The sequence below is a fragment of the Pelodiscus sinensis genome, chromosome 3, assembly GCF_052426305.1.
Source record: "Pelodiscus sinensis isolate ZL-2025 chromosome 3, ASM5242630v1, whole genome shotgun sequence".
Lineage (NCBI taxonomy): Eukaryota > Metazoa > Chordata > Testudines > Trionychidae > Pelodiscus > Pelodiscus sinensis.
In genome coordinates, this window is record NC_143054.1 from 186,523,139 (window position 1) to 186,667,317 (window position 144,179).

Sequence of the window (144,179 nt, forward strand, 5' to 3'; positions counted from 1 at the left end):
ACCGCGGTGAAATCACTGTGTCGCTCTGGTATGGATGATGGTGAGACTCTTCCTCATCCAAACAGTTGAGGATTTAAACAGTGTGTTAAATTGCCACTTGGCGCATCCAGACAGGCAAGCTGTATCATCTCTCTCCAGAGACAGGACTGTCATGACTTGCGTGTCTAGGTGAACAAGCCCTTTGTGAGCTCTGAGAAGAGGTGAGATGTTTTGACTTCCAGTTTCAAGGGATTTGTTCTTCTGTCTTTGGGCTGCATGTTGTTTAGACGTCAATGGAGTTAGCGGTGACAATGCATTTCTGAGTTACTGACACACATGGCTAGTGTTGTCAGGGTGCGTGGCTAATGTGTCCCTGATTCTGGTTCCAAAAATATGGTCACATACATTCTACTGGATTATGTTGCAACATCCACACTGCTATTTTTAGCATTATAGCTCAAGCAGTGCTAACACACATCTGTCTACATAGGCTGGAGAAAGTGTCTAGCTTTCATGTCTGAACTGCGTGTAACTAATGCAGTATTGTTTTCCTGGGTCTGCAGATAAATGTGACCACCTTTGTTACATTTAATCTCATTGCACTGCCACAATGTAAAGTGAATAACACATTTATGTCAGCATCACTATTGTATTGCTAATCGTTTCAGATCATAGTACGTGGAAATGGAAGCTCAGAGTTTGGTGGAAACTGGGACTTGTTACAAGGCAAGAAATGCAGAGGGAGGAAACGAGACACACACAGTTATACCTGGCTCTTTATCCCCTTCTAGTTGCTAGCCCATATACAGAAGTTTGAGTCTGCTGCTGCCTTTGAGTTACACTGTATCCCTTAAAAACAACAAGCAGTCTGTTGCACCTTAGACTAACACATTTATTAAATCATGAACTTTCCTAGGTAAAACCCACTTCATCAGATGAGTTGGAGCGGAAATTACAGAATCATATGAAGAAGTGGGTTTTACCCACTAAAGCTCATGACCTAATAAACATGTTAATCTCCAAGATGCCACAGGACTGCTCATTGTTTTTAAAGTTACAGGAAAACATGGCCGTCCCGCTAAGACTTTTTACATTATCCTTTAGATAAGCAGTAGAAGCAGGTGGGATTTTTTGATCCTGAAGTCCCAGGTACAACCCTGACAAGATATAGCATTACAAGTGAGTGTGACAATCAGGTACAGTACTGGCCAAATATTAAATGGTAATATTCAAAGCTGTTATATATTCTACCACTGATGTTTGGACAAACTGTACACCAAGATCTAGTTACCAAAATTTGCCTGTTAAAGTGAGGATTGCTCCAACTTGCCAGAGCCCTTCAATGAAAGGCATACTTTCTGCAAAGATTTTTTTTTAAAAGAATGCTTATGATGGCTTTATTCTGCTTACTCTTTCATACTTGAGCTTGCCTTTGCCTAACCTGTATTTCCCGGAAGACGCAATCCAGGACTAGAGAAGTAGTAAAATGACAACATCACAAACACCAAGAAAGATGTAATCTCACTCAGGAGTGATTCAACATTCCTACCCTCCATTGAAAGAGACATGAAAGGTCCCACTGTAGTTCACTGGTGCAGAGCAAAACCAAACAAACTTTTGGTGGTAATTATTTTGAGGGTTAAAAACAAGTAGAATAAATAAAGTTTTCAAGCCTTTCATCATCAGGCAAAAAGGGAATGATGCAATTCTCTCTCTCTCTGATTATCTTTAGAACAGGTATGTTTTTTGCAGAAGATGACCAGAAGCCTTCATCTTTGGGGTGTGTATTAGTTAATTGTTATCCATAGGTATAACTTTATCTTATGCTCTTGCTTTAAAAATTGCCTCTTAAAATATTGCAGAATTTTAAGATTACTGTATGTGTGTATGAATACTCAGCCTGAATATCTAGTTCTGTTGTTTGTAATAAGGCTTTCCTAGCAGAATCAGAAGTCATTGGAAAATAGTAGTGAAGTGTCAATTTCTTACTTATCTAAACACCAAAACAAAAAATGTCCATTATTAATCATGGAACTTTAGTCTGCTACACTTACGCACCTCTAATGTTATCTTTAGCTGACAGTTTTGTCTGGCAATCCACAAGAGACTAACTCTTGCACTGCAATGATTTTACCACTGTATCTGTTTTGTATCTTCACACATCTGGTCATTTTTTTTTTCAGTAAATAATTAAATTGAGTATTTATAAACATACTTCTAGTTTGTTTAAAAAAAAAGTTTAAAAAGTCAGAAAAGATGCTCGGCACTCCCTGAGACGTGACACCTAGAAAATCCTACCGAACAAACTTCACTCCTGCGGCAGGGCCTGCTGGCCAAGGGAACCTGACTCCCAGCGAGCTGAGACGGTAGCCAAGCCGGCCCCACCCTCCGCTTAGAAATCGCGCAGCGGACCCAACACAGGCTGCTTGCAGCGCATCCAACGGGAGCGAGCGAACCCGGACTCCACCCCTATAACACAGGGTCCCGCCCCGGGCCTGCGTGCGGCAGCAGGGAGCCGTGCCCAGGGCTGAGTCTGCTCTCCTCCCCCTTTAAAGCAGCACCGCCCTTTTGGGCTCTAGCCGCGCCACGCCCCAGGCAGGCAGCTCTCTCCAGCTTGGCGCTGGCAACCCCGGCTCCTCCCACGGTGCGGGCTGGCTGTCAGAGGCAGCCCCAGTCCCCCTCCCGCCGTGCTGCCTCCTCCATGCCCAGGGCTCAAGCAGGTTTTTACATTCACAACTGACCCAGCAAACCTAGGGGAGCCAGGGCTCAGCATGGGCACAAATTAAGCCCGGCACCGCTCGTGCCCCCACGGCCCGGTCTCCCCCTGCACCAAGGAGTAGCACCCCCCCCCTTAGTGTTAAGCCTGCTGAATCCAGCCCTGCCCTCAGGGACAGCTCTCTCCCCAGGGCTGGGCTCCCCTCTCCCTTGCTACAGGCTCCCCTGGGCTGCGCTCCCCTTCTCCCCGGCTGCAGGCTGCGCTGCGCTCCTCCTCTCCCTTGCTGCAGGCTCCCCAGGGCTGGGCTCCCCCTCTCCCTTGCTGCAGGCTCCCCTGGGCTGGGCTCCCCTTCTCCCCGGCTGCAGGCTCCCCTGGGCTGGGCTCCCCTGATCCCTGGCTGCAGGCTCCCCTGGGCTGGGCTCCCCTGATCCCTGGCTGCAGGCTCCCCTGGGCTGGGCTCCCCTGATCCCTGGCTGCAGGCTCCCCTGGGCTGGGCTCCCCTGATCCCTGGCTGCAGGCTCCCCTGGGCTGGGCTCCCCTCTCCCTGGCTACAGGCTGCGCTGGGCTCCCCCTCTCCCTGGCTGCAGGCTCCCCAGGGCTGGGCTCCCCTCTCCCTGGCTACAGGCTGCGCTGGGCTGGGCTCCCCTCTCCCTGGCTGCAGGCTCCCCAGGGCTGGGCTCCCCTCTCCCTGGCTACAGGCTGCGCTGGGCTCCCCCTCTCCCTGGCTGCAGGCTCCCCAGGGCTGGGCTCCCCTCTCCCTGGTTACAGGCTGGGCTGGGCTCCCCCTCTCCCTGGCTACAGGCTGCACTGGGCTCCCCCTCTCCCTGGCTGCAGGCTCCCCTGCGCTGGGCTCCCCTCTCGCTTGCTGCAGGCGCCCAGCCAGCCCTACACAATCTGCCAAGCTCCCACCACCCTTGGCCTGTCCAATTTAGAGGGAGGGAGAGGAGTGCCGCCTCCCCCTTACCTCTGATTGGCCGGCTGGGTCATGCCCATCAAGCTGAGGCCCGCAGCGGATTGGCCAGGCGGCCAGACCAGGAGAGGCTCGCTGCCTTCCTCCCCCTTTCCCTTCACAGCAGCGTCCTCAAAAGACTCATTGGGCGAAGGGCCCCCCCCCGCCTTAGTCGAGCGCTGGCCGGGCACTGGCTGGCAGCCCTGCCACTCAGCCTGGCTGGCTCGGCCATAGGCTGCCGGGAGCAGAGTGGGCGGGGCTCCTTCCCCCTCCTGTGACTAACTAAAGTCTGTGAGTCACTGCACAACCCATCAATCCCATTAAATGCCGTGTGCGGGCAGGCGGCGCTGCCTGGGCTGCTCCCTGCGCTGCCCTAGCCCCCGTGCATGGGCTGCCGCCGCTTCCCCCCTCTGATACATGGCTGGCTGGCTGGACTTGTTACAGTGTCACCTCCTGCCCGCCAGCTGCAGCACCAACTTCCCCCCCAGCTAGTCTCCTCCTGCCCGGGGCTGTTGCAAAGTGATGGGATAGAGAGAAGCCGCTCCAAGCACCTGGGCTCCTATTTATTAGTCTGTCTCCCTGTCCTATTCCTGGGTGGTTCTTCTTCCTCTCTTCCCTTTCCCCTTCTTTATTTTATTCCTCCTCCCTCCCTCTCCCCTTGCCTTGGAGCCTGGATCTCTTGAGTTCTTCTGGAAAGGGTGAGTACAAGGCATGGCCTTTCTGACTTAACATTTTTGAGTGGCACCCTCTTTTTTTTGGGGGGGGGGGAGTATTTTCTGGAGCCTGGGCTGTGCTGGTTGCTTATTCAGTAAATATCTAGAAATAAAATGGGGGTGGAGAGAAGGGTATGTGATCAATATATTTAATACTGCTACTTACTATTTATCTGTTGCAAACTATTTAAAAGTTGAATTGATGTCTTTGAAGCTAACTCTGATATGTCTCAACGGTGATACTTTTTATTCCTCCTTATCTTATTTTACTCCCACTCCCTTACTCCCATCTTGTCTGTCCAGATCAAGATTTTATTAAAAAATACTTCATAAAGTATCTGCAACCCTTAAATGTCTATAGATATATTCACTGTTGTGAAATAAAAATATTTCTTATTGAGACTGGGGAAAAAATGATGTAATAGATATTAACTTTTGAAAGTAATTCATATTGCAGTGTATTTTGATGGAGCACTAGACAACTCACTGTCCAAATCATACTGCAGCTCAAATATTGTGCTGTGTGTACATTTATTAAAATGAAACCATGAAGTAGTTGTCAAGCATTTGAACCCATAACAAACAAGGAAATTAATTTGTTCTACCACTGTATCTTCAGCAAACTCTGATCTGTTTACGTATTTCAACACACATGGAATGTACAAGCCTTATTTCTGAATCACAGGGAAATGAGTGTATCCAACTGGAGTGTTAGCCTTCAACTTCAATTTGAATGTCCTTTTGGTAGATTAAACTCAAATTCAAAATATTAGTGTAAAATAATTGGACTTGGAGTTTTTGTATTGAGTGTTGAATATCTAATTAAAAATGACACTGGAGCATGCATTTGTGCTTTGTGTAATCATAATATCCAAAGTTGCTAAAATAAAAAAATCTTACATCGCACCCCCAACAAGTAGTTACAGTGCATCTTCAGAAGATACTTTCCAAGCCTCACAACTTTGCCCATCTATATATAACATTATTTTAAATAGACTAGTAACTCACAGCAGTCAAACCGGATGAATGAAGCAGTTTTGAATTGTTGTGTTTACTTTCTTTCAACACCTTAACATTGTCTCTGTCTCAAGTCTAAAAACAGTCAGTAGGAATTTTCACTAAACTTTGTGAAAATACATGATTGGTGCTAGACTAAGATCTGGTATACCAAGTTTCAACAGTTTATTTTAACATAAAAGAGATGAAATCAAGATCATTTACCAAGTGAGGCTTACTGGTTACGGTTAACAGGTGAGGGCTGGAGCAACCCCTTGTTCCCTGTGGGGAGAGACTTCTCCAGCCAGTGCGGGTCCACAGCCATGGGTGCTCCAGCCTGGCTGGAGTAGCCCCTACCTGCCCCCATTTAAACAGTTAACTGGTTAGCCATAACATTTAACAGATTAAACAGGGTTTTACATCCCTAGTGACACTGGGTTTCATTTCAATAGATTGCAGCTGTTGTCCAGAGACTCTAAAATTGAGCATGTGAGGAAAAACATCAATTGTCATCCATGATATTGTAAAAAGAAAGAAGAAACTTAGATTGCTGAGATACTAAATTCAGAATGGGAACACTATTTGCTTTTTTCCTTAATTTTTGTGTGTGACAGTTATGAGATACAAATCATTGCTTACTTAACACGGTCCTAGTCTGTGTACTTACAGCAAATGTGAATTTGTCCAATATGCTTAAAGCTTTTTAAAATACCTGTGTTGCTCTCATGGGGGCCCTTTTATATATGGCCATTTTGAGTTAATATTTTGTAGGCCTGTTTCTCCTTTCTTAGTGGTTATCATTCCCATCTAGATGGGAAGTTTAGAATCCAATGTTGTGGTGTTGTTTTTTAAGCCTACAAATACCTACTTACATGACAAACTGTGATTCCAGCTCTTCTCAAAAGTAGTTCTGCTACTCTTACTCACGTGTAATATTTTACTACATGAGTAGTCCCTTTGATTGCTGTGTGACTACTTGCATACTAAAGTACCAAACATTGAGAATAAGGGTAACAGAATCAGGTTCTAAATACTTAACTTTTTCCTTGAAATAAGAATATACTAGATTAGTGATATTTCTTGAGGTCATGGTGAGATCTTCGGATAACTAAGCATGAGGTTATTCTAATAAATGATCACACCAGAAATAACTGGTTGAGATGATGCCTATACCATAAATGAAATAAGCAAGTACGTTTCAGGGTGTTTTGATGCGGTGGACGGTAGAAAAATATTGTGACTTCTGGTATGTTGTAATGAAATTCTGTGCTGGAGGGAAGTTTAAATACTGAAGGTCTTGCAGGAGGAAAGTTGGTAATGCTACCGAAATACAATTAGAGGTATTTTTCACATGACATGAAGAATTTTATTGTTTTCAACGAGAGTAGAAGCAGTTTAAGAGTAGTTGATATTGTAGGGAGTGTTCACAACTCTTACTTCTCTGACTTGCCTCTCTCTTAGCAAAAAGACCTGTGGCAAACAAGCTATTAAGATTTAAAAAAACTTGTCTAGTGAAGTGGTGGTGTATCTTGCCATGATGGATTACATGTACTTTTTATAAATCTCCTGAAACTCGTGTTGGGCACTCTTCAGAATGAAAGACAATTATTTCATGTTTGTTTCATGTTTTCACTTCCTTTTATGACTGTCTTCATGGTTACGTGTTTGTGTCACTGATTGCAATGTCACTGTAATTAACATTAATTATGCAAACTAGATTGCGTTTAGAGGCACTCCAACTCTGTATTGATACTATCATCTCTTTTGTTGGTTAAACAAGAATGCAGATATTTCAGGATGCTGGAAGAACTATAGCTATTATAAAATAGTGTCTGCACAGAAAACAAAAGCAAATACAACTTTTAGGTCAAATATTGTATCAAGTTTTTATTTGGCAGCACTGGTTAATCACACAGTTTGATTTGAAACCCTGAGACATAGTAAACAAGGATACAAAATGGAAGTAAATGTAATGATTCTATGTAGACTTAAGAGTTTCACTATATTCTTTGTAGAATCGTGCCCAATAATATCTGTAGTCCTTATTTGAATAAACTTTCCATTTAAGTATGTGAAAATTTTGCCTGCTTAAGGAAAACAGAATTTGGCAGGTAATGAAGTGCTAGCTTTGACGAAACAAACTGATAGAACAGGCAACTTTTTGCTTAATTCTTTTTTCTTTTTCTTTTCTTTTTTTTTTTTACAAAATTTTTTTTGCTTTGTTGTCTCTAAAAAACCTCCACTCAGCGTAAAGAGTGATATTAGTTTTGCACACTAATTTTTCTAATTAGAAGTGCTCCTAGAAAAATGATAGTCTAATCATGTTTTATACAGAGAAAGTATAGTAATGTTATCAGAATTAATTCAGATTAGCTACAGTGAAATTAATAGAAATTTTTAAATCTGACTTTGAAATGCCTCAATGAAATACATGAGAATTGAGTGATTCATGTTAGATTTTAAATAGACATCATAATTGCAGGGATAATTGTGGTTTTATATTCATAATATACTTACAGAAGAAATACCATGGCAGAGGAAGAATTTAAATTGGAATTCTTACACTGTAAAAATTCTAAGGTGTTGGTGTGCAAGTATACTATAAGATACTGGAAAACTATTTAGTTTTCCGCTGACTTTCCACACCAAGTAATCAAGAATTTGTTTGCAGTTTATATTAGGCATTTGTCTTCTGTGCAAGACTATCAGTGTAGTAGTCTTCTGGAAAGTTAAAAACAGGATTCTGGGCTCTGAGATGTGGAGCTTATATAGTTAAATTGGAAGATTCCACCGTATTCAAAAATTACCATTTAGCATTCTAGTGAGTCTGTTAAGTCATGGAGATGATTTTATGAAAATCAATAAAATGCTTCCCCCCCTCCTTATTGTAGAAGCATCTTCAAAGTAAAAGATGTTATTTCTTGGTAGCATTTCATATTGGCTTGATAAATTCTTAATTTAGAAAGACATTCTCTTCAGTTTAGACAATACATGTAAAGATAAATATTTTTTGCTTTTGGCCTTTTTTTAAGTGTCTTTATTAGCTTGCCTCACAGAAATCACATTCACCTCCAGACCTGTAAGTGATTTCAGTGTGTCTGTCAGCAGACTCAAGAATGAAGGTCACTTATTTTTCAGATGACCTCCTGGCCTGACATTGGTTCCTGTTGCCCAAATGCTGTATATTTCTTAACTCCCGGCTTTTGGTTCCATGCGCATGCTCTTAAGTAACACAGATGTGTGGAAGATCCCAAAATACCAGGATGTGATGTACCCAAAGTAAATTTGAAAGAGAAATTGTGACCTTATCTACTTTAGGGGGTGAGGTGGAAAGAGTTGGTATTGACCTCTGCAGAACCTGTAGTATGTGTTATAGCCTTTTCTTGCCTCAAAGGTCCATCTGTTCTGCTATTAGCAGAACAAGTAACAAGGTAGTTTATCACATTAAGTACTTGTGGAGAAAGAAGTGACAAATTGACAGTGTCACTCTGTAGCATGTATGAAACATTAAGTATTGGTGATTTGATGATCTATTTCAGGTCAGGTCTACACTGGCAGAGAAAATAGATGTAAGATACACAATTCAGCTATGCAACAGTCACAGCTAGAAGTAGACACACCCTAATTTTTTTTTTCTGGGGCAGCCCCCTCATGGGAGGTTGATGAGAGAAACTCTCCCATCGACTTCCCTTATGACTGCGAGGAGTGCTGCAATTGATGGGGGCATCCTCAGTGTTCAGTTTAGTGGGTCTTGTCTAGACCCCCTAAATTGAACCCCGGAATATCAATCGCCAGAGCTTCAATCCTTTGGTAAGTATAGACAAGCCCTTAAAAGGGACATTAAATGGGAGCTATTCACCCTTAATGTTGGGACTCAGTTTTGCAACTGAAATCAAAATTACTATATTAAAACAGGAGAACTTATTTAAAATCTCCTGAGTGTTATGACCCCAGATACTCCAAAGGGTTATTCAAGCAAGATAAGGTACTCTAAATCTTGTGAGGGAACTTACATGCCTTAGTGATCTATACTGTAATTCTTAACGCCTCTAGAATCCACGTGTAGCAAACTCCAAGTCAGCAGCTTTATGAAGAACCTACTTCATGACACGTGAGGAGAGCAACTATTGAATTTTGGTACGTTGGGAGCTTACAAAGCTTGTTCTTATATGAACAGAAACTGTTCAAAATGCCAGATTAATGATGCATGCAACAGTAAAGGTCACCAACTTGGAAAATTAATAATATGGTTCATGTTGACATTTCAGAGGGAATGCAGATTGGAGTGAGCCACACCCCAGTCTGTTCTTGTGGTTTCAATGGACTTGTATTTTTCACTGCATTGAAACACAGAAAATAAGCAGTCTTCCTCTCTTCTCCACCCCAGCCAAACTCCTTTCTGTAGTGAAAATATTTGTGATGTTCAGCATTTGTTTGTTGTATGTATTATTACATAGGATCAGAGTGGGGCTTTTCCTGTTCATCTGCATTTTAGAAGCTGTATTTTTGTCTTCTAGTCAGGTTGTGTTCCCGAAAGACCATGGGAGTCAAAGTTAGCAAATAGGTTCCAGATTCTCCAAAATACTGCCTGTAGTTAAGGAAACTTATTAATGACCCTGTGGCCTTCACAACTTCTCTTTGGCACTGCTGTGGGAGTCAGTTCAAAGATAGTTGTACACAGAAGCAAAAAAAAAAAAAAAAAAAAAAAAAAGAAAAAGAGGAGGATAGATAAAGAAATCCTAACTGAGACAATCTCAAGCAATAACAAAGATGTTACTTTTCATAACTGAATAATTATAGTAGTCACATGACAATGTGAAGCTTCTAAGTGGAGAAGAAATTGTAATTACACCACTGTTCCTGTCTTGTAAACCATTCAGCCATTAATAGTGGCGTTAAAGGCCATTAATTCAGTCATCAAATTTCTTGTGAAATTGGAATTTTCCTTGTAAAAATTAAAATTTGAATTTATTGTGTTTTTGGATGGCTAAACGTTGGGGAGAAATAAAGTAGTAACACCGTGGTAAGGCATATCCATTGTATTTTTGTTGAAATAAAATAAAGATATGCATATTTTCCTGTGCTTACTCCTCCTCCTCCTCCTCCTACTTCTCTTCTTCTGTTAGATCTCTGCCATTTCCTGTTCTCTCTCTCTAGTGTTATCTTTTTCTCACTCTTCTTGATCTCTCATTTCTTTCCATCCTCCTTTTACCTCTTAGTGCCATTATCAGTATGATCAATTATTGGGTTGCATTAGCATTCAGGTGCCCAAGTCAGGATTAGGGTCACATGTTGCTAGGCACTGTATAAAAACATAGTACAGGTTGTACCTCTCTACTCCGGCATCCTTAGGACCTGACTGATGCCGAACCAGAGAATTTGCCGTATCATGGGAGGTCAATGTTGTCTAGCAGCTTTACCAACACTTCCATTGCTTACGGGGCTCTTAGAAAACATTTAGCTCCAATTCACCCCTAAATAACAGCACAGAACCCTAAAAACCAGGACTGGTGTCTTTAAGCAAACTTTATGGGACCACAGGAAACTTGGCCACGCCTGTAATAAGTGGATATCCAGCTAACTAAAATCATGGTGGACCAGAGAGTGCTGGACTAGAGAGGTTCAACAATCCCTGCTCCAAAACATCTATAATTTGAACAGACAAGGTATTCAAAGGGCGAGAGGGGAAACAGAAGCACAGTGACATGCTTTGTGTCACCTTGGGCAAGGCATTCCAAGTCAGGAGCGGAGCCAGGAATAGAAGATGGGTTCAGAACCCTACTCTAATACCCTGTTCAATAAACCTCCCACCTCACCTCTTTTCACCTCTTTATGCTATCAGGTTTTGTGTCTTATCCATTCCCCTTTCCCATCATAAATAAACTCTACTTATGAGTGACTTTTCAGAATTCATTTTGAGACTGTTCGATGGCCATAAGCACTTCTTCTGGTGCAGCATCGCTGATTTCATGGAATGTCTCCTGACTTAGACAAGGAGAATGAGAAATGGCATTTAGGCCCACTAGTTTCACATACCAGAAGAATACAAGTATGTTCAGGTCAGGTGCCAAAATGTATTTGTAGAAGTGAATGTAGACAGAGAAAAGGAAATATTTAGTACCTATGTGTCCTGATCTATATGCTGCACAAATCCAACTAAGGCATACTATAGAGCTCAAAGGTATGTCTTCGTTAATGCTTAAAAGACTACATCAGCTATTCTGCTAAGACCAGTAGCCTGAAAATGTGAAGGTAAGCATGATGAGTAACTTCTTTGAAAATATAGCTTCTAAATAGACTTGACATGTCTAAACCTACTGCTTACAAGTGTCCTCTTGCTCTGATGACTCTGGCATGGTAAAATGGGAAAGGTGATATAGAGAGATCCATGTTGGAAACTGGCTTGCAATGGCAGAAAAAAACAAAGTAGCAGTAGTCCCCTTTTCTTTTTCCCAAGCAAACTTTTAACTTTGAAACAAATAGAATTATGTTTTCTTAAGCTCTTTTTCTGGGAACAAAACAAAGTATGGAAAATTTTAAATGTAAAAAGCTTATCTCAAATTTTAGGTGGAAAGCCTTGACATAATGGCACATGTGCAATCCCTAACTTAGAAAATCTTCTCCTCTAAATCACAGGCTTTTAAAATTTTTCTCTCTAGTGGTTAATTAAAAATTAGATGAACTGCCCTCTTGCTCAGGGCAGATATTGAATTTCTTGGACTGTAACATAATGGATTAAACTTCATGTTACTTCATACATTTTATTAGTCTGTATTGGCAGCATCATAGTTGTCCAGGCATAAGTGGTTATCCACCTAAAATTGCCCTGCTAGGGATTTAAGTACATAGTGCAGAAAATTCAGAAGTTTCAGTTTCCAGAGCATTTGTGGACTTGTCCTTTTCTGTGTACATACTCCTTACTATTCTGTGTGCATTGATGATCAATGTCCGTTGTTGTCAACAGTCCCCTTGTCCAGGGTATGCACGCGTGTTTGGTGATTCTCCTGCAGGCCCATGCATTCCCTCATTCAATTGCAATTCAAGCTCAGCCAGCCATTCTTTGGGAAATGCTTGCTGATTTCTCCTTCCCTCTCTTTTTCTGAGTTTAGGACTGTCTCTGTGGCTTTCCCTGAGAGGCCAGGCCCCAAAATCCCGATGCCTTTGCCCGAGAGCAAGAGCAGGAAGCAAGCGCTATCTGCCACAGCTATGAATCTGCCAGAGACCTGTATACTACATTCATTACTGGGGCAGATATTGCCCGGTTTTACTCAGACAGACTGGTCCCTTCCAATACTGCGACGGGGTGTCTGTAGTAAGCACTGAGTTCAGATGGCATGGAAAATAAGAACTCTGACCAGTAGCTCTGAGGCTTTTCTCTTCTGGCAGTCTCTCCCCTTTCCCCTGCCCCCTTTGCTGGACACCAATTGGATTTGTATCCCTAGGAAGAGCTGGGAAGCTTACCTAGCCCACTTCTCCTACTGGTTTCCTAGACTCATGAGCAGAGCAGGGATGGGACAGCGAAAAATTGCAAGGGATTGGGCAGTGTATGTTCTCTGACCCTGCAATGACATCCCCCCCTCTGCCTTCAAAGGAGAGAAATGAAGGTTTTGCCACTTTTCTCCTTTTCTGGACTTCTGTGAGAAGACAGTGAAATGTCCTCTTTCCAGAGAAAAAGGGGAGTAAGATAATAGCACCACTTATGAAAGATCTGCATCAGGAAAGGGCTAGAAAGCTAAGGGGCTATTCATCTGGCCCAGACCCCCCCCCATATTGTGTATCTGAATTACATACACGAGTTACACCAATCTAGCCTCTTACTTTAAAATAAGTGTGTGTGGTTTCCATGTGTCTTTTTTAATGGTTATGCTGGATTTTTGCCATGCCACAAAACTGATTAGAAATTATAATAATAAAAAGGGGGGTTATGGATCATTTCAGAGATGAGTAACATATCTGAGGGAGGGCAAACTGGAATGCTTTCCCAGCTCTTGTATGAGCAAAGGGTGCAGATTCCCCTCTAGGAGCTACTACTACTGTACTCTTTTCTCTCTTTTTTTTGGTCAAAGATGCAATCTGTATTTAGTGATTTTACTATATATACACTTGTGTGCTGCTTCTATGATTTATTTGCAGTAGCACCCACTATGTGCCAGGTGGTGGGTGACAGTCCCTGCTCTTAGGAGGCTCACGATGTAAAGGCATAGGCGGGGGAGGAGGATAATAATAGACAACTTTAAGTACAAAACTACAAGGTTTACTATAGGCAGCATGTCAGAGCTAGGGCTTTGGTGGGAAGTAAATGTGTGCAGGATTAGGTGCCTTTTAGGCAACCTCAGGTGAAAGGTCAACCCATGCGCAGGGGCTGCATGAAAGGAAATCATGGCACATGATTTTGTGAAAAGCTGACGAAGTGGGAGATTGAGGGAGCTGTGTGGGGAGGCCAGGGAATGTTTGACAGGACGGATAAAAAGGGAGGGACAGAGCTTTGAGTGTGGTGTCCAGAAGCTGAAATTTGAGTTTGATACAACTGGGTGGGAAGCCAATGGAAGGATTCAAAAGGGGGAATTGAGTTACAATGTACATACAAGCTGCAGTGTGGTTGGATTTATGAGGTTAGCAGCTATTGTCCGCTTTAATTTTCTGGCTCCTTTTCATTTAAACTCTCAACTATAAATGTTGAGTTTGTGTAGGGATTTTTTGGTAATTTCTTTTGCATCTAATTTCCTAAGCTTCCTAACAAGAGTAAAATCCATGAAGTGAGTGCATTCCATATTGAGTTTCTATTACCTCTGGGTTGAGAGAGCCATGAGAAACCTCTGTGCAAATAGTACCTTCTCTGAAAATTGTACGTACATGAAACCAGGGTCTTGGACTAAGCACACTGGAGCTGGGAGCTGCTCTTTGAGTTTCAAGTGGTGCTCAGAGGCCTCTGACTTCTAGGGTAAAAGAAATAATAATAATTTAGAATAAAAACTATAATTCTGGCATTATTATTCTGTGAGAGAGATTCTTTCTCTCTTATCCTTCCTCTGTCTGGAAGGATGAGATGCAGAGCTGTTTCTAAGACAGTATCTAACATATATCCTCAAATTAGCCAGGAAGTAGCATTACAAAAAGGTTACAGCAAATGGCTGGCAATTTTCCAATCCGTCTTGCCACTGGAAACATATAATGCTTGTGCAATATGCTCATTTATGAGACATCTGAATGTGGAGCCAGTCTTGGGGCGCACAAACAATGTGGTTGTGCATGGCACACTTTGATCTGTGGTGCCTCATTGATGGCCAAAAATCAGGTCCTCAAAGCAGTGGTACTAAATAGTCTTTCTTTGACAGGGTGATGGAAGGGTGGGAGCCATGGGAGCTGAATTTGCAGAGGAGTGTTGAGAACATCCTGGGATAGGTGAGGAAATGAGAAGTAGGACAGGTAACGGGCAGTGCTAGTGTTTGGTGGACTTCAGATTGTTAAAGTCTCAAGTAGCCCTGTTAGCCTGTAACTTTAAAACCCATGGCTGTGTCTAGACTGGCCAGTTTTTCGGAAAATCAGCCACTTTTCCAGAAAAACTTGCCAGCTGTCTACACTAGCCACTTGAATTTCCGCAAAAGCACTGACGATCTCATGTAAGATTGTCAGTGTTCTTGCGGAAATACTATGCTGCTCCCATTTGGGCAAAAGACCTTTTGTGCAAAACTTTTGCGCAAATGGGCCAGTGTACACAGCTCAGATTTGTTTTCCGTGAAAATGGCGATCGGGGCTTTTTTGCGGAAAAGCGCGTCTAGACTGGCATGGACGCTTTTCCACAAAAAGTGCTTTTGTGGAAAAGCATCCGTGCCAATCTAGACGCTCTGTTCCGAAAATGCTTTTAACGGAAAACTTTTCCGTTAAAAGCATTTCCAGAAAATCATGCCAGTCTAGACGTAGCCCATGAGTATTCCTGTGACACCTCTGAAACTCACAAGTATACAGGACCATGAGCTTTCATGGGTAAAGCTCGCTTCATCAGACAAGTTGGAGTGGAAATAAGGGTATGTCTACACTACCCCGCTAGTTCGAACTAGGAGGGTAATGTAGGCATACCGCACTTGCAAATGAAGCCCGGGATTTGAATTTCCCGGGCTTCATTTGCATGAAGCCGGCCGGCGCCATTTTTAAATGCCGGCAGTTCGAACACCGTACTGCGCGGCTACACGCGGCACGGAGTAGCTAGTTCGGATTAGGCTTCCTAATCCGAACTAGCTAGTCTGTGCCGCGTGTAGCCGCGCGGCACGGGGTCCAAACTAGCCGGCATTTAAAAATGGCACCGGCCGGCTTCATGCAAATGAAGCCCGGGAAATTCAAATCCCGGGCTTCATTTGCAACTCCGTATGACTACATTACCCCCCCCCCCCCCCAGTTAGAACTAGGGAGGTAGTGTAGACATACCCTAATAGAGTCCAACTCATCTGATGAAGTGGATTTTACCCCCAAAAGCTCATGATGCTATATATTTTTGTTAGTCTCTACGGTGCCATGTTACTTGTTGTTTTCAGATAGTTATTAACCCTCAGCGTTCTGTGCATAATGTGCTAATACCATAGTAGGACTGAATGTACTGAGCACACCAAGGAGTGATTAATTAATCACCATTTTTTTTTTTTTAAATAATGGTTGAGGCTTCATGAAACTAATTGCAGCATTTATGCTATTACAAGGTTGGATTATAATTGTAAATGTTAAGTGCCACTTTCATTGGATGTCTTATTTGAATTTGGCAAAATCGCTGTAGGCAAAATTCAAAATGTTGAAAATTAAGGCATTCTCCTGTGAACAAATAAGCAAGTACATAGCTTCACACACTTGAATGCACCTATTGATATCAGTGTTTTTAGTTAAGTAAACTTCTCCTAGTGGCATAAATCTGTCACTTCAAAAACTGCTTCAGTGTAAACCGTGAAAAGTTGTTTAGATTAACGTATTGACAAAGTTGTGCAACATATTTATGCACACGGATCAATATGTTCACAGACAACCTAGAATTAGGCTTCTTCGGCCAGTCTTAGGCAATGAAGTGACTCAGGACCACAAGATACATGTGTGATGGGTTGAGATCACAGAAGTCCCCTTGGGTTGTGCCTTTGGTGTGCTGATCATGCTGCTGACACCTGCCTTCCTGCTCTCTGGGTCTCTCCCCCAACCCTTTTCAACTGGGCCTTCTGCTCTCCCCCAATCTAGGCACAGAATTGGGCTTACTGCCCCTTACTAGAGCAACACAGACACTGAACCAGTTCAGCTCCAAGAGTAAGGGTTCAGCACCCAGGAAACCAACCCCCAAATGGGACCGAAACTGAAAACGAATTCAAGTGACCTCATGTAAAAGTTTTACACAGAGAAAGCTCATAACTCCGCCCCCTTTATCAGTGAAAGAGAGAGATGCACAGTAGTTGCTTCCCCCAGGTAATAGTTATTTACAATGGGCCTGATTATAAATAGAAGTGTTTTTATTAAGTATAAGGAATAGGATTTAAGTGGTTGCAAATAGTCAGATTAAAGTAAGTTACTAAATTAAATGAATAAAAATGCATAGTTCTGATTAAGAAATTTGTTACATGCAAATTCTTACCCTAAAGTTCCTAAACAGTTGTTCTAAACATCTCTTTCACAAGCTAAGCAATCTCTGATCCTTCCCCCTGTTCAGTCTTCCAGTAGGCATCTTAAGTGGTAAGAGGAGGCTCTCCTGGCATCTGGCAACTTCTCCTATTCTTTATCACCCCCTCCTCTATCCCTTTTGCCCAAGGCAGGGATTCTTTGTGTTTAGTTCAAACTTTGCTCACCGTGAGTGGAAAATTGCTAGATCCCAAATGGGTTTCAGCTAGGGATATGAACTGGTAACTGGTTCACCTTTACCAGGTGATGCTTACCAGCCAATGGTTAACCAGTAACCAGAAGCAGCCTCGCACAGAGCCAGCAGAGCCGCCTACCCTGTCTGGCCACAGCAGGCCAGGGGCTCCACTCCAGCCCAACTGGACTGAAGGAGCCCCTCTGCCCACCCCGTTTAATCGGTTAACCGGTTAAACACTACATTTAATTGGTTAAATGGGATTTTACATCCCTAGTTTCTGTATTCAGTGACCTGGCCAGACATCTTCCTAGGGCCATCCACCATTGGGGATTACAGGACACACAAGGCTATGATTGAGTTGATCACCGAGCCATTAGGTTTCTGTGGCATCAGGGATGGCCCTCATTAGCACACTTAGAATTCGAAGCAGATCCAAACTTCATATTTCTAACTTCACGCACAAGAATGATAGATGCACAAAAATAGGATATAAACATTCAGCAGATTGTAACATTAACACTGATAGATTACATGAGGTATTTTGACTAAACCATCTTGGAGTTATGCATATTCATAATCACAAGCCAGTTCTCAGAAGGCACGGGGGGGGGGGGGGGCGTCACAACATTGATGTTGGATTGTAGGCTCTGCTGGATGAATACAGTCTGGTTGAAACATTTCAGCTTGTTTAACCTATGGAAATAAGGGGGTGTTGGTTAGGGATGTTTGTTATCGGTTATTTTAGTAATTGTGTTGCTGCAACAATTTTTAGCAGTTACACGGTTGCTAAAATGCTCCCTAGGGGAGCAGGGCTGGCAGCCAGTGTGCTCCCGGCCCCACTTCCAGGGAGCCCCCTGACATCCCATGCTGCTGCCTCTGCCCAAGATGGCTCTGGCAGTGTTCTTGGCTCATCGGTGTTGGAAGGAACACTATCAAATGTGGCGGGATTTCCTATCTTAAACAGGAGGTGCAAAGTATATTTCCTCTGTAGCATTCCTACTCTTGGAAGAAGGGACAGTAACATTACAGGCAGTCCCCGACTTACGTCGGATCCGCACTAACGAACGGGGCTTTCTCGCCCCGGAGCTCGCAGGCAGCGGTCAGCCACCTCGACCTCCGGGGCGAGAAAAGCTGCTCCCGGTGCCCGTGGTCTGCTGGGGACCGTCTCCAGCAGACCAGGGGCACCGGGAGCAAAGACGCAGCGGCGGCGGGTCCCGCGCCAGAGCAAAGCCTCAGAGGCAAGGCACCCCGCTGCTGTGGCTTTGCTCCCTGTGTCCCTGGTCTGCTGGGGGGGGGGGCGCAGTTAATGTGCCCCCCCCCCCAGCAGATCAGGCTTTTGTTATGGACCCTGGGGCAGAGCAGCTGGGGCGCTGCCGGTTGGTCCCACAGCACCGCTCTGGGCACTACTGGACCAACCCGGCAGCACCCCAGCTGCTCTGCCCCAGGCGTCCTGATTCAGCCGCTGCTGGTCAGTTTCTGCAGCGGCTGAATCAGGACGCCTGGGGCAGAGCAGCTGGGGTGCTGCTTGGTTGGTCCAGTAGCGCCGAGGAGCAGCGCTACTGGAGCAACCCAGCAGCACCCCAGCTGCTCTGCCCCAGGCGTCCCCAAGTCAGCCGTTGCTGAAACTGACCAGCGCTGACTACAGGAAGCCCGAGGCAGAGTTTCTCTGTCCTGGGCTTCCTGGAATCAGCGGCTGATCAGTTTCAGCAGCAGCTGACTTGGGGTTCTTAAGTTGAATCTGTATGTAAGTCAGAACTGGCGGTCAGTTTCAGCAGCGGCTGAATCTGGACACCAGTTCCAACTTACATACAGATTCAACTTAAGAACAAACCTACAGTCCCTATCTTGTACGTAACCCGGGGACTGCCTGTATCTGCTTTCACTGATGGCTCTAAGGACTCTAATCTCTGAGGGCTTCTCTACACTTACGGGAAATTAATGAGGTGGAGAGCAATCTCCCAGAGTTTGGTTTTAGTGGGTCTAGTAAGGACCTGCTAAATCAACTGCTGACAGTACCCCTGTTGACTCCAGTACTCCACCGGGTGGAGAGGAGTAATGGAAGTTGCTGGGAGTTTCTCCCATCAACCTCCCACTGTGGGGATGCAGCAGAAACTCAACCTAAGATATGTCAACTCCAGTTACACTGTTCGTGTTGCTGGAGTTGCATATCTTCGGTCGACTTTCTTCCTCAGTGTAGATGAGGCATGTGAATGACTAGTCGACTATCCAATAAGCATAGTCGACACACTAGTTGACTAGTCACTTCCCCTCCCCTTGCTGCCTCTATAACTTATAACATAGAGGCAGCAAGGTGGAGAGAAGAGGGGGCACTTGAAAGCAGCAGTGCTGCATGGAGCGTGGGACCAGACGCTGGGCTCCACGTGGTTCTGCTGCTTTGAAACGCCGTGTGGAGTCTAGAGCCAGCTGCATATGGCATTTCAAAGCAGCAGCACTGTGTGGAGATCGGGTTCTGCCACTTTGAAATGCCATGTGCAACCTGGGGCCAGCTGGGGAGTCCCCATCTGCCCTGGGCTCCATGCGGTGCTGCTGCTTTGAAATGCCACGAGGAGCATAAGGTCAGTGGGGGGACTTCTTGCTACACTTCAAGGAGGAGGTGCCCTTATCGACTATTTGATTAACCAATTAATCTAAATTTAACATCCCTCGTGTAGATCTGGCCTCAGTATTCTGGTCTGAGCAGTCTTCTTCCTAAATTTTTCTCCTTTTGGAGGAACTTGGACTCCACAGTAATGAGATACATTGGCTTGAGCAATTTCTGTTTGAAGATCTTAAGGTCTGTGAATACAGAAGCATATTATTTTTTTGGATTTTGGTGGGTTCTCGCCATAATTCAATACTGCTGTTGGAATGGTTGTTTTAACTGCAGGACCTAGTTTAACTAGAACTGAGCATGCATTGCTGCTTCTCCTATATCATGAAGTTCAGTGAGTGATGAGTTGTCACGGGATACCATAATAAAATAAGTGCTCATTGTAGCTTTGAAATAAAAAGTAATTCCATTAAAAGGGAGAAAAGGACATTTTGTCCATAAGCCTAATTGTAAGAGTCAGAATTCCTAAGCAGAGATTTTTCACGTGCAGTTAGGTTGCTTGCAGTGAGAAATTAATTCAGTGTGGGAAGGGATGCTGAGACTCCCATCCGTGTCACAGCCACATGTCTGCAGTACATTCTCTTCCTCCTCTTGGTATGTGGCTTATGCACTGGTTTTGTACCTAAGATGCATGGCTGCCTGACACCGGTCCTTGAGGAAAAAGTCAGCAAGGTACTTAATGCGATACCTTTATTGAACAACTGACAAAGTTGCAGGAGTTGCTGTTGGTTTTCAACACTTGATAAGAGTGATATCCGCTAGCAATTTTTTGTTAAGTCAGTATTTGCTATATACTGCTTTTTTGGTAGATGCTTGATAAGGACTGCACTACAGTCGAGTTCAAACCATAGTCTCACAGAGCAGAAGTTTAGTATCTCCCCTTCAGTTCAGTTCATTTGCTTTCTCTAGTCACTTGTTTAACACAAAGCACAGCTACTGCAGGGCTTAGGGCTGGAAATAATACTTTATAGGAACAGTGAAAAAAGAGGTGGTGGGAAGACAGATTGGGGATGAGGAACCAGGATCTCTGAGGTTCAAGTGTTTGTTCTCCAATGCTGATTTCTACTACTGTAACCAAATCATTTATCTCTTTCCCTGAGTTTTCCTATTTGTAGAACGTGAGGAATACTTGCTCCCTTCAGAGTTGTTGAGAAGGCTGATTTTGTTGATGTCCGTCAAACACTTTGAAGCTGAGAAGTGGGATAGATGGGCCAAGTATTTAGTTTTGGAATTCACTGTGATGCTAAAAATAGTAAATTCAAGGAAGCAACTACAGTCATAGTACCATGGTGATCCTGGCGCTCAGAGCTAGGTTCTACTTGCAGCCTCTATCTGCCCGTCTGTAATAGCTCTGCTGGAAAGTCTCTGTTTGCCGTGCCACTCGTGGTCCTGGGGGCAGCGTGCATTTGAGCATGTGGGAAGTGCTCCACTGTGGCAAAAATTCATCATAAAAACAAAGTTAGGGCTTCTAAAATATTAAATTTTGATTTTTAACATGAGCTGTGTGGTGCTCCCCATAACCTGCTTCTTTTCTCTGCCCAAGAACGATGCCAGATAAGAAGCAGAGCGAGCAGTATAGCGTGATGGGGAGAATGGTATTTGGAACTGGAGAGTAGGGACTTCTCACGCACTGGTTTCCCAGGTGCTCAAAAGATGGGGAGTGATAGCTGGAATGCCTATTCTTGTGGAGTCATGGAAGCTAGTTCCAGTTTAGGCGAGGGGGAGATTGTCTTTTCGGCATGGATCTGTATGAGGTGGAGGAATGAACTGGTTTCTGGAGGGCTGCGGGCAGGGGTGGGAAGTATGTAGGGTTGCCAACTTTCTACTCACACACAACTGAACGCCCTGCCCTGTCCCTTCTCTGATGCCCCCCCACTACATTCCCTGTCCCTCAGTGGCTCGCTCTTCACTAATCTCACTCATTTTTATTGGGCTGAGGCAGAGGGTTGGAGCACAGGAGGGGGTAAGGGCTCAGGTGTGGCTGGGGATGAGCAGTTCAGAGTGTGGGATGGGGCTCTGGGTTGGGCAGGGGGTAGAAAGGCAGGGGATGAAGGCTCTAGGGTGGGGTGAGGTTGGGGATGAGGAGTTTGAGGTGCAGGGGGAGGCTCAGACCTGGGACGGGGGCTAGGGCTCGGGCTTATCTCCGGTGTCTCCTAATCAGCGGCATCGGATGGCAATTGAAGCTCCCTGCCAGTCCCAGCTCTGCGCTGTGCCCTGGAAGCAGCCAGAAGGTCTGGTTCTTGGAAGGGGGTAGTAGTTTTGCACACTGCTCTCACCTGCAGGCATTGTCCCTGCAGTTTCCCTTGGTTGCAGTTCCCAGCCAATAGGAATGCAGAGTCTGCCTGAGGGGGGGCAGTATATAGAGTCTCTGGTTTCTCCCAGCATGGAGCTGCATCTGCTGACTGCTTCTGGAGCACAGTGCAGAGCCAGTACAAGTAGGGAATAGTCTGCCCTAGTACCGCCAACAGGACTTTTTTAATGGCTTGGTAGGCAGTGCCGACTGGAGCTCCTAGGTTCCCTTTTCCCTGGTCCCCACGTGTTCCAGTTGAAAAACAGATGCTTGGCAACCCTAGGGGCATGGTCTTTGCCCCACCTCACAATGGCTAGGCTGTGGTAATGGGACCCCAGCATTCACTTCCCTGCAGGTTCATGGTATCTGGTTTAGGTAGGAGGGTAGTTCACCCCATGCGCAACTGCCAGAGGTCAGACAAGGCGAGGAAAGAACTGTCCTCCTCGCATGGAGGGCTATGGTTGCAGTTTTAGATGCAGCCTAAATACAAACCTGGTCCGTATCTTTGGAATATCTGGTTCGCTCAACATGCCTCTTAATTTAGACTAATTTAATTTCCAGTCTCTCTAGCTTGTCACTCAGGCACAGTGAACCGGGAGGAATGACGATATTCTGGGACCGGCCTGACTTGTTTCTCTCTCCTGAGAGCCAGTTTCTAGTCTGCCACCAAATAGCAAAGTGGCAGCTAGCCCCACTACTATTGTTCAGTCCACCAGAGACTCTTCAACAAAAGCTTCTGTGATAGCTTGGGAAAAAAAAGACTGCGAAGGAGCATTACAGCCCTTTGCCAGCTCCTTCTGGGCCTCTTATTGCTGAAGCAACTGGAGCTTTGCTGTCCCTCGACCCCAGAGAGTTAAACAGCCACCAGTCCTGGGTAAGTGCTAAGCATGCAACCTCGTACAGTCCCTCACTTGGGTAGTGGGGGGTCCCTGTTCTGTCAGCAGCCCCCGCCTAGTATCCCATTTGCCTTCAGCCCATTCACTTCACAGCAGGGTGAGCTGGAGGACCCAACCTTCCATCGCCAAGCACCCCGATATCATGAATGTATCCATGACTGGGTATTGATTGACTTTGTGAGGTCCAGGATGACTTGGGGCCCTATAGTCTGAAAAGATCAGAAAGAATCTAGAAGAGATCCCTTTCCTCATTCACCTGGCAGCTTTGGCCCAGTGGCTCTGTTTGCCAAGAGGGATAGTGGGGGACAGACTAAGGGGGAATTTGCATCCAAGTACTGAGGCACTAACAAAGAGCCAGGCATAGTCCAGCTTTCTCAAAGGTCTTTGGAGATCAAGGACTGGACCCTCTCAGTACTTCCTGAGTGATTGGAGGCCTGAAGGCTGCTCCAATCCTGAACAGCAAATATAAGGAATGGACCTAGCAGGCAGGAAAACAGGAGAGTCTACCTGAACTAGCCTGAAAGCTGGAGGAGAGATCTGTGGAACTTATATATACGTATATATAAAATATTTTTCAGTCTCTTACTTGCACTCCTTTATGGTCAGACATGGATTAAATCGTGGTGGAAGTAACCAGATACTGGACAAAAGTTGAGCAAATAAAACCTCCTGCATCCCTTGGCTTGGAAGGAAGCCTGGCAGACGACTGGAGGAAGTGGTTTCAGTCAGGGTTCCCTCTAAGTTACATGGCTGCACAGCGGCCTAATGATCCCTGCTCAGCGGCTCAAGGCTGCCGCACATGGAGTTGCCACTAGGATTACCCTACTTGAACCTTCAAAAAGGAGGACACTCCTCCGAGGGAGTGTCTCTGTAACGTGTTATTCATTAATACAATGTGAGTTAGTAGACGTGTCCTCTGGCTCCAGGAGCAGGGCTGGATTAAGAAAGGCGCTTAAGAGGCTACGGGCCAGGGCCCCTAATACCTATGTGTTGTGGGCCAGACCTTCCTGGTTGGGAGGAGAGGTGTCTCTGTGTGCTGCCATTCCTCCTCGTAACCCCCTCCCCTCCGGGCTGAAGCCACATTGTTGTGAGCACTGCGAAGCTCTGTCCCGGCCCTGCACTGACCTGGAGGCACTGCACCCCACAGCTCCCATTGGCTGGAAATTGTGGCCAATGGGAGCTACAGGGAGCAGTGCCTGCTGGTAAACCACCTGTCCCCACTCCTTAAGCTAAGGGTACGTCTAGACTACCGCGTTTTGTCGACGGAAGTTTTGTCGACAGATACTGTCGACAAAACTTCCGTCGACAATTTGCGTCCAGACACATGGAGTTCTGTCGACAAAGCAAGCCGCTTTGTCGACAGAACTCCGTAGTCTGGACGCAACGTTACAGGCAATAACACCTTCTGTCGACAGAACTCTGTCGACAGAAGGTGTTTTGCCTCGTAAAATGAGGTATACCAGCGTCGACAAAACCGCGGAGTTCTGTCGACGTTATGTCGACAGAACTCCGCGGTAGTGTAGACGCTGGTATTGTTTTGTCGACAAAAGTCCACTTTTGTCGACAAAACTAGGTAGTCTAGACACACCCTAAATCAAGTGAGCGCCTGAGCCTTCACCACACCCTAACTCCTTCTCAGACTTCATACCCCAACCCAAAGTCCCAGCTTCCCACTCCACTACTCTAGTTCCCTCTTAAACTCTGAACCCAGAGCCCCCTTCTGCTCCCTAACTTCTTCCCAGGCCTCACAACCCTACATTCACCTTCTGCCCTGAGCCCACTCCTGCATAGGCTTGCCAGGTGTCCAGTTTTTGCCTGGACAGTTTGGTATTTTGGCCTTCCGTCCGGTTAAAAAAAACCTAGAGAATAAAATGTCCGGTATTTTCTGTTTTCCCTGGACAGGTGGCTAGCAGCATCTGCGAGGGTGGGAGGAGCGAGGAGCATGGTAATTTAAAGGCGCAGCGATTTTTTTTTTTTCCAACCAATTTTTCCCTGCCTGTTCGGGATTTTTTGTGAAAGTATCTGGCAACCCTACTCCTGAACGACAAACCCCTTGGGCCCAGCCTGAAGCCCCTTCTTGAACATCAAATCCCTGCTCTCAAGCCCCGCCTTTGAGCCTCCTCCCACATTCTGAACCCCTCGGCCGGCCCCACACCTGCCACAGATCATCCTTGTGCAGAACGAATTTTGTAATAGAACTAATATGGAGGTGATGTTTTGCACATCATCTGCACATTGGTGCACATGACAAAATTCATTTCGCACATATACATGAAAAATTAGAGTTCAGTACTTCTGAATCTTTCTTAAAAGACGTGACGTTGCAGGAACTGTGGAGGGCATTTTGGTTCTGACTGACATGTAGCAATTGAGATTTGTAGCTGATTCCAATGAAAGCATGGGGGGAATTACAAACTGCAAAAGTTATTAAAATACATGTAATTCTTTGATCAGTGCAGCAATATCACTTTGGACAGGTATACTTTCTTTATGCTAGCTCCCATTTACCACAGTATCCCATACTTCCATAAAACTAAGCCACATGATTTTTTTGAACTGTTAGCAGATGGACTAATTGGAAATCAAATCATTTGTGGTATAACTGATAAGATGAAGACGGTATTGTGAACAACAGCCTTGACTTTGCAAAGAGCAGTGAGTATTTGCAGGGCTGATGAAAACTGTGCTTTCCCCTCAATGAAAACGTTAATAAGCAATGGAAGAACTGAAGTGTAGCTAACTAAAAAACATACAGCGCTATAAAAACAGAATATATTCATAAACAGAAATGGCAGACCCACATTTGTTTGTAACACATGCAAAGACAATTGCAATATAAAGCCAAGGGGTCCAGCACAATACACACATAAATATGCTGCCATTTTTGCAAAAGCATGTCACATAAGCACAAATTGCAAAGTACAAAAGCAAATGATCTTCATGAACATGCCTCTGAAGGACAAAATCAAATAATGATGCAGAAACAGTGTTCTTTGTTGGGTCATTTAATTAAAATTACCAAGGAAGGTTCTACAGCAGAGTGGTGTGTGACACTGGAAATAAATGAACAAAAAATGAATTTCAGAAGAGATACAGGAGCTGAGTGCAAAGAAATCACAGCAAATGCATACAGAAAGATTCGTGACTGCCTAATGTTAAAATAAACTGTGCTAGTTTCATATAACTGGCACAAAATGAGCATATGTGGCAAAGCCACGCTGGCATGCTTGAATAAGGGCAGATATCACTCAGTAAAGCGTAAGAGTGGAACAGACAAGTTGAAGAACAGTCTACAAATATGGATGCTCAAATGGGTGTACAGAGTGGGGCTCTTACATAATATGATTAGGTGTTGGACAGAGAGAAATTAAGGATCTAATACAGCATATTAGAGCAATGTCAGTATATCACCAAGATACGTGCACCATGTAAACATGTAAGACACAGGTGGGGAACCTCAGGCCCTGTCCCTGAGGCACAGGGCCCTCCTGCACTGGGGAGCCTGTGCTGGTGCTCCAGCCCCTTGCTGCCCCACCATGGGGCTGGGAGTACACAAAATCTACTAGGCTGGGCCCCTCTAGGCTCTGGTGTGCGAGGGGAATGCAGGGTGTGTCTCCTTCTCAGTCAGGTGCCATATCAGTGAGGGGTTTTTGTGTGTGGCCCTTTACTGATTTTTTTTTTTTCCTGTGGGTAAGTGTCCCAAAAAAGGTTCCCTGCTCCTGATGAAAGAGATTAAACAAAAGATGAAAATGACCAAATGTCGGTTAAATATTATTGCTTGACTCTAGATATCCGATGAATTAACAGTGTGGTCTTCGAGGGGGGAAAGGAGCGGGAGGGGGAGGAGTTTAAATATAAGTATATCTGTCAAAAAAAATCTAAATAAGGTCATCAAACACTAGAGTGCTATCCCATGAAAGCAGATGAGGAAACCACGTCTAGACTTTTAAAAAGCCAAAACGTATTCAGTTCTGGGTGAAAACCTCATGTCTCACATCTTCCAAATTGGATAGAGGGAAGGTAATTGTTGATGGTCTCTTGATTTGGGGAGACCACACACCATTGACAAAGGAGTTTTGACCAGACGTAAGGTGGCTAAAAGCAGTGGTAGTTGTGGAAAGACCACAAAACAAGGAGGCCTAACAGAGAGATTCATGGGCATGTTATCATGAAGTCAATCGATTACTAATTTGTCACAATTAAGGGTGACCACTTCTTGAGGACATTATACAATGGCAATAGTATGAATGGAAGAAGGAAAAACTTCACTGTATTAAAAAAATGGTTACTGAAGCATCTTTACTGAAATATTTTGAGGTGAATCAGAAGCTAAGATCAGAGTACATGTAAGTTTCTGATTGGGTGCCTAGAAATAGGGAAAGCAAAGAACTTCAGAAAGAGGAATTTGAATTAAATGCCACTCAAGAACTGTCCGATTCTGTAAAAAAATTCAATAGGCTCACGTAAGAAACAAAAAGTGAGCCAACCTTGTGAGTTGAGTGAATGTTTCTACATGGATGTTCTGTGGGAAAAGCCCAGGTATTTTCCAGCATAAAAACTTCCAGGGGTGTGAAATTGTAAAACATGATGGATTTTTGTGTGTTTAAAAAAAAAAAATGTTGTGTCAATACCAGAAGAGGTCATAAATGCAAATCACAATTTGTGCACAGAAAAATGTAAAAACAGACGCTGTCCTGTCAAGTTGTGGCCAGGCACCTATGCTGTTCTTGAAGATAAGATTTTTGAAATCTTGAAATAAATTCAGGAAGCAGAATGCCTAAGTACCGCGTGAAATTTCCACTCAGATTGGCACAGACTACACACATCAAGTGTGTGGTATCTGTTCACTATGGGATTCCAGATGAGCTGCTAATGGATTATGGTGCACAATTCACGACTGACTCATTTCATTGGTCCTCTGTATTTAAAAAAAAATCATTCAGGTATACTACAGTATGTCAAACCCTCAGTATGTATTATCAGCACTATTCCCTCTAATCTTTTACATCCATGTGCAGAATAATTTTTCCGTGCTCTGAGGCATGTGGAAATGTGCACCACCAGTAGAAACAAAACCTACCTGTGGGTGCTCTGCTAATCAGCTAGGCATCATTTGAATCTCTCCTGAGCGCCGCACAAGTGCAAAGCTTACAGGGAACACTGCTTATCAGTGGGTTCAGGCTCTTAACAGCACAGTCCTTTTTGTGTTACATGCATATTACACAGCTTCTTTTACTGACAAGCAAGATCTTTGTCTTTGGTTGTACACAACTACCATTATCCTTAGGAATCAGAAACCAAAGGCAGAGGCACCTGTCGCGCACAAAGAGGCACAAGACTCAGAAATAACAATCCTGTCCAAGTGGCATCCTTGGAGAGGTAGCTTTTGTGTTGGTGAAATGCTCTTTTTGCCTGCTTATAAAGGGAAGTGTGTCTCTTACTCCTAATATGTATTGAGGTGCAGCAGAATCCCAAACAGATAGCACAAGTGCTATCCTGTCCAGTTTGTCCTGAAGTATTTGAAAAAGACGGTTGTTGACTTTTGGATTGTGAGGAAGTAAATGGCTGTAAAGGAAGTGTGCAATGCATTTCTGCCTCTGGGAAGTCTGTCAACATGCTTTCTCCCAACTCTGTGCTGAAGATTAGATATTTTAGCTGCTTGCACTGTAGTTGTGACACTGTATTTCCCATACTCTTAATAGAAATATTGTACCGGTATGCTTACTGGTTAACCAGTTAACATCCCTAATTTTATGCAAGACGGGTCAGGTGAGAGAGATCATTGGAAATCATTCCTGATTTACTAAATATGATTATCCTATTTGTATGCATGTATCACTTTTTTGAATCTGCAGTTGGAAATAGTGTGAATCTGTACTATGGGCTAGAATGCAACCAGACCTGACTGGTCGCTGTGAGAGAGAGCCATTTGAGCGAAGAGTAGATCCCAGAGGAAGTTTATCACCTGCAAAGAAGTCATCTTGAGAATATTACAACTAGCCTTTGAGTTACAGCTGCAGGGTCATGTGAACAAGTCACCTGCTACTGGAATCCATTTTGGAATACCAGTGTTTTTTACACTAACTAGTGTGGGGACTAAGTTTGGAAACTGAGTTCCTCCCATATACAAAAACTATTTATGGCAGCTGAGTGAACTCAATGTTGGTTGTTCTTCACTGAATCCTCTCTCGGGTGACTGATGCGAACATCCAAGAAACAAAGGGAGGTGGGAGAGAGAGACTGAGCCTGGGCTGGAAAAAGTGTCTGGCCCGTGAAAGATAGATCTGGAGTTGTAATCTGCAAGCAAGAGCAGCTTGCCTTCAAGAAACTCTGCAATTTGCCTAAAACAACATTTAGGGTGAGAAATGACAACTTGTAGCCATTTTCTTGAGTATCTAAGCTTAATTTGTGTGTTTATTCTATTTGATGTCTAACCTGCTTTGATCCATTTGCTTAAGTGATTCTTTTTTTTTTTTTGTAGTTAATAAAATTGGTTTTGTTTTCTCTAAAACCAGTTTGTGGAATTCATAACTGGAGGGGTGTGTGTATGTGAGGGGGGAGGGGGAAACGGGGCAAAAAGCTGTGCATATCCTTTGCTCCCTCCCTCAGTGTGGCAGATTTCATGAGCTTACGCCGTTCCGAGCTCTGTGCAGTGCAAGACAGTACAATTTTGGGTTTACATTCCAGAGGGGGTGAGTGCTGGGCAGTTTCTTAGCTCAGGATTTCCCATGCAGTTCTGACTTCATTGCCTGTGTCTTTCTGCTGCTAGGTGTGTGCTGGAGAAGGCTTGAGAGGGCCTTTCTCAGCAGGCCACTGCTTGCTGTGCACACTGTTCAGAGTGTCTAGTTGCTGAGGCCATGTGTTTTGGGGGCCCCTCCACATACCGCCAACACCACAAGATTGGCCCAGGCAGCTCCCATTGGCTGGTTTCTGGCCTATGGCAGCTGCGGGATTATGCTGGGGTTGGAGGTAACATGGAGAGACCTCCTCGGGAATGTGCGACACAGCAGCACACATGGCCCCAGCAGCTGGCTGTTTCGAGCGGCATGCAGGTGCAGCTGGAGGGTCGCCCTGAGCTATGGCCCGTTGACAGCCCAAAGGGTCCTGGAAGGGGGCTAGATTCACCCTGTGAGATGTATTTTTCCTGCCTTTGCTCTAGCCACAGGGGCTGAGAAGTGAAATGCAAGTTTTTAGGTTTAAAAAAAAAATGGTTACAGAAGCATCTGTACTGGAAATATTTTGAGATTAATCAGAAGCTAAGATCAGAGTAAATATAAGTTCATGTGGTTGGGTGCCAAGTTTCCTTCTAGTTTCCATCCTAGAAGTTTGACTTTAGGTCCAAATAAATGTCCTTTGTTTTTCCATGATTCAAACTTAACTGAAACTTTTCTCTAGGAAGAAGCTATGGTGTGGCACTTGAAAACCTAATATGGATCCTTCTGATTTTTTAATCCTGCTTTAAAAAAAAAAAGTAAAAGTTATCTGAAGAAAAACTGGACCTGATACTGTCCCTATTCCATTGCTCCAGCCCCTGCTGCTTTCATCCTCGCTCCCAAGAAAACACCACCCACATTTCAGTTTTCTGTGTTCCATGAATTGGGGGGGGGGGGAAGAGGGGAGAGTTAAATCAGTTGCTATTCTTTTGTTCTTTACTGGCAATGAATTTGACAAAATATCTTCCTATGTTGGGTTCTGTTCATGTATACTGGCACTGAGAAGGGGATTTCCTGGTCTTAGAAGAGGAAGGAAGTGTAGCTACTCTGAAATTTTAAGTGGTTCCTGTAAAGCTTGGTCACGCCGTGCAAAGTTCTGACATTCTGTATATTCAGATTTTCATCCTAATCCCTCTATTGGTAGGCAAACATTTTAGACTCTTTACAGGGGCAATAGGGAGAAGTCCAAACTTCCCTGCTGTGTTTGCAACTATGGTTTTCATGCACAGTATGATAGCTAATATCCTTTGATAAAAACCCAATCATATTTTTATTTGCAGTCTGACAGTGAGGTTTTGCTGTTCCAGACAAGGTTTTGTTTTTGTTTTGGGGGGGGATTTGGTGTCATAGTGGAGAAGTACCCTTTTGCTTGCATTCACTCAAATTCACGGGTGCTCTCTCATTCTTTCTCTCCCACATGCAGCAACACACAAAAGGAGTTTGTTCTTACTTGTGCATAGCCAAAAGAGGCCGGGCACTGCTGTCTTCAGCTCAGTGGAAATTGGCAGTATCCCATCTCCTGTAAACAACAGTCTGACGTCAGCTCGTGCAGTGGTGATAGCAGTACAACTTGAGAGATTTTCAACTGGCCAAGCTGTTGAAAGCCTATCGTTAGCTTTGATAATCTCTGGCTGGACTTTAGAGGGTTCAGTGAAAAAAAAAAATTGGTTAATGACAGAAATAATAGAACAATCCCTGATAACATTGCATGGAGCGGCGAAGTGATTTTTACACACTGTATGAAAGAGTATTTTGTTTCTGATCTCATTGCGTGTAGTAGTCCTTTCTGTCAATTCAGTGCTCTAAAATATTTACTGCTTTGTGGAAACGACATGATTGAACAATTAAAGTACCGTACAAGAGGCAATCAAGCAGATGATGAAATTTGACTTTCCCGTTGTGTTTAATTCAACACTTTTTTTTTCCCATTAGGGTTTAATTCTTAGTGGTTTAAAAAAAATTAATCTAGATATAGTTCAAGGAACTGAATCCAACATATTAAGCTTCTAACTAGGTTATATATATTTTATTACTTCATATTACCAATATAAAGAATATTTTTCCATGTGCATACACTACTTATTTGTTCATGCCCAAAACTTAGACACCAGTACTGTAACAAGACATACAGTGAATGGCTAAATAAATAATGGATAGATTCATTAGGCTGTAGTGAAGTGTTTCAGGGAATCTCCAGCAGCACTCAGAGGACAGAAACACATAGATTACCTGCCTTTACACAGGGCCTCCTTTTGGGGGTGGGCGGAGACAACTGAGTAGTTACTCTATAATGCTACAAATATTTTGATCTTACAGTTAGCAAACCCCTCCCTTGTACTTCTGAAATAGAGCCATTGTGACTTAAACTTATTAACAGCTGGTTTTCCTCATATCCAGACAGTTAAAGAGACTTTTCTATTGTTCAGTTTTACCACTGAAAGCTCTTTTGCGTTATGAACACACGCTATCCCTGTGCCAAAATCAACAGCTAAAAATGAATGGTTTGTAAAACTGTTGGGCTGCTAACTGTGAGAGGGTCAAAACAAGCATGAAAATCACTGTGCTGTTTGACAGAAAATCAGAACGTTTTAGCAAAAAGTTGACCAACTTCTGAAACCAACTTTTTCATTATTAAAATATGGGCCAGCAAAAGGTACTCAGTAGTATGTTAAAATAATTGTCTTGTGTAAAAGAGCTGCATGTCCGTGTTACTCTTTGTGCTGGAATGGAGACAGCTAAAAAAGCATGTATTCCTTATCTGTTCTGTAGTAAGGATTTGCAGATTTTGCAAAGTTCCAGAAGGGGATGAGAGCAGCAGTCAACTGTTCAGTTTTTTGAATTTAAAAAAAATGTTCAAATCTCTTTCAGGGTATACGTGAACTGGATTAGTAATGCAATCTGGATTATTTGGGAGGCAAGAGAAAAGAGGGCCTTTTTTGTTAGGTGTGTTCACAACCATCAGCTCATAGAGTCCTATATCAGTATTTCTCAACTTTGTTTAAAAAAAAAAAAAAGTACCCCTCTTAAAAATAAATAAATAAATAAAAAAGGTTGTAAGTATTCCTAGTACCTACCGTTTTCAGACGCACACAAATTTTTTCTACCATTGCAACACGTTTGCTTAAACAACTTAATCATAGCTGGGCAGGTGATGAAAATTTTGGGTGTTAAAAATACAATAATAAAACGCTGTAAAACTTAAATTTAGTTTTCTCCAAATTTCAGTTGTTGATGTACCCTTCCCCCAGACTTCTCTCAAGTACCACTAAGAGTACTCGTACCACTGGTTGAGAAACACTGTTGTAGATCACCTTGTAAAGAAACTAATTGGTAGAGGATGAAAACAACCTGAGGGTATTTCCCACATGTTTTAGAGAGACAATGTGAAACAAGGATTATTTAGGTGTCAGGAGGCAGAAGAGTGTCTCTCTTAAACCTAGTGATAGAAATGTAGCCATGTTAGTCTGGTGTAGCTGAAACAAAACCAGGACTATGTAGCACTTTAAAAACTAACAAGATGGTTTATTAGGTGATGAGCTTTCGTGGGCCAGACCCACTTCCTCAGATCAAATAGTGGAAGAAAATTGGCACAACCATATATACCAAAGGATACAATTAAAAAAAATGAACAGATATGAAAAGGACAAATCAAATTTCAGAACAGAAGGGGGCTGAGGGGCGGGGGGGGGGGGTAATTGTCTGTGAGTTAATGATATTAGAGGTGATAATTGGGGAAGCTATCTTTGTAATGGGCAAGATAATTAATGTCTTTGTTTAGACCGAGGCGTAAAGTGTCGAATTTAAGCATGAATGACAGTTCAGAGGATTCTTTCAAGTCTGGTGTGAAAAGGTCTTTGAAGCAGGATGAAGGTAATCAAGTTGTTGAGACAATGCCCTAGCTTACTATTAGCCAGGCCATTCCTCGAAATCAACATGAGTAGAAGCACTCGTTGCGGATGCAAGGTTTTTGGAATTTGGCATGATCTGGCCCTTCTTGACTCATGTGTAAACCTCAGATCATTTAGATAGGGTTTTCTGCAGGCTTCAATTGATTTGTCTTATGTTGTAGCAGACTTGTATGAGAGAGATAATCTAGTTAAGCTAAGAATGTTCACAGGTAATTCACTTAGATAAAATTCATCCACTCAACTGAAACCTAAATATTTGGGCTCTGCAGGTGGAGTGTGGAAGGGCCAAGGAGTAAAATTCTTTCCTCCCAAGCAAGAGCAAATGTACTGATTTACTACACAGCTCCTCTGCACGCGCTGGGAGCCACTGGATCCACATAACCGCAGATCCAGAGGCCACTACCCTAGAGCAGTTTCAGGGATGGTACATAGCTACTTTCTGCTCATGTAAAGGATGTGCAGACAATCTCAGCGTGAGAGGGTCAAACGTAGCACAGTTCAATGAGCCTTTATGGGCATGAGACATTATGGGTGTGTCTAGACTACAGGATTTTTTTCGAAAAAACTTCCCCTACGTCTAGACTGCTGCTGCATTCTTTCGAAAGTAAATCGTAAGAACACGGCAGTTTTTTCAACCGCAGAACACGTCGTTTTACGAGGAATAATGCCTTTTTTCAAAAGTGCTCTTTCAAAAAAAGGCGCTATGTAATGCAAACTCTGCTTTTTCGAAAGAGAGCATCCAGACTGCCTGGGTGTGCTCTTTCGAAAAAGCGGCTTGCTTTTTCGAAAGTACTGGTTGTAGTCGAGACGCTCTTTTTCGAAAGAGGCTTTTTTGAAAGTAGCTTTCGAAAGAGGCATGCAGTCTAGACGTAGCCTATAGAAATGGTGCTAGAGTGTAAGGAAAAAAGCTAACTTCTTAGGTCTCTGTCCATCCTGGGCAGTTACACAAAGTGCTTTGTGTTCAGTGTCCTGCATCCACTGTCATTTCTCTTTCTTCCTGATTAGGGAAGTCAGTGGTTAGCAGCCCATGGGTGGCTGGCCTGGCCTGGCTGGAGCAGCCTCCCACCTGCCCCAGTGTCAGTGATTAACCAGTTAACTGATTAAATGGGATATTACATTCCTATTCCTAATCTGGTGGCATGTTGGTATATTGTATAATCCCACTTCTGCTTTGTGTCTTTAGTCTCCCAAGGCCCAGCATGGTTTTTGTACCTACGCCCACAGAGGATGAAATCCTGACTCCATTGAAATTGATGGGGGCTCTTGCAGCTGGCTTCTTTTGGACCAGAATTTCCCCCGGAGTTTCCATGGGAGGTGTAGATTCCATAGTGGGCCTTGTGCTGGTAAATTTCACTTCTAGAAACCAGTGTTGGCTAATGACAAACGTGTTTCAGTCCTCAGTGCAACTGCCCTGAAGACTAGATCCTGCCTGCTGTTCTGCAAAGGGTGGAAGAACAAACGAATAGGACAGATCTCCTCCTCGCCCTACTCCCATGTGCCAGAGCCAGGATGCTATCCTGCCGCATCTTCTTGCCCACCTAACATGCGTGTAGCACCATGCAGTCTAACAGGGCTAGGAGATGTGGATAATGCACACGCTATCAGCGGGAAACCCTTGCCAGACACATACCAACCCGTCTGCTTCCAAGGAACAGCAAGCCCTGCGGGGCAGCCTGTTCGTCCAAGATTTTCTGCTCTGCATCTGCAAGATGGCTGTTGAGACGGCTGCACCGCTGACCCCACTCTTCTCTCACCCCAAGCATGGAGGGCAATTTGCCATCTTTTTGTGTCCATCCCTCAGAGGCACCTTGTGCGGCCTGTCGAAGCGAAAGGGCAGGGGGAAGCCTAGATGTAGGGTTGCCAGGTATCCAGTATTCGGTTGGAATGTCCAGTCCAAAATAGGGATGTTAGCACGTAGGAAGCATAAGCTTATCGGGTAGTCGACTGGAGTATCTCAACTGACCTCCCCCCTCTCCTCTTGCTGCCGCTGTGAGAGGTGCCGGTTCCTGGCCGGTGGGAGTGGTGCTCATGGGCGGAGGCAGCATGCAGAACCACTTGATCCTGCCTCCTAGGAGCCAAGGGCCCTGCTGCTGCTGCTGCTGCTGCTGCTGCTGCTGCTGCTGCTGCTGCTTGTAGGGAGCTGCCCGAGGGGAGTGCCACCCAGAGCCCCCTTCCACACTCTCTGAACCCCTCACTTCTGATCACAGCCTGCACCCTCAGCCCAGAGCCTGTCCCCTCCCCCCACATCCCAGCCCTCTGCCTTAGCCCAGAGCGCCCCCTCACTCCCAATTCTTCAGCCCCAGTCCAAAGCCCGCTCTTGTACCTCAAGGCCTTATCCCCAGCCCTGCCTCAGAGCCTGCCCTGCCAGCTGGTGCTCTTACCCTCCCGCCCCCTCACACCCTGACCCCCCAGCCCAGTATAATTAGAAAGCTGGCTACCCTAGAGGTAAAGAGAGAAGAAGAACAGGAGTTCAGCATCATGGCCATAATGGACAGTGGGAGTGGGACTCTTCTTATAAGCACTTGCACTGCAAGTCAGGGGCATTCAAGGTGCTGTTCTGAGGGTTATCGTGGTTCCAAGCACTGGCTCCATTGGTTGCCCTGCAGTGAAGGATAGGTAATTCACAGTAGCTTGGCGGGGGAGAAGGGCTGGGAGGAAGGCTGGGCAGCTGAAGTGGGCTTTAGGAAATCTGCGTGGGAGACACCTGCTCTTGTAAGCAATCCCCTAACCCCAGAAGGGCTACAAACTTTTCTGCTGCCGTAGCCCTGTCTCCGACCACACAGCATCTCCCCTCTGGTACTGGCCTCCACTGAGGAGCACCCGACCCCTGTGCAGCGGAGAGCTACAGAACTAAGGAAGGCAGCTGCTGTGTAGAGCAACTAAGCCCTCCTGCAAAGTTCCCACTGTCCCTATAAATATCATGGCCTGCTACCCTCCCCCACTCCATTTTTCCAGTGGGTCACAGTCTCCCCTACTGCAGAGTGCGAAGTAAATGGGCCTTTTCTTCATGTTGTTGCCCCGCCTTCCACCTTAGCCCTGACAGTTTGGCTGTGAAGTCCCTTATCCCAGCTCCAAGAGAAGGTCTGGGCAGCCAGGCAATCGTTCTTGACCTTGATGCTGTCCTTTTATCTTGAAAGGATCTCCCTCTCCCTCGCCTCCAGATCTGCCCTTTTAAGGGCAGTGGCAGGCACAGGAAATATACTGATCTCCTCTGGCAGGGAAACCACAGAAGTCAGGCCGGGAGGAAGAAGTCAGGAAGGCAAACCAGAGGGTGGGGAAACTGGAGAGCAGAAGGAAACAGTGTTTTATGGACCTGTGCAGCACAAATAGGAATTTGAATCATTTGACAGCTAGGTAGATTGTGTGGGCTGGGCACTTAGCTGCATAACTACTGTGCGAATGAAGAAATGGGGGCTGATTTTATGAATAGCGTTAACATTAATGTTAATCTCACAAATGCTCGGTTGAAACTCTTGTTTCCGCCACTGAAAATTCACTTGTTTCCGTTGTTCCAATGATCTCTTTGATTTAAAACGGGCACTTTTTTTAAAGAAATATTTTCAAGTAAAGGCAGGACTTTGAACCAGTGTCTTAAAAGTGGGAATGCATGACAACAAAGGCAATTTGAATGATTAATAGATCGGGGGTGGGGGAAACCACTCCACAAAGAAAACAAGTTGCTGCCTCTTCAACATTTTTTTCTCTCCCTTTCTGTGAGTGACAGAGAGTAAGCGGCAGTAACAGCTGCCGGCCAAAGCTTTTTACTTCCTTTCTGCTGTACTTGTCTGAAACACAGGGCCCTGCTGAGGGAGCGAGGAACAGCGTGTGTAGTGCGCCAAACAGAGGGTGTGGCTTCACAACCAAAGACTTCAGCAGAAAGCAACAGAACTGCTTCTATGATAACAGCACAAGCTTCCAGAGTGGTGGGCCCTTTATTTCGTTGTCTTAGGCGGAAGGTGGGTTCTTTAGCCCGCCCCCTCTCCTGCATGTTTTTTTTTTTAACTTGAAATAATTCAAGTTCCTTTTTAAAAAACACACATTTGCCCCAAAGTATTTTATCTACTTTCAACACAAGTAATCTCCAAAATGTCTATAACCAAAAGAGATCAGAGGGGAAAAAGCTTTCTCCCCACCCCCTGTCTTGTTTACTTTTGTGAATTTTGATAGTACTTTGTATCTCGTTTGTGTGTGTGTGTGTGTGTGTGTGTGTGTGTGTGTGTGTGTGTGTGTGTGTGTTTTTGTTTCAAAGGGCAATTGGTAGAGATTTTTTTTAACTAGAAATACTGTAATTGGAAAAATCACAAAATTTGATGGGGGGACAGCAAGTATAGTTCTGAAAGTATCCAACTGTTCCTCTCCTCCCCCCACTTGGCTAGATTTCAAGTGAACTGTATCCTTTCCAGTCAAGTTAAAAAGTGCCTATCTCAACTATGGTTTTGGCACAAAGTTGCAGCTTTTTGGTTGCACCCAGAGATATTTGTATTTTAATTTAATTTATTCTTGTTTCTTTTAAAAAAAGATTTAAAAAAAGTTTTTAAGTAGAATGTGGGGTAAGGTCACTTCCCAGTTGTACAACTGTAGTCCTGTCTTGTGTAGCTAGGAGGGCAGAGTTTAGCCCATGTTTTTTAGTTTAATTCCAATATAAGCAGTGATCAGAGCTTCCTAGACAATTACCATGCAGTACGTCTGGTACACCAGGGAAAAAATAGCCATGGAGCATTGTGGTTCAGATCTGTAGCTTTCTCAGTCTGAAGTGTTGATGTGCATTTTTTCCTGATAGGAAGTTCCTAGAAATGTAGGGTTTTTTGGAAAAAATGTTTACATCTGAAAAAGAAGAGGCATCTTTTACTTAAATTTTCCCTCTCCATATTTCTCCAAAATTACCCTCCACAGTAACCCTGTTGTATCTTTCTTCTAAATATATGCAGTGTACGTGACACAATGATCGAGGATGGCTGTAGTAGGAAAGAACTATTCTGGATTTGATCCCCCCCACACACATATGTTTATATGTAAGTTTTAGGAGGATACCTTTTCTTATGGAGGGTTTACTTTTCCACTGATCATATAGTAACTGCAAAGTTTCTTACATCAATGGTTCCTAACCTTTTGTAATACTGCAAACCGGCAAACCCATTCACAAACTTTTGGTATACGGGTAACATTTTATTTGCATATTCATTATGCAAATAACAAATATGCAAATAAAATGTTCCTTGTCCGCCTAGCCCAACCCAGCCCCTTGCTCCCCAGTGCCTAACACCCTTTGACCAGGATTCTCTCTAAGTTGTGCACTTGTGCACAGAAAAAACGTCCACCTTGCCCACCTCCTATGCAGAGCTGTGTAGTGGGTGGCAGGAGACTGCTGTGGTGGCCAAGCCTGGAGGAGGCGCGAGCTGCATGGGAGCCTGGGTGGGAGAGCGGCGAAGCAGGTACCGGGGTTGTATCAGTGGAGGAGGAAGAGGGGCCAAGGACAGCGGGGACCCGGCACGGATGCTGGCTGGGTGGGGGGCAAAGACACCATCCATGTGAGGTGGTGGTAGGGCACCAGGCATAGATAAATTCTGGGGGAGGGGAAGAAGGGTGAGGTGCTGAGTTGGACACCAGTCTCAAGGTACTGGGAGAAGAGGGGGAGGGCAAGATGTGGGGCTGGGCACAGGTCTCTGGGCAGTTGTGAGCCCTAGGCCCAGGTACTGGCTGTTTGTGTATGGGGGGTGGATAGCATGGCCCTGGCATGTATACTGATGGCATATGGGTGGGGGGCAGATTGCAAGGCTGGACACAACTACAGGGGGTGTGTGGGGAGGGAAAGCAGTTAGCCAGGCCTGTATAGGCATCAGCTGGCTGTGTGTTTTCCTGATGGGAGCCCAGGCAGTGGGAATGCACAGTATGTGGTGAGGGCAGGGGCCAGGAAGCTGGGTGGCTCTCAGGGTGGGTGGGTGCAGGTACATGCACCTTGTTCATTATCCGTTGTGTTAATACTTTTTCTTACATAACAATTTTATATATATAGCATGTGTGCGCGTGTGTAATTTTGTTAGTAACTGGTGGGTGCCACAGTGGCACGCATAAAAACAAGCGCATGTGACCTCAATATTGGTACACAAGACAAAATTCACTCCGCTCATGGATGAAAAATCTTAGCGAGAACGCTGCCTTTGACCCCCACTCCTATTCCCCATGTCCTTTGACTCTTCAACCTCTGACCCCTACCACGCCCTCACCCCACACCCCATTGCCCCCACCTCACCCCTGCGCTCCCCAGCGTGAGACCGCCTCCCTAGGGAGCGTGGCCTTTAGTGCCGTGCAGGCAGGAGGAGCGGCCGTTGGCGGCATGTGTGCTTTTTCCTCCTTCATGCCCCCGGTCTCCCTAAGCAGGTCATGCACCCTCATTAATGAAGGGGAGTGCAGAGCCTCAGCTAGGCTGCCGCTACCAAGGAGGGGGAGACTCTTGTCTCCTGCCGCCGCCGCCTCAGTCCCAGGCCGCTGCTGGCAAAATCGGCAGTGCAGGTCGCAGGGGGCATGGAGCCTTCACTGGGCTGCCATCTTATGTGGGAGGAGAGAGTTCTGCTGTCTGCTGCCGCCGCGTCAGACCCAGCTCAAAACTCTGCCACCACGGCGGCCGGAGCTGAGCAGCCACAAACAGCTGGCTTGACTTCCGGCCTGTGCCGCGGCCCGGCAGCCAGCGGTTCACAGTTTGGTGCTGAGCCGCGGACTGGCGGTTGGGAACTGCTGTCTTACGCTGCATTCTGACACAGGCACTAGGTCTAATTAAAAGAAACCCAATGGACTGAGGAATTGGAAACTTAATTGATAAGTTCATGGATAACAAAAATCTCAACTTTTATCTGCAGGAAATATTAATGAAGGAGAAGCGGAGTCTTTATGTGGGACTCAGTGCCAAACATTGTCAATTTGAAGTCGTTTTGGAGTAAATCTGAGCACCGTTAAGTAGCTGAAAGTACATAGATTAGAACCCAAGTTGCTATTCTTGCAGTTCTAAGTTTCTCTTTAGGGCTACGTCTACACTGGCCCCTTTTTCGAAAGGGGCATGCTAATTTTAAACTTCGGAATACAGAAATCCGCGGGGGATTTAAATATCCCCCGTGGGATTTAAATAAAGATGTCTGCCGCTTTTTTCCGGCTTGGGGAAAGGCTGGAAAAAAGTGTCTAGACTGGCCCAATCCTCCGGAATAAAGCCCTATTCCGGAGGATCTCTTATTCCTAAGTCTAGACACTTTTTTCTGGCTTTTCCCCAAGCCGGAAAAAAGCGGCGGCCATGTTTATTTAAATTCCCCGCGGATTTCCCTATTCCGAAGTTTAAAATTAGCATGCCCCTTTCAAAAAAGGGGCCAGTGTAGACATAGCCATGATGTTTTCAATAACTGTTTAAAGCTGTCTCCATGAAGAAGTCCCATTATTAAAGCTCTGTGATAATGCCTTTAAAGTAAGGATGTTAAGGACTAGTCAACTATTTGATTTCCTCCCCTCCCCTCTTGCTGCCTCTATCAGATAAAGCAGTGGTCTCCAACCTTTTTACACCCAAGATCCTACTTTGAAGTAGGAATAAGAGATCCTCTGGAAAAGAGCTTTTTTCCGGAGGATCGGGGCCAGTGTAGACGCTCTTTTCCGGCTTTTCTAAAAGCCGGAAAAAAGCGGCAGACATTTTTATTTTAATGCCGCGGGGGATATTTAAATCCCCCGCGGATTTCCCTATTACGACCTGTGAAATTAGCATGCCCCTTTCGGAAAAGGGGCCAATGTAGACGTAGCCATAGAGAAATCACTTCACTTGCTAATGAAATGTAGCCACATATAGGGTGGAATACAGCAGCTATTTAACAGTACAGCAACATGCAAGGCTTTAGGACAGGAAGTGGAGAAGACTTCTGTAGCCATTTGAAAGTACAGGGAGAAACTTCAGAAACAGGTTACCTGAACTGAGAGTGGGTCAGGACCCATGAGCTTTTTCTTACAAAAAGTACTGCTGGTCAGGACATGACTTTGAATATCTCACGTTAAAAATACTTGGTCGTTGGCTCAACAGTGCTGAGACAGAGGGAAGAAGAGTGCGATTTCTGAATCCCTCTCAGCTTTATTTCATGCAAGATTTGGATTTTTCTCTGAAGGTCTCTCTGTTTCATGTCTTGATCCAACCTGATCCTGCTCAGTTTGCAAGAACTAAGGAGATCACAGCCCAAGATATGGCTTTAGGCCATACAAATATAAGGACTGAGGACTGGTGTTGATTATAGGGATGTAAAAATGTGTAACAGTTGAAATTTTCAGTGGTTACATGTTTACACATGGGAGAGGATACAGCGCCACAAGAGCCGGTGCTCGCAAGCACTGGCTCCCACCCACCCCAGTAGCGATGGGTAGGGGGGAGAGACTGCATTTAACTGGCTGCTGCCTCCCATCCACCCACCATGCTGCTACCTCTGATACAGAGGCAGCAGTGTGTGTTGGGCGGCTGGGGGGGCCTTCATGTAACCATGAAGGTTAACCAACGAACTCAGGCTCATCGGTTAACCAGTTATACTATTTCTTCTCTAGATGATTATATCAATGAGTGAGAGAAGTTATTATACAGGGATGCCCTCTTAATAAAGGCTACAACCAAAACTATTGCCTTTCTGTCCTTCCTTTTCCCTCTATTATCAATAAAACATGTTTCTTTTGATAGTGGCTGGTTATGAGTGACTGAAAGGCCTATTTGAAATCATGGGATGGTGGGCGGGCGAAGCCCGCCCATCTTCTAAAAGCCCCTCCCCATGAGTGACTGAAAGGAGCCAGATTAACCAAAGGCTCTGGAGTCTGAAGTCTTTTGCTTACCCCCAGAACAGGTGTTGTGGCTGTCTCCAGGTGCGCTGCCACCAAACCTCAGCTTTGAGCTGATGGGCCAGTCTCGCAGATGAGGGTTGCTTAGTCTCCAAATCTGTTTATACCTCGGTTGTTCTGATTGCATGCTGCCAGGTTGTCAGTGCCAGCTGTAGAGGTGAGTTCTGGGAAAATCGCTTGGGCACAAATTGACAAGTTCCCCCTAGGGAAAGCCAGCAGCTGGGATTTGGTTTCAGCCTGGGTTGGATTCAAACAGGCAGCCTGCTGCTCTGCCTTGCATTTTGGTCCCTTGAGCCATCCAATCCCTGAGAGTTCATTCACTTTCCAGTTTTTTTAGTTGGCTTAACTTTGCATGGAGGATCAAATTCTGTCCTTAGTTATAACCTGGCAATGCCCTCGATCTGGAGATAAATGGGGATGCAATTTGGTTCTTTTTGTTTATTTAGAAATTGTGTGGGTGCATTGGAATATTGGTAATGATATGAACTAGCGATATATGTTCCCACTTGAACTACACACTCTACCAAAAAAAATATTTTTTTATATATAATTTTTTTTGTAACATAAAATGTAAACAAGCAATGACTAATGCAGAGGGAACCTTCTGTTACTAAACCTGAAAGTGGACAAAACGTGCTGCGCTTTGGCTTTCATTTCAAACCTGCCCCTCGTCTCATGTTCACTGAACGGCCTGATGATTTTTGGCAGTAATTAGAGTGAACTTGGGACTTGTTAAATACAGGGTCTGTTTCTAGTTTCAAACCAAAACTAGGCAAAATTCAGAAGCTTCATGTTCAGCTTTGGGTTCATTGAAACTTGCAAATTAAAGTAAAGCTCAGGTGGCCTGAAGCTGCTGAGTTTAGTGCTGCTCTTGTGACCACCAGGCTTTGAAATAGGAGCTTTACCTTAATCAGATGATCTTTACAATCTCTTTAAAGTAAAGATTGTAACATAAAGGGGGTGGAGATGAGGGGTGGGTTGAAGGGGCAGGGATGGTTGATACCCTGGCTCCACTGAATTGACTTCAGTGCAGGCAGGATTTCATCCAAGAACTTTCTCCAGGTCTGGAAAGGTGTTTAGAAGAGTGTGTGTGGGAGTGGGTGATGTCCAATTCTCCTTCATCTAATAGGTGTGTGACTGTAATTGCTGCCACCACCCAATGGATTTACTCAGGATAATTAGTTGGACGTGCAAAGACCCAGAGAAAGATAATTATGTCCCTATAAAAATAACTTGCAAGCAACATTAAAACCAGTGACTCCTGTTGCAGAGAACTATGTTTGTTTGGTTTCAGATGACAGAAACTGAGAACATTAAGGTGTGTTAACCTACAACAGTAATCGTAATGTTCTGTGCACCGGCCAGGAAGGCGGAATTCATTACCTCTCTGCTTAACAACTAGTTGAAGTGTGTGTATGGGGGGGGGGGGGGAGATATGGGATTCCTGTAAGCCTGGAGAGCAAACACATCCTCCCTAGTGCTCTTAAACCGCAGCTCTCCAAACTGCATTGTAAAGGGCTCTTCGACTGTGTCGCGGGAGCCAATTTAAACAAACTTTTACAAAAATGTAATCACAAACTATTTGCGTACTGCTAATCCTTGTCACGGTATTTTCTTTCTCTTATTAGTTGGAAAGTCAGATAAGCACGTTAAATCAGACGCATGTTGAATTGTCAAGCTACAATAAGTTTTAAAAAAAAATGTTTATTATCCATGTGTTATAAACCTCTTCTTGTGTCTGTGTGTTGCACACAGCTAGGTCAATAGTTACATTCCAAAAAGCTGGCTATGCCAAAACAGTTCTCATAGGTGTTTGTATTTCATATGCACAACACTTTGTATGTTGTGATGACATTTCATTTATGGGATGCTCGAATATGTGTGCAAAAGTGGTTGTTTGTAGTTTTAAATGCTTAGTGATTAATTTACACTGGGGCAAAAAGGTCCCTCTATGAACAACTACACTGGTTTATAGAGTTCTAGTCTTATTGTTACTTCTAGGCTTACTTGTCTATGAGTTAGCTTCTGACCTGGTTGGCCCACTAATAACCAGATCTGTGGCTCTTTTTTTAATGTATTTTGCAGAACCCTCTGTTCCTAAATGCCCAGCAAGAAGTGCTGCATGTCACTGCAAACATCCCTTCAGATTAAGACATTTTTAGGATTGCCTTAAACGGAGTGCCTAATATTTAATGCTTATTTGTTACACATTTACAAAATACTGGGCACACACCACTAATTTGAAATGACTCCAGGAGCTTTCAATTCGACTCCATGAGGCTGTACTTTCTCTTACTCTATTCCTCACTATGTGTGCCCAGATGTTCTTTCTGTGGCCCAAAATACAGATAGCTATTGCTAAACAACATGACAGCATGTTTTCTTACCTTCTAAGTAAGGTTATTTTTTAAAGGGGGAAATGGATAATTTTTATAGAACCCAGTAATGTTAGGCACCCTCACAGAGTAAATAAAATGATTGATCCTGGCTCTGAAAAAACTGCAGTCTGATTGTGATTGTAAGGAGAGAGAGAATGATCTTGTGCTAAAGGCACTACTAGACTGGGTCTCTGAAAATTAGGGATGTAACCAGTTAACTGGTAATCATCACCCTTACTGTGTGATGATTACTGGTAACCAGTTAACCAGCAGCCTGGCTGGGCTGGAGTGACCCCCCCCCCCCCACACACACACACACATCACTCCCCCACATGATCCTGGTTAAGCAGTTAAACATAATGTTTAACCGGTTAACTGGGATTTTACATCCCTACTGGAAACCCTGAGTTCAGTTCCCAAATGTCACATACTTGCTGTATGACCTTGAGCAAATTAATTTTTCAGCCTCGATTCCTCATTAATAAGTCCCTTTTGTTATTAGTTTAAACTGATCGTTACCCAAAAAAGCCCAGATTTTACAACAAGTATTTAGTTTTTTTCTGATTTTCACCCTAATTTTAATGTTGATAAATGCAAAGTAATGCATATTGGAAAACATAATCTCAGCTATACATACAAAATGATGGGGACTAAAATATCTGTTACCACTTAAGAAAGAGATCTTGGAGTTACTGTGGATAGTTTTCTGAAAACATCTACTCAATGTGCAGCAGCAGTCAAAAAAGCAAACAATGTTAGGAATCATTAAGAAAGATATTGAGAATAAGACCGAGACTATCTTATTGCCTCTATATAAATCCATGGTATGCCCATGTGCTGAATACTGCATGCGGATGTGGCAGCCTCATCTCAAAAAAGGTTTCTTGGCATTGGAAAAAGTTCAAAAAAGGGAAACAAAAATCATTAGGGGTTTGGAACACGTCCCATATGAGGAGAGATTAATAAAACTGGGACTTTTCATCTTAGAAAAGAGGAAACTAAGGGGGGATATGATAAATGTCTGTAAAATCATGACCAGTGTGGAGAAAGTAAATAAGGAAAAGTTATATATTTGCTCCCATAACACAAGAACTAGGGGTCCCCACATAAAATTGATATATAGCAGGTTTTAAATAAAAGGAAGTACTTCTTCACACAATGCACAGTCAACCTGTGGAACTCCTTGCCAAAGGACATTAAGATCAGGACTTTAACAGGGTTCAAAAAAGAACTAGATAAGTCCATCAGTGGCTATTAACGAGGATGGTTAGGAACCATGTTCCTAGCTTCTGTCTGTCAGAACCCATGAATGGGTGACAGGAGGAATCACGTGATGATTACCTGTTCTGTTCATTTTTCTCTCTGGGGCACCTGATATTGGCCACTGTTGGAAGACAGATACTGGGCTAGATGGCTGTTTGGTCTGACTCATTATGACTGAGTTTAGTTTTACTTTTGTATCATTCAAATATATTAAAATTAACTTGTTTTATAAGGAAAATATACTAAATTTGTGTGAGATGTATGCATTATGATATTAGTCTGTGTGTATATGCAAAGCTGCCTGTTGAAGTTAGCCTGTGTGTTAATCTAGACGATACAATACACAAACAGGCGTGAACACAAGCTCTAAAATGCCTGTGCATTTGAGCATACTCATGAACCTCACAGCCACTATGTACCCATTTCAAGCTTTTAGTAAACAACTGTTTAAAGATTTGACACATTTAAATGGGAAAAAATGAAAATTTGTATCAGAATGCATTTCAGAACACAAGGAAGTATTTGAAATTAAAAAAACACCACCACCAAGAACAGAAGAAATGGATGAAGTTGTGTGTGTGTGTGTGTGTGTGTGTGTGTGTGTGTGCGCGCGCGCTACAAACGGTGTGGCTCAGTTATGAAATGTAAATATTTATATGGTAGTAGTTCCAAGTCTATAAGAATAAACTGCTTTATTCAAATAAAAGTTTTATTTTGGCTTTCAAGACCTATTGGCTTTCAAGACCTATTGTTTCCTTAAATTCAGAAGTAGCATTGTGTTTTGAGTTCTGTTCCTCAGAAAAACACACTGATGAATGGAATTCAAAGCATTAATCTACCAAATATTTTCCCTTCTCTCTTTCCATCCACCAAAATAAAATTCAGTATTTACCCAGAAAAATTAAGTGTGTGTTGCACTGATTTTTTTCACCTGTTGTTGTTGTTGTTCTGGTAATACAAGCTGATAAATTTTTGAGGAAAAATTAAACTGAAAACGAAAGGACCTACCCATGTAACCATTCTCCAGCCCCTTGTCTCTTTGGTTCAGATTGTATGTTTGCAGGCAGAGAGAGTCTCTCCTCGTGTATTTGTGAAGAACCTTGTCCTATAAGAAGACATAATGATTGTCACACTCCATCCTAAGGAGAACAAGGGTCCTACAGTTACTTAGATTATGTTCACATCTTGAAGATCCCACTGGATTTTTAAATCCTGATTATCTTTAGATAACTTCTCATCCTGGGAACTAGAAAAAGACACCCTTCAGGTGACTCTTAATGTTATTGTACTCTGCTGTTGCTCCTATTTTGACCTATATCACATACACTCTCTTAAATGAGAGTGCAGAACTCCTCTACAAGCTGTATACTTGCTATGGCTGGGCCTGGCATCCAGACGTGGAAGATAAAGGTATCTTTTAATCTTCATTTTCCTTTATTCCCTTGTATCTAAGCACAGATCACATGATGCCAAGCTTAACCAGCACCAAGCAGCTGCTGGTTATACCCTGCTGTCAGATGGCACCGTTCCCAATTCTCTATAACTGGCAATTCTTCTCCTGTTTTGTGGTGGTTTGTGTTACTCTTCTGTAGCTCTGTTTTCCACACCCCTGGCTTAGTGCATTTCCTGACCATGGCCATGTCATTCACCCCCTCCCCACCCATTTCCTGACCTCCCTTTTCTTTTATATCCCTCAGTAGGAATATAATAGTATAGTCGATTAACTGATAAGCAAAAGCTTATAGGTTAATTCTGTAGACTACTCGCATTCCCCACTCCTCTTGCCAGTAAATATTTTAGCAGGCTGGCCAGCAGCCCAGCTCAGTCCTGGCTTGCGTTCGGTCCAGGACCTACCCCCGCTGTGGCTCTGCATTTAAAGTGTATTAGGAGCCAGGTAGGCAGGCAATCTGGCTCAGTCCTGGCTCGCACTAGGTCAGGGAGCTCAGCCCCCTGCCACCCGGACATGGCTGCTGCCACCCTGTGCGGCTGCCTCTGTATCTGAGGCAGCAGCACAGGGTGACAGGCAGTTGGTCCACAACGGAAGCTGGTTTTTAAACTGGCTCCCCTCACAGACCAGCTCTTGCCTGGCACCCTGCGCTGCTGCCTTTGATACAGACGCAGCAGCGTGGAGTGGCAGGCGGGCCCCTTAGGAGTGGGGCTGGAAGGGGCAGGGACTCAGTTGGAAGGAGGCGGGGCCAGAATACTTCCATGTTTCCCTGTCCACAGATCCTGATTTGGTCTGTGGGTGGGGGAGCATGTGAAGTCTTTGTGCTTCTCTTCCCCCCCCTCCCACCCCCCCCCCCCCAAGAACTCCCGCGCTCCTGGCAGTGGGAGGAGACTTTGCATGTTGCCCCCAGGCCAATCAAGGCGTGAGGACGAGGGGAGCGCATGAAGTTTCCTCCCACCCTGCGCCCGTCCTGCCAGGAGCGTGCGGTGCTTCTAAGCACCGTGCATTCCTCGCATAGCAGGGTGGGAGGAGATTTTGTGTGCTTCCTTTCCGCCCCCCCTCCACCCCACTCTGCCCTCAGACACTGATTGGCCTCGGGGTGGGGGAGTGGCAGGACTTCCATAGGCCAGATCAACCCACTTGGAGGGCTGGATCCAGCCCGCAGAGGCCCTTTTGCTCACCCCTGGTCTAAAATCTGGCTGTCTCAAAGATGGCTTCTCCTTTTCTGCTCCCGCTATGGCACCCATGCTCAGCCAGGATACATCTGCTGTGTTTGTCCTAGTAGGAGAGCTCTTGGAAGCTGGGGTGCAGCATGTTCTCAGCAGACGGCATTCACCAGATCCCCACCTGAGCCTTGTGCTGGTTACACTTGTACAGGCCTGTAAAGAAATGTCCATGATTAGCTGTCTGGCTGTTCCCCTGCTTCATGGAGGTTAGCCTGGTAAATACAGAGGGAAAGGGAGTACGTGTTCCCTCTTATGTCTCTTCATTTTAATCCTGTAAAAATGGGTCCAGGCCAGTGTTGCCTGTAAGCTGTGCACTTGTGGGGCCACTCCGGAGAGACTTCCCCCTCCTTCCCCCCAAGCTGAGTAGCAGAGCACCTACAGCTGTGTTTTGTGTTTCTACTGGTGGTGCACATTCACACATGCCTTGGTGCAGTGCACATAAAGTTTATTCTGCATGTGGATGGAAAAAATTAGAGGGAACAGTGGTCTGGACAGGCCTGGGGAAAGGCTGGAACTGGTCCCGGGAACAGCCCCCGTGGCCACATGGCCCCCGGCTGCTGGACCAGCTCCAGCCCACTGCCAGAGCAGGCCAACACAGTGGCATCACAGTGGAGATTCTGGCTACTGACGTGGGTAAAATGCCAGGATATGGGTTTCAGGGCAGGGCGTGAAAGTACTCGGGAGACCTTGCTGGAAGCAGTAGCGCTGCTCTTCTGCTACACACAGGTGCTCCCATGCCACGCCAGTGCAGACAGACCACAGCGCCGTTAGCACCAGGAGACGGGGAGGAGGCATCCAAAGGCTTTTTATGGCGGGGGGGAGGGGGGAAGACTTGTCTTGTGGACCATCTCCCTTCCCTTTCATAATGTCTGAGACATCCCCAGAGCAGCCACAACTGTGCTCTCCAGAGCAAACTAATGGTAGGAAAGCAGGTCTCCATTTGAGCTGTATCATGGTCAGTCCCATCTGGGCCAAAAAAAGCAGCTTACGCTAGGCTGAGTCCTCTCTCCCTCTCCCCTGTTCTGACCTTCCCTTCTTTTGGGCCACGCGTCTCTGTGGCTCGAGGTACAAAAGTGTGAAATAGTTCAGTGGGTAAACTACTAAAATTTTAATGTTTAACTGGTTAAACCACTGGCCCAGCCTGGACCTTTCTGACACACCTGGAGCGGGGGAGGGGAATCCTGCCAGCCTTCCCAAGCCAAATCCACAGTGGATGGAGCCGAAGTCCCGCTGGCTGACACCGCCCCCATGCAGGCAGGGTCCCTCTGGCCAATACAAGCGTTCTCTGCCTGCTGCCCCCTTATGGCAGGCTGGACTCCGCCAGGGCTGCTCCAGCCTGCCACGGTTGGCCGTCAAACCAGTTACCTAGTAAGCATTCCAGGAAGCCTAATTCTTACTGGGTAACTAGTTAACCTTTTACATCCCTAGTTCTCTTCGGCTCCGTTCTTCTTCATCTCTCAAGATGCTACCCAGCAAGCTGGCCCTCTTCTACTCCTCCCCTCCTCCCCAGACATAATATCCTGCTGCCTCATTCCCTTCTTCCTGGTTGTTACTCCTTTATGTAGCTCCTGTCATACTAGTGGTGTGTAAAGGCAGTACAGTTTTGCCCCTGATGCTCTTCTTGGAGACAGCTAGTCTGCTTCCTCATGCTGCTTTTCCAATCTGCCAGCTCTCCTTTGCAATGAAGAGCCTTGGCATCTGTAGAAGCAGCTGGAAATTAGACAGAAAGCCAACAGCATGTGACCAGCCAGCTCTCCACAAACTGCAGTTTAGGAACCAACAGTCTGGGATACCCTGGCCTAATAGTTAGTTCAGAGGGCAGGCGCTTATTTTTCATGATTAGTTTGCATCATGAACTCCTATTTCCCACCATACTGACAAATGTAAACATTTAGGATGATCCATGATGGTCTCACTAGAGTAAATTCCATATGCATAACAGCTGCAGTTTTAGAAGCCTCTCAGCTGTTCAGAAAAGTGAAGAGATCTGCCAGACCCGAAGAAGAGCTCCGAGTAGCTCAAAAGCTTGTCTCTCCAATGAATAGAAGTTGGTCTAATAAAATGTATGACCTCATCTACCTTCTCTCTAATGTCCTGGGACCAACTGGGCTATGACAACACTGCAGCTGAAGAAAGTGAGCCGTCTTAAACTTTTGTGGAAGAAGGTGAAGTTACATCATCTTTATCTTCCTTTGAATTTGGCCCTGCTTCTGTAATTTAATCTGCCTGCATCTTTCGATGGTTTAAGATAAGTCTTGATGCGGTATTAACTAACAGTGGGTTTTTACTAAATTATCATTGGCTGGTGATGCACTAATTTACTTTCCTTTACTGTGGACCATGGAGAAATTTTCCTTTTCTCTTTTGCTTGTCATCTGAGCTACACATAAACCTCTGTCTCTAGGAGGAAGTGATCAGTATGCTAATTTCAAGAGCTACCAACTTCTTTTGATCCATATTGAATCATTTTTCTGGTCTCCTATGGGCTTTTAGTCCAGGGGTGGGAGGAGGCCCTAATTAGAACAGAAAGGGGAAAAAAAGATACGTTTGCTTCTGTTCCTGTAGAAAAGGGTAATCTGACATCAGGAATTCTTCTGGATTTAGCAATATTGTGGGGCTGCCCTCTCCCCAACTCTATTCAATCATGTTGCCATCAAAAGCCTTTGCAGCATGTTACAATGATGTTTGGCATCTTGTATAATTGTTTAATTGAAATCACTTAGACACAACACTCAGCAAGAAACTTTCTCCTTGCAAGTGTATGAATACACTGTCCCCTTCACCAATGCATAACTGCAGGAGCCAAGCATTTAGATTTATATTGCAAAGTACAGTGACTGTTTTGTTTTCTAGGGGGTTACATATACTTTATTAGGGAATGTTGCTATTTGTAGGAGAGGGTACATAAAGAAGCAAAGGTACATGAAGATGCCTTGATTCATTTGCGAGCCTATACTGAAGGGATTATTTTTTTTAAGCTAAGGCACTGTTTTTGTAGGGATCTCAACTCAGCCTCTCGTTTTACTCCTGAACTCAACTGCAGGAACGGTTTTGCAGAAGCAGCCATTGGCAGTTAGGTATCTAACTCTCTGATGTGCAACAGTAAGTGAGGGGTAGCTATTTGTGTAAATGCTCTTTTTGCATCCACAAAATTGCGACTTGCAACAGCAAAGCCAGGGAGGCTGCTTTAAAAATCTGGCACTTGAAATAAATTCAGGGAACGTGGTTGGCCACCTGTGCTCTGTGTGTGCGTGCGCACCTTTGCTGTGTGTGTGACGTGTGTTAAAGTCCATTGCAAAACAAATATCACAAAGTAGCCGGGAGATTTTTGTCCCTAAACATTTACTGCGAAAGAGCTTTCACATGTGCCATTCCCAATTCAAGAGCTGGAACGATCACGAAAGCCAAGTATCATATTACAGCCGAAAGAGCGAAGACGCTTGCAGCTTTATCTGACCACAATACATCCACTAGGGAAGTAAAATCCCGGTTAAACATTAACTAACGTTTAACTAATTTAAGCAGGAACTGGGTGGGAGACTGCTCCAGCTTGGCTGGAGCAGCTCTTAGCCCACAAGTTTCCTGTTCCTGGCCTTGTGCTAGGGCTGATTCCCAGCTCTTAGCCCCCATGTTTGGGTTGGGCGTGGGGCTGGTGCTGCTGCTGGCTCCTGGCCTCTGCCGGAGCATCCCCTCTCTATGGTGGGCTGGGATCTCCCAGCCAGAAGCTGCTCTGGACAAGAGCAGCCGCTGCGCCAGCAGGCTCCCTGCAGTGCTGCTGCTCCAGTCCCTACCAGTTAACCTTTCACATCCCTAACATCCACACAGCCATTTTTATCTGCCCCAGGTCCGTGCACATGTGATGTGAGGGAAATAGTGCATTGTTTCGGTAAGTCTGTCCTTGGGAAATATGATGTCTGAAAGGGAAGCTCATGGAAGACTTCCATGGCGTTTGGAAGCAAAGTGCAATACTGGTACCTTATTTTTGCTTTATAAGGGAGAGTGAGTGCTTTTTAGACATTTTGATTCTACAATATTTAACCTACAAGTAAAAATGTATTCGCAAAATACAGATTTTCGGCTGAAATAATTTGAGCTGACGTGTGAAAATTTGGGTTCACTCCCAAAAGCTTATGCCCTAATAAATCTGTTAGGCTGTAAGGTGCCATAGGACTCCTCGTTGGTTTTGCAGATAGATTAACATAGCTGCCCTTCTGAGACTTTTCAGTCTGATCATCTGATTTTAAAATCAGTGAACACAGTCCAGATACTGCTTGTCCTTGCTTGTGATGGGTTAGTGACACCCCCTCCGCCCCTACTCCCAAAAAGGATAGTCTAAGAATGCCTCTGACAAACTCCTCAAGTCTGCAGATTATCTGCTGGGACTGTCAAATAGGAGGTCCCAATCTTGTCTCAATTTAAACATGAACGCTAATGAGAATTGCACCTATGCGAGAAGGCAAAAATAACGAACTGTGATTTCTATGTTTGTCTCCTCCTTATTTCCTTTCCTCTTCTTATCCTTCACTTGTTTTCTCTGTTGGAATATCTTTCTTGATCTATATTTTTGAGATAAGTGTTTTCCCCCCCCCCCCCCAGGCTAACCTCATCCTCTTTAAATATTTGATGGTTTTTCCTGCCTATAAAATAGCCTTTTTTCCTTTTATTTTCTGAATTGGCCATAGCCTCCATTTAATTCTTAATTTCAGTGTTATTTTTTTCTCTTTCATTCCACCCACCAGTCTTCTCCCCTCAAACACCTCACCTGCTGGTCTTACTGCACCATCGTCTCTCCATTTGTGCCTTCTCTTGCTCTGTCCTCCTCCCGTGGTTGTCTTCCCCATCCCGCCTGTCCCCTGCATTATTCCTTCTCCTCTTCTGTATGTCGGTGGCTGCATGGAAAGAGAAGGGAGCAGAGCCTTTCTGGAGGATGGTTCCTGTGGTGCAGACCAGGGGTGAATTGTTCTTCTATACCTTTTGATGGAGGTGATTGGAGAAATCCTTGGTGTGGCTAGGCAACAGAAGAAAATGTGTGGTGCAAGCATACTGGCAAGGCCGTGAGGAGAGCAGAGTTGGGTAGAAAGTTATCTGCCTACATGTATTTTGCATAGCATAAGTATTCTTGCAAGCAGGCGTTTTCTGCACAGCTGGGGCCAGTCCTAGCTATTTTGGTAAACCAGTGAGATGGCTTTTTTGAGGAGGGATGGTGAGACCCAAGGTTAACTAACTGATTTGAAATGGACCATTATCCATGTGGTTGGGACTATGAATGACTGGAGAGGGAGTTGTGGTGTTGTACTTTCGGCCCTGGCCTTCCGTTCACTTTTTGAAGGTTCTTTTCCCAGTGAAAAGTGATAGAAACGTTTTTCTCTTACACTGAATGCTCAGATAAATGTTGGAGGGACCTGGAAAATCCTGAGACTTGTTACCAGGGGCCACAAAGATTGACTCCAGGCACAGCCAGGGAATTTTCAAAGAGTTGAAGTGGGGTGTTTTTAATGGTATATTTCCAGGCACTTAGTTGACAGTCCCTAAGCTATAGTCATTCACATTGCCAGAATGGTGTATTAAGATACTTTGTGAACCACATGAACCCCAAATATGAAACAATATGAAATGTGTATATGAAAATTGCAATCTAGATGATTTGGACAGTTTTATACACTGTCACCTCATTTGCTGTCACTTCTTTCCTATGCAATAGGTATGCTGTCTGTGTGCACTCTGTACGTGTGATATATAATATGCACAGACTACATTTATACCATATTAGCTTACAAATTAAATGCAACTTGTACAGTTTCTCCACCCCATGAGGCTGACATTCCTCTGAAGGGCCCCTGTGCTGGCAGCGTGTTCCAGAGCTAAACGAAGCCCAAGGCATTTCTGTAGGAAAGACAAAACGTAAGAGATGGGGTTTGGTCCTTTCCAGTGTTCCCAAGACAGCGGTGGTTGGACAGAGTTATTTGAATTTAAAACAAAAATGCTGTTGAGCTTTCCCCTGCAAAGCTTCAGCTAAACAAACAGAAGTTTGGTTTTACTTGTTTAAAATGACCATTGCAGCGATGCATAGGAGTCACTCCGGTTCCTGGTGGAAGCAGTAGTGATGAAATACCAACCAGACAGGCTCTTCTTGGGGTATTTCATTCTGAGCACAGCAGAAGCAAGAAATACCAGCAACTTTTGCGATTTGACCAGGTGATTTCCACTCCAGTTCTGCAGTCATAAAGCTCTCAGGGAAATAGTAAGAAATCCACATCTCCACCCAACAGATAGACCAAACTGCAAACAAGTTTAGGGGCTTGATGTACAAACAGGCGGATGAGGTTCTGTGGCTGTGTCATGCAGGAGGTCAGCACCAAAGATCATCATGGACCCCTCTGACCTTAATCTCTGAATATAGGTCGGCCGGACTGATGGGGCCTTTATTCAAGGGCCTCTGAGTGTGCATCCAGTGAAGGGAAGCACAAGCAACCTGCCCTTCCTCCCCTTGTATGGATGATGCAAATGCCTCTCACAATTGCAGGCCCTGCTTTCTGTACAGCACAAGAACTCCCTATCCTCATGGGAACCGAGAGAAGGTGGGGCTGCTTTCCTGTGCTGGCTCTAAGAGCATGGAGGATACTCCGGAGCTGGGGCAGTGGTGGAAGGCTAAGCAGGCTAGCATGTGCTGGGATGCTCATGGGAGGATTGTGGCTGAGACGCATCCATCTTTGAGCACCCCTTGAGATGGTGGATTGTGCATGTGACAGGCTGGTGGGCTAAATGTTACAGTGTGACCCTGTATATATCAGCACTAAGCCTAGTGTGGTTCCAAACTGCAAGGTAGAAATATGATGGTGGGCTCCTTGCTCCTCAGTGACTTACAGACCGCAGGCGCTCGTTTCATGAATGGCTCTTGACGTCAGCAAGAAGATTCTGCAGCAGCGTACCCTCTAATTTTTCCCGCCCGTGTGTGGAATGAATTTTGCTATATGCACCAATACAGAGGCGATGTGTGACACGTCACAAAATTCATGTAGAGAGCTGGGGCCGAGGGGTTTAGGAGTGGGGGAGGGAGGGGCTGAGGGCTGGAGCAGAGGGTTGTGGTGTGGGCTCTGGGGTGGAGTTGGGAATGAGGGGTTGGGGTGGAGGAGGGCGCTTCAGGGCTACAGTAGGGAGAGAGGACTCCCCCCAGGTCTTTCACAGCAGCAGCACAGAAAGGTGATTTCTCCTGGCTGGGGCTGGCGTTGCAGGATAAGCTTCTCTTCCCCAACTCTGTCCCTTTCCACTCCAACTCATCTGAGGAAGTGGGTTTTGCCCACGGGAGCTCACAATTCTATATATTTTGATTAGTCTCTAAGGTGCCACAGGACTACTCATTGTTTTGAAAGTTACGGACTAACACGGCTACTCCCCTTCTGAGACCCTGGACAATAGTTTACACTGTTGAAGGGAACAAAACCCTGCCCCCTCCCCACAATGAAGACTCCGTTGTTCAGACCCATTTGGTTTAGTGTTTCTTAGCTGAATTAATGCCATGGAAAGGGACTCGTGTTGTTTTTTGACTCCTTCCCGCCCATTGGTGCTGTCGCTAAATCCCGCTGTATTTTCTCCAGACCATTTTCAAACTCTCTTCGTTCCTCTCTCTTCCCTCTGCTAACACAGGCATCCAAGCCTGATCATCGCTTGCTTGCACGACTGCAGCCTCCCCCGTCCCTGGCCTCCCAGGCTCTCACCTCGGCCCCCTCTAATCCACCCAAAGGGCTGCTGCACAAATCACATCTGCTTCCCGCAGCTCTTGTCAGGTCCAGCCACTCTTCAGATCTTTTTACTGGCTTGGCCTCTTTCTCCACCAGATTTAAGCAGCATGTTCTTACCTTCAGGCTGCACAGCCTAGTCCCTGCCTGCCTCTGTGCCCTTGTATTGCTTGCTGGGATCCCGCTGCACAAGTAGATGACTTACTGTGTTCTCTCATCTTTCCACCATCCACCCTGTGAACAGACCCTCCCACCCAAAGGGGCCTCCACCTTTCAGACAGAACAGTTCCTCTGTGAAATAGGAAACCTGCAAATCCTCGTCCACTCCACAGAGAAGTGTTAACCGAAGAGATTGCTGTCTCCCAAAACGTCAGAATAACCTCCTGACTCAGTCGCCTGCTGCGGTTTGCATCGCTCCCCTCTCTTTACATACTCTTTCGGTTGTAAGCTCTTTCACCTCACTGTGGCACCGTGTTTCCCTATGCTGGATACAGGACCCCAGTAAAGTTACTCGTATCCAAGGGGAAAATATTAAAAAACAACAAATGGTCCTGCGACACCTTGGAGACTAACAAAACCTGTAGATAGTATTCAAGGGAGTTCAAGAACAACTCACCAGAACGGTTCAAATTAGCATCAAGGAGACTGAGCCCCCAGTAAAAAGCAATACTGTGTATTTGGAGTCTTGGATTTATCTTTAGGGCTTTAAGGTTCGCACAGAGGCTTTAGGGTTCCTACACCCACTTCCCTTCCCCCCCACACACACTGGGAGAGATGACGAAGGCCCTCCCCTGCACTTCTCGACTATCAAAAAGAGGAAGTAAGGGGCAGGGGGAAGAGGAAAGGGTGCTTCAAAGTGGCCAGACCCCGGGCTCCACTTGGCACTGCCGCTTTGAAATGCTGCGCGCAGCCTGGGGCCAGTTGGTAGTAGAACATGGTGTTTCAAAGCAGCAGCACCACATGGAGCCTGCGGTCAGCTGGGGACTCCCCTGATGACCCTGGGCTCCATGCGGTGATGCCACTTTGAAACACCACGGGGAGCACGGGGCCAGCGGGGTACTGCTTGAAACCCCACTGGTCCGATGCTTCCTGCAGTGCTTTCATTTTTGAAGTGTAGCAATAACCCTGTTGCTACACTTCGAAGGCGGAAGCGCCCTTTTATCAACTAATCGAATAATCGATGCAAATTGCATTGACTATTCATTTAGCCAAATAATCAAAATTTTACATCCCTATGCAGTTTAGCTTCTGACACGGTCTTCTCTCTCACGTCTTTATGCTCGATCCAAGCTGTAGAATTCCTTCATTTCCTTCACTTGCATCACTGTGTCTTGTTCCCCTCGGGTCCTTGTGTATAGTACAGGTTGAACCTCTCTAGTCCAGCACCCTCAGGGCCAGTGGTGGGGGAGGCTCAGGGATCCAGGCTTTGAGTGGCACTTATCTCAAACAGTTCCCAGAAGCAGCGGCATATCCTGCTGTGGCTCCTACATGAAGGCATGGGCAGGTTGCCACCCTGTCTGCAAGCACCACCCCTGCAGCTCCCGTTGGACGTGGTCTCCAGCCAATTGGAGCTGCAGAGCTGACAATTGGTGCAGGGGCAGCATGCAGAGCTCCGTGGCTGCTGCTATGTATAGGAGCCAAAGGAGGGGCGTGCCACTGCTTTCGGGCACCACGGCAGGCAGGGAATCTGACAGGACTTTTAACAGCCCAGTTGGCCGTGTTGTTGAAAAATCCTAAGGGAGACTGGGAGCGGAAGTGCCAGATTTTCAAACTTGGCTGCTTAATCTGGGATACAAGCAAGAAAAGGGGCATGAATAAATTTTCCCCCCCCCCCCAAGGGGGTTACTGAGAACATGCAGCGTGTGGACCTGCCAAAGTAGCTCAGGCACAAGTGATGATGGTCACAACATATAAAAAATATGCCTGGGCAGATAGACTCCATATGCAGAGAGCACTCCTCTTAGATTGTCCTAGGATCCTTCTCCCCCCAGCCTTCCGGATGGCTTGCAAATTATAGTAAAACGATTGAAAATATACTTGAGCAGCTCTGTGCTAGCTCTTGGGCCCAGCCAAGGGCGGAGGGTCTTTTCCTTGGGAAAAGGAGTCTGAGAAAGATGTGTTTTTTTTTTTTAAGGAGACAGGCCCATTCAGCTCCTCATTCCATAGCGTGTAACATTCAGCTCGCATCTGGTCAGCACAGCCTGGTGTGCCATCCCCTGGCGGTCCTGTGGCTCAGTGACAATTCTGAGCTGCTCGTGCCCCCAGGGAGAAGAAGGAGCAGGCCTGTGAGCTTTATGACGCACACAAGCCCCTTTTTCAAGATCCCACTGCTGTGCATGCAGCTGCAATGTCTGCCTACCCAGGGGTGAGCTGCACACAATGGCAGTCCAGTTTTTCAGTCTGTCTAGATGCCCACATAAATCTTTGAAAACTGATGCCCCCAATGTGTGCAGAGGAGCATGTGCCTACAGGCCCCGCTGCATATACATGCAGGCTGCTTTGAAAATGTGTTCCTAAGGGACCATGTTCAGCATGAAGGACTGAGCCGGGGTTAGACCTTGTGGAGTGCCGGGCTCCAGCCCAGACTCTGTGTGCAGAAACGAGGGTCGTGCCTTCTCCTTCTGGAGTTGAACCTGCCTGCTAATGGGCTCTGACCCAGGCAGTGTAGCGACACTTGTCTTGCTGTGCTTCTCACGCTGTACCTGGCGTGTCTATGGAGCAGCTTTTGCAAGCCTTCAGCTTTATTGTGCTAGTGCTGCAAGTGGAAAAAACACACCCTATTCTTGGGAGAAAACGAGAAGTTTCATTTTCACTCACTTGTTTTTCATTCGCCTGTTTTAGTCAGCAACTTGTGGCTTGTCTGTGTCAGTGCTGCAGACATCTTGACCCGAGTGTGGCAAGCCGGAAGACGCGCAGCTCTGTGCGCGTGTGTATGAGTGTGTGCTCTTGGGGGGCAGAAAGTAGTTCCCCAAATTCTCAGGGCAAGTCAGTCAATTGAACACACAAGAGAAATGATTTTTAACTTACAAGATATTTAAGTCAAAAAATTGGCAGCGGGGGGGGGGGATTTAATAACTCTTTTACAACATGAACTTAATCCTCTGTTCAGAGTTTGTAACTGTAAATTATCTGCTAGTTAATACCAGCATTTTTGATGCCTCTCCAGAGCCAATTCAGTGAAAACCTTCAGCCCTGGTGGGTATTTGTACTACGGCATATTTAATAGCCGTGACAACAATTCAAGAATTGTATAGCAGTCTCCCCTCCCTGTCTGGGTGTTTGCAGGCACCAGAGTGTCTCCATTGGAAAACCCCTAAACATACAATTTCAGCCAAAACTGGTTTAATGATAGTCAGAGCTTGACAGCACTTTTTTCCCAAGGCTTTATTTCCTACACACACACTTTTTTTTTCTTAAATTTTGCCCTTCCTTTGAAAAGCTGCCGCTATAAAATACAAAGCAAATTAAAAAAAAATAAATTGCTTAACAGGCTTGATGAGACAAAGACTGGTGTGTTGGAGTGGCTGCAGGGAGCTCCGCGGCTGCTTTTGTATGATTTCAGAGGTGAATTTAGATGGCTGGAAGATAGATGGGTGCCAGATGCAGTTTGACATAGATTCAGGCAGCTGTCCCTGTGCTAGGTTTCATTAGCTTGTAAACTAGCCAGCAGAAGAACTCCAGTGAGGCCCCTGAATGCTGAAATGACAGCAAGGATGGTAAAACAATACAATATTCGCTAAGTGATTTTAATCTAGGAGATTAAGTGACACCCAGTCTTTTTCCAGGCTATAAAACCAACATGGTCTAAAGCTGTTAATGGGGCTTGATTTAGCCAAGTCCTTATCATATATATTTTTAAAATTGTAAATATTTTTTTCTGTCAGCAGGAGTTCTGGGGGGAGGGAAGGAAATTCTGTATCAATCAAACCTTATGTTAGCTTTGTGTTTTTTCCATCCTAACTCTACAATATATTCTTCAATGCAACAGGGAAGTATACGCTTCAGTCCTGCCAACTCGTGACTTCAGTTGAACAACTTACACAATCCTGTTAAGCACATGCCTATGTGTTTGCAGAATCAGGGCCATAGTCTATAAATCAAATCTTATTTTAAAGATATGAAATAAACTTCTTGTTGTTTTTGAAATAAAGAGGGTATTTTCTGACCTTCGGTTACCATGAGTGGTTATGCATGTGTTTGGGATTTTGTGTTTTAACAAGCAAATAACTTGTACTATGGATGCAGCATTAGAAATTCTAGTAGAATGCAAGCCAGCAGTAGGGATGTTAGCATGTAGTCTTTTACACAATTTACCAATAAACCTGGGCTCATCGGTTAATCCGAATGACTGCATGTGCACTTCCTTCCCTTGCTGCCTCTGAAACAGAGGCAGCAAGGCGGGGAGGAGAGGCAGAAGCTGATGCCCATGGAGAATTGGCTTTTAAGTAAATACAAAGCAAATTAAAAAAAAATTGCTTAACAGGCAATTGCTTAATTTAAGCCAGTTCCCTACAAGCACCAGCTCCTACAGAGCTACCTGCCCCTCCCCTTGCTGCTGCCTATGATAACAGAGGAAGCAACGCGAGAGGTGAGGGGGCAGGCGGGAGCAGGCACATATGGGAAACTGGCTTTCAAGCTGGCTCCCTCCCTGCGCCTACCGGCTCCTGTGGAGCTGCTTCCTCCTCCCTGCCTTCCCGCTGCCTATAGGTCAGAGGCAGCAGGCGGGAGCAGTGCTTGCAAGGAGCCGGCTTATAAGCCAGCTTCCCACGAGCACCAGCTCCCACCTGCTCCTCTGCATGTCAATGTGTAACCGCTCAGCAGTGATACGTTTACAAAACCCTACGTTTGCTGCCATCCCACGCCAGCAGTAGATGACACTACCCCTGTGTTCAGAAACTGGTGGAGCCATGAGCACCAAATCAACCTTCTATGCCGCAATGCTTAGCCATGTGTGTAAAAATAATGTTTGTACATTTCTAATGACTGAAGCAAATAGGTCTGACTTGGATGGACAGAGGCTCTATTTTCTTTTATGTGGGGGGAGAAGTTACATTTTCAGTTCCTTCCTGACCCCTCTGAGCAGTCAGTTTATACCATTGTTATATAACTATTTTAATCTGCACCGCTAGCAAACCAAATTAACCAAAAGTATATTACAGTGAAGTATTTTTGAATTAACATACAGATGGCTGTGCATAGTTTCTCTCTCAAAGATCTAACGCTATTTAGCTGTGGAGGGTACACTTTTGTGTCTAGATTGCTTCAGTACAGTAAGTAACCCTTAGTCTCCATGCACGATTCCAGTTAAGTTGCTTTCTATATTGAGAAAGTATGCCTTTAGTTAGCTGGTTAAAGATATTTCTGTTACATGAGGTTTGTACACATGTGTGATGTGATCTAATCAACTAGGGATGTAAATCACTGGATGGAGAATTACCCCCCAAATCTTTCAGAATAGCCAAGAGTGAGTTGGCTAATTAGAATCCATTCTGAAAGTAGCAGGCCAGCACTCTGGGAATGGGGCTTTCCTTGGTAGATTCTGGGAGGGGAAAGAAGCGTGCACAGCTTAGAACTATAAAACACTAGGCTACAACGTTCTCTCTGCAGGTTCAACTCTGGCTCATGTTATGCGTGTCCATGGGGATAAAAGAATGGCCTCCATTGTGGTGCAATGTTTGGAGCATTTGCTTCGCAATAGAGCTTTGGTGTTACTTGTTTAACTTGTTGCTGAAAGTTAGTGTGGCACCAGTTTTTATGAATGGGTTTGAAATTGCCCACGTACTCCATCACACAAATGATTGAGCTGATTTGGAGGGAGCGGGGCGTTGTCATGCCAAAAGTCTCTTGTGGCTTGCTTAGACCATGGTCAAGATACAGTGCAAAGTTTGGGGATGAGGTTGTTTGATCTCAATTGGGAAGAAACGATGATAGTGACAGAAATATTCTTTCTCTGCTTGGGCACTTCTTGTGATCCTTCCATCTTTACCTAAGCACTGAGGCATCTTTATTATTTTCAGAGAAGCTGAGAACTGTAAACCTCATTATCAGGGAAGCAGTGGGCCAACCAACACTGACCCATTTTGTTCGTGTCACCAGGAGGCATTTAACAGTGGCTCATTCTGAATGTCTTGGCTCTAATGCTTGTTGGAGAAGAGTAGGGAAAATCCCCATGAATTAACATGATTTCCCTGGTGGATTTTTCTGCCATTGTGTCTAATTAAAATGGCTGTTTCTCACATCACATTGTAAACCTTTGCACAAGGAGGTCTGCCGCTTACCTTCTTGAGTAAATTACATAAAGTAGGCTGGGCTGACAACATAATGCGTTACCACATGGGAGTCCAACAGTTTTCATACATTGGGAGAGGAAGAGCTGAAATACTGAGGGAACGGAGTTCTCTGAGGTTGGGGGCAGAAGGCCCAATCTGAGCTGCTTTGAGGGTGCCTCCTACTCCATCTAGACAGATGTACCAGATGCACACAACGAGGAACTTATGTGGTGCTCACTCCTGAAAGAGAAAAGCAAGATAGAAGGTCTCTGCCCTGAAGACTTTACAATCTGGTTTATAGACTAGACGTTTAGAGGGAAGACCAACTTGTGGTTAACGCAGTAGGATACAGTTGGAGTTCACAGTCCTGTGTCTGCCACAGGCTTCCTGTGTGGACTTGGGCAAGTCACTTAATTCCGCTGTGCTTCGTTTCCCCATCAATACAGTGGGGTTAATCCTTCCTTTCTCTTAGCCTTTTTCTTGTCTGTTCAGTTTGTAAACTCTTTGGGACAGAGACTGTCTCTTAGAGTAGGGCTATACTGCAACCAGAGGTGTGATTGCAGAGACAGGTAGACATTGAGTCTTAAAATAGCGTTGTGTAGCAGTGATAAGATGGACTGTGGCACTGATTTGCAACAGGATCTTCAGCTTGCTTGTACAGCTTGTGCCACTGCTTCTAGGGTGCTATCTGTTGCCATGTTAATGTGGATTTACCTCCCATACTGTGTTTACACCTTGGAATTACAGGGGTGGGGAACCTTTTTTGGGTCAGGGGCCACTGACCCACAGAAAAATACATTGGGGGCCAAACACAAGTGACAAGCAAAAACAAAAAAACCTCAATGACATGAGCCCCGACTGAGAAGGAGAGAGAGAGACTCCACATTCCCCTTGCACACCAGCCTAGTAGATTTTTGTATCCCCTTGCACACCAGCCCCATGGCGCGGGAGGGGGGTTGGAGCATTAGAGTGGGCTGCCCAGTATTCAGGAGGGGGCCCCGAACCTTAGGGGCCAGATCCAGGCAAGCTGGGGGAGCATCTGACCCCCGTGCCTGAGGTTCCCCTCCCCTGGATTACAACATAAATTATCCCCTCACTGTCTGTTCTGTGCCTTAGCACACGTCCCAAGGAGCCTTTAAATGTTACTCCTCCAATACAGGTTGGACCTCCCAAAGCCAGGACTCCCTCATCCAGCAACACCTGTGATCCAGGAGGACCACAGGTGTTCCTGAACCAGGGAGCCCAGTAAATAGAGGGCCGGTGGCTCGGAGCCTGGTGGGGCTGGAGCTGGACCCCGGTAGCACAGCAGGGGCAGTGGCAGCCCCAGGAATGGGGCCAGGGATGTGGCAGTCACGATAGATGCGGTAGTGAGGTCAGGGCGGGAGACGCAGCAGGTGTGCCATCCCTAGTAGCAGAGCCAGGGCAGCCTGGCAGCGGGGACAGCTGGGGCCGGCAGTGGGGAGGGAAGGTGGTCTGGGGTAGGGATGTTAAGTTTAATCAGCTAATAGACTGGTCGATGGATTTTTCCATCAACTAGCCAATTAGTCGATAAGTGGGAGAGCTGCAGCGGGGTTAGCTCCCACCTCGGGAGCTATCCCCGCTGCAGGTTCTGCTTTTTAAATGTATTAAGAGCCTCTCCGCTCTTAATGCATTTAAAAGGCTAAAGTGCAGCAGTGGGACCCAGCACACCAGCTTTTTAAATGTATTAAGAGCGGACAGGGGCAGCAAGGGTGGGGGAAGTGACTAGTTGAGGGACTAGTCGAGTATCCAATAAGCTTCTGCTTACCAGATAGTCAACTAGTTGCTCACATCACTAGCCTAGGGAGCCAGTAGCAGGGACCTCCTGGTTTGGCAAATTCCCTCAGTGCCGAGGGTGCTGGACCAGAGAGGTCCAACCTGAACTATTAAAATCCCCTCAAGCCTTCAGGGCCTAACACAGCATGTGCAGAGTCCTATATCATGTCAGCCAGTCCCGCTCAGCAGGCTCCCCAGTTATGACTAGATTTTTCCTCCAGCCCTCAGGCACAGTAGAACCTCAGAGTTACAAACCCCGTGGGACTGGAGATGGTTCGTAACTCTGAAACGTTCATAGCTCTGAACAAAACATTGTTTGGTCTTTCAAAGTTTACAACTGAACATTGACTTAATACAGCTTTGAAACTTTACCAATGTAAAAGGAAAATGCTGCTTTCCCTAAGGTTTGTTTTAAGTAGTTTATGGTTAATACAGTACTGTACTATAGCTGCGTGTTTGTTTTCTATTTTTCTCATTTTTGGGTCGTCTCAGCTGCTGCCCGACTGTACTTCTGGTTCCAAATGAAGTATGTGGTTGACTGGTCAGTTCGCAGCTCTGGCGTTCATAACTCTGAGGTTCTACTTTCAGCTGATACTCACCCTCGGAGCTTCCTGCCAGTGACCGCTCACCCCGCAAGTTGTGGTAACTCATTCACTGGTTTGTGAGGACATGTGAGCACTAGGAAAGGAGGGGCGGAACAAACGAACACAAGAAAATGCAGTGTGATGTTCAGTCAGGCTGCCTAAAAGCTAAAACTGTGAGAGCCCTGCAGGAAGCAGGTTCTTCAGTGGAACGAGATCGTTAAAGGCAATTATTTGGCATTTGGACCAATGGAGTGTAACAAAATGCACCTTTTAAGAAAATAAGATCCAGAGTAGTTCTCACCACTTCAGGGCTTTGGCAAAAGAAGTTCTGGGGGAAGGGTGGAGGCAGGCAGCCGGATTGCTATCATCCCTCTGACCGATTTGCGGTTTGATTTGAACTGAATTTGCTTGATGAGACAATGCCAAATTCTGGGCCCGTCACACCACTAGGATGCAACTGTGCAGGCTGTGGGTAACTCAGTTTGCCTTGTGAGTTCCATCCACGGGGTCTTGACGTGCCAGCCAGCTCGTACACCCCAGCAGGCGTTGCACTCTTACCTGTCTATCACATGGGCCCAGCAATAGCTCGGGGTGTAGCAGAAAGCAGGCGCTGGCAAGCCAGGTCTAGGCAGAGCTGAATGATAGTTCAGTGAACAAGGGAGGGCCCATGGGCAGGTAGGGAAACTTAATCTCTGCTCTGGCCTGCTGGTGTTGAGCCTGCTAGGATCATGAATGGGGAATGTGACACTGCCTAGCTGGCAGGTTTTGTGGGTGGTGGTGACAGATGGGCACACGCGGTGACCCTGTAAACGGAGGAACTTATCCATTCTCTTAATTTGCTGTTCGTCTTTTCTATTCTAGATTTACCTAGGTACTTCTACGGCCCCTAACACTATAGCATTTCAGCACCTTCTCTCCCCTCCTGGCTGATGCTAATTGCCCTTTTTCCCAGTTTCATAACACCTGGGGGCGGGAGGGAAGTCATGCAGCTCCTCTAAAGAAAAGTTAAAGAAGGGGAGGGTGACTCAGTCTGGGGTCTCCTCCTGCTGCTGCAAGAAACACGACTAAGCTTTTATTTTTCTTGCTTCCCCCCCCCCCCACCACTTGCAAACAAACAAATACAAACAAGCATTTATGTCCTCCATCTAGCTACAAGAAAAAAAGTTGGGAGTGTTAGCGAAGAGGTGTAAACGTTTTCTAAATCACACACCATTTATATGTGGAAGCAATGCATCGCTTCTCTTTTAAGTAATTGTAGAATGACATTGTAAAATGTATTTCTGTGATGGGGGTGTATTTTGAATGTCAATGAGAGAACGCGACTTGTCAAATAGAGAGTTTGTCTTTTTTTCATTTCTGCTCAAGCTGGGCCTGATATCTTCAATGAGTGGAGTTTAGCAGGATCACAAAACCAACCCATCTATCCATGCATCCAATGGCTGCCAAATATTATGAATTACAAGAGATCTACAATGGGACTGGTATGAAGGTTGCACTTCTTTTGTGCCTAATCAGAGTAGGAAAGATAGTGGTCTCTACAAGGTTATTGTGGGAAGCAGCTGGCATTGTAGCTGCCTTTTATGAAACCTGGATTGTGACTTTACATATAGAAAGAGAAATTGTATTAAATAAGAACAGTCACTTAACAGCAAGGTCACAAAAATATGAAATGTGTAATAATTAAGATAAGTGCAACTGCTACAACAATACTACATTGTAAAGTGACTATTTCCATTATTATCCTTTTTATTTTCGACTCCCGGAAGAGGTTAGAAAGCTTTCTAACAAATCACTGTACCTTTGTCATCCTTTTTTTTTCTATTCATCATTCTCCTGCTCTGTGCATCCTCCAGGCAGGTAGGAGGATGAGTTGGAGGTGGATGACTGTGTTTTGTTGGAGCTTCACTTAATGCAGGGTGGGGGCTGAGGAAAACGAAGCTAAATTACGCAAATACTGGAGGCACGTATAGCATGCCACATCACTTGTGAGCATGACTAGAACTGAAGATGAATCACAGCAGTTTTAGGCATTGTGTGTGTCAGTGTGTGTGGGCTGAAATATCACTGGAATACAGAACTTGTTCAAAAGTCAGAAAATCCACTGAAGTAGTAGTTCAGCCAACAGCTGAGATCTTGTAAGCTTTGTGCATTTGCTGCTTGTTTGTTGTCTGTTTTGTATTTCTTCCTTTTGAAAGTGCTAACGTCGGGTCCGATCACGGCTTCTCTACAGTAGCAAAGACCATGATATCAACACTCTGTACACCTACATTTTTCAGGGGTTCATAACGCAGCCACAAACTTTCATCCCAGGCGAAAACTCTCCATATAGGATTTTCATATTAAGAGTCAGTTTTTGTTTATAAAACAAATTTGGTTTGACCTTTTCTGTAATTTTTAAGAATGAGAGGGTGGGGAAAAAATAAAAAAGCAAGCTTACCAATTCAAACTGAGTTCTTGTAATGGTCCGAGTCAAACCAGGATCAATTCATAAAGTGATTTCTAAGTATGTACAGTATTTACAAATTGTAACAATATCCTAAAGATACCTAACCACACAGTAACTAGCAAATAATGTGCATTTTAAAACTATCTATGTATGCATAATTGATCTGTGGCAGACTGCTGGGTCAATCATCCATATACTTGTATGTTTCATAGCATGCATGGTTATACATGGGGACTAATGCTGCAACCTTCACTCACCGAAGCAATTCTTATTCCCACAAGTTGTCCTAGTGAAGTAAAATGGTACCATTTGATGTGCGAGGATTACATAACAGGATCAGTCCCTTAATCTTTTGACCTGATTCTGCCATGCAGTAAGAAATCAAATATGTTTTTTTAATGGAGTAAAATACTATTGCACTTCAGTTGGTAGGTTCGCGTCCTAAATCCATAACAAATGCACACAGTTTGAAGTGCCTCTTGAGCACCCCCCCCCTTCTGGTCAGATGTCGGTGGGCAGTTCCCTGCTTGTGTTTCACCCCTCTTTTGGCCCCTGAAGCACTCTGGTAAAAGCCAACCTCCTGGCCAGTAGACCCCTCTTTTGGGTCTGGATTTATTAACATAAAACCATTCCAAGTGTTCTCAGAGTTCCAAAATACAGCCCCTCAATGGAGCACTTACTCAGCTCTGCCAGTCCTGGGGCTCTTCTTCAGTCCCACCCTGCTTTTTTTTATAAAGGACTTCTAGCTGGCGTCCTTTCCTCCTCTTCCCATAAAGAACTCCCCAGTAGTCTTACCTGGAATCAGTTCTTCTGGAACCTGCTGGTGCTCGTTGCTCTCCGGTTTTGAGAGGTGAGCAGTCAAAACTTTCTCCTGTTCTGGCCCTCTGCCTTCTTCAGCTGTCTGGCTCTAGTTTCCAGACCCAGAACTTCTCCCAGTCAGTCTCCTGCTCTCTGCCTTAACTTCCTCTCCCTCTCACAATAGCTTCCTGATGCTCTTTTAGGACCCCTTGTCCTGCGTCAGGCCACATCCAGGCTGTTAATGTGACACAGGCAGGAACAGTTCCTTCTTAAAGGGCCCAGTTCATCTTGTGACTGCATGATACTCCACCCTTGGGGGCAAGAGCCTTATTTTTCTGAGAGGAAATTTTTCTTTAAAAGTCTCCTCCTAACAGAACAGATTTGTACCTCTTTTATTTGAGACTAGGAACAGAAAACTTCCACTAAGAGCACTGGGGATGACTCAGACCTCACTGCCCCAAGTCCTAGTAAGTTTTGGAGCCAGGTTGTTGACTGTACCAGAGTAAGTACATGAAACTTGAAGGACTTTAAAAAAAAAAAAAACCTGTTATTGACCCAAGTTTCCTTAATGGTTCTGACGTGAATATGGAGGTAGATATTTCTGAATGCATATTATTGTATTCATTTTCTAGATATCATTGACTAGAGTCGGTACTTCTGCTAGTGCTGCGTTTTTGGCTGTAGAGTTTTCATTGCACTCATTAAACCTAGGCCAGAGGAGAGAGCAAGCCGGTATGGTGTACTGGCAAGCAGCAGCTGCCAGTACTGCGTTGGCTAGCAAGGCCACTGATGTGGGGGGAGAGGCAAATGGGGCAGCTGCTCTGGGGCCTATGGCTCCCAGCCGCTGCTACCACAGAAGAGTTCTGACAGAAGCCCCCCGGGGCTCTTCAAATTGCCAGTGGAGTTTTGGGGCTCCCAGTTGCTGTGGCAACAGTGGCCATGAAGGGTTGGCTGGGGGAGTCTGGTCCTCAGCCTCACCCCTTCCACCTGAGACTCCGTTTCTTCTGGGGGCCCAGAGCCACTGTCCCTTCCCTACACATGTTGCCCAGGAACTCAGCTGTGCCAGACTTCTCACTGCATACAGGTAAGTTCCAGTATTTACTTTTACCCCAGGTTAGGGCTAACTTTTGCGGTGTATATTTATCTTAGTTTTCCTACCTTGTTAACTACTAGCAGGGTGAGGTTCTGCATAGTTTTCTATCCGTGTGCACAGGAAAGAAAATTGCCTACTTGTAAATTGGATTTTCTTATTTCATTATATTGAAGTCCAGTGTTCCCTGTAAGTTGTGTGCTTGTGTGGCCACTCAAGAGAGATTCCAGTGCCACCCAGCTGATTTAGCAGAGCGCCCATAGCTAGGTTTTGTTTCTCCTGGTGGTGCACGTTGACACATGCCTCAATGCATAGAACAAAATTATTCCACACATGGATAGAAAAAATCTGCACAGGGATGAAAGAGATTAGAGGAAACATTGTTGGGAGTCCTGACTGTCCTTCCTTATTTGCTTCTAGTCTGTACCCCCATGGTATTTTTAGGTTTGCATCTTGGTTATCCTCCTTGCTGAAGACTTCTGCAAGACTGGATTTCTTCCAGAGCCCGTTGATGCTGCTTGTAACCATGAGACAACACAAAGGATTTCTTCCTAAGGAGACTGAGCATTGGGTCTACCCCAAATCCAGCCCCAACCAGCTTTGAAAACAACAAAGGCAGGTTTTCCACAGAGTAATATAGAGAACTTCTGTTTCACAACTGGGCCAAGTTGAGTTGGACTTCTATGAGTTAGGGCTTGTGTATATGAACATTTAGTTTGTGACAAGCTGTAGTGTGACTCTAATCTGCACTAGTGGTCGGAGTGGACCCTGCTGATGCGACTTAATGACTGCTTAATGAGTTTTGAGTTAGTCCCATTTCACAGTGGGACTAAATCAAAGTGCACAAAGGAGTTGTGTCCGCAGGGTCCATGCAGAAAAGCAGTGGGCTAGTGTGGAGTAGATTTAGACCCCAGCTTGCCGTGAATTAAATGTTCATGTAGAGAAGCCCTCAGAAACCCTTCCAGAATTCTTCCATTTCAGCTGACTCATGAAGATGGGATAGCTTTTCTTTGCATTTTTCTACAGAAACATTGAACTTGGAGGCTAGACTGATCTTCCTCTCCAGTAAATCTGTCTAATTTGTTGAATGAAGGCCAGAGCAGCCCATCAATCTGGAGTAGTTAATCTGAATGACAGAAATTTGGTGTAAAAAGGAACAATATAAATGTATCCTTTTCCCACCAGAGTATGTAGACTAAGACTTGTATTGTTGCTTGTGTTACTTGTAAGGCTAGATCCTGGTAATGTGTTGTCTCATTGAAGTTAATAAAATTTCCTGGTTACACACAGGGCGGCAGCTGGCTTCCTGGCAACCGGTGCACATGGGAGCCGGCTTTTAAGCTGGCTCCCCACAACTCTCGCCTGCTCTCCCACGCTGCTCCCTCTGATACAGAAGGGAGCATGCGTACCGGGAGCCTGCGTGTAGCTATGAAGGTTAACCAATGAGTCCAGGGTCATTGGTTAACCATGTACACAGTGACACTTATAAGCTATGTTATTGTCTAGGGATAAGTACATTGTTCTAGATCTAGATAAAGGTCTGAACTGTTAAAAATGGCTTGTGACTTGTGGTGTTCCCAACTTGAGACGTTTAAATGGATCTGATTTTCAGACAGCAGGTGCCCCGCACTTTCTGAAAATCGGCCACTTGTAAAATGTGTCTGAGAAAAAGACCATTTTGAAAGTTGAGAGAATTTTTAGTAAGAACATATTCGAAAAGTAAAGATTTTAGACATACTGTGCGTGAAACAAAAGGCCGTTGTGAGCTGTGTAAAAGAGTTGGTGAGAGTTTGTGTTCTGCCCTTTTTTCTGTGGGAGTTATTTCCTGTTGTTGACTAGAATTCTTTATTTAGAACCACCTAGCTACTGAATGACTGCAAGCTAGCAAAAACTGTGCCTAAAACTTTTTAAGGCTTATTTCAAAAAGATCTCTTTCAATTTACTTAAGGTAAAGATTCACCCAGTAAAGTGGGAGACAGCTCACATTCCCAAAGTTCCAGACAGCAAATGCATTTTCTTCCATTATTCCAACCCCGACAAAAGAGAGTTGATAAACGCAACCAAAATGTGTTGGAGTTTGAGGGTATTCAGTTGAACATCATGTGGGGACAATATTATTTAAAAGCAAATGTGTTTTTAAAAGAAAACAACCTTGGATTTCCTTTTAAACTGTCTGGAATGCTAAGGGGTCAGCAATTAGTGCCTGCCATTTTTAGGAGACAGCTTTTTCAGTTGACACTGTAACTACATACCCTAGGAATAAAGCACTTACACTTTTTTTTGAATCTCAGCATACCAGGTGAGAGTGTCCTTCTGGGGGAGCTACCAGCATGAGAGAGGTTTCTGGTCACTGACTGGGGCTAGGAGAGGAAGGAGGTACTTGAAGATGTGTCTGGTTTCTACTGTTCTCATTGTGACCTTGGCTGAATGTTAGAGTAAAGAGAGTTCACAGAAGAGAACATCAACAAATATTTAAACCGAAAGCCAACACAAACCCTTTAAAACTCCAGAGCTAGGTGGGGAAATTGCATATGGAACTCATTGCCACAATTTTTAGTAGCACTAATAAGAAATGATTAGATACTTCCCTGAATGATTTAGAACATCCATTGTTACATTTGATAGGATAACAAAAAATATAGACAGTCGTGTGTCCGTGCATGAACCAGCCATGAACTGACAGGGTGTTAGGAAAGAAATTTCCCTTGCAGGCATATCATTGTATAATTGTTCATTAGAGGGATTCTAGCACTTTACAGAGGCGCATCTGGCACTAGCCACTGTCAAGGACTGGCTGTTGGACTAGATGGACCACAGATCTTCTGGCAGTTTCTGTATTTGCATTAAGAAATGTGCTTAGCTAGAAATTGGTTTATAAAATTATTCCTCCAAATACAATTCATGTGTTTATGAATGAGATGAGATCTGGAGGGTGGGGGTGGGGGTCTGGCCTTCTCTTTATGCTGAAATAGCCACAGTAGGAGGAAAAGTTGGGTGGAGGGGGGAACTCCCTGGTTTGCCTCATGGAATTTCCTTCCCATTCTCCTTTCCCAAGCATGCAGCTGGGAAGCCCCACCAAGCCTAGCCAGGCTGCAGGTCAGGTACCAGGGTTGTAACTCAACCCCTCCTTTGTGTTTCCTGGGCTGACTCTTTTCATCCAGCATAAGGGCTCTTGTCTCTGCCTTGTGGTGGGCTCTCCCTCATCTCCTGCAGCAGTGTCCTGGATTGGCTCTCCTGCCCCCGTTCCCATGGGGGTAGAAAGTGCAGAATTAATGCTACTTGGAAGCTTTGCAGCTTTCAGCTCCCAGAACTGCTACCAGGCCCAGGGAGGAGCATGCTGCTACAGCAGCTGTTTCCCCAGCTCCATGCCATCCTGCCTCAGTAATATCCCCTTTCCTTCCTCTCAATCCCTAATGGGCTATGACAGCAGAGGGGTGGGGCGGACGAGCCGAGCTGCCTTGCCCCACTTCCACGCCCCCTGCCAGATTCTGGTGGCTTTAGCTTCCCTCTGCTAGCTCCGGGGGGAAGGAGTGGGTCTTGGTATTAAGTTTCGGCGTCGCTGCTGCTTTTTCTCCTTTGCCATGGACACTGGTTCTTGAGTCTGTCTGCGAGACTCTTTTACCTTTAATTCAGAAACAGAGATTTGTACAGCCTCCAATCCTGCATCCTCTGGGCGTTGTCGCTATAGAGCAGGGGAGGGAAACATAAGGCCCGGGGGCAGGATGTGGCCCCCAGTTTGCCTGGAACTGGCCCCTGAAGCTCAGGGCTCCCGCCTCCCAGCATTGGGGAGCCCACACTGATGCTCCAAAATCTATTAGCCTGGGCCCCCCTATGCTCTGGTGGGCCAGGGAAGTGTGGGGAGTGTCTTTCTCCTCAATTGGGGGCTACGTCAGTGAGGGTTTTGTTGGTTTGGTTCTCACTTGTGTGTGGCGTGCCCCCCCCCCCCACTGATTTTTATTTTATTTTTTCTGTCGCTCAGAGGCCCCCTACCCAGAAAAGGTCTCAACCCCTTCTATAGAGGGAGAGGCGCTCTCTTGCCCCTGCTGTACTTGAAGCAGGAAAGAATTGGAAACTATTAAAAGGGGAATATATGAATTTGAGTATCTCTATATAGGGTGACCATATTTCCCTATGTCCAATACGGGACACCAAGGGGGGAGGGGCTGCTGGCTTTCAGGGCTTCAGCCCAAAAACGGGGGAGTTGTTGGCATTCGGGGTTCAGCCCCTCTGTGTGTGTGTTGGGGGGGAGCTGCTGGTGCTCGGGGCTTCAGAGGTTGAAGCTCTGAGTGCCAGCAGCTCCCTGCTCATGCTGCCCCGCTGCAGAGATGAAGTCCAGTCCTGCAGCATGCAGGGTGGGGAGGGGAGCTGCCAATTACAAATGGGTTCTGAGCCCAAAATGGTGGGGAACCTCTGGTGTAGGTCATACGCTGTTTGAGCAGACCCCCAGATAACTGCAGGTTTGCATGAGAGCGTTTTTCTCTTTTTGTACATTTTAGTGCCAGTTGAGAGGGAGGGGTTACATCAGTAGGCATTTTATTAATAACCAAAATGTAAGTGTATCAATCAGTTGACACCGCATGGATCTGCGTTCCCTGCGATGTTCCCTAAAGTTTTTAATGGAGTGTCAAACCTCAGAAACGCTATGAAAGCTTAGCTTTGATGTACAGGCAGTCCCCGGGTTACGTACAAGATAGGGACTGTAGGTTTGTTCTTAAGTTGAATCTGTATGTAAGTCGGAACTGGCGTCCAGATTCAGCCGCTGCTGAAACTGATCAGTTTCAACAGTGGCTGAATCTGGACGCCAGTTCTGACTTACATACAGATTCAACTTAAGAACCCCAGGCATCCCCAAGTCAGCTGCTGCTGAAACTGATCAGCGGCTGATTCCAGGAAGCCCGGGGCAGGGGCTTCCTGTAGTCAGCCACTGGTCATTTTCAGCAGCTGCTGACTAGGGGACACATGGGGCAGAGCAGCTGGGGTGCTGCTGGGTTGGTCCAGTGGCACCCAGAGCGGCGCTACGGGACCAACCGGCAGCGCCCCAGCTGCTGTACCACAGGCGTCCGGAGCAAAGTCGCGGAGCACGGGGGCAGCGGGACAGCCCAGACGCGCCGTGGCTATCCTGCTGCCCTCGGGCTCCGTGGCTTTGCTCTGCTTTGCTCCCCGTCCCCCTGGTCTGCTGACCAGGGGGACGGGGAGCAAAGCCGCGGAGCACGGGGGCAGCGGGACAGCCCAGACGCGCCGTGGCTATCCTGCTGCCCTCGGGCTCCGCGGCTTTGCTCTGCTCTGCTCCCCGTCCCCCAGGTCTGCAGACCAGGGGGAGGGGGAGCAGAGTAGAGCAGAGCGGCGGAACGCGCGGCCAGCTGACAGCCCAGACGCATCTGGGCTGTCAGCTGGCCGCGTGCTCCGCTCTGCTCCCCCCCCCCCTGCAGATCAGGGGGAGGGGGAGCAGAGCGGAGCACAGCAGAGCGGCGGAACGCGCGGCCAGCTGACAGCCCAGACGCGTCTGGGCTGTCAGCTGGCCGCGTGCTCCGCTCTGCTCCCCCTCCCCCTGGTCTGCAGACCAGGGGGAGCGGGAGCAGAGCGGAGCAGAGCGGAGCGGAGCAGAGCAGAGCGGCAGAACGCGCGGCCAGCTGACAGCCCAGAAGCGTCTGGGCTGTCAGCTGGCTGCGCGTTCCGCCGCTCTGCTCTGCTCCGCTCTGCTCCCCCTCCCCCTGGTCTGCAGAGGGGGGGGGGGAGCAGAGCGGAGCGCGCGGCCAGCTGACAGCCCAGACGCGTCTGGGCTGTCAGCTGGCGGCGCGTTCCGCAGCCGCTTTGCTTCCTCTCCCTGGTCTGCTCGAGACCAGGGAGAGGAAGTGCCCCGTTCGTAACTGCGGATCCGACATAAGTCGGATCCGCGTAACTCGGGGACTGCCTGTACCATTGGTGGTGTGATAAGCAAAAGTAGGTAGAAATAAGCTCATCCATTTTGATGTGTACATATATGTCTCTCCAGGTAAACTATTCTTTACTCTTTATTCTTTGGCACAAACACATTTGTAGCAAATATAAACAAGAGCATATGAGTTTCACACCAACATCTAGGCTTTATCCTTACTATGACTGAAATTTCAACAAGCAACAATCACTGCTGTCAATAAATGTGAGTCGGAGCACTTCCCTCTGTAAACGTGCTAGCCCAATCCTGTTGTGATGACCCATCTGGTCCTATCCATACTAAAAACATTATGGTATTCAGGCCCTGTTTCATGATCATAACCCGAATATGTTATAATATGTTTGGTCTTGCCTGTGTAGAAAGAACCAAACTGTGTTTGTAATATGTTAAAGATTTGTGTTGGGTGCACCTACACTAGTAAGTGTGTCTTTATAGTCCTGTGATACTGACTTCACTGCAAGCATTCTCGCAAGAGATGTAGTATCTACAGAGCTTTCTGTACAGAACATTACTGAAGTTTAGTCTAATTTTGATGATGAACCAGAAGTGTCATGCATCAGCAAAACTGACCTTTTTGCTTAGTGTGTGTTGGACCAATGGTGTGTGATCAGCAGATCTGCTCGTGCATTGGGGCATTCGTCGAACTAGAATTAGTTGCCCACACTGCTGGCTTCTATGGAGTTACACCAGTTTGTGCCAAAGGTTAATTTTTTTTACCAGTCAAAGCAATAAAATGAGGCTATTCTTGGACCCAATTGTCACAAACACAAAGTGGACTGTCCTTATTTGTGGCATTCGTGTTCATATTTTAGACTTTGTGATGCCCTGCATCCAGACTAGTTCTGCATTGTCAGGTTAGCAGCAGTGCCTTTTGGGAAAACATTGCTCACGCCCTTCCGAACTGCAGTTCATTGTGGGTGGTTGCTCAGATCTCCGAGAGGACTTGTGCATGTCCAGGGGTTTATGGCCAATCTTCCAGAATTCCTTCATGTCTTGGAAGCCTCCATCAACTCATTCTGGCTCTGACCCTCGTCGTTTCTGTGTTGACCAACATGATCTGGGAGAAGTGGCTCCTGAACTTGTAAGCGTTGTGGAGAATGAGTTCTGTGTAGCATTTGTCACAAATACTATATGCTCCTTGCATTATCTATTAGATATTATCCTGCTTGAATGGCAGGAGTTAAAGGAGGCTGTAAAGGGGGAGTCCAATCCACAGGAAATGAAACAGTGACAAAGATAATGCTCCTTCCCACCATTGTTTCTTGAGCTATTGATTGAGGAACACCCCATGCCGGCTCCATGCAGGCTGGCTCTTTCCAAGGTTGAACCTAAGACCAAATGGGATCCTCAACCTCAAAGATGCTAGAAAGGGGTTGAGTGGCCACCCAGGGAATGTCATTGGAAGCTGATGGGTGTGACAATAGGCTATGTCTCCTTTCTAGGAACAGAATTAGCTGGCATGGAAAGTTTAGGGTGTCACTAAGAGCCATGTGTGGGCCTCTTAGGTTATGTCTACATTACCAGGATATTTAAAAATAACTCCCCAAAAAGCTACTTTGAAATTAACTTAACTCCTGCCTGTGAAGAGGAATATTTCAAAATAACAGGCTTGGTAGTGTGGATGCTCACCTTGTTATTTCAAAATAACGTGCCCTTAGTGTTTTTCCCCCTTTGCTCTCTATGTTTTGGGGAATAAAGAAGGCTTTGTTCTGAAGACATCGTGTCTGTGTCACTGCAAACTTAGACTGTCTCAGACTCCTGAAAGGAAAGAATTCCAGATGCCAAAACCAAGTTGAGCCTGTTTTGCTGGCAAGGTTCAGAACCCTGTGGCTGAGATCCACCCTGGTTAGACTGCCTGGCTCCACTCAGTGAGGTGTAGGAAGCTAGTGCACCTCCCCTCCCTGCCCCCAGGCAGCAGTTGGGGGTACACAGAGGTCTTAAAGCTGCTACATCAGCTCATCTTGAGATTTGCCTTTCCTACAGGATACTTACAAAGCACAAGCTCAGAGTCAGCACAAACTAAAATTTAATGTGGACTAGGACTTGTTTTTACACTGCTTTGTTTACTGTACACGGAAATGTAAGTACAACATATTAAAATGGATGGATAATTATATGCTAACAAAGAGATGGCAAACAGTCTTTCAGTAATGGGGTGCTGTGATGCTTCTGTATTTTTATCTGGTTTTGGAGGCAAGTCATTTTTAAGTGAGGTGAAACTTAGGGGCATGCAAGATGGATCAGATTCCTGAAAGAAGTAATCTGGAAAAGTTGAGAACCACTGTTTTAAGGGCAGTACTTCAGATGGACTGAAAAGGGGTCTAAAGTGCAGTTCATCCTAGAGCCAGGATCTGGAGTTTGTGCTTGTGCTTTTCTGTAACAAAACTCCACTGCACCCAGACCATCAGAGTGGGACAGCCAATGGTAGGCACATCTGATATATGTAGTGTGACCTTTTGTGAATACTGACAGTGACATACTGACCTGTCATAGCGGAGCCCCAGTTGTGTTGAAGCTACTCGACTTCATAGCCTGTGTGACTACACCCAAGTGAGGGATTTTGGTGCACAGGCACATGGCTTACTGAAGTCCCACTAGAGGGAACAGCTGTGTTACTACATGACCAAAAACCCTTCATCAAGGAAAATCTGGTGGGGTCACTCATCATCATATAAGCAAAGGAGGTCTGATTTTTCCTCTCAGACTGGGGTAAATTGGGAACAACTCCATTGATTTTTGGGAGCATTAGACCAGTTTAAAATGGATATGAAACAGGATCAGGCCCTATGCCGTGCAACATATAACTGCAAGATTGGACACAGGGCCATTCCTAGCTGTTCTGGTGCCCTACACAGCACCCCGCAGGAAAAGAGGGGTGCTGGCCCCTTTGCAGGTGGGGAGGGATGCCCTCAAGGAGTGCAGGAGCTGTAGGGGAGCAGGCCCAGGACTAGAGGGGTAAGAGGAATAGAAGCAGGGTAGAGAGGCAGCTTTCCCCCCCTCTCCCCCCCGTGACCGTAGGAAGTGGAGTAACCTGGCCTCAGCCGTCTCTGCTCCTCTGGCTCCCAGCCATGTGGCTTGGGGGAAGGGATGGAGTTGCCCCCTCCCCACCTGCACTTTCTGGCCAGCGGGAAGTGGAGCATCATGTCTGGGAGCTGGTGGAGCAGGCTGGGACTAGGTTGCTTTGCTTCCCACCATGCCTGGTGTGGCACCAGCCCCCCTGCTAATTCCCCCAGTGGTCGCTCAGGGAAGGGAGCTGGCAGGAAGAGTGGAAGGGGGACAGAGGCAAGGGGTGGAGTGTGGTTGGGGTAGGGATAGAGTGAGGGGTTGTCCTGGGCCCTGCTTGGCACAGCTAAGGGGGGGAATTGGTGCTGGCCGCTGGAGCCCACAATGCTACATATGCAGCACACAGCTGCTGAGGACATTACAAAATGTGGGGCAAAATGCCTCAAATTTCATAGTACCTTATGCAGCTGCATTTTTTGCATATTGGTAGGGACAGCCCTGACTGGATCTTTTGACATCAGACCCAAAACCCAGCTGCTGCTGCTTTAGCAAACACTGGTTGTCATGCCTGCGGTAATGTTGGTAGCAAGCTCACTGGCATGCAGATGCTGTAAGTTAACTGTAAACTTTGCATTCCAAGATGCAGGCCTCTACGGTCTGAGTGGTAATGCCGTGCTGAAGCCCAGGATCTCTCCCAACTGATCCTGGGTTCCACCTGCAGCAGCACCACACAGCTGATCCCTGACTCAGCTGTGGGGCGCTGCTGCTTTGAAGTACTCCCAATTCTGCCCCCCCCCCTTTGCTGCCTCTATTTGATAGAGGCAGCAAGGGGGGGGGGGGAATCGACTAGTCCTTAACAGGTGTAACTAAGTTCTTCACAGGTGTAACTAAGACAAGAATGAGGCCCAGTGGAATTACTCCAAAATTACACTAGCCTAACTCCTATCAGAACCTGGCCTCCTCACTGATAGAAGAACTAATCACCTCTAGCACAGGAGTGATATTAGTTGCTGTATGCGTTGGCAGCCTTTTATGAAAGATATTGGAAAAAATCTATTCATAATAACTATCTGAAATGTTAGATTTAATAATTATGTGTAGGCGAAATCTGCTCACAGTTTCTCTGGTGTAAATCCACTGAAATCAAAGGGGCTACACAGGATGTCCACTGATGCAACTGAGAGGAAAATCTGGCCTCAAAAATTGTAAAAGTATATAAAGATCTTTAATGGCTTATAGGAAGGCTGAAACCTACCTAAGTCTTTGCTATCTTTTAGTTCAGTTCAGCAATAAAATGAAAGGGATTTTTTTTTCTTTCAAGAAAAGATTTGCTTCCTTCAAGCAGACAGAAGGTAACCTTATTTGCTGGATAGTGTCCAGTCATCAGAAAGACTACTATTAATTTTTGCCTGCTTCCGATCAATTTAGGAGCCACTTATCAAAATTCAATAAATGGTTCGTGCTTTGCTTTGCTCATCTTGTTCAATGCTACCTTTGCATCACAACAGATTACAGGTATTGTTTCATTTGGATTTCCTCAAAATGAGTAGCTGTGATAGTGAAGGCGGAAAAGGAAAAAACACTTAAGATATCAAAGGCCTCCACAATATGCAGCTCTGATAGAAATGGAGAAATGCCAATGCTTGAGGTCCAATGTTTTTTAATAGTGTACGTATAGCATAACCATGTGGAGTACCATCTTAAAAACTACCCTAAGGTACTTGAAATTTTAAAATTATAAAATACTTTTAAACTTATAATTTTGAAATTAATGAAATAATCAGTGGTTTCTTAGTTAGTTTTAATTTGTAAATGTTTTGACTGTGGATTTTATATGCATGCAGCTTCCAGTTGAATTTAACTTTTTTCAAAAGTATATTTTTTCAGTGCTCTGGTTGAAAATTGCAACAAGACCATCAGTTGGATTGATTATAAATCATTACAGAACATTTTGAACACAGTACCTAAACTTGCCTTAATATTAATGACTAATAATCTCCTTTATGTTAGGTCTTTAAGCTTCATTGTCCCAAAGTACTGGTTTAGTGGATCAAAATTACCTGATATGCTTTGGGGATTGTTCCCAAAACATTAAGATATTTGGATTGCTTTTTATAATACTGTCTAGATAAATGATTATGGTTTAAAAATGTAACTTATAGCAACTTATAGTTCTTCTTTGTGGATGGTTCAAAATGGTTCAAAGCTTTTTTTTCCCCCGCTCAAGTCTTACACATTTGAACACACCCATTTGGCCTAGGATGCCAAATTTAGAATCTAGGATTCTATGGGGGAATGGGGGGGAACCACTATGAAAATTAAATTCCCAGGCAAAAATAGATTTCCAAGAGGAGAGAAAAACAAGTGTGCACTGTTTTCTCTGCTGATTTAATTATCTAGGTGGGACACTTTTTTGTTGTTACCATTTAACATTTTTTTTTAAGTGAAGGGTTGGGGGACAGGCACTGTGTGACCCAGAGCAAGTCTGAACTAAGAATTTACTTGTAATCCAAACACTGCCATTCACTTTCTGTGTTGCCTTGTTCATTTGACTTAATTTCTCCAGATCTGTTTCCCCTTCTGTAAAATGGGTGTAATACATAATTAACTGCACAGGACTCTATTGTTCAATGTTTGGATAGTACACTGATCAAGATAGTAAAAGTTAATATCACTATTTTTCTATTCATGGGGGGGGGCATGAGTGCACCTTGTTTTTGTATAGTTCTAGAAGCTGCAATACAAAACTTTGAAAACACAAAAATGCATTCTTAACTCTGATGTAGGCCTGTGGTTCTCAACCAAAGATACGCATACCCTGTAGGTACATAGAAGTCTTCTGGGGGTACACTATCTCCATCAGATATTTGCCTAGTTTCACAAGAGGGTACATAAAAAGCATTAACAAAGTCAATACAAATTAAAATTTCATATAATCACTTGCTTATATAGCTCTCTCTATGCTATACACTGAAATGTAAGTACAGTATGTGTGTCAATTCGTAATTGTATAGTAAAAAATGAGTAAGCAATTTTTCAGTGCCCACTACTGTTTGTCCCCAAATAAATCTGTTAGTCTTTAAGGTGCCTCAGGACTCCTTGTCCTTTTTCCAGATACAGACTAACCCGGCTACCCCTGTGACCGTTTTTTCAGTAGTATTTTTAATGTGAGATGCTGTAAGCAATTCGTTTTTAAGTGGGGTGAAACCTAGCGTGTGTGAGACCAATCAGACTCCTGAAAAGAATGTAGTAGGCTGGAAAGGTTAAGAACCCACCGGTCTGGGCCAGTTCTTCCTTTTGCAGCCCACAGATCAGAGGCGGGATGAAGGCGGTGGGGGGGAGGGAGGGAGATGATCAGGACACTAGTGACAAGTTTCTGGAGAGCTGGGAGGTTGCAAAGCACATGCCCCCAAGCAGAACCTGGGCTTTCTCCTCCTCCAGCCAAAAGTAGGAGCTGATGCCTAGCAGGCCGGGGAGGGGGACAGGGAAGCGGGCTGCGCTGCAGGGCGCTTGGGGAGCCCAGAGAAAGCCCCGCACCACTCCGGTGACCCAACGGCCCTTCCTCTTTCTGCACATGCCACTGCCGGAGGCCCACCCCCGCGGGCCGCGCTCCCCGCCTGACTTGTTGACCAGTCCCAAGTTGGCGGATGGCTCGGATGCTTGTCATAGTTGTGGTTGCGCTGCGCTCCGCAGGCCGGCTGCATTGTGCGCGCCAGCCCCCTGCCTTTTGTCCCCGCCTGCGCCCGGGAGGGGGGGGGGGCTGCCGGGGGACGCTGCCCGTCCCCTCTGCCGGCAGGTGCCCCCCGCGGGCTCGGGCAGGGGCGGGCTCCCGGGACACAGGCACGTGCAAGTTGGCTGGGCCGGCCGCGCCGCTGCCTCGCAGCCCGGCTGCGGGAGGAGGAGGAGGGGGGGGGACTAGCCCAGGGGCGGAGCTGCGACGTGAGCCAGAGGGCAAGGAGCTCGCCAGAGCCTCTCCTGGCGTCACTCTCTGTGCATGGCAAGTGCTGGGAGCACGGGCCGCTCTCCCAGCGCCTCCCCCTCCCTCCTCCTCCTCCATTGTATAATGCTTCGTGATCGCGGCAGCAGCAGGGAGAGAGCCGCGGCTTAAAGCCTTCAAGCCGCCTCCCCCTCCACCTCCATCCCACCCGCCCCCGGTCCCCGCCGGCGAGCGAGCGAGCGACATATGGAGCGGGCGTAGGGCAGGAGCGTGCCGACCCCGATGCGCTAGTTCTCAGGTGGCTGTGCCTGGGGTAAGTTCAGCTCCTTGCGGGGAGGGGGCTGGGGGGCGGCTGGGACTGCAGGTGCTGGGGGAGGGGGCGACACTGAAGAACACAATGACACCGGTGCTGGGGCTACCCACCATCCACTTGCTTGGCTTCCAGACAAAAACTCTTGCAAGGGGGGGGGGGCACGGATCTGGGGCTCTGTCGTGATTTGCGACCCTGGTGGGTCTGCCCTCCCCCAGAGGCAGCTGGGCAGGGAGCGGGTGAGCTCCTGTTAAAAGCGGGGAGAGCTCCGGGACTCGGTGTGCGAGGGGTTTAAATGTGGCCGGACTTTCTCCAGGGGGGTTGTTGGGCAGCGCTGTGCTAGCGCGTTAGTGTTCTCAGAGCCATGTTTACCTCTAACTTGCAGAAACAGTCTGTGCTGTAATAACTTTCCGCATGGGCTGGAGGGAGAGCTCTGTAAACCGGCAGGAGACGAGGTACAAATAAGCTGCGCCTTGCAATCGGCCCCTACCTTTCCTTCCCCCTCGCATTGCCTTCAGATCCTGGAAAACCGGGTTTGGGAGCCCCCCCTGAAAGTGTCTTTCTCAGTGCCGGGCAAACTAAAGAGTTGGGGGAAGACTTACGATACGTTGGAGCTGACAGGACTTGTCCTGGTGGAGGCTCTCTCCAGAAGAGCTGGATTGCTCCATGTTTGGTGTCTGTGGCATCCGGGCAGGGGGTTATTGTGTCTTTTCATCGCGTAGCAGTGTGTATTTACATTTCTCTTTGATACAAGCAATGCAAGCAAAGGGAAAACCTGTCTGGATGGAGGCAAGGGGTTAGAGAACAGGATTTGGTTACCCTTTTAGAGGGAATATCAGTACATCAGGGAATATGCAGATTTAGAGAATGTGTAAAACATGTTATTGAAAACATAAGAATTATTTTATGTTGCAGTGCCTGTTGGCTTCAAAGTGACTTCTGAGTTGTTGTGTTGTTTTTTTCATTAGTGTTTTGGGATTTGTAAAAGTAGATACCTGACAGCTGGAGTCTCCTGAGGTTTTAGCACCTCTTGTGTGTCACTCAGTTGTCCTTCGGGGGAGGGGAATGGCATTAATTTGCAGTGCATATGACATGCTATAGTTCTTGTCTTTTGTGATTGTATTCTGAAATGCCAGGTGATTTTTCATGGGAAGCACCAAATTGCTTGTATCCAGGTGCAGAGGAGCCAGGAGTAGTTGATTACTGTTTGGATTCCAGTTCTGATCAGCTGATGGTGCAAAATGAAATTGCCAGTTTCAGTTTTGTCCAAGGTGGAGATTGGTGCCTTTACAAAGTTGTGACACAGAAAGTGATGAGAGTTTCTAGCACCTGGCAGTTTGTATTCAGAGGAGTCCAAAGCAAGAGTCAGGTACCCCTCACCAAGGGCCTATCCACTGTGTATTGAAATCCGTGGACAGACTCTCATTGACTTTCAGGGGATACTGTATTCTGCCTGGGGAGAGTTCCTGTAATGCTCACCTTTACAGAGGGGAGATGAAAGGCCTTAGTCTCCCCTCACACCAATCTTACACTAGTGTAACTCCAGTTAAGTAAATGGAACCACTTCTGATTTTACATGGGTTAAAGTGATAGAAGAATCAGGTTCATAGTTCTTTTCAGTATGCAGAGATTTACCTGGATAAAACTCCCTACATCCAGAGGAAGTGTTATTGACCCCTCTGAAGGTATACAAGTTGTACACAAGGATTGTGTGAACCCTAACTAGTTTTCAGTGCCGTAAGGATTTTCACATGGTAAAGTACTTGCATAACTGATTAAGTTTTCTTATAACTTACTGCTTAAAATACATACATTGTTTTATAAAGTAAGCAGTTGATTAGGTAGGCTAATTAAAAGTAACTGCTCACAGTAAAACTAACACTTTTTTGTGCATAATAAAACAAGCTTGCTAGTATTAATATCATCACTCCTTTTATTAGAGGTAGAATAAGAATTAGCAGCTTGTGGTGTCAGACAGGTACATTAGAGCATGTATCCTAGGGAACACTTCCATTGTCCACATAAGTATTGTAGCATCTAACATAACAGCTGCAGTTTCCTCCTTTAGAGTCTGATTCTGCTTCCATGTAAGTCAATAGCAAAACCTCCAATTGTCTTCAGTAGAAACAGAAATATACTCTTTAGTAAATGAAGCTACACCCTATGCTTATTAAAGTATTCCTTTTGATTTTCATCTCAAGTTGATCTTTATTCTCTCTGAAGTTGTTAAAAACAAATGTAACTTCTTAACCTAAACATATGTAGATTTGTCTCTATTTAAAACAGAATTAAATAGGTGTATGTGCTGATTTATTGTACAGTGCAGCTGTGTTCCTTACACACCTGCTATTCTTAGGCTGAGATGAGTTTTTCACAATGCTTTTGGTGGAAGTAATAATACAAATAATACAGAAGATCCAAGATCTGAAAATAACTGCTTGAAAGACCTCAATCAACTGGGAACAATGTACTAAAAGCAGTCAGCATGAAAATTCAAACTTTTTAATATAGATTGACATTTTCTTTAAGTGGAGTTTCACCTCCGTCAAATGCAGCAGATCTTAAAAGTATTTAAGTTGAACTATTTTGCCAACAATTGGGCCTCTCTTTTTCTGTGAAACATTTATCTGAAAAATAATTTAGACAAAGTTGTTTTCTTTCACATTAGTGTTTAATGCTTTAGCAATTTGTGATTAGGAGTCCTGAATCAAGGCAGGTGATCCATAGCTGTGATGACCATTTTTGCATTTAGATAACATGTATTACAGTACAGTTTTTCATAAATGAGAATGTGTCCCTTCAAAAGTATAGGCAATATTCTGATGCCCTACTTAGCATACCTGCATTAAACAGGATTTATAAAACTTTCTTATGAATTATTTCATTTTTGTAAACCTGGCACAAAAGGAGACCGCCTCAGTGGCAACAGTTTCTTGGGCGGGGGGGGGGGGGGGGAATCTGTGCCAGAAACAGCAGACTCTGATGGCTGAGTCCAAAGATCATGAATGCACTAAAGAAAAGAGAGCAAGGTCCAGTTTAAATGGAAGCCAGCTGGTAATAGGTGCAAATACTTAGTGTAGCTGATCCTCCCACTAATCATTAGTTTATAAAAAGTGGAATCTGCAAATCTGAGAGGTAGATGTGTGGGTGTTTTTTTTAATAGATGCAATTGCCACATTTTCTGTCTATAGTTATTTTACAAATACATTGATCAGGAGAAAGTATGGCTGCTTCTGAACAGAAGAGCTTGATTCTCCTAAATAGAGAGAGACACCTTTAATGTGTATACATTTTTACATGTTATAAATGAAGTGAACTTGAATGTTTGCCACAAAGTCTTCATTGGGAGGAGGAGTGGCTTCAGCATTACCAGTGCAGTCAAGAAAAGATAATATGTAATGTAAATAGAAAACAAACTGATACTGAGACCTAAGAGTGCAGCTAGTCAGTGAAAAGTCCAGAAAAGCCAAAATCAGAGTGACTGAAGTAGAGCTGTTAGATTGCAAGCATTTTGTGGTTCAGCTTTCATTTTGTTCTGTATTTGTATCTGTGGTCCTGAGCTGTGACGGGGGTTCCTGGGTACAATAAAAATATAAATAACATGCGACTGTGTGGTAAGTAAATCACATGACTAGATGTTGCTCTCCCTTATACTGGTTGTACATCTGGAGTAGCTCCATTGAAGTCAGAACCTCAGTCCCATTACAGCCCCTTTGTGCCTTTGGAAAAGTTGGACTGGCCCCTAGTATGGGGCTATGGAGTTGAGATTTTACAAGGTTTTAAGTGTCATTCTGTATAAACCTTGGGTGCCAGATCCTACTTGTCTTACTTAGGCATCAGTGAATCAGCCAGATTTGGTCCTGTTTCCTGTTAAGAAAACAGCATAAGAAAACTGTAACTATATAAAAATTATCTGAATCAGATTAAAATGTATGACAAGAATCTTTAGAAACTGTTTTTTTAAAACTGTATGGCATAAAATTGTACTCATTTGATAAAGGAATTTTGAATTGGGTAGGGTTAGACCTTTCCTTCTACTTGATGCGTGTTCAGTCACTATAGTATTTAAAAGCGACAAGGAGTCCTGTGGCACCTTATAGACTAACTGAAGTGTAGGAGCATAAGCTTTCGTGGGCAAAGAGATGCATGTCTTGGGTCTTTGCCCACGAAAGCTTATGCTCCTATACTTCAGTTAGTCTATAAGGTGCCACAGGACTCCTCGTCGCTTTTGCAGATTCAGACTAACACGGCTATCCCTCTGATACTATAGTATTTAAGTAAAAGATTTCATTTTCTCAGATTTAATACCTGACAGGATTATCTGTAACAAACAAAACATTTTTCTTTGAGCCATGATTTTCCATTTATGGCAAAACAATTGTGTTGTAGGATCCAAACAGGTTTTTAACTGAAATGTGATTCGTATCTATGATTTGGATATCCAACTTTTTCTTGGTAGCTTTTCATACTGGTCTTTTTAGAAACTGTCTTTCCCTTGTAGAGGAGGCAGTAAGATTATTGAGTGTACTGCACTGTAGAAAGAAACGCCCATGATTGGAGGTAAACTATGCGGATATGTAGGGGTGGGGGTTGGAAGGAGCGTGGAGGGCATATTCCAAGCAGACTGTGCAGCTGCTGCAGCAGGTCTGACTAGTTTTAAAAGCCTAAAGGCAACTTTGTCTCTTAACTGTAGGTAGCTGCAAAAATACGTTCTGAAATCTAATTCATAAGTATGTCAACATCTTCCGGTGTTCTCATGTACTCTGTGTTTTTTCACATACGTTAAGGGAAGTCCCTCCTCCTGGAAAAAAATATTTGTTTAAAATATGTAATATTTCTATGTTTTAAAACAGTTTCTTAACCTTTTTTAAATAAAGTACCCCCTTTTTAAAAAAAAAGTACCCTCAGTACCTACAGTTTTCAGACACACACAATTTTTTTCTACAATTGCAACACATTTGTTTAAATAACTTCATCATAGCTGGACAGGCGATGAAATTTTTGGGTGTAAAAAGTACAAAAATAATAAAGTGCTGTAAAACTTAAAACAAAAATTCAGTTTTCTCCATTTTCAATTGTGTTGACGTACCCCCCTCAGCTTTCTCTTGAGTACCCCAAGGGTACTCGTACCACTGGTAGAGAAATACTGTTTTAAAATACACATTTTGCTTTGGTTAGAGTAAGTTCTCTTAATTCATCATAAAAAGGGGACGCTAGCATGCATGAAATCCAATTGCATGTTTTCAGCGGTAGTAAAATGTTTCCTTATTGCACTGAGTGGGGAGGGTGTGTGTGTGTGTGTGTGTGTGTGTGTGTGTGTGTGTGTGTGTGTGTGTGTGTAACCATCTGAAATATTTAAGTATTCATTATAGTGTGATTTGCTGCAAATCAGCCCTTATCCCCTTGCTTTTCCTCTTGCCAAGAGCAGTAACGTGTATCACTCAGTCAGAAAGACTTTGACAGGTCTACTTTAGTACCATTGGGGGAACAGTAATTTTGCTTCTCTTACCCTCCTGTGATCAGACACTTAGCCTCTGTTACACTCCATCCCCACATAGTTGGAGAATTGGTGCTTCTAAGATCTCTTACTCTCTCTCTCTCTCTCTCTCTCTCTCTCATATTGCACAAAATATTGCAAATGTACAGAAGGGAGGATATTATAGCTTTTAGCAGTTTTAAACATAAGCCTTGGTTGTCTGGGGTGTTGCCCTAACTGTAAGCGCAAAAATACGTGCATAATACACAGTTGCTGTGTTGAGTTACATTTTTTCCTACTCCCTGTAACACTGAAAGAAAACTAATGTAATGTAGAACTTGGCTATGGTGTATGACTTGTGTCTGGCTTAAAGGAGAAGTGCAACCCAGAACACTTTCTCTTTTCTTTTTATTATATTCTCCTAACCTATTACTTTTATGTGAAACGTGGGGCAGCTTCCCATCCCCCAAATGCACACACTGTATCAGTGTTTAAATTACAGTATGCCAGGCTAACTAGCCTGTATTAGCCAGGCTTTTAATTGTGGAATTGATACTGAAGTGTGCCATAAAAAATAAGAGTTCCAAAATAGGATAATTGGATAAAACCATGTAGGCCTAGCATGACAGATATTTTTGAGGATATTAGCACTTCAATTACTGGACATTATACAGCTCAAGTGGTTTAATATTCATAATTATACTGTTTTGTGCATCTGTTTAGTTATTCCGACTGTGCAATCAGACAGATACCCTGAAAATTAAATCTCTCTGCCTCTTGCCATTGTCATGGGTTCATTATAGTTCAGCATTAGCCAAAGTTCCTTTTATCAGCTTTCAGAATTCTACTTCAGGAAATGTGAAAACACAGTGTTTCAAGAAATGCAAGAGCGTTAGTGCACTAAGTTGAAAGGCCACCACATGTCCACTTGTCTAACCTTATTTAATGCTGTTTTGGCAAACTTTCACATCAGATCTTTGGTATCCTTTTTTTCTGCATGTGTTCACACATCTGGTAGTGACAGGAGTCCAGTGGCATCTTAGGGCATGTCTACACTAGGAAATGATTTGGAAATAACTCCCAAAATAACTACAAGCAGTCCCCGGGTTACGTACAAGATGGGGACTGTAGATTTGTTCTTAAGTTGAATTTGTATGTAAGTTGGAACTGGTACATATTGTAGGGGAAACTCTGGCCAAACATTTCTCCAGAGCTCAGTTTTATTCTCCCACACCTCACTTCCCTCAGTCCTTTATTCTCAAGCTGAGGTGTCTGCTGAGAAAAGCCGCTCCGCGTCTCCCTGGTCTGCTGGGGGGAAGCAGCTAGTGCGGGGTTGCCTCACCCTGTTTGTAAGTAGGGATCCGATGTAAGTCGGATCCATGTAACCCAGGGACAGCCTGTACTTCGAAATAATGTGTCCACACTACAGGGAAGCCTTGAAATTGGTCCGAGGCAGGCTTCCTTAATGTGGATGTGCTACCTCGACTTAGAGCCCCAGGAAGCACTGGGGAGTAATTACTTTGAATGACTATAGGGAGTAGTTATTTCAAAATAGTAGCAGTGGAGCGTCCACACTACTGCTATTTCGAAATAAACATTATTCCTTGTGGAAAGCAGGAGTTATTTCAAAATAACCAGCTCCTTATTTCGAAATAGCAGGCTTGATAGTGTGGATGCTCCACTTGTTGTTTTGAGTGTAGACCAGGGTTAAAGACTAATACTTTTATTATGGCATAAGCTTTCGTGAGTTGCAACTCACTTCATCATATACATGAAGTCATGGGTCTGATGAAGTGAGTTACAACTCACAAAAGCTTATGCCATTATAAGTTTCAGAGGGGTAGACGAGTTAGTTTGTAACTGGAAAAACTTTAAACAAACAACAAAAAATCTAGTAACATCTTGAAGACTAGCAAAATATGTAAACGGTATCACGAGTTTTCGTGGGCACAGCCCACTTGAAGAACTCCACTCAACTGGCAGAAGCCACCGCTGGGGGGTGCCACCTTAAAAGGCAGCTGCCCCCAACACCAGCTCTGCTGTGCCACTTCATGGGGTGGGGACAGGGGAGACTGCTGCAAAGCAGCCTCTGTCCACAGCAAGCCTGGGCCTACATACTTGACCACAGAGATTGGTCTGTAGCAGCAACCCACTTGAACTGGGTTATGTCCACGAAAGCTCATGATACCATCTACATGTTTTGTTAGTCTGTAAGGTGCTGCTACACTCTTTGATGTTTTTTAAGTTTTTCCATTATAAAAGTGTTTGTGTCTAAGATGCCACTGCACTCCTTAGTCCATTTCAGCAAAAACAACAACACGGTTACCTCTGAAACCTGTAGGATAATAGTAGGGATGTAAGCAAGTAGTCGACTGCTTGTTTTCCCCCTGCCTCTTGTTGCCTCTGTATGAGAGGCAGCAAGCAGGGAGACAGGAGCCGGTGCTGGAGGAAGCTGGCCTAAAAGCTGGTCACCCCCTCCAGCACCATCTTTATGGTGCCGCCTGCCCCATCCCCTCCAGTGCTTTTATCAGAGGCAGCGGGGAGGGATTTGGGAGGCTGCTCCGGCAGCAGCTCCTGTCTGCAGGGAACTGGCTCTCTTTTCCCCCGTGGAGGGGGGCTGCTGTTGCCCAGCAGCCCCTGTCTGCAACAAGCTCCAGCTGCTGCAAACAGAGGCTGTTCCAGCAGCAGCCCCTGTTCTCAGTCACCAGGGCTGGCCATGGACAGTGGCTGCTGCCAGAGCAGCCCCTGCCCGTAGCCCATCCGTGGCACTGCAAGCAGGGATTGCTGGATCCGGCGTGAGCCGGGACCGAGTAGTCCAGACTCAAGCCAGCTCTGGACCGCTCTAGCTCTGCATTTAAAATGTAGAGCTGGAACAGTCCAGAGCCAGCACAAGCTGGGACTGCCCGGTCCCGGCTTGAGCCAGCTCTGGGAGCTGCACTCACTGCGGCTCTTCAAAGTGGCTCTTATCAACTAATTGTGTAGTCAGTACAAATTGTATCAACTACGATTAGCCAAATACCCACTCTTTAACATCCTTACATAATAGCAGGTCCTCACATTAAAATAAAATGCTTTATGCTCCTTCTTACGTATTATTAAGATTTGTTAATAAAGAATCTGTGTGTCATTACATGCATCAGAACATTTGAAGCCCCCAGTTAGATGACATATGTACAATTAACTATCCTCAGGATTGTGTATGATATGTCTGTCTGTGTAAAGCAGTGGTCCCCAACCTTTTGGGGCTGCTGGGCGCCCGGGGGCGGGGCCGCTCACGCACCGCGTGCCTGGGGGCAGGCCCGTTCGTGCAGCACGCGCCCGGAGCCGGCACCGCACATGTGCCCACGCGCCTGCGGGTGGGGCCGCCCATGAGCCCGGGGCCGGCACTGCGCATGCGCCACATGCTGGGGGCAGGGCCGGCCCAGATCATTCAGCGGGTGCACATAAATGCCCCGGCGGGCGCCATGGTGCCCACGGGCACCACATTGGGGACCACTGGTCTAAAGCAACCAGTGCTACACTTATTTAAAGCAAAAGCAAAAAACAAAAAAAAAGTTGAAAACTGCTCCTAATCAAAGCACACAGGGACAACTGCTGTGAGAACACCACCATGGAAACACTTCCTGTTCTAGTCTTTTCATGCTTTTTACTTTCAGTGGCAAGAAACTGGTTAACAAATGAAACCTACAAGACAGAAGCTAAGATGATTTCCCATTGCTGAGATGTAGTTTGCATTTTATGCTACACTCTTCTTTACAGGAAAAGAAAAGTCTAGTTGCTTCTTTTCAGTTTGACTGTGGTAACTTATGCAATACTCCATTTTCAGACCTATAACGTGCATTTTGGCAAACCTTTCAGCTTCTGTGCTAAGTAGGGGGAGAGGAGGGCAGTTCCTAGTATGTTTTTATTAAGGGTCTACAATGTGAGGGGAAAAACAAGTTACCTTTGGGGGAAAGTCTTCGTGAAAAGGCAGAAAGCAAGGACTCTTAAGTAAATATAAATACATGAGAAAACTACCTTTCATTATACACAAAGGGGTCTAATCTCCTTTTGATGCACACCTAACTCCCATTAACCTTTACAGGAATGTCATGCATCCAGGGGAGAATAGAGTCTGATGACTTTGGATCTTTAAATACACTAAATACATCAACTACTAGACCATGACGTATACATGCTAATAAAGACGTCTTGTTTAACCAGCTGAACATGACACAGCACAGCACAGCAATGCTCCATTGTTTAGTACAGCAACAAAATTACCCAGAAAGAAGGTGAGGGGGATAAATAAGTATTAAAATATTTCACCATCCCCCTTATCCTCTCTAGCGTCCTGTGCTCACAATTTATAATTTGTGAAAGGCAAATGTATATCTGTTAGTGTGGTCTCCTTAGGTGTTTTGGATTGTTTTGAATTTAACTTGTGATTAAGCTGTTCCTTCCTGATAGTCTTCTCAACATTTCTAAAGATTCTGAAGTCAGTGGGAATGGAGGACAATTAACTGGATTTGTCCCTAAAGCAGTGCCCGGTCGTCTGCACTGTTGAGGCTTGACAGCTTCAAGAGGCTTGACAGCTTCAAGAAACTGCTTCTCCAAGTAGAAGTGTGTGATGCCACACGGTGCCCAATGGGCAGACCCCTGCATGGAACTGCACAGAAACCTAAGTTCTCCAACTACTGGGCAAGAGAATCCTTTAATGTGAGACTTGCTAAGAGAATCTAAAATTCGGGGGCGGGGGGAGGCTTCATAACTGACTTCAGCCCCCAAAGGTAACTTTGAATAGGCCGCATGGAGGCTCTTCAGATAACAGTAAGCATGTCCTGATTTACGTAAGATTACGATTACTCTGTAAGAGCCATGCAGGTTGCTTAGACCTATAGTTAGTGTATTTCTTCTTCTCTCACTCAGAAGTGCATGGAACCAAACCTTGGTGCCTGAGATATCGGTGTCACTGTATATTGGCAGCACAACTTACTGTACCTCTTGAAAGGAGTCTGACCTATGAGTTTAGAGAAAAATATAACTTGATTCATGCTTAGCAGGCCTGACCACTGCCTTGGCTCTGCCGCATGGAGATCCAAGTTTCAGAATAACGTCAGCCTTGTTTGTCGGGTTAGCTGAGATTGGAATCCTTGCAGAGCTGGGCTCTTCTGTCCTGCCTGGGGAGAATGTACGCTTTTTCCCAGTGCTCCCTGGCAGCATTGCAGATTCCACGTAGGAATCCATTTTGCCTTCATTGATTTGCATGGATCGTATGCACAGTTATTCTAGGAAAGAGAGTAATGACTCTGGACAAAGTACCACCTGGATAAGGTTATATCCGTTTCTTGCAACTATTCCACTCCCCTCTTGTTGCTCACACTGATAGTAGCAATGGTGTAGATGGGCTGCCAGTGTATTTAACAGTGTTATCTACCCTTCCCCTGAGTAGGATTAAATGCTGCTCATGATTATGGGAACTTTGTCCACACTAGCACTCCCACTGGTAGAGCTGAGCCAGAGTTAGCAATGGTAGCAAATTTTTACATTTGCTAGTTGTAGATCTCTGAAAGGAATGGGATTTAGTTTTGTGATCTATTCACACTTGACTGATGGCCCTTGGTCACTGTTTCAAGGAGACAAAAGAAGTTCTACACAAGATAGACTGTCAGAAATGACCTTTGGGCTAGATGGGGTTTTTGACATTAAAAAAAAAAATGCATTGCCCCAAACAGTTCATTCCTGCAACTCCCCACCAGTAAGGAATAGGCTTTTTTTTAAACAAACAAACAAACAAACAAAAACAAATTAATACTTTATTTTAAAACCATATAATTTGTTCTACTTTGTATTAGAAAGAAGATTGTATTTTCTGTTTGTCTAAAACAGATGATTAAAACAATCAGTGCTGTTGGCTTGTGAATTCTAGTTGAGTGGCCATTTAAAAATGCCTGGTCTTCCTTCCATATATGGCACCTGTGTTGATTGCCACTTAATTCTTTCAGTGTAATTTTTTAATGGTTTAACAAGAATTTATCTTCCTTAGCAGCTTGTATTAGTGCAATACAATTTAATATAATCTCTACTATTATGAATGCTGTTATTAACACAACTATAATATACAAATGATTATTTAACGAGCCCCTAATTTATTTTAAATGATGTTTATTGGAGCCTGTTCCAGCTTTATCTGACATAGTTTTGTTTGCTGAATACAGTTTATCAGCAACATTAAACCAGCCTCTCTTCTTCCAAGAGAAAAGGTTACTCTTCACAAACTGACAGCATTAGGAAGTGTTTCTAATTTAACAGAAACATGTACTTTCTGAAAAACATACCAGAGTAAGAGTACAGACTTGCTTAGAGTGGCTTTGCCTTATTGCCGTAGTAAAAATTGTAGGAGATTTAAAATGGGGTGGTGGAGAGGGGAGGGAATTGCTTGCTTTAGTTCTTCCAAAAAGGTTAACTTTCTGGTAGGTGTCTAATAATCTGCAAGTTTAAAAAACTATTGAGAAAGTAGTGTGGGTAGTAGTGTGCTTGCAGCTCTCAGTCGAAATGCAACGTCTGATCATTAATAAACAGCAAAAGCTTGTGTTGCCCTCTGGGCCTCAAATAGTACAGTATGCAACAAGGGAGTGCAGGCAAGGCACGAGGATGGAAACAGTAGTATCAGATTACAGTTTCAAAATATCGCTGGAACACGTTAGCTGGCTTTACACTATTGACTTGCTTTATAATTGCATTGCTTATTTGTTAGAGAAGGCTTCACCTTACTTTCCAATTAACATGCATATAACTGCAGGGACCTCAGAACTGGATGCATTTGAGCGCAAAGTAGAATGCCAGCAATAACGGCGTGACTTCACGTGTTCCTAAACTAAGATTCTAAACTTCCTCTGGCATCCTCGCATTATGACTGCCATAGCTTTTGTTACACAGCACTAAAGTCTACTTAAGATAGCTACTAAAAATTTCCCCTGTGGGTTTTTTGTTTTCTTTTGTTTGAGCGTTATTATTTAATTTACCAAGTGTCAGTGCTTCTACTTCAGTGTCTATATAAAACCAGCCAGATTTTCAGAGGAGGAGCCAAACGTGCACAACAGCCATCAACACCATGACTCTGGTGGTTTTGTGTGACTGTCACCTCTGAAAATTCTGGATTGAGTTGACTTGTAAGGGATGCATTTTTACTAGCCTCTACAATTGAGGTTTAAAAATGGATTTAACACCCCCTCCTCCAAAACACACACACGCACACACCCCAAATAGGCAAATGGGGAAAGTAACTTCATACAGATTACACACCAGTGATAGCACTGAAGACTTTGCAGAGAAAGCTGATGAAGAAGAATGATTCCCGGTGATCTCTGGGAGTATGGAGCTGCCATTTTTTATACCATTCAGCTGAGACTGTTCGGTGAATGCTTATTAAAAATATCCTTTCTTTTAAAATCAGAACCAACACAAAACTAATGATTTAAGTATTAGGAAAACCCCACTGTAAATGGGATATCCTGATTATTAAAGGTCTGAGAGGAAAGCAGCCCAAGATTATCCCTTTCCATATACCCTTTCATCTCTTCTGCCATCTCCCTGCCCATGATATCCAAGACCTTGGACCTGATTATTGCCTACAGTTATGTAAATCCAGAGCAAAACTCCTGGTGTTCAGCCTGAATCCATGACATCAGAATCAGACCGAAAGGACTTTTGCAAAAGCATTTAATGTATAATTTCTGAGCCAGCTGCAGCATATCAAATCTAGTCGCGTATTACCATGCAGTACATACTGTACTGGCTTCCTAGTGTGACATGGCTATGTCAGGATTTAAAGACCCCTTTGTACCAAGCAAACAAAATCTTTAAGGAAGTGTGTGTTTAAGGACTGTGGGTGCTTTTTGTTTTTAAATCCGCATAATTTGTTCTTTCAATTCTGTGGCCTAAAACCAAGTCTGTGTGGATTTAAACAAAAAATATAAAGTGACATGAGAAGTGGATGCTAAGTTCGTTTGCTTTCTCCAGCCAAAGCTGGACAACTGCTTTTTACACATGCCTATTCTCTTTCCTTTCCAGTTAACAAGTGGTTGTGGGGGAAGGATCCACCAACTCCTTTTACAGGTTGGAGGGTTTCCATTTGTATGAACAGGTTTAATCTTCTGACTCCCTCTGTCCAGCTGGTGGTCATAGGTTGGTGCAACGAAGTGTCTTCCTTGTTAAGAATTTAGGGGCCTCATTATGGGCTCTGCTCAGAAAACACAAAAGCTGGCAGGTTTGGCCCTGTGAGGGATTCATTCAGGGGTGTGGCTGAGGGAAAAGAGATATGGATAAGCAGGGCTTGACAAATGGCAGCGAAATCGACTCGTCAGCCCCGCACTGCGCATGTGCAATACCCGCACTGCGCATGCGCGCGCCGCCGATGAACAGGGTGACCGGCTGAAATCTACTTACCACGGGATAAGTGTCCTTTTGCTTTGCTTGCCCCTTGATGCCCAAATGTCCTCTTGAACCATGGGTGGCTGGGTATAATTTCTAAGCTTGTCCCTCTGACTGCCCTGACCATCCCTAGGATCCAGGAATGTCAAAAAAAAAGACTTAAAGCTGTCTCCCCCCTCCCCTCTCCATTTGCTTGTGCCTGACACAGATCGGCTGGATCAGAGGATCTGGTGTTGCCAGTTGAAATACCCAAATGGCACAAAATACCTTTGACTTGTGGTCCAATGGCATTGTGTGCCAAACCCTGATTCCATTGAAGTCAATAACAAAACACTCATGGACCTCAGTTTGGCCTTCCGGGATGTGGTGTAGAGGAGAAAAATAATATTCCATATTACAGAGGCAGTGCAAGAAAGTGCCTGAAAACCTTAAAATCTCAGCGGGGCCAGGAGATGGATCACCAGTGAGGCTCGAAAAGCTGTGTACTCGGAGTTAAACAGAGGAAATTTCCCCAATTCCCTTTTCACCCTGTAGTATTTGGGCTTTAGTTTTATCTGAGGGAAAGGAAAGTGAAATAACTCATTTCCCCCTTCTTTTAATTTTTATTTAAGTGCTGTGGTTTCAGCTACACAGGATTTCAGTCAGGAAGTAGACGCTGCCAGGTCTGCTTTAAGCCAGCCTGCACACTCCAGCTCCTCCTAGGTTTTTTTTTTTTCTTTTTTTTTTTCCCTTCCTTCAGACTCTGGACCCATGAAGACAAATCACTGCCTGTGAATTTTTGAGACGTATGCGAGTTGCTTTTAAAAAATGCTCTGTTCTCTTCAAGAGGGTGTCTTGGACCACTCAGCACCAAGAACACCTCGTGTGAAAGGATTAGGGGTACCGGTCTTAAAGAGCCTATTCTAGTTCTGTAAGATATATTTCTTGAGGTGTTAAATTGCTTTTTAAAATAACCTTTTTATTTCTTACCATTTAACCATGAGGGTTGTTGCATTCTGTGAATGAGAGACATATTAAAACTAAACTGACAAAGCCCTGGAGAATATACAGTAGGGAACAAGTCTATATTGTTCAGGAACAGGATGACCGAACCATTTTCTTTTTCATTTGATTTTTTTTCTGGCTCCAGTGGTACAGTTCTTATTTAGGCAAAATTTCCAATTAGTAAAGACATCAAGATTGGGCCCATCAATAGAAAAGATTACCTTTAGTGTGCAGGATTGGCAAATACTTTAAAGTTGGGTGTGGATTCTCTAGCAAGTAAGAACTCCTATCAATAACTAGGACCAGAAATGTAATGTGCTTCCCCACAACTTACTAAATCATTTTGCTGTTAGCACTAGAGAATCACCTTCTCCAGGCTGTTTTCTTCAGTGAAACAAAACCAAAGCACATCCACGCCCAAAACTCTCTCAAGATCTTCTAACATCGGTTTGTTGGTTCTGTAGTTTCTTCACTCAGGGCAAAAGATGTTTTTTGATAACATCACTTACCTTTTTAATTCAAAACAAAACCCATTAGCCTAATGATACTAGCTTTTATCGTGTAGAGTTCACCTTCTGCTCAAATGTATGTAATCATCCTAACGTACAGAGGACAAAAAAACATGTTCAGACTTTTTGAAACAGAATGGATGGATCTCAGATGCTTTTTTGCACTGGGTCTTCGAAAATCTGGAGCCAGTGAAGATTATCTTGTGGGTAATGTCTATGGGAAAAAATCTGAAAGCAACTTTTCTTCTTAATGGCTGAATCAGTTCAACATTGTCTCTTTAAAAGTAGTTCATGCCTGTGACCACATCATACCTTAAAACAAATGGCCATAACAGTCAAGCCATGTCTTTGCTATGGGGAAGATCATCCCTGCCGCAAGAGGCCTTCTGAAGTTCAATTTAGCAGGTCTAATAAAGACCCGCTAAATCGAACTCAGAGGGTGCCCCCTTTGGCGCCATTACTCCTACTCCTCACAGGGAGCAGAAGGGAAGCTGACAGAGCCTCCTGCTACGGAGACCGTGCGGAAACTCGAATTAAGGTGCGTCAATTCCAGCTACGTAATTAATGTAGCTGGAGTTGCATATCTTAATTCAACTTTCCCCTGTAGTGTACACCTGGTCTCAGTGTCTTTGGACTTGACAGGACTAGTGTTTAAACACAGGTACAGAAATACGTGGCAAGAGATCGCTAGAAGTGGGATTACAAACATCAAGAAAAAGGAACCTGTGTAGCCAGGAAAAACAAATCCTGAGATCATAGCAGACCCGCCCCTAACAGATGTCCTATACTATGAAGTTCTCAGTGGACACTGCCTTGCTTAGAATACCCAGTGGTCAATGCCAGAATTGCATTTTGTTAGGTTGTTGTTTAGTCCTGCTTTCCTATAATTGTCTGACTCAAGCTTGCTGTGACTTCCTCTATGGGGAGGATGTGAACATATTTAATTTTACACTCATTTTTACTCTTTGTCTAGCTAGACCTGTAGGCTGGCTTTCTTAGTTTCTCAACGGGAGCTTTGACTTGGAGTGTAGGAGTGGTGGATTCTTCACCAAGACCAGTGGCGTTAGATTGGAAAGAATGTTTATGTGCCTCGGTATCTCTTCTTTTAAATCACTCAATACTTTAACAAGACAAGATGTGCAAAAGTGAAATTTTTTCCAGTGTAGATAAAAATCATTAATTGGAGGGGAGGGGTCATGGAGAATGAACAAGCAATTCATGGAAATAGAAAAAAGAAGTGTGTCTTTCTCTTTCAAAAATTCCCATTTGTGCTTTGGAATAAAATATTTTAAAAAGCTTATGTTCTAATGCAAGTTATTTTAGTCTCCTAGTTAGGGAAATGAAAATCTCCTGATGTAGGCTAGAAATAGCTACTGTAGGTTAAAAATTTTAGACCCATTTGATGGGGGATTTCTGGAGGGGGAAAATACTGTGAATTTAGTAGGTGAAGTTATGAGTTACCTGATATGTTCTGCCTTTAAAAAGGACACCAGCAACACTCCGTTTGAACTGAACAACATAAAGGCTGAGTGATATGTGAAAGCTAGACAGTCATGTGTACAGGAAGCCTTGAGTCATCTCTGTGCTTCCTGGAAAACAATGTAGAGAAGTTATTTTGTTTATTAGTGATGAGTGTGTAGCTCTTGTTTGTCATTTTAGGAGCTTGCTTCAGGTACCATACTCTTTATTATTGTTGTTGTTGTTGTTTTTGCTTAGTCTAGAAACCAGCTCATTTAAAAACCAAAAAACTTTTCATTGGAAGACTATGTTAGGCACTAAACTGCCTGTTTTCTTTTTGGTGGGAAAAAGGGGTTGCTTTGTATAGTGAATATTTTCTAGTGTTACAACATTAACAACGTCTTTCAGGGGTTGACACATTTTAAAGCTTCTCCAATAGACCCCACACCATTAAAAAGCTCTGTTTTAAATATAAAGTTGGAGAAGTAGCATCGATATCTTATAATGGAATCTTTTTTTCAGCTTACAGCGCTACCAGTGCTCGTCCAGGAATAAAGCTTCTAAAACTGCTGGGCTCAGTATACTTACTTCGATGTATCTGTTATCTGCGAGTGTCACGATTGTACTCTTGGCGCACACATTTGTAATGAAAGCAAGCATGCCACTGCAGAATATTGTTTTTTTTTTTTTTTTTTTTTAAAAAGGTTGAATATGCCATGAAATTGGCACTGGGAATGAGAAAAAACAGATTTCCATGGGGTAAGACTGTATTTCAGAGTTTTTGTTCACCCAAGATTCCAGGTACAAGGATTCTTGGTTGCTGACCAAGAAACTTGAGTTAGTGCTTACAGGTTCCTCAGCTTCTCTAGGTGATTTTTTTTCTCCTCTTTTTAAACAGCATATTGCTCGAGAAAGAATTCTGGAGTTTGGATTTATTTCTAACCATGAAGATTGACTTTCCCCACACTTGTTTTAGATTCAGTGTTGGACAGACGTCAGCACGTGTCAGAGTATTTTCCTGACACTTCATTTACCATGCTTACTCCCCTCATGTGCAAAGGGTTTTTTGCTTTTAAAACAAGCTTGAGGATAAGAAGGAATGTTTGGTGATCTTGTATCAATTCAAATAAAAGCTGCCCAAGAGTTAAAACTAGTGGGTACAGGTGCAGTTCTTTCTCCGGCCAAACTTCCACTGGGTGAATGGGGAATTCTGCTTGAGTGAGGTTTGCAGAAGTTGTCTCTTTGGATAGTCTACACTGCAAAAAAAAACCTGAGCCCAGGAGTCTGAACCCATGTCAGCTGACTCAGCCTCACAGCAGCTAGAAAATTTCAATGTAGATGTTCTGGTTCAGGCTGGAACCAGAGTTGAATCTGAGCCTAACAAGCCTGACTCAGCTGAACAGGGACAGCCACATCTTTATTATGGCAATGTAGATGTACCCTGCAGGATTTCCCTCAGGTGGGGCTGATGGAGCCTGCGGCACAGGTAAGAAAGGTGCATTGATGGCCTCTGTTAGGTTACGCCCAATAAAACATTTTGTACAATATATTCATTCTATACAGCCTAATTGTAGGGGGGAAATGACTGGGACTGAAATCCCACAAGCACTGAAAGAATATCTAGAGGCAGTGGTGGAAAATATATTTCTGCATCAGGCTTTGAAATCCATTTTCCTGTGTTGTAATTGAGATTCAGAAAACACCTGAAGTAAAACAAAACCTCTATTTGCTTCGAGAATGGTTAGAAGATACACTTAGGCTATGTCTAGACTGCAAGCCTCTTTCGAAAGAGAGTGTCTAGACTGCACGTGGAACTTTCGAAAAAGCAAGCCGCTTTTTCGAAAGAAAGCAACAAGTGAGTCTGGATGCTCTCTTTCTAAAAAGCCCTGTTTGCTTTCAAGAACGCCTTTTTTCGAAAGAGCACTTTCGAAAAAAGGCGTTCTTCCTCGTGCAATGAGGTTTACCGCCGTCGAAAGAAAAGCCGCGTTCTTTCGATTTAATTTCGAAAGAACACGGCTGCAGTCTAGACGCAGGTGAAGTTTTTTCGAAAAAAGGCTACTTTTTTCGAAAAAACCCCTGAGTCTGGACACAGCCATAGGTAAGTACTTGCTTTCTGCCCCTAGAGTACTGTTTGTACGCCCAGTGAGCATAAGGTACAGCTCCTGTCCTGGTAAAATTTGTTTGAGCTGATTACTACACATATCAGGTATCAGAGGGTAGCCATGTTAGTCTGTAGCTTTTAAAACAACTTTTTAAAACAGAAGTGGTCCTGTGGCACCTTAGAGACTAATAAAAATATATGTATAGTATCACTAGCTTTCGTGGACAAAACCCACTGCTTCAGGTGAGATGATCTTGAGTGGAAAAAAGAGGGGAACCCTCAGAATAAGAAGGGAGAGAGGAAAGAAAAAACAATCAAAGTATGATGTTTTTCCAGCCAGGTAACACGGCTGACAATAATACGGTCACAATTATGGAACTCTGATTAGATGTAAGACACACACTTTAGACCCACTTTTCAGGTGCTTGCTAACGTTCTGATAAAAACATCTGTGTTTTGGAACAGCACCCTACTGCTTAGCTCAAAGGCAGTTTATGTTCTTGGGAAAGTTTGATGAAATTCCAATGGACTTTTTTTATTTATCTTACTGTGGGGAGAGTATGTGTTCATGCTGGCACTTTTTTAAAAATGTTGTGCGCTCATACCTCAAAAGAAACTTTTCAGCTTCCAACTTTGACATGGTAGTAGGCCTCAGTGGGGAACGTGCTTTGACTAGGCTTTTAAAAATAAGACACATTGTGCGTGTGCAGTAGTGTCATTTCCCTGTTGATTCAGTGTGATTAGCAAGATAGTCACATGGGATGTCTGTGGATGTTACATGGACACAGTCTAGAAACTGGAAAAAGACATCTGATTTTGCTTTAAATAAGATGAAAAGTGAGTGAAATGAAATTTTGACAACCTCCTTAGAAAGTGCTTTTTGTTGTTCAGCCTAAACAGTGCTCCAACCAAAAGGATGGAAGCTAGGGATGTTAGATGTTGTGTAACTACGTCAAATCTTAGCGGTTACATGACTATGGGGTGGCAGGAGCCCCTCTGCATGAGGGGGTCCAAGCTCCCCATGGACAGAGGCTCCTCCACTGGATACGGAGTAACCTCTGGCCGTGGGGAGCTTGGATCCTCCACGGACAGAGGCTGCTGCTGTAAAGGAGCCTCCGTCTGCGGCAGCCCCAGGCTCACTGTGAACAGAAACTGCTCCTCAAGATGCAGAGCAGCCTCAGTCCACAGGAGCTCAGACCCCCCCCCTGCAGACCTCTTCCTGTCCTCTTCCCTCCCCCCGTACAGCAGCAGGCGAGGGAGGGGGAGGCAGCACCAGGGAGCTGGAGCTAGGGGAAACTGGCTTTTAAGCTAGCTCTCCACAGCATCAGCTTCTGCCTGCCTCCCCCACCCGCCGCTGCCTCTATAGGAGGCAGGTGGGTCCATGGGAGCCAGAATGTGCAGGAGCTGGCTTGAAAGCCGGCTCTCCAGTATTGGCTCCAGCCTGCCCCCCTCACCCTCCACACTGTAGCCTCTCTGTCAGAGGCTGCAGTGTGTGTGTGGGGGGGGGGAAGGAGTAGGGGGTTCTAGTGCCAATGGGGAGCCGGCTTTTAAGCCAGCTCCTCACAGGCTTCAGCTCCTGCTCTCTTCCCTCTCCCGCCCCCTCTTCCGCTGCTTCTGATATAGAGGGGGGAATGTATGTAACGGTTAAGCCAAGTCTTATCGGTTAATTGTGTATTTGTCTGCATGCTGATATCCCTAATGGAAGCTCCTTCCCTTAAGTAAATTAGAATGGAAAATGGCTAAGCCCAGATTTGTGAAGGTGTTGCTTCTTTGTGTTGCAAAGCCAGTGACTTAGACGGCCAAGTTCCAGCTCCAAGTGTGGTTTAGGCACATGGGAGCAGAAGTTTCATTGAAAGTGGGACTTTAAAAGGTATCTAGATGCCTCGCTCCCATTGATTTTTACCTCAGTGTCTTTTTGAGAATCTGGGCCTGCTCTTTGCAACGTTGAGCAGAGGAATGCTGAATACCCTTAAAAGCTGGGGCCTAAGAGCCACGGCGATTGCAAATATGCAGGAAGATCCCTTCCCTCTCCCCACACAGAGTAAGCTGTCAGGCCATCATGGTCCTCCTGCTATAAGTGTTCATGGGGTGACCCATTTAGCTGTGCATTTGTGACTGCCTTGGTTTGGGACATTGAATTGCCTTGAAACAAACAATAGACTGGTCCAGGAACCGTGATCCCTTTTTGTGTGTGTGTTTTGATTATTGGGTGCTTGATTTCTAGAAATCAGGCCTCTGTACGGAGTTGAAATTTTGGTGCCACAAATCACTAGCCCCTTGCACACCAGAGCCTCGGAGGGCCCAGGCTGGTCGATTTTGTGTGCTCCAGCCCCTCAGGGAGAAGGTGAGGGGCTGGATCCAGATAAGCTGGGGGGCCATATCCAGCCCCTAGGCCTTAGGTTCCCCACCCAGATATAAAAGGATTTTTTTTCTTCATGTCTAATGTATGTGACTGGGAAAGGTGAGGTGAGCATTTCCTGCTCTAGAAGTGTAATTATTTTCTTTTTATGTGTACATTATATATGTATATATTGTTTATTTTATGTTATTTGAATTAGGTTGGGGTACACCCATATCTGAAATGCCAGAGAGTTGACTCTGCAGTCTCTAAGGGTATAATTGCAAAAGGGGAATATAATGTAAAAGCCCCTAAGTTCAATGCAGGGTTATGACTGGAAATGTGAATGTAAAATGTAGGAAATGGCCAGTAATGTAGCTATTTTTCAAGGCAGTACACCAGGCGGGGAGAACAGAACTGTCTGCCTCAACAGCAAATGCTAGAGAGGAATCGAAGAACCTAGTTTCCACCCTATATTGATGGAAGAGGGGTATAACTAAAGCACCTAGCCGCATATAGTGCAAATGCTACAGCTATATGAACGGCTGAGTTATAGTTGCAGCTGTTACCCATACTTTGAATTTACTACCTGAGGTTTGTTTACATGATCAGTCGTAGCATTGTATGAAGGTCCTGTCAGAGCAAAAATTACCTATCTGTGCCTTATTCTAGTCTCTGTTTTGCACCACTGTAAATCGGGAGTAACTCCATTGAAGTCAATAAAGTTATCCTAGTGGGAAATCAGTATGAATGAGATCTGAATCAGGCCCATCTGTGTCATGGGCATGTAGAATATCTGCCTAGGCTAAGCAGAAACTGTTTGGCACTGAACTGTCTGTGTAAAGCATATAGACAGATGTTTTGCTGTAAGATACAAATATTTTTGAATGGTTTAATTGTAATGGCTCCCCCTCCCCCTCCTCTTTTTCAGATATATGTTGGGGAAAGGAGGAAAGCGGAAGTTTGACGAGCATGAAGATGGGCTGGAAGGCAAAGTGGTGTCTCCTACTGACGGTCCATCTAAGGTGTCTTACACCTTACAGCGCCAGACTATCTTCAACATTTCCCTTATGAAACTTTATAACCACAGGCCATTAACAGAGCCAAGCTTACAAAAGACAGTCTTAATTAACAACATGCTGAGGCGAATCCAGGAGGAACTCAAACAGGAAGGCAGCTTGAGGCCTGTGTTCATCACCACTTCACAGCCTACTGACCCCCTTGGTGACAGCTTTCGAGAGGCCCAGCCTGCATTCAGTCATCTTGCCTCTCAGCCGGTTCACCCCACTGACTTAGTAAGCACTACACCATTAGAGTCTTGCCTCACCCCAGCCTCGTTGCTTGAGGAGGACTCTTTTTGCACTTCCCAGACTGGCCAGCATGATGGTCCTACAAAACTACCACCTCCAGCTGTCCAACCAGTAAAAGACAGCTTTTCCTCAGCCTTGGATGAAATTGAAGAGCTCTGTCCAAGACCTACCTCTACCGAGGCAGTAGTAGCAGCAACAGAAGCAGCAGCAGCAACGGATGACTCTAAAGATAACTCCAGTGAGTCTAATGTTCAAAAGTCTGAGGGAGTTCAAGAGAGCAGAACAAGCGAATCAAAACTCATGGACTCTTTACCCGGCAATTTTGAGATAACAGCTTCCACAGGTTTCCTTACAGACTTGACCTTGGATGATATTCTGTTTGCTGACATTGACACATCTATGTATGATTTTGACCCTTGCACATCTGCTACGGGGGCTGCCTCAAAAATGGCTCCTGTCTCAGCAGATGATCTCCTAAAAACTCTTGCCCCCTATAGCAGTCAACCAGTAACCCCGAATCAGCCTTTCAAAATGGACCTCACAGAACTGGATCATATAATGGAGGTGCTTGTTGGGTCTTAAAGTATAATGACTTTTTATGTACCAGTATATACACTTGGTAGTATTTTCACAACCTTTCTCTCCCTCCCCACCCCTCCAAATTCACAGCACTGTGCATGCATCCTTGCTTGCCTTTTTTAAAAGAAAAGGATCACACTAGTTTTTGCTTCAAGCAGAGTTGGAGTGCCTTCATCCATGTATGACCACTTTTAATGTATTTTTTTTAAAGTGGTTCCTCAAGGAAGACGTAATACCCTGGTATAGGAAAGAATACATATTGTAGACAATATTACTATGATATTACGACAAAAAAATTGAATTGTAAAAGCTAAGCACAAGGATTATGTTGGGGAAAACTGTAAATTGCATGTGCATATTTGTCTATTTTTTCTATAAGTTTTATTGCAAGAGGTAAAAATTTTATTATTTAGATAATCTCAGTACTTTTTTGGCATTTTAGCCCTGTATAGGTTGACTTAGCAATTCAGCCCTTTGGAGGCATTAACTAGTCTTCTTTAAGTGTTGCATTTACATGGCTGTTTAGAAACTGCTGCCCAAATTTATTTTATATTTTTGTACAGATTCTGCAGTTTATTATATTGTTTTTCTAAAAACAAATGCTGTTTATACACACAAAAATAGCTATTTTGATAGGATTTGCTCACATAGTTCCTGCATAATTGATGTACAAGAACCACTTGTACTTTTATACAGAGTTGTAATGTTTTATATATGTATGGTGCAAAGAGAAAAATGGATCAAAATAAATCTGCAGTTCGGTCTCCCTGAATGCAAATAGTGCTTTAAGAAAGGGCTGGGGGCAGTTTCACAAGAGTTTCACAAATATTTACTCGCTGCTGTAGCCACCTGTGCACTACTGTGATTTCTAAAACCTAGAGCCATGTCTACTCCTAGACCTATGTTAAAACAGTTGGCAAGAGATAGTTGTGAAACTTCATTCTAAGTGTTCTCTTGTGAGATCTAGGCTACTGAAACCTGATCCTGAAGCCAGTATGTCAAGTAAATGTATGTTCTTTTTACTTTAAGCAAAATGTTGGTTCTTTTTTTAATTTGGAACAGCCAATTGTCTTTGTTACTTGAAATGTGTTACCGTTTTAGCAAGTCAGCATTTCTTTAGCTGAAGTTATTACAAATGTTTTTAATGGGAATATACATGCCATTTACAAATACATCTCTTTGTAATTTTTCATAAAGAAGGCGTACATGGTATTTGTTCTAATTAATTTGTGTTCAAGATTCCACTTGCCCTTTCTTGGAGCATACTTTCCCCCTCACTGTGTTAATAAGTGCTGAAAAATGCAACTTCAGTATTACTGCAGTGAAGCTCATCTCTTATCTGCACTGGATGGACTTACCTAGTATCCATTGCTGTTGAAACTGGAGCCAGTCACGTTACATCAGTTGGCATCTCCTATAGGGTTCGTTTCTTGTATGAACCATGTTACCTGCTTTACACTTTATAGACCTGTTCTACAATGAATATACAGACACAGCTTCTATGCATGTTTCCTTGCCTCCATAACACCTGAGAAGTTTTCTCATTACTGCACCAATAGCATTTTTTATTCATTGTGGTGTACATTTAATTTAAAAAAAAGTTTGCAATGTATCATGCCTGTTGCTGAAATTGCTATGGCATTTTAGTTTTTCAGTGGTACTTTAGCTGATGAGTGCAGGTTACAACCTATATTGTTGACATGCCTATGGCTTCTTTAGGAATAACTTTTATATTTATTTAAGAAATTTTAAATTATGTTGTATGTCATTTGGCAATATTCAGCCAGTTCTGCTCACTTCTTGTCATGGATAAAATTGGGTCTTATCTGCCTTTAAGAAGGCAGCTTTATAAATTGGCACTTTAAACAGGCCTTGTATATTTTCTAATAAATATATGTAATGCATACACACATACATTTTGCAATGAAGGAATTGCTACTCTAAATGCAGTGCATCATATACAGTTATGAAATGCTTCTCGATTCTAATTAATCAGCCAGTTTTAGTATACTTAAGAGACGTACGTACTAACTCCGACACAACAAGATGTTGATATAATAGCAATTGTTTGATTGCAATATAGTCTTTTATAACTTCAGACAGGATGGCATCAACCGACTGTGGAATTAGGGACCATTTCTAATTGGGGGCAGGAGCTGGGGAAACGGTGCTCTAGTCTGCATCCAGTAATGTTTGGTTATTGTTCATTCAGCAGCTTCCATTCCTTGTAAGAGAATAATCCTGCCACAGACTCTGCAACTTTTGTAACCAGAGCATCCAAGAAACAATGTCTACAAGGTGTTATCAAACTGTATACAAATCCTAAAGCCATGCAATAATGTTGATTGTTCAGAACAATAACATGGTAAGCAGTTGATTATCGTTGTTCTAAGTTATTGTAAATCAGTTCTTAACAACTGCTCTTTCTTTGGATTAGTTAATTGTGTTTTTAGACAAGTACCATATGTTAGGCAGCAGTTCAAATAAACGCCATTTTCAGAGCAGTGAACTGCTGTTGGAAAGTGGTTGTTTGAAATCTTTGTTTTTTGTAGAACAGAAGAAAAAGGTATATTTCAAGATTCTATCATTCAAAAAAAGTGTGTATCCTCGGTAATAACATAGGTAAATTTTTAATAATAGTGTACTTAAAGGAAATTGGCAGTCGATCTACAAAAAGCAAAACACCTGATTTATAAAATTTAGGCAAAGGGTCAGCAATTCTTATTCTGAACTGTAATCTTTAATTCTATAGATTGAAATGCTTGGTGGAATCTTCTGCTTTTGCGTTCACTTTCTATAGCATGGCCTACTTGCAAAGGTCATAGTATAGCAGTCAAGATAAGAATTATTTATAAAAGATGAATACCAGTTGATGTATATTGACAATGATGTGCAATGAAGTGACAAGATGGGAGCAGAATAAAAGAGCTTTGGATTTGAAGTGATTTTTTTCGTAAGTTATTTATTCCTTTTTTTCATTGTAAATATATTTATTTTATTGTGAAGCTAACAACATCTGGATTGTAACATGTACAGAATGTATGGTAGGAATGTATTCTCTTGTAGGAATGTAAATCTGTGAAAAGGGGGTAGGAGCCTGATTCAGAGAAAATTAATTGGGTTTTATTTGGGATTTGCACGGTTCCCAGTCTCTTTTCCAACTTGAGTCTGGCTGTTTGAAATATGCAAAAAATATGGACGACGGAGACATTAATTCACAAAATTAGTTATACAAATCCGGTCTGTGATGCGTTAGTTCCTTTAAAGGGGCCTGCTTGTGCTTGAAATTCAAATGGAGTCTTCGGTAGGAGCCACCTCTGTTCTTTCGGGATTGATCGTGTAAATGCATGAGTAAGGGCAACGCATGTCTTCACCAGTCTGCTATGTGATAATGCGTTGTAGTGTATACTTGCCCTAAATCTTAACTCATGCAGGCAGTCCCCATAATGTCCATGGGACTATTGGAATGAGTAAGAGTTCAGAGTGGTGCCTTTACCCTAGAAAGTGCAACATAACTAATGCTGCATTTGTGCAAAATGGTAAGACTCAGACAAAAAATTCTAAATGTACTTTCCAAGTGCAACGTGGAGTTTTTTTGTGTTGTGGGGGTTTTTTTTCCCATGGGTTGTGATTTTAATATTCCCTCCTGGGCCTGATTGGGTAATCCTTGGTCATATATAATTCATGTTGGGTTTAGTGGGAATTTTGCCTGCAATAGAAAATTGCACCCCAATAACAGTCCTTGCTAGTGGACTGTATATATCTGTTTGCAAAACAAGAAGAGATTCATTTTAAAAGAAATTTTGCTGAACAGTAAAGTATTAAAAAATAAAGGCATTCATCTCCTCATGTTCCTCGCAGTAAACTAGAAAATAATATGGTCCATCCACCTCCTGAAAGGCCCAATGTGAGAATGAACTCCCCTTCATGCTGCAGCCGTTGTTTTCTCCTGGCTGAATGTTGTTAGCCTAGCCTGCATTGTTTAAAACTCAATGTTGTTGAATCCAAAGTTTACACTTTCTTCAAAAATAAAACGAGCAAATTGTAACGAGTCCTGCCTGAGAAATGGTTTAATTAACTCCAAAGAGGTGTGAACATGGATTTAATTTTGAACAGATTTCAGCATCCTGCTCTTGTGAAAGTTGCTTTCAGTGCTTACATTAAAGAGTCTGAATGTTTCTTAGAAATTAGTTCATTTTAAGCTCCCTCCTCCTTTTCAGGATATAGGCCTAATGCAAATTCTAGAATCCTTTAAAAAAAAAAAAAAGTAAAAACAAACAAAACAACTGTTTAGAGGGTTAACAATGTAATCCCTGCTAGAATCTGTAAAGGCAGAGATTCTAGAAAAGGTGTAAATAGCGTGACATGTTCAGTGCATGGTTGTTGAACAGGGCTTGTTATTGTCAGAAAGAAGGCTGTATTTTTTCCCCCACAGACCTTAGCGCTGTGCCTTTTCTATGCAATATTACAGACATATACATCTGAAACCAGATTACTGTATTCACGTGTAGGTATGGGCTGTAATCAAAACAATTGGACAAATGTACATGGAAATGAGCAGTCTTACTTTTGTAGTTTTATATTATACAATAAACAATTAAAAAATAAAAAACACTTGTCCCTTATTTCTAATTCTTTTTGCATGACCAAACCATTGTGCAAAACAGGAATCCAGGAAGAATGTGGAAGACTGAGGAAGAGGGTTTGCATCCCAACACTTTTCCATCCCCGTGAGGGTACTCGATAGCAGTTGGGTAGGTGGGTTGGGGACAGGAGGTGTCATGTAGGGCTGAATGGAACAGATTATGTGCAATACACTATACCCCATAGCTCCCTTGTGAAGATTCCCCCAGAAAAGTAAATACAGCTTGGGCCTGCATTGCCTATGGAACCTCCATTCTGGTGGGAGGTGAGACTAGACAAAGGATGTGGGGAAGCAGGACTGTCCAAGCACAGGGATGCCACAGGATCTTGACTCCCATTAATGGCCTTTGCAGTACTGGGAGTGGTGGCTCATTCCACAGGGGAGCCGATCCTGCACCCTGACAACAATAAGGGGATGTTCTCTGGGGAGAGTCTGCCTTCGGAGTCCTCAAGAGTTGAGCTGTGGGCAGAGTGGGCTAGCCTGGCGTTTACTGTGGGAGCGATGTGGCCTTGGCTCTTACATCCTGTGACAGTAAGCACCAAGTGTTAGATGTAGATTCAATAGCTTCATTTCTGACTGGCAGGGCTGCTGCAGCTTACCGAGAGGTGGGAAGACCCCTGTTCTCATTGGCACTCAGGTGAGCCCAGAATGACCCTCTGGCTTTCTGTGAAGTTTCCCTGGATTCCAGCTGGTGCAGCTGAAAACAGAATCTGTCCAGTTTTAAGAGGCATTAAGTTAATGGCATTCAAAGCCAGCTGGGCCCATTTGCTACATAATCCACAGCTGGATTTTGGGCATCATCCTCTGATCCCCTAGGTGATCGGTATTTACTTTCCAGGCTCACAGGAGTGGGGAAGGCAAGGGCTTGTCTTTGCTTCATCATTTTAAAGCAAATGAGTATTGAATCTTAGGGAGCAGATCAGTACTGGCTTTTGCTGTGGTCAGGTACAGAGGGGTTGGGTCACGTGCTAAGTAGCTTTGTGTAGTCATAAAGGGGACGTGGCATTCTCTCACAATCAGGTCCATAGGTTTGGACACTGGCAGTGCAGGTTGAGCTGGAGATTCAAATCTGCAACAAAGCAGTGAGTTTCCCTTTCTTAACATGCCACAGGCACCATCTCGACTACAGTGAAGTGTCTCATGTTACCAGAATCACAGCCAGCAATGACAGGATACTGCATTTAGAACACTTGTCCCGGCGCTGCAGACCAGCTGCTACTCAGGTCTGTTGCTCAGCAATTGTAAGAAAAGTGGCTGAAGGAACACAAGGCACAAGAAATCCTGGGGGCCAATGAGATGAGGGGAAGGCTTAAAGACCGGCTGATGATGTAGCTGGGGAATTTGCTTTCCAATTTTTGTTAAGAACAGGAATCTTTTAAATAGGGGTGAAATGCAACTGCAATTATAAAGCACAGTTTCAAGTCTTGGATACCTTGTTGGATGTGTCGTGTGCATTCACTCTCTCTGGCACATGCATGTGTGCTTAAGGACTTTGCACAGTACACACACACACTGACACTTAAGGAATCTGTGTCCCAAATTAAATATTAAGATCACTAGCCTAATTACCTAACTGGAAACTATTTGTAAAGGGTTTTATTTTTTAAAATACTACCCACTTGGTTAACATTTTAATTTGTAAAACATCTTGGCCATTTAGTCACGTGGATTATTACTTTTTTTCAGAGCAGGATATAAATTCAGTCTAACTCAAGGGTATTGGTAGAACATTGTTTATACCCTGTCTAGATTGGTGTTTGGGAAGAGAAGGGTTTAATCCTTAAAAACAAAACAAAAAACTCAACTTTCCCCAAACTGGCTGCTAGAGAATGGAGTTACTCTTTTAGCTCAAGCAATAGATGCTTGTGCTGTTGGTGCTATAGGCTCCAAGTAAGGGAAATGAGGGGTGCTGTGTTATACACTACAACACTATTTCAGGATACTGGAGTATCCTGAAATAGCTATCCTGAGTTTTCACAACAAGCCCGTTATTTCGGGCTTGCTATTATGACATCCCTGTAAACCTCAGTGTACAAGGAGTAAGGGACGTTTTGGAATAGCACTTTATTTTGAAATTTGGCGCTGTGTCGACAGTGCCAAATGATGAAATAAGCTATTTTGAAATAGCATCAAAATAAGCTGCACAGGTTGTGTAGCTCTAATTGCGTATCTTATTTCAAGTTACAGAGCAGTGTAGATGCGCCCTCCCTGTTTAAATAGGTGCAGCACCATTGAGGGCCATGCAATTACATCAGTGGGATCAGATGCAGGCCCACAATATTTGTGCTGGTCTCCTAGATCACTCATTCTGGAGGGAGGGGGCGGTCATGCAGGAATGTTGCAGTTGCTTTATTGAGGCACTGCAAGAGTGTAAATGCATCCCCCTCCCAAAGCCAGAGCGCAACTGCAATGCAATAAATGTGCCTTTTCCCTTCCCAAAGTCCCTGTCTCCCTTGCTCCCATCTGCTGCCAGGCAATGAGTCAGGCGATCACTTTCTGTTCACAGAGTGTCTGGTGTCTTCCCTGTTCATACCAAGAAGGCCATTTCTTCCCTCCCTCCCCCGACCCAGCAGGAACATAGTACAGGCCTCACAGCAGCTCCCTACGCCTAGGGCAATAGGACACAATTGCTGCTGGAACCTGCTGGTGCCTCTGATTGGTCACTGAATCCAGCCAGTTTCTGGGAAGCTGACGCTCAGCTAGGGTGGAGAAAGGGCAGTGAGCAGGGTAGTTCCAATATTAATGTAGGACTGAGGTAAGGATGTTATGGTCTAGTCTATTTTCCCTCCCTCCCCCCACTGCCTCTATCACATAGAGGCAGCAGTGGGGGGGGGGGGAGGGGTACTTCAAAGTGGCAGCACCGCACAGCTGAGCTGAGGATGGTGCTGCCCCTTTAAAACAACACCTCAGCATTCAAAGGGGCAGCGCTGTGGAGCCGGGGGTCATCTGGGGATCCTCTCCCCCCCCCCCCAGCTGATCCGGGGTTCTGCTGAAATGCTTCACGGACCAGCTGTGGAGTCCACAGCATGGCCCCCTTTGAACGCTGAGACAGTATTTCAAAGGGGCAGCTGCCACACAGCTGATCCCGGGCGTTTCAAAGGGGAAGCTCAGTGGAGCCCGGGATCAGCTGGGGACTCCCTTGCTGAGCCCGAGCTTTGCGTGGCATTTCAGTGGAACATGAGATCAGCTGGGAAGTCCCCAGCTGACCCCGGGCTCTGGGGAAATGCCGCACAGAACCCAGAGTCAGCTGGGGAGCCCCTGGTGACTCCTGGCTTCATGAGGGCGCTGTGGCTTTAGAATGCACAAGAGCCTCCTCTGGTGACATTTCAAAGCCCATGTGCAGCCCGGAGTCAGCGGGACTTCCCACGGGCCCCGGGCTGCACCCAGCGTTCTGCATTCCGCCTTTGCAGTGCACAAGAGCCCCACCGGGGGGTCTTGTACCCTTCAAAGGAGAAATGCAGAAGTGCCTATCGACTAGGAATTTCCATCGACTACTCAACTAGTCAATTCACCGCAATTTAACATCCTTAGGCAGAGGGGTCCTGCTGCTGCTCAGTGTCAGTGGAGAAGGAGAAATTGAGGGGCAACAAAAGTTAGAGGTGGGCCCCCATGTTGGGGGGAGCCAGGGAGGGTACATATTACCCAGGCCCTAGGGGGCCAGGCCCAGTCCAGCCCAGGCTGCAAATTGTGGTATGTGAGTGGGGGTGGGGCCCATGTTACAAGTTTGTACTGGGGTGGAAAGAATGATGCTTGAGCCCTGTTCATCTGCAGGGTGGAAGGGGGGAGCTAGGGGGTTCCATGTTCAGGAGGGAGGTGCTGCTGTGGGGTGAGGTGGGGGTAGCAAGCAGGGATGTTGGAATGGGATGGGGCCAAGGGGCCATGGTCTTCTCACTTTTGAATGTGGATGGGACTGGCCTGTCTACTGCTTACCATAGGCCTGGCTCCCTGCCCTTCTCTTCCCCCCATGGACTCACACCCCAGCCAGACTGGAAGCTGGTGCCCAGCCCAGGTAAAAGTAGACAGCTTGAGGTGGGAGGGCCTAGAATCAGGTCCATGGCTCTCCACAGCTGCCCCCAGCGTCATGGCCTAGCGGCAGCTCTGAACCCCTGCCCTCTTGCTGAAGCCACACGGGTAGCTGTGAGGACCCGTGGAGCCTCCACCTGCCCTGGGTGGGTGGCTGCGGGAGAGCAGGGACATGGACTAGGGGCTGCTCTCAGGCCCCCCACCCTGGGCGGGTGGAGGAGCCTGTAGCTTGGGCTCCAACTTCAGGCTTGGCCAAAGGCTGGGTCCTTGAGGGAAGGGGGGGACGGGACTGGGGCCTTGTGCCCCCCCCCCATGTTTTTAGAATCTCCCTCCCCCCCCAAAAAAATAAAGAACACATTTAAAACACTATGGCTACGTATAGACTGGCAAGATTTTGCACAAAATCTTGCCACCTGTCTACACTGGCCATGAGTATTTGCGCAAGAACACTGACTTGGTAATGTACAAAATCAGTGGTTCTTGCGCAAACACTCCGATGCTCCCGCTCAGGGATAAGCCCTCTTGTGCAAGTATTCTTGCGCAAGAGGGCCAGTGTAGACAAGTAACATCAATTTCTTGCACAAGAAAGCCCAATGGCTAAAATGGCCACCGGAGCTTTCTTGGGCAAGAGAGCGTCTACACTGGCACGGATGCTTTTGCGCAAAAGCAAATCTTTTGCCCAAAGGCACATGCCAGTATAGACACTCTCTTGCGCAAATACTTTTAATGGAAAAACTTTTCAGTTAAAAGTATTTGCGCAAAATCATGCCAGTCTAGACGCAGCCTATTACTTTTTGAGCAATTCTTCATTCTCCAGTCTCCCTATTCTGGGCTCTAACCAAAGGCAGGCTGAGTATACAGGGGTCTGGGAGCGAACGCCTTTCCCTCCACCCCCAAAACTGTTAAAAGAGCAGGTGCAACAACGTCCTTTCTCTTCAAAACAAAATCTGTCTGGGCGCGTACACTCTCTCTCACACATTCTTTCACCTCTGTTAACTGGTACAGTGTCACCACACATGGCTCTAATTCTGTTGGTATAAAGGTGCCATATAGCTTTGGCCCCCTTCCTTCCTGAGAATAAGGCATCCCAGTTTAAGGCATTGTTGTACTGGTATAACTGGAGTTACATTGAAAAACTTACGAGTGTAACTCCATCCATAAACAATATCCCCTCAAACTGAAATAGTTACACTGGTAGGCAGGACTGACCTTAGGATTTATGGTGCCCTAGGCAGGACTATTAAACTTGGTGCCCCTATGCCTGACTTGCTCTTCCACCCCTACCCCCCTTCCCTTCCCTTCCCTTCCCTTCCCTTCCCTTCCCTTCCCAGAGACTCCAGCAGCCAATCCCCTCCCTCAGACTGTGCATCAGGCAGCACATTTGGCTCTCTCTAGGACCCAGCCCTGCTGTTATATGCTCCACTGCAGTGTTTCCCAATTTGATTTGGCCATGGAACCCTTTTCAGAATTTCACGGAACCCCTAGGTTTGTCAAGCAGAAAAAAAAAAGGAACCTACCAATATATTAAAATCACATTCCTTCCCCAAGACCCCAAGTGTGATTAACTGGTCCTTCCCGCAGTCACCCTTTTGAGGCCCCATCCTCTCTGTTCCCCTCCTCTCCATCCCTTGCTATCCCCAGCTATTATACATTCTCACTGGGTTGAGACAGGAGGTGCGGACTCTGGGGTGGGAATGAGGGATTTGATTGTGGGAAGGGATGAGAAGTACAAGCTCTGGGAGGGACTTTGGATGCAGGAGAAGGGGCTGCTGGCTCAGGGAGGGAGCTCCAGGCTGGGGAGTGTTGGGCTCAGGTGGAAAGTTGGGTGCTGAGAAAGTCACAGGCTTGTGGGTGTGAGGGTGCAGGAGTTTGTATTGGATATGTGAGGGGCTCAGAGCAAGGAGGTTGTGAGTATGATGGGCTCAGGACACAGATTTGCCATGTGTGGATGGTGCAGGAATGTTGTGGCAGAAGACTGAGGATGTGCAGGAGCATTCTGTCAGCCGACGGTCAGGGCTGTGTGTGTGTGTATGCTATACACCTGAGACTTCAACTGCTGAGACCGGGGTCCCTTGCAGCGGGCAACCTGGAGGAGGTTGACAGGCGCCCCAATAAGTTTACAGGGAGAGCTTATAACACCTCAGATTTTAGCTGCTAGGATACAGAAATCCCTTCGCAGCGGGCAGCCTGGGGAGGCTGAGAGGTGCCCCCAACGGATCTGTCCCCTGGAAGCGACACGATCCAAAACGCCCAAGCTCTCCCTATATCTGTCCCTTATGACCGGCTGAAGTTCTTTTAAATTGTGCTTGGTTCTGTTACAGCAACTGAAGGAGTCAGGTTAAAGCTTAAACAGTTACTATTTTATTGTTACAGGGTAAACTTAGTTGTTAAATGCTACTACTGTGTTACAGATAACACAGTCACTACAAAGGACAGCACAGAAATTACACTAAGAAGTCACAGGTACCATGAAACCCTTTTGGTTCTCTGAGCTCTTATTAAATGCATGCAAAATAGACATCTAGCAGGTATATATTCTTACCCCTGCGTTCCAGACTTGGCGTGGCCAGCGTCTTTCTCTCAATCTCTCGGGAAGAAGTAGGGCGAGGTTGGGCGTCCCACAGACCTCGGGAGACAATCAATACCTGCCAGCAGGTATAGATGATTGGAGCTCCAATGGGGTGGGCTACTAAACCCCTCTTTATACCCCTTGGGTCACGTAGGCTTCTTCCTGGTCTCAAGTGGCCAATTAGGAAAATGGCTTTGAATGCCAAGTTTCCCACGCAGGGTGCAAAGCATAATTCACACCTGGGAAAATGCAGACAATGGGCACCTCTGGTATGTGATGGGTGAAGATTCCTCTCCTGGGACAGTGCAGGCGTGTCAATTACTGGTACTAGCCATCAGGGTGACGGGAGGCCCTGGGTCGTCAACTAGCCCATTTACTGTCTGGTTTCTGTTTATGGTAGAGTCAGGGACAGGCAGCACACCCTGCGTTCCCAGGGCATCAAAGGCTGACTGCCTTTCTCTTGCTCTCTGGCGGGGGGAGGAAACAAGATGGGGTTCTTGTCTGGCTACACTTGGGGATGTAAGAGGCTCAGAACAGGGAGTTCCAGTGTATGATAGGCTCAGATTTGGGGTCAGGTGGTGCAGGAGTGTTATGATGCTGCAGTGAGATGGGGGTTTGGCCCCAATTGGGGGCATGGTGGCCAGGCTTCATTTTTAAATAAAATATTGTTAAACTCAAAAGGTTTTAGCATTGTCTTTATTTATGAGAGGGATGAGGAACCTGTTTTGAGTCAAGGATCACTGACCCACAGAAAAGTCAGTTGGGACCACACAAGTAAGATGCCAAAAAAACTCAAACCCCCCAAGCCTCACTAATGCGGTCCCAAGGATTCTGGCACAGCTGGCAGGGTGCTGGAGCCAGGGATAGGGTGGTGCTGTGGTGGGTGGCAGAGTGCTGGGCATGGGGAGTCCCAGGGCAGAGCACGCTGCCTGCACAGTTGGAGCTGCGCAGACCCAAGTCTCCTGACCTCCCTTCACTGCGCAGAAAGGCCCCAGAACTAAGTTGCCAGGTACCACAGCCAAACTGTTCAGGCAGCGTGCGCCAGCTCCTGTGGGGAGGGGGAGTGCTTCCCTCCCCACTGTGGGTCATGTGGAGTCACTCCTGTCCGGCACCCCCTGGTCTGCCGGCCAGGAGCAACTGTTCCTTCTGCCTCCATCTCCCTACGCCCCTGCGTCGCCTGGGAGGAACGGGAAACGAGTCTGCTGCTTCTTTAAGCCGCTGGCTAACCAGCGCTTTCTCTTCAGAGGGGGCGGGGGAGTGCCAGCTTTTCACACTGCTCCACTGCTTCCTGACCGTCCCAGCAGAGTGGTGCCCCAGAAATACTGGTGCCCTACGGAACAGCCTAGTCTGCCTATGCTTAAGGACGGTCCTACTGGTGGGAAAACTGTGTGCAGCCCAAGCCTGCTGCCATTCAAGGCTTAGCGCCTGGGTCCACAGATTCAGGCTCGTGGGGCTAAAAATAGCCATGTAGCCAGGCCCATTGGGACTCCGCGACTCCCACTCAGCTCGCGGGCTTTCCGAGCCAATGCTCCAGGCCGAGAGGGAGCCCCTGCATTGCTACCTGTCACCTTAGAAGATGAGGCTGGGTCGGTTGGCACGGCTGATGGCATGGCTACGCTGCACTGACTCAGGCTGTACGATTGCTGTGTAGATGTCGGGGCTTGGGCTGGCAACCCAAGACCTACCCAAAGTCACGTAGGCAAGGCATGAGACCGTTCATGTTAGACCTCGAGGTCAAGACCAGAAGGGAGCCTGGGTTCACCCCTCCATGAGAGAGAGAGAGAAGCATCTATCTTAACAGGTATCAGAGAAATAACATTCCCATCCTTCCTGCCTTAGTTTCCTTTTACCTTTAATATCCATTCCTCAATGAATTCCAAGCCCCCTCAGTTTTACTGACAGCCTACAGCCAGGGATTTTCTTACACCCCCCTCACATGTCCCATGCCTACCCCAATAGCCAACTAGTCATATGCAGTGTTGCCAGTTTAGGTGTTTTCCACTCCTGCTCTCCCGAAATTCAACCCCCTCAGTTCCTGGGGAAAGCCCTGCTGTTGATGTGACGGGTTTGTGAAGGGTGGAAGCTGGGCACAGCAGCTTATCTAATCTCACGACTGGCGCTGAGGCCTGCGGAGCCAGTTGGGTTCATTTCAGTTTGAGGATTTTTAATTAGCTTTAATTTGTCATCGTCCTCTCGCTCTTTTCTAGTGGGGGGGGGCACTTCTAAACCCCAGCCTGGAGTTACCTCTGTGCTGGGTTTGATTAGTGCCTGTTCCAGCCTGAGGGGGCGTCCCCTGGCGCGACTGAGGGAAGGACCAGTTACTCACACGCCAGGGTAGCCAGTGACAAACAGTGCAGAGACGATAGCTGCAATATGTGGCTTCTTCACTATTTCTTAGGGACATAGCCAGAGCCCTTATGCCTTCTAGCATGGGAAGCCCGGCTCCTTCTGCCTCCCCAGTCAAGGCCGCAAGGAAGGAAACGACAGAGCAGGGTTTCACCGGGGCTGAGGTCTCTACCTCCTTAGGAAAGCAGGCCCCACGTGTACCGCCTGGGGACACCCAGGGGTAGGGTCATACAGTCAAGGGCGAGGTAGTTTTTCAGCTTTGGTGCAAGGCCTCCTGCACCAGTGATAGCAGCCCAGCTATAGGAAGTAAAGGCCTTGTCCTGGCAGGTGTATGCAGAGTGTGCTCCATGGGGCCTGCTGCCATCATGATGGCCTGCGTACAGGCAGCCACGCTCTCTGACATTGCTGCCCCTCAAGTATTCAGAAATCAGGCGCTCCTAAAATCAGCTGACTGGCTTAACCAGCAGTAGATTTAAAAATAATAAAGGGAGTGGGAGGTTTACTGAGCCCCGAGGGTCACCTTTTCTCCACCTTTATTTATTTATTAATTACAATGGAAAGCAGAGATTCCCATGAAATAAGCTGATTCCAAACACTGGGACTTTAAGAAAGACACCAAATGTTGTGCCTTAAGCCAGGTCTACATTACTGGAGAAAGTCTACCTAAGATGTGCAACTCCAGCTATGAAAATAGTGTAGGTGAAGTCGGCGTACATTAGGTCGAATTTCCCACGGCTTCCTTGCTGTGGGAGGTCAACAGGAGAAACTCTCCTGTGACTTTCCTTAAGGCCAGGTCTACACTAAAAGGGAAGGTCAAATCAAGATAGCAACTCCAGCTACGTTAATTACATAGCTGGAGCTGACTAGACTCACTAAATCGAACTCCGGAATATCGATTGCGGCAGCGTCGATCTTCCATTTAGACATGGCTTTACTCCTCACGATCCAGTGTAGTACTAGGTTTGACGGGAATCTCAGCAGCGATCGATTTAGTGGGCCATCAATGGTTGATTTAGCCAGTCCTTACTAGACTCGCTAAATCGAACCCTGAGAGATTGATCTCCAGAGCGTTGATCTCCGGGTAAGTGAAGACAGGCCCTTACTAAAAATCGCTGGAGTTGGTGCCATTGCTGCTGCTGGGTCTGCAGTCCATTGTTGGGTGTAGTTGCCTGCCTCTTTTCTGAGGAGTAAAGAAAAGTGGTTATTGCCCACTTGTCTAGGCTGCTACCGTACAATATTGGGGCAGGGTAATTTCCTACTTGTTGAGCTTGTTTCTCTGTGTTCTCCTCTGCCACCCACTCAAGGGAGGAAGGAAGGAATAGTTCTAGGCAGCTCAGTGTACGTTTAGTTGCATTTCTTGGAAACTCTCCAGCAGAGCTGATGCAGCCAGCATGCTTTTTATGTCCAAATCTTGTTGTTCTCCTGTCTCTACCTGCTGGTAGGAGGAAAAAAATTCACTTGTCCAGGCTGATGTGTAAGGATATGAAAAAATAGATTAATTGGGAAAACGCTGCCTCTTCTTCAGCTGGAATGTCAACAGTTTGTTTTGTATTTTCCACATTAACAGGCCTTAAAAATTCAAGGGATCGGCCACAAAGTCCATGCTCCAGTCTGAGTTAGAACATATGCGGAGTAATTTTTAGCCTCTCAGTCTGCGCCCAATGAGCCCAAATTACGTTATTTGGGGTGCTGAGACTGAGTGCCATGGGTTGTTTTTTATTGCAATGTAGATATACCCAATGGCTGCGTCTAGACTGGCAAGTTTTTCTGCAAAAGCAGCTGCTTTTGCGGAAAAACTTGCCAGCTGTCTACACTGGCCACTTGAATTTCTGCAAGAACACTGACGATCTCATATAAGATTGTCAGTGTTCTTGCAAAAATACTATGCTGCTCCCGTTCGGGCAAAAGCCCTCTTGCGCAAATGCTTTTGTGCAAGAGCGCCAGTGTAGACAACAAGGTATTGTTTTGCACAAAAAAGCCCCGATGGCGAAAATGGCGATTGGGGCTTTCTTGCGCAAAACCACGTCTAGATTGGCACGGACGCTTTTCCCCAAAAAGTGCTTTTGCGGAAAAGTATCCGTGCCAATCTAGATGCTCTTTTCCACAAATGCTTTTAATGGAAAAACTTTCCGTTAAAAGCATTTGAGGAAAATCATGCCAGTCTAGACGTAGCCAATGTATTTTGTATCTTTCTTGCACACATCTCATTCATCCACTACCTACTCTGTTTAACAGGAAACCCTGCTGAAGTTCATTTATGTGAAGTCTAATGTTCTGGAAAACTTCAGGAAGCTGCTGTCCTACAAGTAACCTAGGGTAACAGGCCCAGAGCCAGACATTCCTGATGGACTTTATGGGGGTTCCTTCCCAGCTAGAGCTGAACTCAGCAGCTTGGGACCATTCCCAGTGATTTTAATGGACACTGAAGAACTTTGTCTGCGGGTGAATGCAAGGGAATGAGGTCCACCCCACCGTTATATTCTTTTAAGACCAGGTTTTAAGGCATCACCTCTACCAGTGTATGTACAAAACTGAATGTGAACCTACGCCTTAAAGCAGTGGTTCTGGGACAAGCCTTTTCAGGAGGGCTGCAGGAGGCCTCCTGGGGGGGCAGAAGCCAGGAGCGGTGGTATTAAAACCCTGTGCCCTGCAGTCCCACGCATTGGCCCACTGATAAGGGGAGGAGGAGGGCAAAGGGGGCAGTTGCTCTGGGCCTGGTGATTGAAAGGGGCTTGCAGCTCACAGATGCCTTTGAATTGCTGCTGGAGCACCACTCTGCATCGCTGGGGGGAGGGCATGTGCTATGGTCCAGGCAGCAATGAGGGCTGGCTGCCCCTGTCCCTGTCCCTGTCCTTTCCAGGGGCATGGAGTCAGGCCCCCACACCCAGTGACCCACAAGGGGCTGAAGCCCTGAGCCCCAGTGTTCCCTGCAGGTCTAAAGCCCTGAGAGCAGAGAAGCGGGTTACAGGGAGCGCTGTCACTCAAGCTACGCTGCCTTACCCAGAAAGGGCAGGGCAAGGGGCAGCTCCTTCTCTTCCCCTGCCCCCCTGAGGCTCACAGGCCCTAGCTAGCCCTTTCCATGCACCCCCCAGAGCCCCAACTACCCCTGGCCTGCACCCTGAGTGGTTTTCAAACTTTTTAAGGCCTTCCCCACCCCCCGCTTTTAGTTATAATGTTGGTTGCATCACCCCCACAATCCAGGCAAGCGGTGTTGGCCTGCTGAGGTGAGTCAGGGGTGGAGATGGCACCTCCTCCCCAGTTCCTATGTGCAGTGGGCCTAAATCCTTCTGGGCCCTCTCCCTTCCCCCCATACCTATGCCCGAGATCCTGCTGGGCATCCAGAGTCCTACAGCCTTCCCACCCCTCTTGGCCCTGGAATCTTCAGCCCTGTGGCTCCCAACATCAGCCCTGCAGCGGGGATGCGGCTTCACTGCTCCAGGGCTCCCCGAAACAAATGAAACGGTTGAAAGTCCCCTCCCCCCCCCTTTATAGTGTCTATAGACATAGCTGTAAGGAACCTCGGGAGTTAAAAACAGAGTCGCTCTCTGTTCCTAATTCTACCCTCACCAGCAAACTCCCAGGCATTACCCAGGATGAAAGAGAAGGCAGAATTTGTCCCTTACAGCCTACCTCTGTCCCCACCAGTAAGGGGCAGCATGGCTGAGCCATTTAAAAATGAGTTTAACAGAGCAGCGGAGAATAGACTGTGGGGAATAAGCCAGCTGAGGCGACGAGATGACCTGATTCTGCAATTTTAACTATCCCTCTGGCCTGGTAGGGGTTCTCATCCTGCATGGCTAGTATCACCTGTGGTCCTGTGACCGGGGCAGGACAGGTGCAAGTGTAAGACTCCAGCACTATAGGTCCTGCCTATGTCCAATGTCCATGGGCGGCACTCAGTTACAGGCGTGCAAATCCACTGATCGTACCTGCACAGCTGGAGGGGGGATCATAATCTTTGGGCTAGACCAGCAGTTCCCGACTGCCAGAGCGGGCCGCAGACCCCTGGTTGCCAGGCTGTGGCCAGGGCTGAGAGACACCATCCTGCGCCTCCCTGCTACCGTCGTTGTTGGGGGAGGTATGTCCTATCCTGCCTCTCAACCAACCAGCACTGGGCAGGGACACGGACGAGCGCTTTGCTGCGTGGCAGGAGGGCCACACAGAGTCTAGGATGGCAGCCTCAGAGCTGGCGGCTGGGAGCCAGTGCAGGGCTAAGTGACGGGGGCAGGGCAGGCACTGGGGGTCTGGGCGTGGGGCTAATGCTGGAGGGCTCTGGGGGTGGAGGGCTCTAAGAGGCAGGGGGCTGGCTCTGGGGGGGTCTGGGGATGGGGCTAATACTGGGGACGGGGGGCTGGCATTGGGGAGAATCTGGGGGGGGTTGGGTGCAGTGGGCCTCTGGAAACAGGAGGCTGGCACTGTAGAGGTCTTATGGTGGGAGGGCCGGCACTGAGGTATTTGGGATGGGGGACTGGTACTTGGGGGCTCTGAAGGCAGTCAGCTGTCATGGGGGGGGTGCAGGGGACTCTGGGGTCAGCAGCTGTCACTGGGAGGTAGTGGAGGGGTGGGGAAGGCTCTAGGGATTAGGGCTGGCATTGAGGGACTCTGGAGGCCGGGGTTTGTGGCAGACCGCTAATATTTTATTTGCATATTCATTATTTATATATAGGGTTACTGGGCCACCAAAAGTTTGTGAATGGGTTTGCTGGTCCCCCCCGTATAAAAAACACTAGGAACCGCTGAGCTAGGCCAATTGAGGGCATGCAAGGCAAAAATGGGATGGGGAGCAGGGAGATAAAGGGGAAAGGGAGATCACAGCTTGAAGCCAAATATACTCAAACCTACATGAGGAGGGGCAGCTAAATCCAGTCCCTTCATGAGCCTAGTGATTGTGTATCTGCCAAGTTAGGCAGGTGCTTCAGTGCCCTACGGGCAGCTGGGCGATTGTGTTAAAATTAATTCCATGAATATCTGTTACTGTGCAACACCTGAATTCAGTTGGGGTGTGCTCTCTGGAGCTTAGTGCATGAGCCTCAAGTCTGCAGCTTGAGCTAAAAGCCAGCTGGTTCTCAGCTAAGGCTGTAAAGTGAACTCATTCTCTCTGTAAGTGGTCTCAGTGCCACTACCTGGGACAGTGAACCGCACCCAGCAGGTGTGTGGGTTACACTGGCAGGGACAAGGCATGAAAAATCCTGTACTTGAATCTGGTTAACGTTGTGGGTAAGGACAGTCAACTAATAACCATGGAAAACTAACACCTAGCCATGCTCAGCTAACAGGTGTTTAAACCCAGCTAGCCTTGTCCACATTAAGTGTCACATCATGCCAGTTAGCACATTTTCTAACATAACTCCATTCCCACCTGTGGACAAAGCCCTAGGCTTAACTGGTATCCTTAGCCATAAAGCAGATGTTATATATCACCCAGCAAAATAGTTGCCCCATAACTCCAGAATAGGACGTCTGACATACATCTTGCACAAACACGTATGTGGCCCCTTTGGTAACAGGGGCCAAACAGGCAGCTACTGATGTCATGAACTATCCCATAGACTCCGGAGGGGTACTGCACTAACAACTTGCCACCATCTTAATGTGGCAGGAGGAGCAGCTGCAACACAACACATCATCACTGAGGTGCTCCGAAGTTTGTATGTGAGCACACCACTGAGCTTTTAACCAGAGCTAGACATTCATATATAATAAAATCACTTACAGGCACTGGCTAAGCCTGATGAAATACAGGCTCTTCTAGCCCCACTGCTGCCATCACTGCAAGAGGGCCTTGAACGTGCACAAAGAGAAAGAAAACACTAAGCTCTCCTAGACTTGGCAGGAGAATCTTATTAAGCCTCTGAATCATGTAGCCACAGATTTGGGACCTAGTAAAAATGAAATTAGACGTACTTTTTATTAACAAGACGTGAGCAGCACAAGGCGATTAAGATTCAGTAACTTCTCCTGTGAGCCAATTTTTCAGTATGTTTTGGAGGTTTTCATGTAAACCAACAATTAGTGCGGAGTCTTACTATTCTCATAAAGAGACTCTTATGTTTAATCGCCCGGATGTAGTTTTTCTGATGTTCCTTGAATTGCCCTGGCCTGAGTGGATGCACTGCCATATTGCAGCAGGAGTTCCTCTCCAAGTTCGCTTTTAAGTGCCTGCTCAGCTGTCATTTGCTCCACACTACATAGCTGCAGTGCTGGATTTACCTATGGACCGGGCAGGACAGCTGGAAAAAAGGTGAACCCTCCAGGACGGGGAGAGGGTGGGGGAGAAGGAGGAAAGGGGGGGGGGAAGAGTGCATGAGCAAGAGAGAGATTGGCTCAGGGCAAAAGGAAGGATCCAGCACTGTTGTTGCTGCACGTTTTAGGCCCAAGCTATATTTGCGCTACAACCCAGAGGCAGAAGAGGGCATAAATGTATTTTTCAAACTGCTGCCTCTGTAATTTGCTGGCAGCACCACACTGAAACGTGCACACGTCATAGCAAAACCTCAGAAGGCGGGGCCTCTGGAGATCGTGTCAAGGTCCTCCTGGAAAAAAAGGAAGGTGGCAAGGGCCAGGTATTTAAAACCCCCACCTCCCGTCTGTGCTTCTGTTAATGCAACCTAACATTGCATTTGTCTTTTTTGCAACAGCAGCCAATGGCTGACTTGAGTCGCCCAGATTCTGCTCCAAGCCAGTTTCCCCCCATTTTGTATTTGTGTACTGGGTTTTTCCTCCCTTCCATTTGTCTTTGCTGATTTTTTTCTGCTGCCTATCGGTCAATGCCGTGGGACTGATTGAAAGGAACCAGTACCACTCAGCTTATGGCTATTGAATAGCCCCAATTTGACAGCTTGTGGACACTGATGAGATGAAAAATTATTGGCAAAGATTAACCTAATTATTCAAATGAGGGTTTGAAGGGTGGGTGCCAGCGTTCTATGGCAGAAGAACGGGCAGCACCAATCGGGGGAAGGGCGAGTTGCGTCCCATCAAACACCATGTCAAAGGTAGATTGATTTGTTGACTGCAGCCAAGGAGCATTAATTCCATGTGCATGAGCTGGCAGATTCAGGGGGCCTGTCTTCCACAGATAGTAGATCTGCCCTTCTGAAGTATAAACCAATCAGCTACTGAGGGACAGCAATGGGTGTGCTGACTGCTTTCTTAGGCTGCTACCACGGAGAGGCACTAGCATAGGCCAGACACAGCGGGAACCATGTCATCTCCTCAGCCTGAGACAGGTCATATTTGGGTGGCAATCAAGTGAGAAGTTGGAAGACACAAGCTAGGGAGTTCCTAACTCTCAATACACTGCCATGAAAGCTGAGTCTTTCCAGGCCCTAACCTCCGATGCAACCTCTGTGCTCAGTGGCTTCCTAGACATGCGCTTAGCAACGGAAGGTGGATTCATTTTAATATCACTAGCTAATTATTTTACAGGTATAACATCAGTTTACAGTGTTCCTTTAATCCCAAAGTGCTTTCCAAGCAGCAGAATTGAAATGCGGCCACCTCTGGGGTGGATGGTGGCAGGAAGGGGTAGAGGGGCACACCCAGCTAGGTTTTCAACAGTCAGGAGCAGGGAATGTTGGCCAAGGCCATCAGGGCAAACCCATATTCTGAGCTGCCAGGGAAGATTTCATTTCTAACCAGAACAGACAGGACCTCAGTTTCTATGGTCTCGCCCACACAATAAACAGCATGGCACTCAAACGCTCTGCCTCGAAGGGAAGAAAGGCTATTTCAGGATTTGGTGCCATGCTTCCAAGCAACCCAGCTTTTACCAATCCCTGTGCAGTCTTCCCAGCCCCTGGAGTTCAGAAATGACGACACCGTCCCCTCCCCTCCCCTCCCCCCCGACTCACGTGACGGGCTGAAACACCATGAGGTTTTTTTTTACAAAATAATAATTGCTGGGTTCGTTTCCTTGTGCCTGCTGGCTGCTGAGCCCTCAGGGTGCTTGTGGGGCACATTTTCAAGCTTTTCTCTGCAACCATGAGCGTGAGAAACTTTTTTTTTTAACACACATGAAAGCTGAGCTTCTTAGGCAGTAGCATGAGTCCAGCTGCTGGCGTTTTAAGAAAGTCACTAAAACTGCAAGAGCTGGTGCTGCCCAGCCCCCGAAGCCTTTCCCTCTGGCTGAAGGCAAGTAGCTGGAGAAATGTTGCTGGCACTTGGGGCGACCGTACCCCTGCTACGGAGGCAGCATGGATCCAGGCCATGCAGTGCAGTGGAGGCTCAGGACTTCCAAAGCTACTGCATGGAAAGCACTGGTTTTTCACCCTTGGGATGCAGACTGAACAGAGGCCTCTATTGTGAGCCAGGGCGACTCTGCTACCAGTGCTGTCCCTCAGCCAAAGCCTATGGCTCCATGGTTCTTCTCTCCCTTCCCCCGCCTTAACTCTCCCTTTGACAGAATCCCCTGTAGCTGGACAGCCTCGCACACGCCTGACCTGCTCAGCTCCCTTGTGCCACAACGCTTGGTCCCTTCCAGTGGCTGGCCCTGCGCCAGCTCTTCTCCACCCTTGGCCTCTGCTTCTGCCCTCGCACACTCTGCTTCCTGGCCTGAGGGAAGTGGGCAGGGCAGGACACAGCAGGAGCAGGAGCAGGGCATGCCAAGAATGCAGGCAGGCAGGCAGGCAGGGTGGGAAGGAACCCAGCTGGTGGGGTGGGTGGGGTTGGAGGGGGCTCCTCCTAGAGATGCGTGGCTTCTCTGCCACTGCACCTCCTGCGATTAGCCCAGGAAACCAGCTGCCTTCCTCACTGCAGGAGCTGCCAGTCAGGGCTCTGGAGATACAGGTTCAACTCCAAGTTCAGGGCACCCCTCTTTGTCGGGGGGGGGGGGTTGAGCACAGGGCATGTGGGGGAAATTGACAGGCAAGTGTCAACCCTTTATTCTTGGTGTAGGTCTTTTATGCAGGCATGAGTCCTCCCACCACTGGAAGCCCCATATTGTCAGCTCCCCCTGCACCCCCACCAAATCATGCAATTGCTGTAAAACACACTGAAGTTCAAAAAAGCTAATACACGTGGGATTCTTATGCTCTGCCTCTTACTTCTAAACCTTGAAGGATTCACATTTTTAAACGTTCCTCCACAAACCACAGGGGCCAGAAATGGGCTTCTCCTTCAAATAGGAAAGCTGCGCATCTCACAAAATCACAGGACTCCTGGCGCTGGGGCTTCAAGAAAAACACCAGGGTTACGTCTAGATTGGCATGATTTTCCGGAAATGCTTTTAACGGAAAAGTTTTCTGTTAAAAGCATTTTCGGAACAGAGCGTCTAGATTGGCACAGACGCTTTTCCGCAAAAGCACTTTTTGCGGAAAAGCGTCTGTGCCAATCTAGACGCGCTTTTCTGCAAAAATGCCCCGATCGCCATTTTCGCCTTCGGGGCTTTTTTGTGGAAAACAAATCTGAGCTGTGTACACTGGCCCTTTTGCGCAAAAGCTTTGCACAAAAGGGACTTTTGCCTGAACGGGAGCAGCATAGTATTTCCGCAAGAAGCACTGATTTCAGACAGTAGGAAGTCAGTGCTTTTGCAGAAATTCAAGTGGCCAGTATAGACAGCCGGCAAGTTTTTCCGGAAAAGCGGCTGATTTCCCGGAAAAACTGGCCAGTCTAGACACAGCCCAGACGTAAGGCAAGGGGTGGTAAAGCCATGCATGCTGGCACCATCCTAGGGCCTCAAGATTGTTACGGAGTTTGGTTGGTCCTACTACTAGGCGAGCCGGCAGCCTCCGCAGGACCCTGGGCAAGATGTGTGTGTGTGTGGGGGGGGGGGGGTGGCGCTGCACTTCCAGGGTCGGGTACAGGGGTGCCATATCAGATTCTGGGGGGTTCCAATAAGAACAAAATAAGTTCAAAGATGATAGCTGTGACCTGTGCATGCCGTGATGAGGAGAGGGAGAAAGCATGGAGGAGGCAGACTGAGGACGGAGTCTTCAGCAGTATTACTGAGCATGCTCAGTACAAGCCAAGCACCAAATGGAGAGGGGAGGGGAGCCAACTGCATCATCCCTCACCCCCACATGTATCATCTTTATCCAGGGACTACCGTATATTCCGGCGTACAAGACGACCTCTGAAGTTAAAAAACATCCCCCAAAAATCGGGGGTCGTCTTGTACGCCGGATGCCCCACCGCCGGAGCCCCTCCGCGGCTTTGAAAGCCTCGGGGGAAGCCGGCGGCGGGGCATCCCAGGCGCGCATGGGCTGCCCCCCCTCCGGAGCCCCTCCGCGCCGCCGCGGAGGGGCTCCGGAGGGGGGGCAGCCCATGTGCGCCTGGGATGCCCCGCCGCCGGCTTCCCCCGAGGCTTTCAAAGCCGCGGAGGGGCTCCGGCGGGCGGGCAGCCCATGCGCGCCTGGGATGCCCCGCCGCCGGCTTCCCCCGAGGCTTTCAAAGCCGCGGAGGGGCTCCGGCGGGCGGGCAGCCCATGCACGCCTGGGATGCCCCGCCGCTGGCTTCCCCCGAGGCTTTCAAAGCCGCGGAGGGGCTCCGGCGGGGGGGGGGGTAAGGGAGCCCAGGCGCTCCTGGCGGCTTTGCTCCCGGTGCCTCTGGTCTGCTGGGGACCATCTCCAGCAGACCAGGGACACCGGGAGCAAAGGAGGCGGAGGGGCGCTGGGGTATAAGATGAAACCCTATCTTTTAATTAAAAAGATAGGGGGTCGTCTTATACGCCCAGTCGCCCTATACGCCGGAAAATACGGTACCAAGGTACTGGAAAACTCTACTTTTGTTTGCAGACAACTTAGCAGTTAGCTGACAGGAGCACTGTATCTAATTCCTAAAGACAAAATTAAATAAATATTAGACCCACTCAGCTCTAACACCAATATATTCTGACATCTTGTGGCAGGTCATTTAAGGTTGGCCTTATCAGTTTAATGGCTATTCTTACTTTGTTACTAACTCTGTGGAGGAAGCCAGACCGTGGTCAGGGCTCCTAAGCACTATCTCAGCTCTGGAAAGGGAGTGCGGTCTAGCGGGTTACAGCAAGGGGGCAGATACATTTCAGTGCTATATAGGAACATCAGAATGGCCATACTGAGGAAGACCAAAGGTCCTTCTAGCCCAGTATCCTGTCCTCCAACAGTGGCCAATGCCAGGTGCTTCAGAAGGAATAAACAGAAGATGCAATCATCATGATACATCCCCTGGTGCTCATCCCCAGCTTCTGGCAAACAGAAGCTAGGGACACTATCCCTGACCATTCTGGCTAATAGCCATTGATGGAGCTATCTTCCTTGAACTTATTTTGCTCTTATTGGAACCCTGTTATAGTTTGGGCTTTTCCACCACCTCCTGGCAAAGAGGTTCACAAGTTGATTGTGAAAAAATAATTTATTTTGTTTTAAATCTGCTGCCAATAAATTTAATTGGGTCAGCTTCTTGTGTTACATTAGTGAAGGAATAAGTAACATTTCCTTATTCTATTTTTCCACGCTGTTTATGATTTTCTAGACATCTAACATAGCCCCTCCACCCTTTAGTCGTTTCTTTTCCTAGATGAAAAGTTCCTGTCTTGCTCATCTCTCCTCATATGGAAGCTGTTCCTTACCCCTAATCGTTTCTGTTACCCTTTCTGTACCTTTTCCAAATCCAATATATCTTTTCTTGGATGGGTTGACCAGATCTGCATTCAGTATTCAAGAAGTAGGCATACAATGACTTTATGGCTCCGTCTACACTGCTTCCCTCTTGCGGAAGAGGAAATGCAAATGGCGCGCTCATTACTATGTCACACTCTCCTTTGCATGTCACACTCTCATGTCTATCCTTTTTGCGTAAGAGGTTTTTGTGCAAAAAAACCCCACAGTGTAGATGGGGCCATTTTGTGCAAAAAAACCCACTTTTGTGCAAGAACCCTCTAAACCTCATTTTTTGTAAGGCATAAGAGTTCTTGCGCAAAAGGGTTTTTTTTGTGCAAAATGGCCCCGTCTACACTGCTTTTTTTGCACAAAAACCTCTTCCGTAAAAAGGTTCGGAAGAGGATATGCAAATGAGAGCATGACACATGCTAATGAGTGCTCCATTTGCATTTCCTCTTCTGCAAGAGGGAAGCAGTGTGGACGTAGCCAAAGTAGAGTCAATATGGTATTTTGTCTTACTATATATCCCTTTCCTAATGAGTCCCAATATTCTGTTAGCTTTTTAGTTTTTAGACTGCCACTACACATTGAACAGTTGTTTTCGGGGAACTAGACACAATGACTCTCTTTCTTGAGTGGTGGTAGCTATTTTGTACCTATAGTTAGGATTATATTTTTCCAGGTACATTACTTTGTACTTATCAACACTGAATTCCAGCTGCCTTTGTGTTGTCCAGTCACCCAGTTTTGTGAAATCTCTTTGTAGCTCTTTGCAGGCAGCTTTGGATTAGTCCCTGTTCACCTGGTTTTTAAGAACATTTGTAAGTTTAACCCAGTAATCCAAATGCAGATCCCTGCTGCACAACACTCACTCCTACTCCCTCCCCCTATGTTTAAGTGGAGTACCCAGCAATGTTTTCATGGTGACCTAACGATCTTTCCGTTACTGGAATGTCCACCAGCTGTTTGTTATTCTTAATCACCCTGCCTTCCTCTTTTTATAACAAACTCCCTGCTCCAAAGGCAAAGCGGTAAGCAGCTCAAACTCTGTTGCATTTAAGAACTGAAGCTCAGGGCAGGCAGCGTTAGGGAGATCTCAAGTATGAAATCCAGGTCGTTCAAACTCAGGAGGGGGGGTTACTGCCTCTCCCTCCCCCCCTCCCCCACTAATGGTGCCCCTGCAGGGGAAGGGCTGGGACAGCCAGCCCTGTGCTGCCCAGATTACAGCATACCACCCTCCGCCCTCAGAGCTACACAGTTCATGCAGTGTGGTGCTCCATTGGTGATTTAAAGGAACAGAGGCTCTGACCAATGCTGCTGCCACAGTAGCAGTGGCTGGGAACCCTGATCCCCAACTGCCCCCCCGCGTCGGTGGGCCTGCCCACTACTGAGATATGAGATTGAAATCTAGGACTTTAGGCCAAGCTTCCCTCTGTTTCCTAGTCCCGGAAGCAGAACTAATCAGTATGCTGCCATTCCAGGCTGAAGGACGGGGCGGTGGGTGTATTTTCAACCTTAGCAAGCAATCCAGCTCCCAGGACAGCTTAGAGCACATGGTAGAGCATAAGCTGGCCCAGAACCTAGTGTTCCTCACTGAGTTGGGCCTGGCCCCTCTTCCAGGGCCATAAGCCTTTGCTGGCTGTGTTGTCTCAGTAGAAGAAAAGGGCAGCGACTCCCTACCAAGGCAGCTGGGAAGAACGTTTATGTGAGTTCTCCTGGGAACAGCTTCTCAGCTCCTGTTGATTGAGTTTTGATTCTCCCTTCAGAGCCTTCAGCAAGCTAACCTTTCCCCTGGACAGGCCAACCTGCAGCAGAGCCAGCGTGTGCAGCCTTCCAGGACTGGCTGAGCCTAGGAGGTTGCAGATATTTTTGGATAGATCAGGCCCTGGATTTCCTATTCCTCTAGACATAACACCAGCTGCACACCAAGGGGTGAACTCTGTACGAAACGGTAGGGGGCCGGATTGTATTTGTTTTTGTTTCCCTGTAGAGAAGTAAGAGTCTAGTTGGTTCAGAGGTGCACAAAGCCCTCTTCACATCCCAAAGAGCGACCCCCAGCTTCTGCAGGCCAAATTTGCACATGCTACGCGAGCCCCAAGGAGGACATAGCAAATTTGGGGGCTGGTACAAACGGGCTTTTTACACCACACCGAGTAATCTTGATAGGACAAAAAATATTTATTGTTTTGGCTATGAAACTCCAAGGCAGTGCTCAGCCGCAAACTGCCTAGATACGAAAAAGGACACACCGGCATGCCGGTCAGAAGCAGAGAAGATTAAACTCACAGCTCACTCAACCCCAGCAGCTAGGTGTTTTACTCCTGAAATCCCTTGGGCATGTCTCAGCCGCCTTTGGAGGATGAGTTGGGCACGAGGAGGCGCATGCTTTGTCGTGGGTTGAGACAGTTCACCTGTTTGATCATCCCGTTTTCGCTCCACTGGGTTATTTGGTTCACCTCTCCTGGCGGGCGGATGGGTGATGGGTAGTGTTGCCAGGTGTCCAGTATTGAACCGGACAGTTCAGTATTTTTGCCTCCTGTCGGGTAAAAAAAATTCAGAAAATACTGGACACCTAAAATGTCCGGTACTTTCTGATTTTTTTCCCAGACAAGAGGCAAAAATCCCAGGCTGTCCGGCTCAATACGGAGGCAGCCTGGCAACCCTAGTGCTTACTGGGTTCTGCAGAAGAGCTGTCCGGCCCCACGCAGGGAGGCAAGATGGCAGGTGGCCGCCAGCAGCCTGTTAGAGCCAAAAAGCCTCACCACGCATTTCTTAAAGGGGCCACACTTTTTTGTTTGTTTGCTTAACTCTCGGGCCTTTTTTTTTTTTTCCAGTATTTTTTCTGAAACCATCTGGCAACCCTAGTGACTGTGCTGCTGGTGCTATTCTCGTGAGCAGAGGCTTTTCCTTCCTCCAAGCTGTTTCATGTCAGGCTTTTTTTGTGCTGCTTCCTAAGCACTTGATGGTCTCAGACACAAGGAAGGAGCCAGCTGTATTGTCCATCAAGCCTGGATTCCCTGTTGTACCAGTGGCGGCACGCCCTTATTTTCTAACACACACACGCTTGTGGTGAGCCTCCAGCAGCTGACTGCAGCTCTGCTTCCATCAGAAGAGGGCAGCAGAGCTAGCTGAGCATCTGGAACCAGAGCACGGCTCCTCTCCGTTCCTCCCACAGCTCCCTTGTCCGACTCAACCTGCTTTGCTTGCTGCAAAGAAACTGGAGTCTCTTATCAAGCCTCTTTTTGGTCAGGTGTTTCGTGCATGTAAATTCAGCTGGGATCCAAAGTACTCATGGCAGCCAACAGAGGGGAAGAGTAAACACCCAAACCACAGTGACAGGGAGAGATTGCAGCAGCTGGGGCTGCAAGCAAATAGTGGGGATTGAGTATAAATAAAAGTCTTGCACTCAGAGGAAATCTGCAGCACAGAAAACGGGGACAGCCCAGTGACCAAACGACCCCTCCCACTGTGTTAAATCAAGTTTAGTTTTGTCTGGACTCCTTTGTGCTCTCCTAACATGACAATTTCATGGGCACTAGACATACTCCTGGGCAGCAGCAAAGAGAATCTCTCTTACATGGACTCTACTGTGCATTTCCACTATGTTTTCCCACTGTCACTCCGCAGCACCAATGCAGCCCTGGGGGAGAGGAGGAGTTGTCTAACTCTTGCAGAATTGTTACCAGGAGACCCCCACCCCAGACACCCTTGCTAGTGGAATGGCTGTGCAACTGCATACTCTGCAAATAGCTTTTCTCCCAGTCACACCTGTGTACGAGAGCCCTAGAGTGGCACAGCAGGAATGAAGGACATTATTATTGTATTGTGGTAGTACCTAGAGGCCTCAATAGTTAGGCAGGGGGGCCCATCGCTCTAGGAGCTGTAGACCCATAGTAAGAGTGTGATGTGGAGTGTAGGGACTCCACAGGTGCCATCTATAAAACAGAAGCGAGACTCAACAGCGTAGGTTTTAACTGGGGAAACATTACCTGGCTGATGTATTTCATAGTTCAATTACTTTTCACTATTCTTAATGCTGATTACTAGTGTAGTGCCTAGGGACACCTCTGTTGTGCTAGATGCTGTACAAACACGTGTGTATCTTCCTTCTATGTGAAGTTCAAACAGGTCACCACGTCAGACGTCTATTAATCCATGGACTGAGTAAAAGCCATTGAAGATATTTTAGGAACGCGATGGCGGGGGGGGGGGGGGGGGGGGAGATAAGTCAACAACCTGTAAAAGGTTTTTTTGTCTGTCCTGTAAGCCCATACTGTGCTTGGCCCTGCCAGGACATATGGCCCAGCCAGCTGATACTGGAACCCACTGGTAGTTTGGTACTTTTCCACGCACAGGGGAGAAAAATTTAACTGAGCACAAAGTCGTCTCATTTGGGCAAAAAGATATAAGCTGGGGAGAGAAACCAAACAATAGAGGCAGGTGCCAGGAGACATCCCCACTTGCCACCTAGGCTACGTCTAGACTACATGCCTCTGTGGCTAGAGGCATATAGATTAGGCTACCAGGCATAGGAAAATGAAGCGGTGATTTAAATAATCACTGCTTCATTTAAATTTACATGGCTGCCGCGCTGAGCCAATCAGTTGTCTGTCAGCTCAGCGCAATAGTCTGGACGCGCGGGTGTCGACATCAAAGGCATTTGTTGACCACCCAGGTAAACCTCATTCCAGGAGGCATACCTGGGTGGTCGACAAATGCCTTTGATGTCGACACCCGCGCGTCCAGACTATCGCACTGAGCCAACAAACAGCTGATGGGCTCAGCGCGGCAGCCATGTAAATTTAAATGAAGCGGCAATTATTTAAATCACCGCTTCATTTTCCTATGCCTGGTAGCCTAATCTACATGCCTCTGGCCACAGAGGCATGTAGTCTAGACGTAGCCCTAGGATGCCTGCTGGAAACATCTCGGGCTGAACAGAAAGCCGTATGGGGCCAAGGGGGAGTAGGCTGCCTCACTTATGAAAGAAGTGGAACAATTGTTTAGAGTAAGAATTTACATGTAACAAGTTCTTTAGTGTATGAGGATTAGCTGGCGTGTTTTGTTTACTTTGGCTTAGTAACTTGATCTGTCTGTTTTCACTCATACTCACTCCCAGCCTACTTTTTATACTTAATAGAAATATTTGTGTTTATGGTCAAGGCCAGTGTAAATAATTGTAAATAATTGTTACTTGGACAGGGGGCAACCATGTGCATCTCTCTCTTTCATTATTAAAGAGGGCTGAGCTTTTGAGCTTTCTCCATGTACAATTTTTTTTTGTGGGCTTATAGTCCCTTCTGGGGTTGCATTCCTGGGTGTTGCCAACAGCCCTATAGCTAAGCTCCTCCAGAACTGAGCTGGATCGGTCTGTGATCTCTGCTGGGGGTGGGCACGGGGGTGAGGAGTGACCCCAACTCTGTGCTATGGCTGGGGGAGACCAGATCTTCTGCCCTAGCAGAAGTGAGTGGTGGGGAGCCCTAGAGGGCAGGAAACCGGGCTCAGTGGCTTGGTCAGCACACCAGATAACAATGCCAAGGGGACCTCTAGGATGTCACAAGTGCCATGGGTTTTTTTGGTGGGAGGGAGAGAGCTGGAGCTAATGCAAATCAGCACAGGGCAGAGAAAGACCTCTGAGTGACCCTAGCTGCTTCTGCCCCTTCTGGTTGGAGTCTCTGCCATTACTTCAGTTTCTATGCACTGGTGCTGTCAGCAATGGTGCCTCATTGTCAAGCAGGGTCCTAGGATCCCAAAGGCCATCGCTAGTGGGGCGGGAGGGTGCTTGCCACCAGCAGCAGACAGAGAGAGAGAGGAGAAAAGCATTCAGACCTTGAATCACTTACAAAGAAATACAGCAGCTGCAAAGAAGCATCTTTTTCAGTCACCCACCTTTGTGCTGCTAAGTAGCAGGCTTGCTAAAAGCAGGTCACAGTTCTGTCTTTCAGGTCTCCTGCATGACTGTGGGCATTAGCTAGATTCGTTGAAGAGGACCACTGCCAATGGTTATGCCTGCCAACTCCCTTCCAGCACTCAGGCTAAAATCCCCATTTTCCTCCGGCCCCCAATAACCAGGCAGACGACCTCCATCACCTGTAAACAGACACGGACCTTTTGCTCACACTTACAAAGCAAGGATCAATTCTGAGGCTGGACAGGTAAGTCCTACCTGGCAAGATGTCAGAGACGGGGATGTGGAATTTTGTGCACAAGACCTGTTATTTATAAATGAGATTTCAGCTGCAATACGGGAGACTCATGCTGTGTGGAATCGCCATTCACAGTTCTGTGTATTGGCAGCTGTCTCCCAGCTGGGGGAAGACATGGGGGCCAGGAGCTGAGGGGAACTCACCCTGGCTTCTGTCCCCTGCAGTGAGTTTGGAAGCCATGGGGAGCTCACCATCAGGGTTGGGAGCTGCAGTTCCCAAAATTCACAAATGTCACCATTCGCAATGGTGCCAGGAAGGCATCCCCAATGAATGGTGAGGGTTTCCTGTACCACCAATATTCCCTCGAATTTTTTCCATCCGTGTGTGGAATACATTTTGTGTGCCCTGAGGCATGTGCAGATGTGCACCACCAGCAGAAAGACATGCTGACAATTGTGGGCACTCTGCTAATCAGCTGGGCAGCATTTGATTCTGCCCTGGGTGGCCATCCAAGTGCTCAGCTTACAGGGAACACTGCTCCCCACCCACAGCTTCTAACTGGCATCTGCCATTTCGAACAAAAATGCTTAGGGAAACGGCCTGTTCCCACAGAGCTTTGTGGTGCCAGGCCTGAAGCACCAGTCCTGCACTAAAGCCCAACTCCTGGGGCCTGTGTTTAGAGTGAGAATGAGAATCCACAACTCTCCTTGACTTGCACTCGGGTGCGGGGGGGCTCGCTGGAAAAAAATCAGGCCCCCGTTATTCTACTTCAGCACTAGCGGGAAAGGTGTTCCTATTATCCTTTTATATTTGTGTATTGCATTTGCCCTTTGGCTCATTACTCTGGTATGTCAGTTCAGCTAACGTATCACGACACCATCATTTATATCTAGAGCCCTACCAAACTCACAGCCACGAAAAACGCATCACGGGCCATGAAATCTGGTCTCCCTACACGAAAATGGGTGTTGTGTATTTTTAGCCTGTACTATGCCGATTTCACAGGGGAGGGCAGCATCTCTCAAATTACCGGTCCTGACCCAAAAGGGAGTTGCAGGGAGATCACAAGGTTATTTTAAGGGGAGGGGTCTCCTAGTATTGCCACCCTTACCTCTGTGCTGCCTTAAGAGCGGGGCAGCCAGAGTGCCAGCTATTGGCTGGGTGCCCACCTCCAAATAGGGTTGCCAGGTGTCCGGTATTCACCCGAATAGTCCGGTATTTTCGCCTCCTGTCCGGTAAAAAAACATTCAGAAAATACCGGACACCTGAAATGTCCGATATTTTCTGTTTTTTTCCCTGCCAGGAGGCGAAAATACCAGACACTTGACAACCTTAAGACACACTAGGCAACTGGGCCCAGCCCCCACCCGCCCGAGCCTCCAGCCCCCCTGCTTACCTGGTTTCGCAGGGAAACTCCCTTCTTGCTGCTCAACCAAAAAACCAAGATGGTTTTTTTGCTCAACAACTTTTTGATCTCCCCCCTCTTTTTTCCTCCTCAACAGAATTTTTTCCCCATTTTTGGGGGGGGGGGGGTGGTGGGTGTGTGTGTGTGTGTGTGTGTGTGTGTGTGTGTGTGTGTGTGTGTGTGTGTGTGTGTGTGTGTGTGTGTGTGTGTGTGTGTGTGTGTGTGTGTGTGTGTGTTTGGTATTTTTGTTGAAACCATCTTGCAACCCTACCTCTGAAGGCAAGGCCCTGCCAATAGCAGCACAGGAGTATGCATAGCAATAGCTTACCAGGTCATCCTTACTTCTGCGCTGCTGCCTTCAGAGCTGGGTGGCTGGATAGTGGTGGCTGCTGACTGAGGCCCAGCTTTACAGGCAGCAACACAGAAGGGTAGCAGTACCGTGCCAGGCCCTCTTTCCTTCTGCACAGCTGCTGGTGACAACTCTGCCTTCAGAGCTGGACTTCTAGCCAGCAGCAGCCACTGCTCTCTTGCTGCCCACCTCTGAAGACAATGCCACCGCCAGCAGCTGCACAGAAGTAAGAGCAGCAAAGCTGCAATTCCTCTCCTACAGTATTATCTAGCAGCCCCCAACTCCTTTTTGGATCAGGACCCGTACAATTATACCATCATGACATTTCAGATTTAAATAGATGAAATCATGACATTTATGGCTTTAAAATCCTACGGCCATGAGATTGATGAAAATGGACCATGAATTTGGTAGGTCCCTATTTATAAATACCAAACGTTCACTCTCTCTGGAACCCACACAGGGAGTAGAGAAAACTAGGATTAAAATCAGACTTTGCAAAGCCAGATTCCGCTCTTTGTTTCACCGGCACAAATCTATTGGGCTAGATCCCCAGCTGGGGTAAATCAGCTGATGACACCAGCTGAAGGATCTGGCCCAGTTTGGCTTGAGTAGAATCACTCTCCATTTACGCAGGCTCAAAAGAGCAGAATTTGGCCATTCTAAACAAGGGCACCACAATCTCATACATCTTAGCAGACAGGCTTTAAAACACAAAGGGACTTTAACCTGCAGACTGCAAAACTTCAGGGATGGGCAGAGAAATAGCAGCCCCTGACCCCTCAGTGCCAGCACAGTCCGGACTGTCCAAGTCTGTATTATCCCATAATGAAAACGTAAGCAGCCTGTGTCAGCCTGACAGTCCACGCTGGAAAAGGCTGAGCGAACGCGTTCTCTCTCTACGTCCCTGTGCTGGGGAAGAACTGGCTGATGCGTTCTCCCTGCATGAAAGAACAGCCATCCTAACGCATGAACGCACACTGCCAGCTTGCTAAGGAGCCTAAACAGGACAGCTGTTCGGTCCTCCCTCTCCACCCACTTCCCTCCTCCCCTACCAAGGGAGGAGGAAGGTTGCCAGAGCAGACTCCAGAAGGGTGGAGACAGAGAAAACCAGAGCAAAGGAGGGAAAGTTGAACACGTAAGTGCACGACAGCAGCTGTGCAGCCGCTCACTTGGCCATTGCCATTGCCAGGCTGAGCAGCTACAAGAAAGCTTATTAACCTGCCTGCAACATTCCTGACAGCTGCATGGTGCCACGGGCAGCCAGGCCATCAGTTCTGGGGAGATTTGACATACTCCAGTGCTCAGTAAGCACCAGGAGAATGTAGTGCTCCTAATGAAGATGCACAATAATTTCACACACTAAAATAATGCAGCCTCACAATCTACTTGGCGAACAGAAGCATCTTGGATAAACAGGGTCTGAGTACAATCAGTCCCTTAGATAGGACCAAAGCTCTGAAATCAGATTTTTCTGAGTAACAAAAACTTGTGTGTGTCTGTTTCCAAACTGGTTCTCAGCCAGCCACATGTTCGTGCTTGTACTGAGACTCAGTGCAGCCCAGGAGCCAAACGCTGTCCAGTGATCACCTTAGAAATGCACAGAACCAGCCTCTGCATTTTTGAATGGGCCTCAAACAATCCCCTTTGCTCCCCTCCTCTAAACACCTGCCAACTACAATCACAGGGCTGGGCTGAGGGGACGGGTTCTTGGCCACTAACCTCACTGACGCACCCATCAAAGACTGGGGGTTGGGAACAGAAGCTCTTTGCCAGCCCCAGCTTTCTCCTAGGAGGGCAGTTGCTTGTGTCCATTACACGGCAGCATTTACAAGGGACGTTTCCTCCTCTAAGATTGGGCCATTAGAGGGTGCAGGAACTTTCTGGTGAACTTTAGAGCTTTACAAATCTTTTATCCCAGCACCACAGGGGACACTTGGGCAGATTAAGGTCAAGGGACTCAGCTGAAGGCCAGTGGCTGTACTGGAGTTGTGATGCATGAGACCCCTTGTTATTTATGACTTGAAGTACCAAGGAGCCATCACAGGCTCCCACTGTGCTAGGCACTGTACAATGACAACCCAGCACCACCCATACTATCAGTTGAACCTCTCTAGTCCAGCACCCTTGGGAGCTGACGTGCTGAACCAGAGAATTTGCCAGACCACAGGAGGTCAGTGCTGTCTGGCAGCAGTACCAACACTCCCACTGCTTACTGGTCTTTTAGAAGACATTTAGGGGTAAATTAGAGCTAAGTGACAGCACAGAACACTGAGAGCCAGGACTGGTGGCTGAGAAACTTTATGGGACCATGGGAAACTTGGCCACACCCATGATAAGTGGACATCCAGCTAACTTTAATAATGCTGGACCACGGATGTTGCCGGACTAGAGAGGTTCAACCTGTATTGAGCTGTCCACACACTGCAGAGAAGTGAATCAGATGGGCTCTTTGTGATAACCCTAGTGTCACAAGCAGCCATGGGAGCAGCACCGTTTCCTACCAGCCAGAAATCAATTTCCTATTGCTAAGGCACCTCTTGCCCCAGTCTCCTTGGTGCGAAGGCCGGCTCTGGGTGGTTGGGGAGGGGACTGCGAATATCTCACAACCTTTAAAGGGAGAAAATGGAGGTCCCTAAAAGCAGGAAGTACTGACCATTACAGCATCACTGGCTGGATAAGGGAGCAAAGCAGGCTTCTCTTCAACTCGCTGGTGTTCCTGTCCTTCTAGATTAGGAAGGATGGTTTATTAGTCCAAGAGAACATTGTTGGCAATGTCTTCTGCAAATAGCTGCCCCTGCAGTGGCGCAGAAAGGGGGTTGCTGAAGAAAAATCCACCCTTTACTATAGACTCTGTTTCACTTTGTGCCACAAAGAAAGCAGCACAGATGCTCAGCATGAGTGCACAAGCATCGTTATGCTTTGTCTACATGTGGGACTTAGGATACCAACCTACTCTTCCCAGGCCCATCCACCTGAGCAACTGGAGCTCCGTAAGAGAGTCAGGCACAACCATGTGAGCTGGCTTTTCCCCTTCCAGTTACTTGTCCAAAAAGCATAAGGCTCAAGGGAGCTGCATCCTGCCATTTAGAAGAGTAAAGCTGCCTGGAAAGCCACACCTGGTCTTGGAAGCAGGGCTTGCTGCTTCTCTGACAGTGAACTGCAAGCACCCAGCCAGCAGTTTGGCCCTTAGTGATTTAAGAATGACTTGGTCACATTTCCCTGGACATGCTGAGACAAGGGCAAAGACAACACACTATTCAGCATCCCTGCTAAACTGTACTGAAATCATCCCTCCCATGCTGTGGCCTTACTGCTCCTCTATGCTTTAAAAAAACGCTTTAAATAGCACTTTAAATACCATTCATGCTACAATTACAGCCATGGTAGGGAACCCATTTGCCTCAAGCCTGGGCTCTGACCATGCTGAAACATGGTTTGATTTTGCTTGCAAGGATCAGACTAAGCCATGTTATAACCACGTTAAAGACCACAGCATGGTTCCCTTAGCACAGTGGTGGGCAACCTTTCGGGCTCTCTGTGTGGCCCGGGAGACATTTGGTTTACCGCTGCCCACACAAGGTTGCCAGATTCCACTAGTTTCCATCAGAGTAGTTCCCCCCCCCCCCCCCCACCACCCCACTGGTATTACTAAAGCAACATGCAAGGGCATTTGAGACATGTGCCGATTGCACACAACGGTTCCATCGGAACTCCCCACAAAATCTACATATGCAAGCTCGTTTAGCAAAACTGCCCTATCCCAGGAGGCTAAGTTAGGACAATCTTGCAGTTCACTGAGATGAAGTATGGCCACTTGTGTAGCCTCGCTTGCCCCCCACTGCCTCAGCATGATTAAAAGACTGGCAAATCCAAACTCTGCTACAGCGTAGTTAGAACACGTCCATATCATAAACATGTTCCTTACCACGGTTGTAATTGAGCAAACAGGCTAACATGGTTTGCACCTCTAGTCACCCTCAATAATGCTGGTGATTGTGGGTGGGAAGAATCATGCTCCCTGTTGTGGGTGCTTGGCTAATCAGCTGAGCAGTATTTGAATCTCTCCTATGTGGCCCCCCTCAAGCACTCAGCTTACAGAGAATTATGGGGAACACTGGTAGATCACCCTTCCTCTTTCACAAGAACCGTTGCTCTCAACGCACCTCACATGACATTGTCCTGCATTTTGCTTCACATGACATAGCTTTAAAGCTTGGAGTGTTAGTGTCACGTCAAACAGGTCAGAGCTGTAAATGGTACATGGATTAAAACGGTTCTTCCTTTCCCTCCTGGGGAGGCGATTCACTCACTTCTGAGGCACACTGAGCCACTGGGTAAAGGACTTTGCCATTTGAGCCTAGCTGCAAGCACAGAACTGTAAGGCGAGTACGCAGGGAAATCATATTCTTTGATGAGGAATGGCCTTGCCATTGATGTTTGTGAAAGAAAGCTCCAGTTTTGTTGTTTGGCTTGACACTTGCCCTTCATAGGTTAGTTGCTTTAAGATGAAATGAAGCTTTATGCACAGGAGGTCCATATTTTGTTCCAAGGTGGTTGATACACGGGTGTTGGCAATCTTAGTTTAAGGCTACTGATATTTTAAGCAGGGGTTCTCAACCTTTTTTCTTCTGTCTCTTTGGACCCTCCTCCCCCAACATGTTATAAAAACTACCATGGCCTAAATGCCACAACTGTTTGCTCTTCATACAAAAGCCAGGGCTGGCATTAGAGGGCAGCAAGCAGGGAAATTGTCCAGGGCTTCACAAAGCTAAGCTGCTCACGCTTCAGCTCCAGATGGCAGGGCTTGGGGTCCCAGGCTTCTGCTCCACATATGGGACTTCAGGTTTTTGCCTTGGGCCCAGACAAATCTAACACTGGCCCTGAAACCTGCTCATGGCCCTCCAGGGAGCCCCAGGCCTCTGGTTGAGAACCACTGACTTACAGAACATGCATTCTCCTTTCAGCAGGTGTCTGTTGAAATGATCCTCTCAACTGGGGACCAACTACCCTGGTGCTCCATCCATTAGAGCTGGACTGGTGGAAAATTTTAGGGAAAAAAAGCCAAGAGAAGACCTTAGAATTTCATACACAAGGACGTAACAGTTTGTCTAATTTTGACTAAAAATGGGAAGAAAGCACAATCTTCCAGAAACAATGTTAGATGGCCGAATGGAACACGGATTCATTTTTACTCATACTGGCAATACTAAATGTCAGTTTATGAGGTTAATGCTCAGTAGCCACAAGAGAAAAGACCAATACTCACATTTTAACTGTGTTGCAGAAGGAATAACTGCCGGT

At 45.9% G+C, this 144,179-nt stretch overlaps 1 protein-coding gene across 2 annotated transcripts; it reads left to right on the plus strand.

Moving 5' to 3' along the window:
• Window positions 1–3,946: 3,946 nt before the first annotated feature.
• SERTAD2 (SERTA domain containing 2) lies at window positions 3,947–110,425 on the plus strand. 2 transcript variants are annotated; one of them, XM_006114081.5, is made up of 2 exons: window positions 3,947–4,342; window positions 104,856–110,425. In XM_006114081.5, the coding sequence occupies exon 2, from the start codon at window positions 104,860–104,862 to the stop codon at window positions 105,814–105,816; it is 957 nt and encodes a 318-aa protein (XP_006114143.1). In that variant the 5' UTR covers window positions 3,947–4,342; window positions 104,856–104,859; the 3' UTR covers window positions 105,817–110,425. The 2 variants fall into 2 exon arrangements, with proteins under 2 accessions (XP_006114143.1, XP_075781691.1); XM_075925576.2 differs by lacking the exon at window positions 3,947–4,342 and adding an exon at window positions 82,226–82,649.
• Window positions 110,426–144,179: the final 33,754 nt, after the last annotated feature.

Bases quoted from the DNA above. Each gene is read 5' to 3' on its own strand.
- SERTAD2 (XM_006114081.5), top strand. From the start codon at position 104,860: ATGTTGGGGAAAGGAGGAAAGCGGAAGTTTGACGAGCATGAAGATGGG.